At 33.9% G+C, this 113136-nt stretch overlaps 10 protein-coding genes and 4 pseudogenes across 10 annotated transcripts; 9 read left to right on the top strand and 5 right to left on the bottom strand.

Annotated features, from left to right (window-relative positions):
* The first annotated feature begins 11525 nt into the window (after positions 1-11525).
* Positions 11526-16058, top strand: LOC146896993 (uncharacterized; annotated as a pseudogene).
* Positions 16059-17163: 1105 nt separating this feature from the next.
* LOC146896994 (uncharacterized) lies at positions 17164-21774 on the top strand (annotated as a pseudogene).
* Positions 21775-22165: 391 nt separating this feature from the next.
* Positions 22166-23887, bottom strand: LOC146896995 (uncharacterized). The gene has a single exon (XM_085736370.1). The coding sequence runs from the start codon at positions 23885-23887 to the stop codon at positions 22166-22168; it is 1722 nt and encodes a 573-aa protein (XP_085592496.1).
* Positions 23888-27311: 3424 nt separating this feature from the next.
* LOC146896996 (uncharacterized) lies at positions 27312-29612 on the bottom strand. The gene has a single exon (XM_085736371.1). It carries the CDS (start codon positions 29610-29612, stop codon positions 27312-27314), a length of 2301 nt encoding a protein of 766 aa, XP_085592497.1.
* A 3278-nt stretch (positions 29613-32890) lies between these two features.
* Positions 32891-35140, top strand: LOC146896997 (F-box/FBD/LRR-repeat protein At1g16930-like). The gene is made up of 3 exons (XM_085734559.1): positions 32891-34275; positions 34354-34536; positions 34787-35140. The coding sequence occupies exons 1-3, from the start codon at positions 33004-33006 to the stop codon at positions 34979-34981; spliced, it is 1650 nt and encodes a 549-aa protein (XP_085590685.1). The 5' UTR covers positions 32891-33003; the 3' UTR covers positions 34982-35140.
* Positions 35141-42130: 6990 nt separating this feature from the next.
* Positions 42131-44063, top strand: LOC146896998 (uncharacterized; annotated as a pseudogene).
* Positions 44064-49665: 5602 nt separating this feature from the next.
* LOC146896999 (FBD-associated F-box protein At5g60610-like) lies at positions 49666-53027 on the top strand. The gene is made up of 3 exons (XM_085735647.1): positions 49666-50919; positions 51006-51238; positions 52686-53027. The coding sequence occupies exons 1-3, from the start codon at positions 49666-49668 to the stop codon at positions 52834-52836; spliced, it is 1638 nt and encodes a 545-aa protein (XP_085591773.1). The 3' UTR covers positions 52837-53027.
* A 97-nt stretch (positions 53028-53124) lies between these two features.
* LOC146897000 (uncharacterized) lies at positions 53125-54511 on the bottom strand (annotated as a pseudogene).
* Positions 54512-60975: 6464 nt separating this feature from the next.
* Positions 60976-63747, top strand: LOC146897001 (F-box/FBD/LRR-repeat protein At2g26030-like). Its single transcript, XM_085735646.1, has 3 exons — positions 60976-62246; positions 62324-62503; positions 63457-63747. The coding sequence occupies exons 1-3, from the start codon at positions 60996-60998 to the stop codon at positions 63649-63651; spliced, it is 1626 nt and encodes a 541-aa protein (XP_085591772.1). The 5' UTR covers positions 60976-60995; the 3' UTR covers positions 63652-63747.
* Positions 63748-69941: 6194 nt separating this feature from the next.
* On the top strand, positions 69942-72469 carry LOC146897002 (FBD-associated F-box protein At5g60610-like). The gene is made up of 4 exons (XM_085735645.1): positions 69942-70055; positions 70240-71538; positions 71617-71802; positions 72084-72469. Exons 2-4 carry the CDS (start codon positions 70249-70251, stop codon positions 72276-72278), a joined length of 1671 nt encoding a protein of 556 aa, XP_085591771.1. The 5' UTR covers positions 69942-70055; positions 70240-70248; the 3' UTR covers positions 72279-72469.
* A 15010-nt stretch (positions 72470-87479) lies between these two features.
* On the top strand, positions 87480-89632 carry LOC146897003 (FBD-associated F-box protein At5g60610-like). The gene is made up of 3 exons (XM_085734879.1): positions 87480-88763; positions 88841-89029; positions 89405-89632. The coding sequence occupies exons 1-3, from the start codon at positions 87480-87482 to the stop codon at positions 89597-89599; spliced, it is 1668 nt and encodes a 555-aa protein (XP_085591005.1). The 3' UTR covers positions 89600-89632.
* A 7019-nt stretch (positions 89633-96651) lies between these two features.
* On the top strand, positions 96652-99603 carry LOC146897004 (putative F-box/FBD/LRR-repeat protein At4g00315). Its single transcript, XM_085735709.1, has 4 exons — positions 96652-96848; positions 97027-98301; positions 98379-98564; positions 99197-99603. Exons 2-4 carry the CDS (start codon positions 97036-97038, stop codon positions 99389-99391), a joined length of 1647 nt encoding a protein of 548 aa, XP_085591835.1. The 5' UTR covers positions 96652-96848; positions 97027-97035; the 3' UTR covers positions 99392-99603.
* Positions 99604-104742: 5139 nt separating this feature from the next.
* LOC146897005 (putative F-box/FBD/LRR-repeat protein At4g00315) lies at positions 104743-107525 on the bottom strand. Its single transcript, XM_085734422.1, has 4 exons — positions 107283-107525; positions 105904-107181; positions 105641-105826; positions 104743-105148 (listed from the first exon to the last, which is right to left on the bottom strand). Exons 2-4 carry the CDS (start codon positions 107170-107172, stop codon positions 104954-104956), a joined length of 1650 nt encoding a protein of 549 aa, XP_085590548.1. The 5' UTR covers positions 107173-107181; positions 107283-107525; the 3' UTR covers positions 104743-104953.
* A 1220-nt stretch (positions 107526-108745) lies between these two features.
* Positions 108746-109519, bottom strand: LOC146897006 (uncharacterized). The gene has a single exon (XM_085736372.1). The coding sequence runs from the start codon at positions 109517-109519 to the stop codon at positions 108746-108748; it is 774 nt and encodes a 257-aa protein (XP_085592498.1).
* Positions 109520-113136: the final 3617 nt, after the last annotated feature.

Raw genomic sequence — 113136 nt, forward strand, 5'->3', positions numbered from 1 at the left:
TGAAATATACATTGGTAACATTAAATGTCAATAAATGAGTAATTTTTTCTATAAAAAAAATCAAATTTAATCATAAGGTAACTTCTAATACTTTTAATTTTTATTTAATTATAGACAAGATTACATTAGAGGTCCTTTATATTATTTAATTGTAACACTTTAGTCCTTTATCTTTATTTTTTCCGTTTAGGCTTTTATCTCTCATAAAAGCACATATACATCATTTTTCTCATTTTTTTATTAAAAAAAATATAATTTTATTTTTTAAAATATATTTTTATTAAAAATGAAAAAAATCCAGAAATATAATGTAGATATTTATCATCTTCATCTTCTTCCTTTGAATCTTCATCATCTTCATTGAATCAAAATAAATTCTACCCAAATATATCTCCAAATATCACGAACTAATGTTATGTTCATCTCAAATCTTCTTTTAAACACAAAAATAAAAACCCTATAGAGAAAGAGATTTTGTTATCACAAAAAATTAATTTAGTTATATAAATTGTCACACCGTATATTATAATAATAATAATAATAATAATAATTATTATTATTATTATTATTATTATTATTATTATTATTATTATTATTATTTTCTAACTCAATATTCAAACTCGGCATAAAAATAACCCCAAAATTGAGAGCAGCTTTGCACGTTAATTTTGTTGTTTCCAGAACAATCTTAACTTTCGTAAAGCCTAACCCTTCCGCCTGTGACTAAGCCTCCACCATCCGCCTTGCAACATTTGTGAAATTAAGGTTTTGAATTTTGTGTTTAAAAGAAATTTGAGGTGAATATAACATTAATTCACGATATTTGGAAATATATTTTAGTAGATTTTTTTTATTTAAAGAAGATGATGAAGATTCAAAGGAAGAAGATGGAAATATATTTTAGTAGATTTTTTTTTATTTAAAGAAGATGATGAAGATTCAAAGGAAGAAGATGAAAATGATGAACATATTCATCATATTTCTAAATTTTTTTCATTTTTAATAAAAATATATTTTTTAAAATAAAATTATGTATTTTTTAATAAAAGATGAGAAAAAAGATGTATATGTGCTTTTAAGAGAGATAAAGGACCTAAACGGGAAAAAATAAAGATAAAGGACCAAATTGTTACAAATAAATAAGATAATGGAACCCTAATGTAATCTTGCCTTAATTATATTTAGGTGTTCAATCTTAATTAATTTACACTACAGGACTGACTTAGAACAATTAAAATTTCACATCAAATTTCTTTCATTTGAATGTCCTTAAAATTACCAGTTACATTCATAAAATTTCTTATTCCCATTTTGATTGTTCAATTTTGTCGTTCCAAACTGCGGCATTTTCCAATTTTCGTGAGAATCGTCGTCGTTCGTTTGATTCCAAATATCGTGAGAATTGCCGTTATTTCCAGAACCACGTCAGGTATGGTGACTTGATCTTTCCTTTTGATTTGATTTTTCTTGGTTGTGAGGTAGTTAATTATAACAATTGAGTAAGTCATTCGTTGTACTTTGAGGACTGCTAGCAGGTGTTGCCGCTGTGATGTTGTGTGAGTTTGCTAGTTTTTTTTTTTTGGTTTAAATGTGTAATTGGTCCCTGAACTTTCAACAGATTTTGGCATTGGTCCCTGCACTTTTTTTTGTTTGGCATTGGTCCCTGCACTTTGTAAAAATATTGACATTGGTCCCTGCACTTTGTAAAAATATTGGTATTGGTCCCAATCATTTCATGCCACGTGGCACCAATACCAATATTTTTCCAAAGTGCAGGGACCAATACCAATATTTTTACAAAGTGCAGGGACCAATGCCAAACAAAAAAAAGTGCAGGGACCAATTCCAATATTTTTACAATGTGTAGGGACCAATGCCAAACAAAAAAAAGTGCAGGGACCAATGCCAAAATCTGTTGAAAGTGCAGGGACCAATTACACATTTAAACCTTTTTTTTTTCGGTTGCTGCTGAAATGGTTATGTCATGAGGCTTTTGTTCTTTTGTTTGGACTTAAAGGCTTTGGCTGATAGTGAGACAGGTCTATGCGTGTTAGCATATTTTATTAGGTTGGCAGCTTAAATAAAAAAATCAGTCATGATACCTGACGTGGTTCTAGAAACAACGACAATTCTCACTATAATTGGAAACTACGGCAGTTTGGAACGACAAAATTGAACAATCAAAATGGGAAGAAGAATGAAAAAGGAACAAGAATTGATCAATAGGGAAGAATAAAGAAGAAGAAATTTGAATGAAGGATATGTTTTTGTTCTCACGTTCGGGGTTTTGGAATGGAAGAAATTTTATGAATGTAAGTGATAAATTTAAGGACATCCAGATGAAATAAATTTGATGTAAAATTTTATTTGTTATAAGTCTTGTAGTGTAAATTAATTAAGATTGAACACCTTAATATAATTAAATAAAAATTAAAAGTATTAAAAGTTACCTAATGATTAAGATAAACTCTTTTATTTTTAGAAAAAATTGACTCATTTATTAGACATTTAATGTTGCCTATGTATATTACATTTTGATTGGTTGATATCATAAGAGGGTAATTACCCCCTAAACAAGAGAGGGTAATCTAGAACCAATATTACCTCAAGTTGTGTTGGTAGAGCTTCGTGCTGATAACGTGTTATAAAATAAACTCTAAGCACAAGATCGAAGAAGAAGAAGAAAACCTTTGTATTATTCTCTTCACTTACATGTCAATGTAGGTCCTATTTATAGGATACAAAAGTTTAACTTACAATTACATGAAGAGCCATGAGACTAAATATCAATAGGAATAAATAAAGGCATTTAATCATAGTAGTTAAGGGATATAGAAGGTATGGAGACAATGAACAATCACATATTGTCCATTTTTATGAGCATATGCTACCAATTGTTCAATATCAATTGACAAATGATACTTATCAAATGCTTTCTGAAAAGTTCAGAAAATAAACTTAGTCAAATTTGTTGACATAATAATCTCACAAACTTCTGGTTGTGGATATACATGTGATCATTTAGTTGATGCATCGATTCAAATCATATAATATCCCAGTGATTCACATGATCAGTGCATTAATTTAAATATCACCTTATATAAGTGAGAGACTCATTCTTTTAAATTGTCTACTTTCTTTGGGAACTAGTAACATACAATAGTTACTAGATTGAAGAATATTCTGGCTCTTCAATATATATCCATTTTTTTCCAACTAGTTTTTACATCATAATAGATCCGGGATAACCCAACCGGTCTTGCCAACGGTTTGTAAACTTATGGTTTACAATGATACATGCTTCCATTGCATTAATAATATGTAAACTTCAGGTTTACAATAATATGTGTTTCCACTGCACTAATATAAGTATAGTATAAATTAGAGATAAAAATATATTTTTCACTACACTTATTTTCTTCAGAGTAAAAAGCCTTGAATAATCTTTTGCATTATCATAGATATATTAAATATAAAAAGAACTAAACACGATTTTTCCAACAAATAAAACTTTATAAATCATACATATTTTTCAGGTAAGTAATTATACACCACATATTGTCAGTAAGACATATTTCCAAGTTTGACATCTCCAAATTTTATATTATATGTAAGATCAAGATCAAATAAATTTATTTCATAAGAAAATATACATATTTAACATATAATAATCTTGAAGGATTAAGAAGTAAATAAGAGAACGTCAATTCATAGAATATGTTTTCAAGAGTTATGTAGAAAAGAGTTTGTGCTTTCTTACCTTGTAATTCAGGCCTTCTAGAAGTCTTATGCAATAAGAAAGAAGAAAATCATAACCAAACTTTAATCATAGAATAAGGAAACAATATTGCACGTTTCAATCCATATAATAGAAATATGATCGTATCAAGAAATTTTTTGATCAAACAATAATTTCCCAAATGATCTAAGTCCATACTAATGGAATTTTATGATCTTGACATGTATTGTATCAATAGTAGACTATACTGAATCGATTACCATAACCACAACATTGGTTATATGAAACAAATAGTATGAACCATTCGCTTCTCGGAATGACGTTCAATATGACCTTTCACCATTTTGATCAAGAGCCACTCTTTTTTCAATTACAAATGTGACTAATCTTTCAAATATATTCTTGAAGATACTCACTTATTTTGTTACTCCAGGAGCATTTCGAATGACATAGAAATAGACATATTGTCTCATATTTTTTTTAGATCAAATAGATCGTATAAATTTCTATCATGTTTTAAATGTATTGTTCTTCAGTAACTCAAACACAAACCTCTATCGACAATGACAAAGGAAATCACAATAAATTTATTTTGCAATCTTTCACGAATGCTTGATATTAAGTTATTAGTTCTTCTAGAACTATACTAGTTCTTCAATAACTATATCATAAAAAGATTTTCACTCTTTGTGTAATCTTTATGGATGCTTTGATGTAATGTTTTTGCATCAAACAAGATAAGTATTTATAAATCGTCTCCTCAGGGACTAGTGCGATATCAAAGACCGTTCAACACCAAATATCATTTTAAGTTATAAGAGTGCTTGTTTATTTCTTTTGTAAACTAAGTTAACTATTTTGCAAGTAATAAAATGGAGATTAATAAGGCTTGAAACTTGTTAGGATTAGAGTTCCTTGATCAAGCGTCACATATAACCTAATGATCATATATGGATTCTAGCTTTCCTTTGATATTATCATGTATCCCTCAACAACATCATTCGTGTCCAAACAATATCGTGAGATCTCTTGTATCTTTCAATCGTTGATGTCTCAAACTATTTAACGATCCAAGAGTCGTTCTTATCATTTAATCGATGATTTCTCAATCTATTGAATGATAAGTAAGCATTAAGTTTGGATACAAAAAGTGATTATCAAAACATACATTCCATGTCTAGAATCTATGTTTTGATAGATGTTCATTCTAGATCTAGATTCAAAAGTATTTTTCAATCACTATTAAATCAAACATGAAGATTAAAGTACAAGAATAACATCAATATCAAATCAAATGCTAGAACCATATATTTATAGATCAAAAGATTACATTTTAGCAAGGATCAAGTACCTCTAATCCCAACAATAGGAGATTTAGCTACTCATTATCATGGAAGCCTTGCAAGAATGGATTGAAGAGGAAAGATTCATTACAAATTGTGATGTCCCAACAACAAAGGAAGAATCCACCTTCTAACCACTCTTACTCTATATGCTCTAGCCCTATTTCTCTCTCTAAGAATGTTATATGATGAACTATGAGAAAGCTAAGAACAAAAACTAAGATGTCTTCATGAAAAGGGCAAGTGGCTATTTATAGAAAATCTGTACTACATCAACTCGCCTCGCGAGCAACTTCACTCGCCATGGCGAGTTGATGTTTCTTCACCATTAAGTCTTTGCCACGTCATCTCTGGGAGTTGAAACCGCCCTAGCTCGTCTCGCAAGTTGATTTGCTCGCCGTTGCGAGCAAATCACTGCTCCTGCCTTTGCCAGCTTCCAAGTTACTCGCCACTGCGAGTTGGGTGCGAGTGGGATGCGAGTAAATACTGCTTCCTGTTCAGCTTGCTCGCCACTGCGAGCTGATTTGCTCGCCACTGCGAGCATTTGTCTCATTCTGCCACTTTTGTACTTTTTCTTGGTTTTCTTATTTTCTTAGTGTCTTGATGCTAATTCCTGCACAATTGGGTAGAGTAAGATATATAAAGCGTAATAGGGCAATTAACATTTATCTCTCGGCTTTTCCCTCAATAACTTGCAAAGCAAGCAACAAAAGTCCCTAAAATATAACATTAAATTAACACTTCCTGGCACTTATCAAACTCTCCCCGGCAACGACGCCATTTTGATGTAATGTTTTTGCATCAAACAAGATAAGTATTTATAAATCGTCTTCTCAGGGACTAGTGCGATATCAAAGACCGTTCAACACCAAATATCATTTTAAGTTATAAGAGTACTTGTTTGTTTCTTTTGTAAACTAAGTTAACTATTTTGCAAGTAATAAAATGGAGATTAATAAGGCTTGAAACTTGTTAGGATTAGAGTTCCTTGATCAAGCGTCACATATAACCTAATGATCATATATGGATTCTAGCTTTCCTTTGATATTATCATGTATCCCTCAACAACATCATTCGTGTCCAAACAATATCGTGAGATCTCTTGTATCTTTCAATCGTTGATGTCTCAAACTATTGAACGATCCAAGAGTCGTTCTTATCATTTAATCTATGATTTCTCAATCTATTGAATGATAAGTAAGCATTAAGTTTGGATACAAAAAGTGATTATCAAAACATCCATTCCATGTCTAGAATCTATGTTTTGATAGATGTTCATTCTAGATCTAGATTCAAAAGTATTTTTCAATCACTATTAAATCAAACATGAAGATTAAAGTACAAGAATAACATCAATATCAAATCAAATGCTAGAACCATATATTTATAGATCAAAAGATTACATTTTAGCAAGGATCAAGTACCTCTAATCCCAACAATAGGAGATTTAGCTACTCATTGTCATGGAAGCCTTGCAAGAATGGATTGAAGAGGAAAGATTCATTACAAATTGTGATGTCTCAACAACAAAGGAAGAATCCACCTTCTAACCACTCTTACTCTATATGCTCTAGCCCTATTTCTCTCTCTAAGAATGTTATATGATGAACTATGAGAAAGCTAAGAACAAAAACTAAGATGTCTTCATGAAAAGGGCAAGTGGCTATTTATAGAAAATCTGTACTGCATCAACTCGCCTCGTGAGCAACTTCACTCGCCATGGCGAGTTGATGTTTCTTCACCATTAAGTCTTTGCCACGTCATCTCTGGGAGTTGAAACCGCCCTAGCTCGCCTCGCGAGTTGATTTGCTCGCCGTTGCGAGCAAAGCACTGCTCCTGCCTCTGCCAACTTCCAAGTTACTCGCCACTGCGAGTTGGGTGCGAGTGGGATGCGAGGAAATACTGCTTCCTGTTCAGCTTGCTCGCCACTGCGAGCATTTGTGTCATTCTGCCACTTTTGTACTTTTTCTTGGTTCTCTTCTTTTCTTAGTGTCTTGATGCTAATTCCTGCACAATTGGGTAGACTAAGGTATATAAAGCGTAATAAGGCAATTAACATTTATCCCTCGGCTTTTCCCTCAATAACTTGCAAAGCAAGCAACAAAAGTGCCTAAAATATAACACTAAATTAACACTTCCTGGCACTTATCATTCTTCGATATTAGTTTTTCAAGAACTATATCCCAAGTCTTCATAAACAATGATTAAGAAAATTTCTTTTTTTGAGCGATCCTTCAGGGATCCTTAAAAAACTTAATTCTTCGAGAACTATATTACATTCTCAACATATAACTCTTCAATACTTTCATTTAAAAAATTATACAAAGATAAAATAGATTTTATTTTCAACCATAAAACTATCAACACCAAGGAAGATCATAATTTTTGCTATCTTCGAGGATGCTTGATATTAAATATTTAGTTCTTCAAGAACTTTACATCTCAAGGGGCATAAATTTTTTTTTTTAATTTCTTTGGTATAACTATTGGAAAAAACCCAAGTCCCACATCGGATAGACAAGACTCTTGAGAAAAGTTTATAAAGAGGAGGCAATCCTCACCTTACAAGCCGGTTTTGTAAGGATGAGTTAGGCCCAAAATTCCAACATGGTATCAGAGCTTGTCGAATTCAAGGGCCACCTACCTATTCTCACGCACCAAGCCCAAAGAGTGTTGGGCGTGAGGGGGGTGTATTGGGAAAAACCCAAGTCCCACATCGGATAGACAAGACTCTTGAGAAGAGTTTATAAAGAGGAGGCAATCCTCACCTTACAAGCCGGATTTATAAGGATGAGTTAGGCCCAAAATTTCAACAATAACTTATACTACATCGGATAGACAAGACTCTTGAGAAGCGTTTATAAAGAGGAGGCAATCCTCACCTTACAAGCCGGTTTTGTAAGGATGAGTTAGGCCCAAAATTTCAACAATAACTTATACTAGGATCAAATAGATCTCATATATTTCAACTGTGAATAAATATAGTTCTTCAAGAACTCAACCACAAACCTTTATCGACAATGATAAAGAAAAATCACAATTATATTTTATCAAATAGATCTCATATATTTCAACTGTGAATAAATATAGTTCTTCAAGAACTCAACCACAAACCTCTATCGACAATGATAAAGAAAAATCACAAATATATTTTATCTTTGATGAATGTTTGATGTTAAATCATTAGTTCTTCTAGAACCATATCTCAAATTCATAAACAATGATAAAATTCCTAGTTTGGGTGATCCTTCAGGGATGCTTTAATATCAATAAAAATAGTTCTTCATGAACTTATATTATGATCAAGGATAAAATGTTAAAGATAAACGATAGTTGGAGAAAATGTAAGAGGAAATGAAATGCAACAACATATTCAAAGGTAAAAATTACATGTAAGTTCTTATTGATAGTGCACTTACGGTTAATCGCATTAGTTTAAGATAGAATACTATATTTTCAAGTTTTACATTTCTGTCAAAATAATTTACATATTGACTTTTAACTTTTCTAAAGCCAATATAATCTAATTTAATTTTAACATGTATCAAGTAGTTCCTTCAAAAAAAAAAAACATGTATCAAGTAGTATTTGTTCAAATGAAACCTATGATTTATGTTGAAATTAAAATAAATTGTTAGAACAATTAAGTTTCTGTAGATCAATGAAATTTTAGACATACACAAGGAGTCTCTAAAGGTTGGCTCACAATCATTGAAAAAGAAAAGGCACAATGCATAATGTACTTAGATCATAACAGGACATAAATTGTTCGTAATGCATTTATAAATTGCAAGACAAAAATTCATTGCCATGGAAGTAAAATTACAATTGAAAAATTATGTCACAATTAAGCATCAAATGTTTAAAAACTGAACCAGACATCAACCTGGGACGAAACCACGGTTGAATGGACGAAACCACGAGTCTCAATTAGAAATTTGTGAAGTTAAAAGTTCATCTTTGATGATTATGTTGACATTTTTTTGTGTATGACAGATGAATTCGCGGAAGCATGGTTCCGCCCCGATTCCTGAGCCAATTTTAGTACGTGTGAGAGAGCTTGCAGAGATAAATTCTCAAGTACCTTCAAATTCCAGTTCAAGCAAGTTGACAGCTAATGGTGCAACTGATGGTGCAAGGAGTATGCATGGAGACAGAGTGGGGTACTTGTAGCAGTGTTGTAAATATTACCAAATTCCCAAAAAAACAAAAGAATTTAACTTGTGCGCTTCTTTAAACCAGTCCTTTTTTAGAGCTTCGTGCTGATAACGTGTTATAAAATAAACCAGTCCTTTGTATTATTTTCTTCACAAGTGTGTTTTTTATATGACAATGTAGGTCCTATTTATAGGATACAAAAGTTGTAACTTACAATTACATGAAGAGCCATGAGACTAAATATCAATAGGAATAAATAAAGGCATTTAATCATAGTAGTTAAGGTGAAACACCCCTACTAGAAATCACCTACGATATCTAGCATGTGTGTTAAACTTGACGTCGGATACACTAAAATTATAAAATAAATAAATATTCTCTGAATACAAATCATATAATTTCTCGCCTATTACCTCCATTGACGTGTACTTTACATGGTCCAGCTATGTCTGCTTTTTCATCACGAGCTATCCTTATCGTATAGTAACTTGTACATCTGAGATAAATAAAAGGGATTGGGGTGAGACAAGATGTCTTAGTGAGTTCCATCTATCCTAGGTTGTAGGCAACCTCGGTAAACCTAGGATCGCCATCTGTTTCTAACCTCAACCCATTTTGGGTTTATACAATTTCATTATGCATAACTGATCGATCAGGGGATAACTAAAATCGCTGTCTGAAAGACTATTTTGATCATATACAGTAGAAACTCTTTAATTTAATACTCTGTAAATTAATAAACTCTCTAAAATAATAAATTTGTCCGGTCCCGACTTGGGCCAATGTAAAAAATTGAAAAACTCGATAAAATAATAAGATAATAATTTTTTGGGAGATCCCTTTATAATTTTCGGTCCCAAGAAAATCATAAATTAATAATTCATAGAAACTAAAAAAAATATATTAAGAATACATGGAACACATTTGTTCCTCTTGTTTATATTTACTGTACTTCAAAAGTCATTATTGATTTCCAATGCATATGAACACAGTAGTTACTAATTTTCGTTGAGTCCCAAGGTTCGCTGCAACGTAATTCTAAGAGGCATAGACTAATTTGCCTTTGGTTTGGTATGTACAGTATAATTACTTAAAAACTCTTTAAATTAATAATTATTAATTTATCGATAAATTAATAACTTTCTAAATTAATAAATTTTTCCGGTTCTGACATTATTAATTTATAGAGTTTTAACTGTAATAAATATAGCCATACTCATAACTTTAATCATAAACATAACAATAATCATAAACATATACCCAATCTATCATATTCTGGTATAGCTTATACTTTGACATACTTATTTGAGTATGTCTATGATTCTTTTTCGATAACAACTAGTTTCGGCTACTAAGCCGGAGTTTCATAACTAAAATTCCTCATTTCCAACGATTAGTAAAATGCCCATAAAATATTTTCTCATTTGTACAACTCAATATAAACTATCTCATCATTTATCTCTTTTCATTATTTACCACATTATCTCTTCGTTGTGGCAAACGGGAATATAACACATTATCTCTTCGTTGTGGCGAACGGAAATATACCACATTATCTCTTCATAAGTGTAGAAGAATGAAGAAAGTGAGGGATTTTTCATTTAAATAATCTTAGGTGGAAATATTACCAAAATGCCCTTCAAGTGAAAAAGACATAATTATCCTCCGTTAATTCGTAACCATTTAATTTCTCATGTCCGTTGGAATAGTAATACGAGAAACTTACCAAATATCGTCGATTTCTCAATAAGTAATTAATCCTTTGAAAATTATTTCCGTTCTGACATGTAACTGATACGACAATTTATTACAAATTCAGCGGGATATTACATAAGGGATATAGAAGGTCTGGGGACAATGGACTCTACATATTTTCATTTATTCATAACAGGTATATATTTTTTCGTTGTTAATAAATAAAAGGTTTAATTGCAGTTTTGACCCTCTCACTTCCAAGGGTGTGCACTTGGGGTATGAACAAATAGTGAGAGAGAGAGAGAGAGAGAGAGAGAGAGAGAGAGTGAGAGCGCTGAAGACAATATATATCACGTGCGGCGACATTGTCGCCCATGGGATTGGGCGCTCAAGAAAATATGTATGACATGTGAGGACACCGTGAACTGAGAGAAAGATAGCGCTCAAGAAAATATATACCACGCGCGATGACGACACCGCCCATCCGGGGGGTTTTGACTTGGGCTTGAGCGCTCAAAAAAATATGTATCATTTGCGACGTTGTCTGTCCAGGCTTGTGGATAGACTTATCAGGACGTTACCTCAACCAAAGGAAAATTTCACGAGGATGAGAAAGTATTTTATTCTATGTCCGTAGATTGGTTATCAAAGAATTTAAGCTTAGTGTGAAGTGTTTTGAGCTTCGTTACATGTCAAAGGATGGCAAGTGAAAGTTGTGTTGAAGTACTATAGAACTTATTATGCCTATTCAGGGTGAATGCTATGTTTTACCAAAGGGTGTAATTGAAGTCAAATCACTGACTAAGTTGTTGTTGATTGGAAGAATTAGAATTGATCAAACAATCATGAATCTTTCAACTAGGTTTTTCTTGTTAAGAGAATTATATTTGTATCTTGTCCCTTTGGGAGATGAACAAGCAATTGAACATCTCATTTCTTGTTGCCCTTTGATTGAATTTATAACTTTGCATTTTTTTCTAGTGCCGCCGAGCTCTGGTGGTGGCATGAAGTCTTTAAACATGCATGGTTTACAAAAGCTCATGACAGTTAATGTTGAAGGAATAAAAGAGATTTATATTGATGAAGCTTCAAATCTTGAGAACTTATATTATTTTCATCGTTATTCAGACGCACCATTGAAGACTGATTTTATTCAGTGCAGAAATTTGAAAGGGTTAACTTTATATACTTTGAAGATTACTATTATCACAGACAAATGGTTTCTTGAACTCATTTCGAAATTCCCTTTTCTCGAGAGCAGGGGCGTAGCCCTTCATATGGAGGGGTAGCCTTGGCTACCCAAAAAAAATATTATTCTTAAATTAGTCGGTATGTATTTATATCCGGCTACCCCAAATAATAAATATTGAGCTACCCCAAACAAGTTTAGTTGCAAAAGTTAGCATAAATAATAAAGTAAAAAAACTACTACAAAATTGATAGATTTATTTGTATTGGTTTGATACTTTTAGTCTCAATAACAACAATAGAAAAACCTTTTTCAACAATAAAAATTATCAAGACAATAGTCATAGACAAATTAAATGGACAATGAGTTTCTTGCAAATAACTTATTTATTTATATTTGAAAAGACATTATTAATCTATTATTAAACAGGCAGTTGATGAAATTGGGTTTTTCAAATGCATTTTGCCCAACGTTTTAAAATAGCGATTTTTATGTTAAGTTTCTAAGATTTGTTAATTTTAGTCCTTAATTTTTTTGTTAGAGATTAAATTCAAGACTAAAAACACTTTTTTTGTAAAATTTTAAAAAACTGAGAAAAAATTGAATAATTTTTTTAAGGACTAAACCTAAAAAACTATAATTTATGGGACTAAAAATATATTTTATCCTTAAATTTAATACGTCTGTTTTCAAAAAAAAAATCTTCTTTATAGTTGACCCCTGCATAAATTTTTTGCGAGTTTCGCCGCTGCTCGAGAGGTTAAGATTATGGCAGTGCACAATGTCAGAGAGGATTAACATTAATATTTCAAGTGTAAAACTTAAGTTGTTGGAGTTATCACTCTGCTCTAACTTCAAGGAGGTCAACATTGATGCTCGTCATTTGAATATTATGGTAGCGGTGGTGGTTCAAAACCCGTTATATATTTTTTAAAAAGTTCTAGCCAACTGAAAGTCGATATTGTGATGTACATTCATTATCTGGATCTTTGTAAACTAAACGAGTTTATCCAAAATGTAACACCCCGTTCTCCCAACAACGTAATATTAATAATTAAAATCAGAGTAATCACACAACGGAGTGTCACACTGCTAATCAAAATTTCATAAATAGAAAATAGCTATTTATTTAAATCAACATTGAAATATCTCCAAAACTGCAGCGGAATAATTCTTAGGAAATACCATTTCAACCAAATCCAACATAAAGGAAAATCTTGGCACAAAGGCCTCAACGTAATCAACATTATTTTCAACAACGATAAACTCCATTATTAAGTCTTTCAAAATATGATACATAAAAGAAATGAGAAGACATTCGCGACGATTCCCCATCCTAGTATGTATCAGAGCCCTAGACACTTGAGCCGACCAAACCTATAAATTATCAGTACCTGCAGTTACCCATACGAAGGGCAACATTTCCAGCAGAAGGGGTGAGAAACTTATCCAATAATAATAATATATAATTCTTCAAAATTAATGTAAACAACAAAGCATATCACAACCGACATTCATTAATAATGTATATAAATAAATACATAAGCAACAGCATAATTATTTTCAACAACAAAGGTACAACAACAACAACAACAACAACAACGTTATCCACAACGACACCGACAACTCGACAATGCGACAACGACAACAACTCGACAATGCGACAATGACAACAACAACTAATGCATCATGCAGGTGGTATCAATCTACGCGCATTGAATGCTAAGCATTCCAGGGCATAAGCCCCCAACAAATTGGATGGTTAAAGCATCCCAGGGCATAAGCCCCCAACAGGTGAATGATAAACATTCCAGGGCATGAGCCCCCAACGGGTGAATGATAAACATTCCAGGGCATAAGCCCCCAACAGATGTGAGTATGCAATGGACTCAACTTGTGTATATCAACATACAACTTCAACAACGACTACAACAACAACATATGTGCCTAAACTATTATGACACACTCCCCAACTTCGACATCCGATGATACAACAACTTCAACAACGGAAATCAACAACACATCATATATATATATAAATCAATTACATTCATCTCAAAGTCCAAAACATCCTCCAAAAGCAATTATTTGATCAATATGACATAAGCCAAATACCCATAAAACACCTCAACTAAATCCCTAACACTTAAGTTTGAATTTGGGAAACCAACCATAAGTTTTTAGACTAACTTGAGATTAGTTATGCTAAGTTTTCTTAAAGTTTTCTGAAGACCCACTTGGACTATTTTTATCATAACTCAAAATCTACAAATCTTTTTCTAGTCACTCCAAAGCCATTAGAAATCTAACTCAATTATCTACAACTTCTATGTTTATGCTAAAAGCTAATTCAAAACAGAAACGGGTGAAAAACAGTGATCAATCGAGGAAAAGTTTGCAGAAAACGTGTCACGATTTTGGAAAACGTGCCACGTTTTTACGACCAGAAAAACCCAACTTTCGACATTTTAAAATCATGCCACGATTCCCAAAACATGCCACGTTTTTGACAGTACCAGGTCAAAAAAAAAAACAACTTTTCAAAAGTGCGATTTTTACCATCCTAAGCCCTTCTGAGGTCCATAATCAACCCTAAACGAATTAGAACAATGTTTATAGATCCTATATACAACATAGCCACCAAAACAACATAGAAACATGCATCAAACAAAACAATTCATCATATTTTCCTCAATTAACATAAAACTTCTAACCCTAAAATCAAGAACACAACAATTCATCAAATTTCAGAATTATACATATTATTAGTGAAAGGAATCCCACCCTTACCTTAGTTTAGATGAATCAAAAGCTTACAGAATTGTTCCTCCTCTTTTCTTTGCCTCTTCTAGGTTTTCTCTCTTCTCCCAAAAACTTATGTTTTCTTTTGTACGTGAAAAATGTTTCTGACTTCTCTCTATTCTATTTCCCAATAAACATAACCTCTCCTTTATTTTTCTTAACTCCCTTAAACTCATATAATTACTAATTAACTCCCATTAACCAAAATATTAATATTTTACTCCTATTTTTATTTCTCCTAATATTTCCACAAATAATAAAGCCATATTCATTTAAATAATATACAACTACATAAATCATATATTTCACATAAAACCACATATATATAACAAATAAAATCATATAAAAATACTCACACATCTACTAAAATATTAGAATAAAAATGGGGCGTTACACAAAACATCAAACCTAAAAATGTTTTGACATCACTATCTCTATTCATTTATCAGACATTTGTGGTAAGTATGAGTTAACTACTTAATTTATTCACTCAATCTGCATATTTACATATAGCAATTCTGTGTACTTACTATGGATTATGTAGGGTGCACAAGACCCAGTGATCTTTCAAGTTTCATCCCCTCCACCAAGCATCAAACACTTGCACATTCGCTTTGTTCCTAAAAATGAAATTTTGTTTACGCCCGTTTTAAATTACATACTTTCATGTTGCTGCCCTACAACTATATCTTTGGATTTGCATCCTAACTTTTACTGTAGAGCGTTCATTGAGGTACGCCGTCTCCCATGTCTCTTTAATTTCATGTTGTGTTTCCATAAGTGAAATTCTTACATAAGCTATTGTGATTTTCCTATATGACACAAGGAGAATAAAAAGGTTGTCTTGCCATGTTTTCCTTTTATGTCAAACACATTGCATTTATGATTAAAATGTCTGTTCTTTTTTATCCATATAAAAGTTATGTGGAGTTTCTCACTTCTAACTCAATTTTTTATTGGTCTAAAACTACAGTTTTTTTATGAGACTCTAATGAGAAGAAAAGACAACGACTGCTTTTGCCGTTCTAGCGATACCAAGTGTTGGTGGCATGGATTGAAGGATGTGAAAGTCACATGCTCTATGAAGATTGATGAGAATGTTGATTTGAAGACGATGACGGAATCATTGTGACTTTTTCGGGTGGGGGGAATATTAGCCTTATGTTAGAATTTTAATGTTGTTGTCATGATAGACACATTTACTTAGAAGTTTGATGTTGATGTTGCCTTTTAATATTGCATCCTAAATCACAACCAACTCTTCCTCTGTTGCACAATGACACACCACTTTGTTTTGATATATACTTTGATAAATGTTGAACAGAAGCATAGAGGGTTAGTATTCTCATTTTGTCCTAATTCCAACAATGGCAATCACAGCATGGTTCGATTTGTTTAGAAAAACTTGGGTCGCAAAACATTAAGTGACCAATAATAGCAATCTCTGAAATGTGGTCTGATGAAGGATGCAAGATGCACGACAAGTTCTGCAATCTTCATTGATTAATTTCATATTACTAAGTTAGTGGATGAGTTGTTTGAACAAAATTTGGCGGATATAGTAACGGAGACAATGTGTATGGACTAGTTTATCTCGTGAAATCTTTCCAATTGCAAAAATTATGTGAGATTTATCAGTTTTCATATAAATGCACATGTTAAAACACATCTAATATGTGGGTTAAACTTTATAGTGTATAACTTTTCTGTTGAAAAGAATTTTGTGCGTGCTGAACACATGAAGTTCTCCTGTAACTATTGCATTTGAGCTGTTGTCCGTGGAAGTGGAGGATACTTGCCTGGGAGTGGGATGTGATATTATGGACATGGGATGTATAATGCTTGGAAATGTTGCATAATTTTGGCCTACATTCTGCATGGATGCATATGCATTCGCTGTATGTCAATAGTGATGATCCTGGTGCGTGAGTATAAAAAATTGTACATATCTACACATCCAAAATTCTCAAACACCTATTCAACTTATCATTTTATCTCTATCTCTCTTAATCTCCTTTATGTGCTTATTCAATCCTCCTAATAAACATTTTGATTCACAGGTGATCTATGTAGTATTGAAAATTAATGTGTCTTTTGTTCAACCAACACATATGGTTATATTCAATCACTTCTAATTTGTAAATTTATTACCGGTGAATACGTAGTTGCGCCATTATTCAAAACATGTAATTGTTCTATGTATCAATGGTTATGATTAATTTTACAGTTTCTCAGCTGTTCAAGCTGCTTTCCCAACAAAAATGTAGCAGGAGGAGGATAAATTATCAAATTTACCCAAAACCATCCTTCATAACATTCTGTCAAGACTTCCAGAAGAACATGCTGCTAGGACAAGTGTTTTGTCCGAGGTTTCGTTAGAGAATTGGTATACTTTTCCTATACTGTCTCTTTTTGAAACTAAAATTGCTGGGAATCCGGGGATATTTTCCCAACAAATGGATGATTTTCTGAGGAAAATAAAATACTTCATTGACTATGTGAAGAGAACATTGATGAGGTTATGTGACTACCATAGAATTTAAGCTTAGTGTGGACTGTTTTGAGCTTCATTACAAATTACAATTTACATGTCAAAGGAATTTGATCGTTGGTTGAGTTTGGCAAGTGAAGCTGATGTAGAAGTACTACAACTTTGTTTGCATAGTGATCCCGATGAGGACGAAGAAGGTTGGGGAGAATGCTATGTCTTGCCGAATGGTCCAATTGAAGCTAAATCACTTACTAAGTTGGTGTTCATGGCCGGAAAATCAGAGTTGATCTAGCATTCATGAATCATTCAGTCACATTTTTCTCATTGAGAGTATTGTTGTGGGATGTCCTTTCGGAAGATGAGCACGCAATGGAGGAGAACCTCATTTCTTGTTGTACTTGTACATCCTTTGATTGAACATATAACTTTGATGTGTTGTTTAGTGTTGAGGCTTGGTGGCTACACAAAACGCCTATTTGAGTTGGAGACAACTGGATTTATGAAGTCTTTGAGCTTGCATGGTTTGTTAAAGCTCAAGACGTACAGTTGATATTAAAGGAATACAAGAGGTTTATATTGATGCCTGAGTCTTGAGAATTTATGCTATTGTCCTAGTGTATTGGCAGCACCATTTAATATCGACTTTTATAAGTGCAAAAATTTGGAAGAGTTAGAATTGTTTTCTTCCAAGGTGTATATATTCTCCATTTTATGGCTTGAGTTAGAATTGATTCATTCCCAATTCATCTTGTCTTATGGCAGAGGAAATGTCACTAGTACTCTCCATGGCACAATTTTTCTTTTTTATCATAACGTTCTAATAAAGGTATTTTGGATTATGAAGTATGCATTTCATTTATCTAAAATCCATAACATCAGCAAATTCTAAGTGCACAAGAGGCTAATCCAGAGTTCTGAGGGAGCCTACAATGGGTTGGATCAGCACATTAGGCTAAGAGCAATCACACAAGTGAAATTGACGTCATATCATCATCCAAAACTTTAAGGCATTAGATATGTTGTTCATTTCATGTTTCTCAACATCTACTATTGGATACAATGTGGAACTTTAAGTCGCAACTGACACATTAACATATCTCCCTTAAGTGTGAGACTCATTACGTCTGTGATCTCATGACATAGCCAAATAAGATGAGGCGAAGGCACAACATGGTAAAAAAGGTGGGTTGATGGTGCTTTCATGGAGGGGTGTATGTTTCTATCTTTCTTGAAAATAGAGAAAGAAAGTTATAAAAACAAAGAATATGAAAAAGAAATTCGAACTCGAGAGAAATGATAAAGGGAAAAAAAGTAACGTGTGTTTTAACTATGGAAGTATAGGGAATAAAGTGAATTATTGGTAGTTTTATGAGTTAGTTGAAGAAGTTACAGATTTATGAGTAATTATTTCACCAAAAAATAGACTCAGTTTAAAGAAACGTCACATGGTTTTAAAATGTCTAATAAACATGTATTTTATCAACTGAGTATAACACATCTACATTTTTTTCATTGTTAGATCCCACTAAAGACCAAAAAAGAATGTATTTGAAATAATAAAGGTTGAATAAAAAAATGCATGAATGCAAACGACATCCAAAAACATATATTTAAGAATATAAAAAAATTTAAGAAAATGACATCCAAAAACTAAAAAAAAAAATATATAGTTCATCAAAATGTTGAGAGTTCCGAGGTAGCATATAATGGGTTGGATCATATCACATTTGACTAAGAGAAGCCTCTCAAGTGAGTTTGACACCACATCTTCATCCAAAACCTTAAGACATTATGTATATTACACATCTCACTTATATGTTGCTCAATATATATATATATATATATATATCTGTGAAATTCTAGCGCACTTGTTTTAAAAGTTCTGTCAGATGTTTTAAACGTTTGCAATGTTCCGATCAATGTTTCAACATCGCGCGATAAACAGAAATAAAACAAGAAAAATAAAGTACAGAAAATAAAGAACACAGGAAGTTTGTTGACCCAGTTCAACACAACACGCTTACATCTGGGGGCTACCAAGCCAGGAAGGAAATCCACTAGTGTAGTCCTTATTCAATAGCTCTCAGCAAACTCCTCGTTTACACTATATGACCTAGGACCTACCCGTCTAGATTTCAACCTAGGAACTCCTAGATCTGAGATCCCATCTCACTATCCTAATGGTCAGTCACTGCCCCAGTGACCTATCAGACCTCAACCACAATGAAATAGAAGTTACCTTCCAACACAAACAACCAAACCTTGTTTCACAACTTCGGTTTGATGCACAAGAGTATCAATACTCACAAAACCAGTCCTAAACAAGTATCTAAACTCGACACTAGCAAGAACACAACATAGATCCTAAACCTGCATCACAAACGATACAAGAGTAGAATACATAAAGAATCAAACCCTAAAAATCTAAACTTTTTAGCATGACGGCTTGAATGAATAATTAGGTCTTCAAGTCTTCCTTTTATACTGAAGCAGCTTGGGCTAAATAATTCGTTGGGCTTCAGTAAAGTTGCAGATCGGTTCAGCAAACCTGCAAAACAGAATCAGATACAAATCTGGAAAGTCCTAATATGTCGGAACCTATATTAAAACATTCCAAATCGTAACAAATATTTCCTAAAATAAATATGTCTACTTTAGTAATATTCCACAGCTGATTCTAGAAGATATGCGCGTTACTTGGTCAGTAAGTAAAAGGAAATACGATTTCCTTAATGGATAAACTACGCGCGTACAGATAAGGCAGAACTCAGGCACACTGAACCATGCCAGGATGTTGGAACATTGTATCCAACATCACACCGAGCTGCCTAACTGCATGCTGGAACATTGGTTCCAACTTACAAAACAAGGATATTTGTTTTAGCAACAATGCAGCCAATACAAATACCCAACAATCTCCCCCTTTGGCAAATTTTTGGCTAAAACAAATTAAGCCCAATTCTTATGAAACTGAGGGATACAAAAAGAACACCATTCCTCCAAGAGCATGAGAAACACACCAATGAAGAAACAGCTAGCACACAGAATCCGAAGAGACACCATAGATACACTTCCTCAAGTCATCACGAACACATATTCAAGAAGAAGAAGTAGCAGATGATATCACTCTAGAAAAAGTAAAAGTGTGCATACATAGAATACCTCACAGATCTTCAATCTCAGCTTGAGCTGGCAGAGGTATTACACTGGATCAGAGACATGCAGCAGCGGATCAGATCAGTAGCATGGTCTCAAGAGCTAAGGAAAAATAAATTCCTGAGCTACAACTAGGGAACCTAAGTTCTTGTACAAAGAGAGAACCAGAATTCTCTCAAGAGCAGTGGAGAGCAAACTCCAATGCTACAGTCAAGGAAGATAACTTCCAACACAGAAGTGGAGAGATGCAAGCTCTCTCTCTAGAGCAGTGGAAAACAAGTTCCAATGCTACAGAATTAGGATGTTCCAACATCCTTTAGCACATCAGACAGGAGTACCTGCCACACATAGAGGCAAGGGAAAAAATAAATTTCCCATACCTACAGAGTACTGTCACCAACCAACCATAGAAGCACAGAAACCTAGATTCCTATACTTACATGTGACAGCCTTGGATGTCTTCAGAGAACTATCACTACTGGCATTAAGAAGTCAGGAAACACAATTTCCTAAACTTACAAGTGATAGATAGAGAAGTTGAAACTACTGACTCAACATCCTTCACCCAGCTTGGTCAAAGCACAAGCACACATCGAAGTATCACCCCCCCTGAATATATGAACTCATGAGTGACTACTTACAGGAATATTCTATTACTCACCTTGAATACATGCATACTGAAAATCTGGACATTTAAAAGCTCCTAATGCATAGACAAAACAGATTCAGGATCTGGGCATAAGTCATTCTAGGAATATTCACAAACTAGCAAACTATCAGAAGATACATGCTAGCAGACCTGTCAAAGGTCACACATAGAGACTGAGACTTCAAGAAGTCATCAGACATGTTCCATAATATGAAGAAGTAGCAGGGAACATGTACACTAAAAATCCTGAGAAAATTCTCAGAATTACATCAAGATGTTGCAGCTGAAGTGCCAACATCTGCACAGAGTCTCATAGACATGTTCCAACCTTGGATTGAGCATTTGCAGGGAACATGTACAGCAACTGAGAAATGGAGTTCTCAGAAACACAGAGATGTTCTAGCACAAGTGCTAACATCTAAATTAGTCTTTATAGACATGTTCCAACATATCAGAGAATGTCAGCATGGAACATGTACAAACAAGATTGCTGAGAACAGATTCTCAGATCATCATGAAGACCTAACAGATCAACAATATGTTGCAACATGAGGGCCAACATCTACACACAAGCCTGAAACAGTTGCAAAATGCAACAACATATAATATGTATAATAAGCAATCAGGCATACACACAACCACATGCACATATAGATACATGCAAAGCACATATACATAAGGGAGTATAAGCAAGAATCATCAATTTTTCTCCCCCCTTTTTAGCCACAAAATATGCCAAACAAGAATAATGGAAATAAAACAAAATATCCAAGGTCTGCATGCATTAACCAAAAGGTATCACATAGTAGCAGGAAAACAAAGTAGAGTGCTGTAGAGAATAAGGTTACAGACCAAATAGGCACACACAGGTGCACAAAATAAAAGAAACAGGGCTATGCCCAACATCTGTTCTGAAATTACAAATAAAACAGAAATGAGACATTCATTCAGCTGCCTCTGAACTGCTTTCAGAAGCTTCCTTGTCATCCAGCTCCTCATCATTAGTATCAGCTTCGTCCTCATCCTCATCAGCATCCTCAGCCTCCTCAGTATTAATAGCATTAGCAGGATCATCATTATTGTCACCATATTCCTTCTCCAAGGCTTGAATCATTAACTCAAACTGAGTTTTCCTTTCATCAAGCATAACACATGTATCCTTTAGAGCAGTAATGATTTCTACCTTGGTCATGATTCCTGCAGCAGGGGTGAAGGCAGATGTTCCAACAAGATCTGGAGCATGATTATCTCCAACTAGTTTCTGATGGATAGTGAGTGGAGATTCTCTCTTTTTAGGGAGATCAGTGGCAGTGATAAGGCTTGGATGTTGATCTAGCATAATACTACACAACAGAGATGGAAAGGCTATTGGAAGCCTGACAGCATCAGTCTTTGCATGCCTTATAGTTTGATCAAATACATACCTGCCATAATCCATCTTGACTTTGTTTCCAACAGAATAGATGAATTTACCCAAGCTAGTTGCAATATCTGAAGTGTGGGTCGTGGGAACCCAATTTGCAGCTCCAATTCTGTTGAGAATGGCATACTTCACACTCAGTTTTCCAGAAGACATCTTTCCCTTCTTAGGCCATGTCCTTACTTTATCACCCGTTATTTCCCTGCAAACTTGATTATCAGTTGCTTCTATCTCAGCAGGTCCTTTCTCAGTTATCCCCAGAAATTTGTTGATGATGTTGGGTGAGAAGTTGACACATTCTCCTCTGACATACACCTTCTGAAATTCCTTACTTAGAGGGTTGTCACAGTCTTCAGGAATGTTTACTATGAACTCCCTTACCAGCTTTTCATAGCAGTCACCGAGATTACATACAGTTTTTATGAGTCCAACCCTTTTGATGAGATCCATAATTTCCTTGATTCTAACCGTTTCTTCACTCAATTCTCTCTCAACTGCAACCCTTCTGTGATAAATAAACTTCCATCTCTGTGCAAACTCTGGAAGATGGAATGATACCTTATCAATGGGCACATTCTCTACAGTCTGGACCGTCTTCTTCCCAACAGACTTCCTAGTACCAGTAGTAGTGATGTTTGGTACATCTTCCTCAACATCATAATCAGACTCGCTAGAGGTGATCACTTTCCTCTTCCTTGATGTTCCACCGGTAGTCTTCACCTTTACCTTGCTCCTGCTTTTCTTAGGACCCACTCCAGTGCTTTTTATTTGGCTTCTGGGAGTCTCAGTTTCTGAGATGGTCGCAGTTTTAGGATTAGTACCAGTGGATGTCACAGCCACCCCTTTGTTGCTTCTCAGTTTCTTGGTCACACCTTTGCCACTAAGCTTGTCTGCAAGAGGAATGTCATTTGAGTCCTCTTCCTCAATACTAGCCTCAACTTTGTCCTTGTCTTTGTTCTCAGAACTGTTATCCTCATCTGTCTCTTTAGAGACTTCCTCTGATTCACTTTCATTCTCAGAAACAACGTTATCGACAGACTTGTCAGACTTCTCAACTTCATGTGGATCAGTTTCCACATTCACCTGCATGTCAGCACCATCAGTTGCAGGAAAGTCCATAGAGTTACTGGGTTGGCCCAAAGATGTTTCAACATCTGGTCCAACATTCTTACGAGCATCTGTTCCATCAGGTTCTTGACCAACAGATTCATTGATGTTTGTTTCATTACCAGCATCCACATCCATCTTCTCAGTACTATTTATTGCTTTATTTAAGTCTTCTAACCCTAATTTTTATAGGCATCAGGAGCATCTGAAATAAAGGGTTTATCAAGATTACCTTTACCAGTGCTTGATGGTGCTTTCTTTTCACCTACAGAAATGTCGTTGAGTTCTTCTTTCCCCTTATTCTTCTTGGTTTCCAGAACTGAGGATTCTCCTTGAACACTTTTTGAACAAATCTTCTTCAGGGATTTCTTTTTAGTAACAGATTTTGGAGTGTTTCTCCCTTTTGTTGAGACAGGTGCAACAGTGGTTATTGGCTTGATCCTCATAGGTGTTGATGAATCTAGTTTTTGTTGATCAGAAGTAGTCCTTTTAGCGGGAGTAATGTCAGATTTGAACTTCATGGTGAACTGATGTGAATATTGAATGTTACAGATTGTAAGAAAGTGGTGAGACTTAGTTTTCACACAGAGATGTGGACTGTCATAATATTCCTAGAGTCTTAGGGGACATCCAGAGGGACTCCAAGACCCCCAGAAGGGCTCCAAGACCGCCCTAAATGGTCTAAGACCTCTAGAATGGCCTGGGAGCCCTCCAGAAGGACCCCCCCAGCCCCTGGCGCGCTCAGCTGAAGGCGCCGACCTATTGGCCTTCTAGAAGTCGCCTAAAACTCACATAAATACGTAAATACCCCTGTTGCTTGGAAACCAAGCAACCAAAGCCCAAAGCCCACAGCAGGCTATAAATACCATTCTTGGGAGCATTCCCAAGGCATCGAATAATCAGTGAAAACCCTGGAATCCTAGTATTCCTTACCGTACTTTTTGCAAGTACAGTTGGCGCCGTCTGTGGGAAACGGTAAAACTAACCTAGACCACACTCATAAACCTAATACCTTCCTGGCATCTCTGGCCGGCGAAGACCAAACCATCAATCATGGAAATCGCAGAAGGAAGTTGTTCAACATGTTATGCCAACACGCCGTAGCCGTTTTGCAATCCGCTGATTGGAAGTTACTCACATCGTTGCCGATTAAAAAAAACAAAAGTTGGCGGCCAGTTGGTGTACTACCTTCCAGGTTGTGTCTTTATAATTATAATTTACTAGTTTATTATTTTAGATAGCATGCCACGAATCTGTTTAAACAGCGATATTCTATGCTTGTGTGCGATTTGCTTTATCCATGAGGTAATAATTGGCGACGAATCAATAATAATGGATAACAATTAACAATTGGCAATGTTCTATAATGTCAACGTTTAATAACTATTTCTCTTTTTCGGTTTTGTCCTACCCGTTCACTAATTCAACAATTACAACTTTATACTTGCTCATTATGTCACTGATTTCTAAAATTGATTTTCATGTATCTTACTTATTCAAAGCGGTACATAAATTTTTGATTAGCTTGACAACTACTGACATGTTTATATCATTATATTCGAATGCCTTTTGGGCACTTGATGAATTGGTTCCTCTATTCCTATCAATTTTGAATTGGATATTCTAGCATATATGAGAGTTTGACAACTAATAGATCTTGATTATTGCGTCAATCCATTATATTACTATCTTAAAATTTATAATTGCCGTTCTAGTTTTCTTTGGGTGATTTATAAACAAGATAGGAAGTACATGCACGATCGAGTAAACATCATGAAGATGAAAACCGAGGCAGATGAGGCGAGGAATTTAAAAGATGCTAGGGGATTACGTCCGATGCTGCTGGCTACTTTAAAGAAGACGGAGATCAAGAAATAGAAGCCCTAAAAATCTACCGGCGATCTCAAAAGAAGCCTAAGGCAAATCATCATGGACAACTCGTCACCGGAGATCATATCAGGTTATTCAAACCATTTTTTTTTTAATTTTGTGACAGATCGTATACAATTTTCGACAGCTGCTATGTTACTTATGTTTTCATCAATGCTTAATATATTTACAACCAATTATTCAGCGATGATGACTTTGTTTTTTCTATCGAAACCAACTATATGAATGAATTTGTCATCGGCGGCTTCAATTTCCTATCCTTTTTACTTGCTTACCTTACTTTTTCATGGATAACTTTAATTATTTGTGAATAACCGATGCTATACCTTATGGTTTATTTTCACCGATAATGCCTTGCTTGCCTAAACGCCCAATAATATCTATTTATTTTTATGCTATTGGGTTTTCAATGATTACTTTGTTCATGTGAATATATTATTAAAGCTTAAATGATGGCTAGTCTTTTGTCAAATTAATCGGTGGCTATACTTCATCATTAAAGATAACTATTCTTTTTGTGTTTGTTGAGTTATTGAACCAATTCTATGTTGGGGAGTGCATACGGAAGGAAGACCGAGAAAGATGAGGCGAATATCAGCGCGAGCTTCACAACGAAGTTTGCAAGTTATAGTGTTGCATGTGACATCAAAAAATTTGGAGCTGCACATGACGCCCTTGGACCTAGCGGCGACCTCAAAGAGACGAGGAGATGATGGCCGGCGAAGACCAAACCAAATTCAAGTCTCAAAATCTTGGCGACGACGTACTTTCTCGAAGTGATTCTCCCACACGTACTTTCTCGAAGTGATTCTCCCACCAGGAAGCAATTCTCTTTCGAAAGAATTCTTTTTCGAAAAAATACCAGGTTCTATGTTTCCAATATCTTTTGAGAAAATACATCTACGCTTTTTGCTTTGAAGAAAATTTTATGTTCAATATATTTGGAGACTATATTTCCACCTTTTGTTTTTGAAGAAAGTGTCTTGCCCAATATATTTTGAGAAAATATATTTTGAAGGCTCTTATCGATTTTTGTTTATTTTGTAATTATTTTTTGGTGCATATACATGATATGTGGACTGTCAACTGACATGCTATTATCCTTCACTAACACATTGTTTTAGCAAAAATATTTATTCTGGTGGGCTAGTGAGTGTATGAGGAGCAAAAGAATAAGATAACAAGAAGGGTAGTTAGTTTCAATTTAGTAGAAGATGGAGGATTCATTTCAAGTTAGGGGAGTATGATATACATATGGGGCGAGTTAGGGGAAAGAATAGAAGGACTTTAACGAAGAATTAGTACCAAGTTCGGGCGAGCAAGAAGTGAGAGTGTGTAAAAATTAAAATATGAGCTTGGGGGGCTGTGGACTGTCATAATATTCCTAGAGTCTTAGGGGACATCCAGAGGGACTCCAAGACCCCCAGAAGGGCTCCAAGACCGCCCTAAAAGGTCTAAGACCTCTAGAATGGCCTGGGAGCCCTCCAGAAGGACCCCCCCAGCCCCTGGCGCGCTCAGCTGAAGGCGCCGACCTATTGGCCTTCTAGAAGTCGCCTAAAACTCACATAAATACGTAAATACCCCTGTTGCTTGGAAACCAAGCAACCAAATCCCAAAGCCCACAGCAGGCTATAAATACCATTCTTGGGAGCATTCCCAAGGCATCGAATAATCAGTGAAAAAGGCATCGAATAATCAGTGAAAACCCTGGAATCCTAGTATTCCTTACCGTACTTTTTGCAAGTACAAGATGGTAGACGGTTTTGTGGGATTTCGATGGAGAAGTGAGATGGCTAGGGTTGTAGGTGAGATGATTGCGCTTAGTTGGGAGTTGTAAAAGGAAACCGCCTGAAATGTCGTGCACCACTAAATAGAGAGAGACTAAAAAGAGTTTTGCACGCTCTTCACGAATCAACTTCCATAACTTCTCTTCCAACAAAAAGTCAATCTTGTCCTTTAAGTTTAATATTTTTGTAAATCCAAAGAGAAACACCAGTTCTCTAGTTAAGGTAAGTATCTGCATAATGGGATTTCTAATGAGACGGTTCCTTTTATAGACAAGATTACCCTTCAAAGAGATCCTTGTTAAGCTGTTCAATTTTTCTAGATATGAGAGGTCATAAATTTTACGACTCATATGATGTTTTAACATTCTACTCGACATTGTCTCTGGCTTCGAAATATGATGCTCTTTATAAGCCTCCCATATATAGCAATCATTCTCAGATCTTGTTCCTCTCATCATCAGCTTCCCTTCATGATTAGTAACTTGACATTCTGCTTTGGTGAAGGTTACCTTCAATCCTAGATCACAAAGTTGACTGATACTAATTAAGTTGGAAACAAGTCCTTTGACTAAAAGAACATTTTCAAGTTTGGGTGATTTCTTGTTGCACATGTCTCCAACACCCTGTACTCTTCCAATGCTTCCATCACCAAACATGACATTTCCCTCTTTACAGGATTTTATGTCCTTAACCAACTGCTTTTTCCCAGTCATATGTTGAGAACATCCACTGTCAAAGTACCAAGTGTCACTAGAAGATGTTTCTAGAGATGTGAGAACCATTAGACCAACATTGTTGTATTTTCGTATCCATTTGTAACTTGAAGTGTCAGGGTAACCATACAATTTGAAACAAAATGGTCTTATATGTCCTTTTTCTTTACAGTGATGACAAATCCAAGTATGCCTTACTTTTTTGTTCTTTGTATTGAGATGTTTTCCTGAATGCTTCAACATTTTATTTCTATCAGATGGAGTATGTAGTCCATTAGTACTGATATCCTGCTTTTCCTTTCTTAATATCCCATAATCTTCTGGTGCATAAGCAACATTACGTTTCTGTTGTCTTTGATTCAAAGAGCTGTAATTGAACCCTATAGATTTTGAATTCTCTTTGACTTGCCCTTCTAAAATATCATTCAGGATATTAGTACCAGTAGTCATCATTTTCACCTGCTTCTTTACATTTTCAAGTTGAGAGGTTAAGAGCCTTACCTTATCACTAAGTTCAGAAATATTTGCCAGATGATTACCTCTTTCAGCCAACAATTGACTATTCACCCTTTTTTGTTCTTCTAGCATCTGACACATTTCTGCAGTTTTGACATTCAATCCATTGTAGGAGATAATAAGCTCATCATAAGCTGACTTTTCTTTACGTGTTTCAGTATCTGAAGAGATTCTGCCAGTAAAGGCAGTTACCTGCTTAGCAACATTGTTTTCAATATTTCTTTCAGATGCACTTTCATTCAACAAGGTGCCATTTAGACTTTTATCTTGATTCTTGAGAAACGTGGCACATTCTGTTATGATGTGACCATATCCTTCACATTCATGACACTGATCTCCTCTGGAATGTTTAATCATGTCCGTCAAACCTGTTTTGTTCATATGATCTTGTTGTTTTCTGATGTTGTACATGATGTTCTGATCATCTGATATGGATCTCCAACCCGCTTGTTCCAGAACCTCGTTGAATTGTTTTCCAAAAAGTGCAATTGCTTCAATGAATCCTTCATTCGAATCGTATTCTTTCTGAGAATCATTTGAGTCACAGTTCGAAGAAAAGACCATGCTTCTCTCTTTCTTCACTTTTCTGTGATTAATCATAATTTCAAAGTTCTGAAGGGATCCAATTAGTTCGTCAACCTTCATAATGGAGACATCCTGGGCCTCTTCTATAGCAATTACTTTCATGTCAAATCTCTCAGGTAGAGATCTAAGGATCTTCCTTACAAGTTTTTCATCAGAGATTTTCTCCCCAAGGGACTCAAAAGAATTTGCAATGTCTAGAATATTTAAGTGATAATCCTGAATGCTCTCATCTTCTAGCATTTTTAGATTCTCAAATTTAGTGGCAAGGAGTTGAAGTTTAGCACTTTTTACCTTAGTTGTGCCTTCATGAGCAGTTTTGAGAATTTCCCAAGCATCCTTAGCCACAGTGCATTGCTTGATCAGTCTAAACATATTTTTGTCCACACCATTGAACAGAGCATTCAAAGCTTTTGAGTTTCCAAGAGCCAATTCATCGTCATCAGCACTTCATTCTTCTTCAGGTTTCAACACATCAGCCCTGTTGCCATCAGCATCAAGTTGTACAGGATGTTCCCAACCTCTCAGAACTGCTTTCCATGTTTTGTTGTCAATAGATTTAAGAAAGGCACTCATGCATGATTTCCAATAGTCATACTTGGAGCCATCCAACAGAGGAGGTCTGTTCACAAATCCACCTTCCTTGTCCATAGTGCTAGAATAAAACTCCCTGGAGCTCACCCTAAAACAGGCAGGGTGCCTGCTCTGATACCAATTGAAATTCTAGCGCACTTGTTTTAAAAGTTCTGTCAGATGTTTTAAACGTTTGCAATGTTCCGATCAATGTTTCAACAAGTACAGAAAATAAAGAACACATGAAGTTTGTTGACCCAGTTCAGCACAACACACTTACATCTGGGGGCTACCAAGCCAGGAAGGAAATCCACTAGTGTAGTCCTTATTCAATAGCTCTCAGCAAACTCCTCGTTTACACTATATGACCTAGGACCTACCCGTCTAGATTTCAACCTAGGAACTCCTAGATCTGAGATCCCATCTCACTATCCTAATGGTCAGTCACTGCCCCAGTGACCTATCAGACCTCAACCACAATGAAATAGAAGTTACCTTCCAACACAAACAACCAAACCTTGTTTCACAACTTCGGTTTGATGCACAAGAGTATCAATACTCACAAAACCAGTCCTAAACAAGTATCTAAACTCAACACTAGCAAGAACACAGTATAGATCCTAAACCTGCATCACAAACGATACAAGAGTAGAATACATGAAGACTCAAACCCTAAAAATCTAAACTTTTTAGCGTGACGGCTTGAATGAATAATTAGGTCTTCAAGTCTTCGTTTTATACTGAAGCAGCTTGGGCTAAATAATTCGTTGGGCTTCAGTAAAGTTGCAGATCGGTTCAGCAAACCTGCAAAACAGAATCAGATACAAATCTGGAAAGTCCTAATATGTCGGAACCTATATTAAAACATTCCAAATCGTAACAAATATTTCCTAAAATAAATATGTCTACTTTAGTAATATTCCACAGCTGATTCTAGAAGATATGCGCGTTACTAGGTCAGTAAGTAAAAGGAAATACGATTTCCTTAATGGATAAACTACGCGCTTACAGATAAGGCAGAACTCAGGCACACTGAACCATGCCAGGATGTTGGAACATTGTATCCAACATCACACCGAGCTGCCTAACTACATGCTGGAACATTGGTTCCAACTTACAGAACAAGGATATTTGTTTTAGCAACAATGCAGCCAATACAAATACCCAACAATTTGTGTGTGTGTGTGTGTGTGTGTCTATATATATATATATATATATATATATATATATATATATATTTTGCATCCAATGTTAGAAGTTTAACACACACATGACACATATAACATCACTCTATTAAGTGTGAGACTTTATACGTCTGTGATCTGATGAGATACCCAAATAAAGTCATAGGCACAACATGATAAAAAAAATATGGTTTGGTGGTGGTTTCATGGAGGGATGGTTTTTCCCATTCTTTCATGAGATGAAAGAAAGCAAATCCAAAAAAGATAGAAGATGGAAAAGAAAATTGAACATGAGAGTAATGATAAGAGTAAAATAAAAACTAAGGAATGTGTGTTTTATTCGTAAAAATATAGTGACTTGCTGATAATTTATGGATTATTGAAGGGGTTGGAGATTAATGGATAATTATAATACCAAAATATTAGACTTATAAAAAAAAATGATTGATCAATTTAAAATATCTAATAAGCATGTATTTTATACACCAATATATTAGATTTTTCCATTATCACATCCCACCAAATACCAAAAGTGAAAGAATTTTAAATGATAGAGCTTGAATAAAAAAGTTGCATGAAAGCGAATGACATCCAAAAACTAAAATTCAAGTTAAAAAAAATTAAACAATTGATACCCCAAAATAAACAAAACAAATCATCGTAACGTTGAAACTTTCGTTGGAGCTCAATTGGACAATCACATCAAGTGAGAACATTATGAGCAATCACACAAGTGAGACATCACATCTTCACGCAAAATCTTAGGACATTATGTATATGTGTCGTCTTGCTTATATGTTGTTCGACGTCTACTCTTGCATACAATGTGAAATTTTAGCTCACACTTAACACATTAATATTTCTCTATCAAGTGTCAGACTTTCGGTGTCCGTAATCCACCACCAAGAATCACTCTCGCTCACCCATAATATTGAGCAAAGATATGATACCACTGTTGGGCCTTATGAGCGAGCCAACACTTGTGTGAATCGACACATTAGTGAAAGAGCAACCACACAAGTGAGAACAATACCACATCTTCATCCAAAATTTTAAGGTTCAAGAACATGAGTTTTCCACTTATTTGTTGTTCAATTTCTGCTCATTTATCCAATGTTGAGCTGTTTTTGATACTTGACACAACACAATATTTTCTCCCTCAAATAAGACAAAATTCTAGTCCGTGCTTGGCACGAGAGTTTCCATACTAGTTTGATGCAATTGAAGACTCCAGCATTTAATCATATATTGACGAATAACGACTATCTGTGTGGTAACACCAACACTTTGAAACAGTTGGACTGTATGTTTTGAGTCAATGTAACATTATTTTACACGAACCTTCTTTCCAATACATGCGAACGCCATGCATCAAGGCTACAATCTCAACATGCAGGATGATCGAGACACCAATATTTATGTAGTATCCTTAATAAAGTCTCTTATAGTATCTTGAATTAGACCACCAAATCCGAGCACCCAAGGGTTTGTTAGAGAGCTCCCATCAACATTAATGACATATGGATCTTCCTGTGTCGTTTCCAATCCTAAAATTTATTATAGTTTTATTTAAAGTGAACCAAAAAAATATTTTTACCAATCCTAAAATTAATTATAGTTTTATTTAAAGTGAACCAAAAAAATATTTTTATTATTTCTGAAAATAAATCATCCACACTAAAAAAAAAAATATATCATCCCTAACTAATTAGTATTTTTTTTCCTATAAATATCGAAACCTCACCGCCACACCAAGCAATTACAGCTTTCAAATTGTTGTCTCTGAAGATTCCGACCGACAGACGATAGTTGTTCAACCACCAAACGTTAACCTCTCTCAGGTAACTCTCTCTCTCTCTCTCTCTCTCTCTCTCTCTCTCTCTCTCTCTCTCTCTCTCTCTCTATCACCTAATCATCTGTTTCGCAACTTAAGCTGATACGTTAAACCCTAAACCCTAACTATATCCACTAAAAGTTGTTGATTGAATTTGGTTAATAATCTCACTTTTATGCTTCTTCACTTTCGTTATTGCTTCTTGCAGAACAAAAATATGGAGCACGATGAGGACCGATTATCGAATCTGCCGAAAATCATTCTTCATAACATTCTGTCGAGATTACGAGAAAGAGATGCTGCAAGGACAAGCGTTTTGTCCAAAGCTTGGTTAGAGACATGCCATACTTTTCCTATATTGTCCTTTTCTGATGCTATAATCACTGGGATGTTTACCCCATCTGATATAGGGAAGTTGTTGTATCCTGAATCTATGGATGATGTTGTTAGAAAGATAGAAAACTTCACTGATTATGTGAAAAGGAGGTTGTTGAGATTCTATGATAATGGATTGGCTATCAAAGTATTTAAGCTTGCTGTGAACAATGTTGAGCGATGTAGTTACATGTTAAAGGATATTGATCTTTGGTTGAATTTGGCAAGTGAAAGTGGTGTTGAAGTAATACATCTTTATTTGCCTTATGGTCTCGATCAGGATGAATGCTATGTCCTACCCAAGGGTGTAATTAAAGTAAAATCGATTACTGAGTTAGTGTTGATTGGGGGAATTAGAGTTGATACAGCATTCATGAATCATTCAATTAAATTTTTCTCATTAAGAGTATTGTCATTGAAGAAGGTCCTTTCGAGAGACGAACATGCAATTGAGCAATTCATTTCTTGTTGTCCTTTGATTGAACATATAACTTTGAGGTTTGGACGTGGGGTTATGAAGTCTTTGAGTTTGCATCGTCTACTTAAGCTCAAGACAGTTGATGTTGAAGGAATACATGAGGTTTATATTGATGCCCCGTATCTTGAGAAATTTTGTTATTGTCCTGATGATTTTTCCGCACCATATAAGATTGATTTCAATAGATGCCAAAATTTGAAATATTTGTCTTTGGAGAGTATCATTATCACAGACAAATGGTTTCCTGAACTGTTTACAAAATTTCCTGTCCTTGAGAGTTTGAGATTGGACGATTGCACAATGGCCGAGAGGATTAATATTTCAAGTGTTCAACTTAAGGTGTTGGAGTTATCTGATTGTTCCAACTTGAAGGAGGTCAACATTGATGCTCCAAATCTTTTATCATCTTTTTATCGTGGTGGTGGTAGTTCAGAGCCTGTTATATCTTATCTAAGAAGTTCTAGTCAACTAAAAGTTGATATATATTTTTCCATTGATTATCATCATCTTTGTAACTTGAGGGAATTTGTGCAAAACATCAAACCTCAAAATGTTTTGTCATCTCTATCCGTATACATCCGTAAACCATTTGATGTGAGTATTAATTAGTTACTTAAATCCTTAGTTCAATCTTCATAACTACTCACTGTTATTTGTGTCTGGATTATGTAGGATGTACTACACCCGGTGGTATTTCAAGTGTCATCCCCTCCACCAAGTATCAAACACTTGCACCTTTGCTCTGTTCCAAAAAATGATACTTTGTTTTCATCTATTGTAAATTTCTTACTTTCAAGTTGCCGCCCTGCATTTATATCTTTGAGGCAGTATTCTTGCAGCAAAGCGTTCATTGAGGTGTGATATTCTCTCCTATGTTCCTTTATAGAGATATATCATTGTCTCGTATGTTCATATAGTATTAGACCATGCTTCCTACAATTGGTGACTGTCCTATTTAATCAAAAAAGTAAAAATTGTATTGCCATGTTTCCGTTTTATGTCAGACACATGCATTTATGCTTAAAAGATTTGCTTTTTATCAATATATAAAACATAATTGTTTTGTGGACGTTCTAACACTATTATTAATCATCTGAATCTGCAGTTCTTATATGAGGCGCTAATGGAAAGAAATGGGGACGACTGCTTTTGCAGTTCTAGTGATACTAAGTGTTGGTGGCATGGCTTGAAGAATGTGAAAGTCATAAGCTCAGTGAAGATTGATGATAATATTGAATTCAAGACCATGCTAGAATTGTTGCCAATTTGGGAAAAAATTAATTTTATGTTAGAATTTTAATGTTGCTGTCATAATCTCATAGACATGTTTTTACTTTGAAGTTTGATTACCTCTTGATGCATTTTAAGTGCAGCTGTTCCTTTTTATGTTGCATAATGACACACCATTTGTTTTGATATACACTGTGGAAAATGCTGAACGGTTAAGTTTGTTATAATCCCATCAATGACAATTACATGTTCTCCTAGTTGCAATGTACACATCATGTTCTGCAATCTTTCTTGATTAATTTCGAATTAGGAGGTTAGCCGATGAGTTACTTTGAAAAAATTGATGAATATAACAACTCAATCAATGTGTATTTTATTTTTCTCGTGAAATATTTATAAATTGGAACAAGTATGTGAGGGTTATCTATATTCATATGAACTAGTCACAATGGTTTCCTTTCTTGTCTTGATTTTGGATTATGATTTATGAGAAAGACCTTTGATTATGCTTAAGTGGTGTGTTCAACACTCAAGTTGCGATCCAGCGATGACCAAAACGTTAGTGCCATGTTAGATGATCTTTGGTGCAATATGGGCATGGCTAAAGGGTTGCACAAGAGTTGTGATTTTTTTTTTTTAAGGAAAGAGTTGTGATTTTTAGGACCGTTAGATTGTCCCATTTGCTGAACAGCGGAAGCCGATATATATCTATCATCTATGCATGAATGGTGCAACACATGGTCGTAATGATGAACCAGAAAGGATATGAATCTTTCGATTTAAAACTTGTGGCAAGATATGGATCTAAAACATCTTTGCTTCTTGAACTGGAGCTCATTGCACTGTAAGCATCATATAAATGGTGTCATGAAGCCGTCGGCATTTGAAGGGTACGATCTAATGATTGGCTTATATACAAAACCTTCGGACAGAGACATGACAGGAACAAATCATTGGTAAACCATTAGCACTTCAAATAGTAGTTCACGTGATATAGGTAAACACTACTCTAATTGTATGCATCAAAATAGTGTCTATGTTCAAGGGCCACCCCTGCCTATATAAAAAAATGTTATGAAAGTATGAGAATTAAGAGGCAATAATTCATATACTTATACTTAGAAGACAAAGAAGCCTCATCCTTGCTCATATCTCTCCTTCCAAGGAAGGACCCTCTGCCAATTTCTAACTCACCGTAACATTTTCGGACATCACTCATTTCCAGCTTCTCCGTGTAATGATCCCTTAGGTTTATTTTGTCTACAAAAGGTGCATGATGTTCATACCTTGCAATGTTTTCAAGCTGTCTACTGAAATATTTTTATTTTCTTCCTTTATTGATTTAAAATACTTATTTTTAACCGATGAGTAGTTTGCTCTTCCTATATTGTGCTGATTTCAGTTCTATGGCTACAGCTCAATTCATTGCCTTTATAAATGAATCTATGGACTTTTAACATGAATAGAAACCTAAGTTACTTATCTTGCTGAATTTTGGTAACTTGTTTTGCTTGTTTCATGTGTTGTAAGTCATGACTTACTGTCAACTTGGTTAAGTTAATTTTTCTGGAATTACATGCATCGAAGCTGCAGAATTTGATGCTTTGATTGTTACCAAAATGTAATAGTATAAACATCATATCTGGATGGTTATAAAATGTAAAGAAAATAACCAACTGAAATGTACGTCACGTTCTTTGATAGCAGGCTAACATGCTTTCTTTCCCTTGTTGGAATACGGGACTTTTCAGATTTTGAATTTCCAGCCATGAGTGCTGAAAAATTATTCAATATTTTTTTCATATTTTACGTTTCCAGAAACTTTGAAAATTTCAAAACAATAGCTACGCGGGGAAACTCTTGCAGCGTCTCTCATGAGATTGAGAAGCAAACGAAACTCATTTGGAGGATCAGTCATAACAATTAACTCGTTAATGGTTCTAGCACCAATCTTGACAAGAAAATCATGGCACATGTTCCCCTCATGCAACATATGATGCAATTGAAGACTCCAATATTTGATCATATATTGACGAATAACGACTATCTCATTGCCGAAATGTTGTGTCGTAACAACACTTTGAAACAATTGGAGTGTATGTTTTGAGTCAATGTAACATGAATTATAATTTTTAAATTGTATTGTCTACTAACAATATATAAAAATTGAAGTACATCAAAATTTCATAATCGTCCTTCTTAAAACTCATAATCTCCTTAATTTCATGTGCATAATAGTCATTTTGCAATTTATTGTTTTTTAAAAAATTATTTATGATAATGGTGTAATAAATTTCCACTTCTACGTATAAGGAATTGTGTAACAAAATTCCACTTCTACGGATAAGTCATTTTTTTGCCTAATTTAATTTAATTGTTTTATAATTTTTTTTTGTTGATTCAATAAAGTATAATGGTGTAACAAATTTCCAATGAATAGTGTAACAAATTATAACTTCCACCGTCATCATTTTGCAAAATTTAATTAATTGTTTTTAAAAAAATTAATTAAGATAAGGATGGGACTTAGGCTCTGTTTGGTAAAAATAGTGGATGACTGATAAGCTAGCTGATAGCTTATAGCTTATAGCTGATAGCTGATGACTGATAGCTGATAGCTGATGACTGATAGCTGATAAGCTACTTGAAGTGTTTGGTAAAATTAGCGGTTCAATTAGCAGATAGATGTAAAATTACATAAAAGGACATTTTTAATTCATAATAAAGTTTATATCAATTAATGTTTAAAGTATTTAAAAATAAAAATTGTTAATTTAATATTATTATTATTAAATTAATTTTTAATTCCTAAAAGTTATTTATATTTATTACTTAAACGTAACGGCAAAAAAAAAATATCGTTTTCTATGGAGAAAAAAAAGGATCTTTCATTCATAAAAAAAAATAGCATTCATATTTAAAACATATGTATTTTACTTTATAATATAATATAATAAATGATTAAGGGTAAAAAATGGAATTTAGTTAGAATAATAAGGGTAAAGCTGGAATTAAAAGTGAGAAGCTATAAGCTATAAGCTCAAACGCTACTTGGAATAGCTTTTGAAAAATAGCTTATAAGCTCGTGAAATAAGCTATAAGCTCATGGTGAAAAAGTGTTACTAAACAGAGTTTTTTTTGTCAAACGAGCTTATAAGCTATAAGCTAATAGAGGTGTCTTACCAAACAATCTCTTAGTGTAACGAATTTCCTTAAAATTTCATACGCCAACTTCTTATCTAGACGTATCACTTCCATTCTATCCGAACAATTAATTTCATCTCTTCAGTTCTCCTTCTTTGCTATTCAACTCACAAAAGGTATATGTTTTTCTCAAAAAAAAAAAAAACAAAGGTATATGTTTTTTCTCCAACCCATCATTTGATTTCACGACTTTGATGAACAATTAGTTGTTAATCTTATTCTTCGTTTTTTGTTTTAAGGATGGGACTATATATTGATGCAATCATTGAAAGTTAAATTCTCTGGAAAGAAAACTTTTATACTCCCTCCGTCCCTATATCTAATCACTCATTTGACTTTATTTTTGTCCTTAAATCTAAACCACTTTTCAATTTACTAGATGCATTTATTATTTTTTCCTAAACATACCCTTAATTAATATTACGAACTTGTTTTGAAATTTAAAAAGTCAAATTTAATACTCCCTCCGTCCCAAAATATAAGCAAAAATTGGTCAACAAAAGTTAATGTATTTGGTTAAAAATTTGTACCAAATACATTAACTTTTGTTCACCAATTTTTGCTTATATTTTGGGACGGAGGGAGTACATATACAAACAAAGGACAATATGGTAATATTAACACACAAAACAGACATAATAATTACACTGTCAGCTTTTCTTAAGAAATGTGAAAAAAACAAAGGGAGGTTACGTTAAGGGACGGAGGAAGTATATATTTTTTAACTCAGTTTGTTTTAGTCATTCTAGAACAGACATCATTTTTTTTTTTTAATGCGGATAAAGAGTGATAATAGCAAGGGTTGAATAATAAAATAAATACTAATTCTACTCAAATAATGTCATAGCTTTATTAGAGTTTTCTTTCCTATTGCATCGTATATGGGAGCTTTATTAGAGTTTTATTTGCTATTGTATCATATATGGGATAAAATGATCATCATGGGTTCTTTAAGTGATGATCAAATTTTTATTTTTAAGGGATTTATTTAGTAGTGATGTTAATAGGGTAGTTACATTTTTTTATAGCTGATGCACCTTTCTAATTTGCGAATTATGTTAGCTGTCTTTTATTTTCAATTCGTATAGCTTTTACTCAACCTTCTGATCCTAACATATATTTGTAAGGGAAATTGCCTAAACTGCTACGACCAAAGCATTGCATATTAGCAGCAACTGAAGTATTCCCTCATCAACTCCCAATTTGAATCTATAAATAGTGGCAAGGTCGCAATAATCAAAAGAGAAGATTTTAGAAAACCTTTTCATTTGCTTTATAAACCTGTTATAAAAAGAAAAAGAAAAGATTAGTGAAACTGTGTTAGGGACTATATATGAAATGGTTTAAAATATTAAAAAAAATCAGTTTCCATTGATTCTTGAATTTTCTTAGGCCCTTTAGTCCTGCCATTCATCATTTCCTTAATACGAAACTTAATATTTAAACAATAACTTTATGAAGGTTAACACTAATTTGATAATTCATATATATTGAAAAAAAAATCAATTTAACACTTATTGTAATTTTAATTTGTGTAACCAGGGTTAAGGTTGTCTGATGAAGAAATTTTCAGTTTATCACTAATTGAAATTGAGATACACTTGCAAAAGAATCGTAAGTCTTTGAAGGACTGTGTTGGAATGCCATATGCAAATGGATATGTTGCTGAGCAATTAGGGAATAGATTTATTTATGAAAGCGTGCTTATGATCATAATGAGCAACTTCAAGAATTCAATGGCTTATATCGAAGTCTCACAGGTTTGTATATTTTAATATACTGATTATGTTAGATCTAATTTTTTTTTATTTTATAAAAGAGTCATTCTAATTGTGTATTATTAATAGCTTCGAGAAAAAAAATTGTTTATTAGTAATAAACTTATTATGTCTTTGATTTTTTCACAAGATAAACAACAAGGTATCTTCAAAAAAAATAGTGGAAGTTGTAAACAACCAAAAAGGAGGTGTTTTTCCTTTACGGTCATGGTGGCACGTGGAAGACATATATGTGGAAAACTTTAGCTTCTTACATACGTCAAATAAACAAATTGTTTTGACGGTTGCTACGTCTAGAATCGCATCACTATTACTGCTGGGAGGTCGAATCACACATTTGAAGTTCATGATTCCAATACCTCCTCTAGAGTCAGCAACATGTGGTATAGATAAAGGGAGTGATCGTGCAGAGCTTATAAAACTAGCCAAGTTAATCATTTGGGATGAGGCTCCTATGGCTCACAAGTTATGTTTTGAAGCATTAGATAGAACACTTAAAGACCTAATGATGGGTATGCAGATAATGACATTCCATCAGATTTGTTGATCACTAATTTTGATGATCCAATTCAGGTGATCGTTCAAAGCATGTATCCAAACTTAGTCAAGGATCCAATTTTTTTACAATCCAGAGCTATTTTAGTTGGAACACTTGAGATTGTTAATGATATCAACGAATATATTTTGGGCTTGATTCCAGGTAATACATTATTTCAACATGTGTTTAGAATTATTTGTTATAATTTGATCATTAATTGTAGTTTTTTTTTTTTTCATGTTTTATAGGTGTTGAAAAAGAGTATTTAAGTGCGGATTCTGTTGATAGATCTCAAGCTGATAACAATGAGGATTTTGATGTGTTAACCCCTGAGTTTTTAAATACTCACATGATTTCAGGGCTGCCTAACCATTAAATAAAACTCAAGACCAACACACTTATAATGCTACTCAGAAATATTGAACAATCATAGGGTTTGTGTAATGGAACATGACTCATAGTAACAAAAGTAGCAAACCATGTTATCAAAGCAAATGTTATTGCAGGTAAGAACATTGGAGGAGTTTTAAATATCCCTAGAATGGAGATAACCCTTACACAATTTCCATGGCCATTCAAGCTCAGTAGAAGGCAATTTCCAATTATTGTTTGTTATGTTATGACAATCAACAAATCTCAAGGACAATCACTGGATTATGTCTTCCTCGAAGTGTGTTTAGTCATGGTCAATTGTATGTGGCAATATCAAGGGTAAAGCATAAAAAGGTATTAAATAGTAATTCATAATAAGAAAATCAAGCATTGAAGTGTACCACCAATGTCGTTTTCAAAGAAGTTTTTGAAAACTTATAGTTTGTAATATATTTACACCTATATTAATGCTTATAGATATATATTAAACAATTGTAATAATAAGAGTGGTGTTCGAAGTTTGTTCAAGAAGGTCTACTTTTGTCCAGGTTTCAACATTTACAAGTTGTTCTAACTTTTGGAAGTTGACTATGGATAGTTTGTTGAGTAAATTTTTTTTTTTGTTTAAATCATCTTTGACCGAAATATTTGTATTAATTTGACCCTTTCAATTTATTCTCTAATATATGTTGATTCCGACAATAATTATCGTAATAACCCTCGACCCGTGCGAATGCACGGGTCTATTACTAGTTTGATAAATAATAATGGTTTAATGACGTGGAAAATGAGGTTTTTAAAGAAAATGTCAGATCAACACATTGTTTGCCACGTCATCGTTTTTGGAGAGCCAAAATGAGGATGAGGGCAAAATTGCAACAAAAGTAGAAAGTGGAGGGCAAAAATGTTCAATTTAGAAATAGGGGGCCATTTTTATGAGGGGAACCTAAAGTGCAATTAAGCAAAAAAAAAAAAATACATCATCCCTAACTAGTTAGTATTTTTTTCCTATTAATATCGAAACCTCACCACCACACCAAGCAATTACAATTTACAGCTTCGTTCAAATTGTTGTCTTTGTGATTCTGACGGACGATCGTTGCTCAACCACTAAACGTTAAGCTCTCTCAGGCGACTCTCTCTCTCTCTCTCTCTCTCTCTCTCTCTCTCTCTCTCTCTCTAAATCTTTATCACCTAATCATCTGTTCGTAACTTAAGCTGAACCGTTAAACCTTAAACCCTATTAACTATATCCACTGAATATTGTTGATTGAATTTCGTTATTAATCTCACTCTTACTCTTACTCTAATAATGAAGAACAAAAATATGGAGCACTATGAGGACCGATTATCGAATCTTCCGAAAATTATTCTTCATAAAATTCTGTCAAGGCTGCCAGGAACAGATGCCGCTAGGACAAGTGTTTTGTCCAAAGCTTGGTTAGAGACATGGTATACTTTTCCTATTTTTTCTTTTTCTGAAACTAAAATCACAGAGACGTTTCCTCACCGAATGGAAGATTTCCAGAGGAAAAGAAAGTACCTTCATTGATTATGTGAAGAGAAGATTGTCGAGGTTCTATGATAAAGGATTGGCTATCAAAGAGTTTAAGCTTAGCGTCGACATTTTTGAGCTTCCTTATATGTCAAAGGATGTTGATCATTGGTTGAAGTTGGCAAGTGAAAGTGGTGTTGAAGCTCTAAATCTTTTTTTGCCTAATCGGGGTGAATGCTATGTGTTACCAAACGGTGTAATTGAAGTCAAATCGCTTACCAAGTTAGTGTTGGTAGGAGGAGTTAGAGTTGTCAAGCATTGATGAATCATTCAATTAAGTTTTTCTCGTTGAGAGAATTGTATTTTTGGCGCGTCCCTTTGGGAGATGAACAAGCAATTGAGTATCTCATTTCTCGTTGCCCTTTGATTGAATGTATAACTTTGAATTTTTTGTTGTCATCGACCTCTGATTGTGGCATGAAGTATTTGAGCATACATGGTCTACTAAAACTAAAGTCAGTTGATGTTCAAGGAATAAAAGAGGTTCATATTGATGAAGCTTCGAGTCTTGAGAATTTTAATTGTAATCATGATGATTGGGACACGCCATTTATGACTGAGTTTATTCGGTGCAGAAATTTGAAAGGGTTATGCTTGTTTTCTTGGAACAATACTATTATGACAGACAAATACTATTATGACAGACAAATGGTTTCTTGATCTCTTTCGAAAATATTCCCTTTCCGAGAGGTTGAAATTGCAAAATTGCAAAATGTCCGAAAGTATTAATATTTCAAGTGTTCAACTTAATGTGTTGTTGGAGTTATCACATTGCTCTAACTTGAAGGAGGTCAACATTGATGCTCCCAATCTATTGTCATGTGCATATCGTGGTAGGGGGGTTTCAAAACCTACAATAAGTTCTAGTCAACTAGAAGTCGATGTTCAGATCCACCTTGATTATCCGGATATTTGTAACTTGGGTGGATTTCTCCAAAACTTCAAACCTCAAAATATTTTGACATCACTATCTCTATTCATCTTTCAAATAACTACGGTGAGTATGAATTAACTACTTGATTTGTTCATTCATTCTGAATATTTATGTATTGTATTTGTGTCTATTTTACCTGAATTATGTAGGATGCATCGGACCCTGTGGTCTATCAAGTTTCATCCCCTCCACCAAGCGTCAAACACTTGCACCTTCGTTCCTTTCCAAAAAATAAAACTTTGTTTTCGTCTGCTGTAAATATCTTACTCTCAAGCTGCTGCCCTGCAACTATATCTTTTAGCTTGCATCCGAATTTTTTGCAGCAGAGCATTCATTGAGGTATGTCATTGACTCCCATGTTCCTTTAAGTTCAATTTGTGCTTCCAGCAGTGAAATTCTTACATAACATATTGTGATTGTCTAAAAGAAGAAGCTTGTCTTGCATATTATCCCTCTATGTCAAAGACATTGCATGTTTTAATAAAATGATCATACTTTATCAATGTAAATGTTATGTTTAGCTTGAGTTTAACTTGATATTTTTTTTGTCTAAAACTACAGTTTTTCTATGAGACACTAATGGAAAGAAAAGGCGGTGACTGCTTTTGCATTTCTTGTGATACTAAGTGTTGGTGGCATGGCTTGAAGGATGTGAAAGGTACAAGCTCTATAAATATTTATGAGAATGTTGATTTGAAGACCATTTTAGAATCGTTGGCAACTTTTCCAGATTCTGATCGAGAAAAAATTAGCTTTATACTGAAATTTTAATGTTGTTGTGATCAACAAATAGACATGCTTACTAGTGAGAGGTGCATCTTTTTTAAACTAGTGATTTATAACTTGTGGCCAGATATGTCGTCCTCAAATTCAACTTTCATGGCTGTGGCCAGATATGTCGTCCTCAAATTCAACTTTCCATGGCTCAAAGTTTAAACTGATTTAGTGGTTCTTCTGGTTTCCAAAAATAGTGGTCTATAAACTAGTAGTTTTTTTTTTTAAGTGTCTTAGAACTTAATTCACTTTTATTTGAAAACAAAGAAACTGTGCATTTTGATCTTTTCAGATTCAAATTTTTGTTTTTCTATGAAGTTTCCACTTTTGGATCCATGTTATAATGAAAATTTTAAATCAGAATTGAACACCTCTATCCGCCAACATCATAAGGTTCTATTAAAGGTTCATTTACATTTATGTACCCGGAAGGTATGCATTTCTTCCCCTGATGATGGTGACAATCATTTGGCTATATGTAGAAAGGTATAATGCCATGTTTGAATATCTCTATTATTTGAAAAAGAAAGCATGATTGCAGTTTCTCTCACTCTTAAGTTAATTGCAACATATTATTTCCAAAAGCTGGTAATAATAATTAACATTATGATATGCAACCCAACCTTGACTTCAGAAACTTACTTCTCATTTGCACATTTTGAAGCACACGATGTCTCTATTTCAAATAACATTCGAAGAGAGGTCAATGATAGTAATAAAAATCAAATGAAGCGTAAACATGTTAGAGTTCAATTACTCTGGACTGCCCTTGTCTGTGTATAAGAGGCATGAAGGGGCTTAGCTTGCTGATACAAGATGTGTATATCATGCTGGTTGTTGATGACTGTTGAGTAAATACTAAGATGCCTAACAAATAATTTAGAATTTACAGTTCATGTTATTATGTCACTGTCGATTATTACACATTTGGACAGACCCTCCTCTAGAAAGATAAAATCTTGTAAGAGAGGAAAGATGGAAGAGATCCAGGTAATTAAGTTTTTTAAGATTTGGACACCAAGTGATGAATAGAGAACAAAAAGAATGTGGAAGCAACCCTTCATGAAGAAAGATTCCGTGTCCAGTTCTTCAATATACAAAGAAATTAGAGAGGTAGTATGTAATATCCCATGAGATTTTTTTAGCAAGGGCAAAATGGGTATTTCCGATCAATATGGTTTAAGTAGAGAATTTTATAACATTCTTCACACAAAAAAAAAAAATATCACAACCATTTTTTCCTTCCCCTTCTTAAGAAATCCATCGGCTCTCTCTCCCTACTATTCATCATCATTTTCAATTTTTTTCCAATCTCTCAAAATCACTTCAAATGTCATGATTCAAGCTTAGTAGTGGTGGAATAAGCAAGTGGAGCTATTGAAAGGAGAAGGAATTTAGCTAGTGGCTTGGAGTTGGAGATTTTGCCATAAAGTGTTCTAGAGGAATTTCCACAAGATTGTGAGTTCCTTTAGTTAGTAAAACTTCCCTTTGGGTAGTTTAATTATACCTTTAGAATGACAATATATGATTTTTATACATTAGGACATAATTAGTGATGTTATAACATTAGGTTAATTCCCCTTGCTAGTATTCTCTAAAATAGCTCTTATGATGTTAAATATGTTTATGGTAGTGTTGAAATTGGAGGAAGGATAATTTGATAAATTTTAGTGTATGTCTGCACAATTTCGGCTAGTGCTCTGGAAAGTAAATTTGTTGAATTTTTATAACTTTGACACAATCCTTTGATAGTGTAAATGAAGCTTTTATGGAAATAAATGGCTTTAGCTTGGTTAAGAATTTTAACACTCATTTTATCGAATTTGTAGCCGAAATGTGTATAATGTCCTATGTGAGTATTAGTGTGTAGATTAGATGGTTTATTAGAGTTTATTAGTAGTAATGATATCGTTACTTGTGTATTGACATTGATAGTTCGTGGATTTAAAGAAGTATATGGATGATTAGTAATAAAAAGGAACATATAAAGTTATACGATATGTGTATAGATAATTTAAGAACTTGTTTGGAATTGGATTGAGATGGTGATTGATGGAATGTCTATGAATTATTAGAATAAGTTGGCATAATTATAGCATGACTATTATGCCATATGAACGGTACATTTGAAACAGAATAAATATGAGATAGTAGAATGGTTATTTCTGAATTAGTGTATCCTAAAATCTCTTTTATGTTAATAAGTATGTTTATGCTAGTATAAATGTGGAGGGAAATTCTATCAAGACAATTGATGTATAAAATTATAGAAATGATTTGAAAGAAAATTTGAAATGCAATCTATGAGTAATATGCTCACAGTGAATTATAGAAAGTCACAGAAAAATGGAAATGATGAGAAAAATTGAAATGAGTAATATGCTCATAGAAAAAGAAAGAAAGAAAGAAAAAAAAATAAAAATGAGAAAATTGATGAAAACTCCGTTTGCTACAACGAGAGATAATGTAGCCTATGACGTACGGGTCATAGTAATGAATTCTATATCCGTTTGCTACAACGAGAGATAATGTAGCCTATGACGTACGGGTCATAGTAACGAATATGAAAATCTCGGTTTGCTACAACGAGAGATAATGTAGCCTATGACGTACGGGTCATAGTAACGAATATGAAAAACTCCGTTTGCTACAACGAGAGATAATGTAGCCTATGACGTACGGGTCATAGTAATGAATTCTATATCCGTTTGCTACAACGAGAGATAATGTAGCCTATGACGCACGGGTCATAGTAATGAATTTTATATCCGTTTGCTACAACGAGAGATAATGTAGCCTATGAGGTACGGCTCATAGTAACGAATGAAATGTATAATTAATGATATGAAATTTTAAGTCAAGAATTATTCGAATAATGTTTGAAAGAGAACAAAAATAAAATTTATGGAACTAAGAAAAAAATTTAAGGACCCTCCAGCATGAATACTAACATAGCATACGCATATTAACATGAAAATTATGTTTAGAATGAGTTAGCTACGAAGAAATATTTCAGGGGCATTTTACCAATAGTTGGAAATGAGGAATAGCGTACTAAATTTATGTAAATTTCTCGATAAGATGGAATCTATATGCATAAGGCCATGTAAAATTCTTATTAAGGTTTAAGTTTAGAGATTTGATGTGATCAAATAGCGTGGATATGATTTGTGACTAAAGATATTTAAATAGTGAGAAGGATTAGAGACTAAGGGATGATAATCAAAATTAGGACTCAAACTTTGATATGATATACTATGAGTCGGTTGATTTATCTTATTTCCTCGAATGATTGTCTTAGTGTTGCTGATGATGTTCTAGATCAAGTAAGAACTTTTGGAATTATTGTGGTGTTGATGCCTTTAGTTTAATTTTTCCTTTGAACTTTTTTTTTTTTTTTTTATGATTTCAAATCGAATTTTTAATCAATATCATTGAGGTTGAAATAGGATTGGAGAATATAGTTAGTATTGATGTAAATTGTAACTGTGATTAAGTATCTTAACTTTTGGATTCTATAAGTTGAATTGTAACTAAGGTTGATTGTGACCTTAAGATGATGATTATTAAGTGAATGATGGCCGACTCTTTTATTTATGTATATTCTAGTTTCAATTGATGTATCTGCAGCTATTTGGATGTTTATGATGTTTTATTTTGAGTTGTACAAGTAGTATGAAAATAAAAACGTTATTTGAAGATTCTGGCTGATAGAACAGGTTTTTAAACAGGATTTACATCTTTGAAATGTTGAAAATACAGAGGAAACTCTGTCGAAATTTCAGTGAATATTTTTTTAAATGAAATTCAAATTGGAATTTTTATTTATTTATTATAATTGTCAAGTTTGATTAATAAGCTTGCCGGGCTAGAATGATCTAGTTCATGCGCCGGTCACGATGACTGTTTTTGGGTCGTGACATAGTATTTGCCAAAACCAAAGCACATTTGAGTGATTGCAAATGTTTGGAGCAATTGCAAAGATACAACACTTTTAAGTTTGATGGAAAACCTCCATCACATAACAACTCAAGTTGTGGAAAATCTTGTCATATTGGATTATACATTGATGGAAGGAGACTGTGAATGCACTCAAGCAATGATTTCAACTTCTAAAATAATGTGACAAACCAATAACTCATGTGCACTCCTCTTGGAAATGACACAAATATAGACAATTGGAAATTCGCAGAAGTTTAAGATTTTGAGTTTTCTCTTGTGAAGTCCCATATTGCTTAGAAAAGTGAAGGTTGAACACTTCATAAATGAGAAGATCCATAAACCCTTTGCCTTAGGCTTTATTTGGGATAATGGAGAAATCTTTCACATTTTTTTAAAGTGTAGTTTTTTAGGGATAATGGAGAAATCTTTCACATTTTTTTAAAGTGTAGTTTTTTAGAGAATGATAAATCAATGCTTATGATTGATATATTTTTATTTTAAGAATATTATGACAACATACATTAAATTATTTTAAAGAATTCATATAAACCCTATTAGAGATAGAAGAGAAAAATGCTAAGGAATCTACATCAATAAACTCCACATCACCTAGTTTACTTGAGATGCAAGCTAGCTAGTCCTACTTACTCTAATCTTCCATATTAGTGTGTAATTAGGCTAAATGTAATTTGCATGTTGTCTATAAATACTTGATGTACTCACTTTTACATCTATGAGAATGAGACTATTATTCATTTCTTGCTTTCCATAACATGATAATGGAGAAATCTTTCACCTTTTTTTAAACTGTAGTTTTTTACGAGAATAATAGATCAATGCTTATGATTAATATATTTTTATTTTATAACAACATAGATTAAATTTGAAGAATTCATATAACTGACCCAATATAACATATAATTTGTCATCACTGTAAGTGTAAATTTTGTTTGCGACGAAGAGTTCGAGTTTTTGGTTGATTATAATCAAAATCTTATTCCTAGTTTGACGCAGACAAAATCTTGTACCGAACCAAACCACATAAACTATCAGTGCTAGGACTTTAAATGATCATTATTATTATTAATTAAAAAATATCTTTTCACAAATATTTGAAAGTAATGAACCTGAACAAATTCATTTTCAGTTTCCGCGATTTCGAAGATATTTGATCAATGATCAACAACTAACTATCTCTCTCTCTCTCTCTCTCTCTCTCTCTCTCTCTCTCTCTCTCTCAGGTAATTCTCTCAAAACCATAATTGAATGCATCTTTCTTAACTCCTTTCTATGGTTTCTACCTGGTGTGTTCTCTCTGTTTCGTGATTTTGTGCCGTGTATCCTAATCTTATAGGTTCATTTTTTTTTTTCTGTGTAAAATTCATGTGAATGAATGAATAGCTCATTACATTGAATTTAGTTGATTTATCTAGTTTTATATGCACAGAAAATTGTTGATTGAATTTTGTTTTGTGTTTTTTATCTACAAACCATTCTGATTCACATGTGATGTGATTCTTCATAGAAAATTATTGATTTACAATATTATTATATTTTATTTACAATAAACCGTTCTTAATCTCAATTTTGCACCTCTTCCACAATATGATTTACTTAACATAATTTCTCTGTTTTACTTGTTGATTGCAGAACAAAAATGGAGCAGGAGGAGGAGGACCGATTGTCGAATCTACCAAAAGTCATTCTTCATAACATTCTGTCAAGGCTGCCAGAAAAAGATGCTGCTAGGACAAGTGTTTTGTCCAAAGATTGGTTAGACACGTGGTATACTTTTCCTATATTATCTTTTTATGATACTCAAATCACAGGGATGTTTCCCCAACCAATGGAAGGTTATCTGAGGAAGAGAAAAAAATTCATCGACTATGTGAAGAGAACATTGTTGAGGTTCTATGATAAAGGATTGGTCATCAAAGAATTTAAGCTCATGGTGAATAATTTTGAGCTTCGTTCAATGTCAGCGGATGTTGATCTTTGGTTGAAGCTAGCAAGTGAATGTGGTGTTGAAGTACTAGAACTTTGTTTGCCTGAGAGTAGAGGTGAATGCTATGTCTTACCGAAGGGTATAATTGAAGGAAAATCACTTGTTAAGTTGGAGCTAATGGGGGGAATCAGAGTTGATCAAGCATTCATGAATAATTCAATTAAGTGTTTCTCATTAAGAGTATTGTCATTGTGGTGTGTTCTTTCGAAAGGCGAACATGTAATTGAGCAATTCATTTCTTGTTGTCCTTTGATTGAACATATAACTTTGAAGTGTTGTTCAGTGTTGAGCCCTAGTGTCACCACAAATGATCTATTTGAATCTGATACCCCTGGGGTCATGAAATCTTTAAGCATGCGTGGTCTATCAAAGCTGAAGACAGTTGATGTTCAAGGAATACAAGAGGTTTATATTGATGCCCCGTGTCTTGAGAATTTTTGTTATTGTCCGGGTGATTTTGATGCACCATTTATGATCGATTTTGAAAGGTGCAAAAATTTGAAAAGGTTAAACCTGTTGTCTTTGAAGAGTATCATTATCACTGACAAATGGTTTCTTGAACTGTTTCCAAAATTTCCTTTCCTTGAGAGTTTGAAATTGGACAATTGCACTATGTCCGAGAAGATTAATATTTCAAGTGTTCATCTTAAGGTGTTGGAGTTATTTGATTGTTCTAACTTGAAGGAGATCAACATTGATGCTCCAAATCTATTATTGTGTGTATATTGCGGTGGTGGTAGTTCAGATCCTATTATATCCTTTCTAAGAAGTTCTAGTCATCTAAAAGTCAATATAAATATTCCCATTCATTATCATCATCTTTGTAACTTGAAGGAATTCGTGCAAAACATCAAACCTCAAAATGTTTTGTCATCACTCTCTCTATTAATCGTTGCGCCAACTGTGGTAAGTATGAATTAGCTATTTAATTTGTTAAATCAATCTGCATAATAACTTAGTGTATTTGTGTGTACTTACTCTGGATTATGCAGGATGTACTAAACCCGATGATATTTCAAGTGCCATCCCCTCCACCAAGCATCAAACACTTGCATCTTCGCTCTGTTCCAAAAAATGAAACTTTGTTTTCATCTATCGTAAATATCTTACTTTCAAGTTGCCACCCTGCATTGATATCTTTGAGCCCGCATCCTTATTTTTGCAGTAAAGCATTCATTGAGGTATGTAATTCTCTCTCATATACCCTTAATTTCAAAGAGTGCTTCCAGCAGTAAAATTCTTACATATTATACTGTGAATCTGTGATTGTACTATATGACAGAAGGTAAAAAAAAAAGTTTGTCATATATGTTTTCCTTTTATGTCAAACACATTTCATTTATGCTTAAAATGTGTTAGGATTTGTTCTTTGAGTTAGAATGAATTCCTAAAAACAGGACAAAATTGAGTAAACAGAAGATTGATTTTAACTTGAATAAATATTGATCAACATAATTGAGAAAAAGAAGAATTCTTTGAAACAACATAATGAACAAGACTTCTAGGAATGAACACACCCATACTCTATTAGTGAAGTTCTCTTTTTATTCATATTACAACAATAATGTGAGTAGTTTCACTCTACTTCCTTTGCATAAGCTTTTCATGGAGAGGAAATGAGAGATAACTCATCTAAGAAACTTTTGAATTCACCAGCCACTTCCATGTCATTTTTACCCAAGTCCATTAGGTTTAATGTTGTAACCAAATCATAAAATATTATTTGCGGTCCAATATCTTTCTCCTCTCTCTGCGTTGAATCGTCGACTCTTCGACATTACACATCAATGGTGTTGCATATACCAGCGGTCCGACGAATATCATAGGTGGACTGGTGACTTGGATTGCGGTGCTGTCATAGCAAGTGGACTAATTTCTGAAGGTTCCGGAGGTGGTGTTGGGGCGATCAGGATTTGAGTTATTTGAGTTTCTATGAAGCACGTATACATATACGGACACGGACACGGGACATGACACGGAAACTGACACGCCGACACCGGTAATAATTTGAGAAAATCATATAATTCAGTGTAATTATATTTGTCGTGTCGGTGTCGGATACGACACATGTCCGATACGAGGACACGCCTAATCCAAGGAGTGTCCGTGCTTCATATATCACCACAATACTTCAACCCATTTTTAATCCAAGGAGGACACGCCTAATCCAAGGATGGTTTCGTTCTTCTTCGTTTTGCAAACTACTTGGCTTCTGCTCCTTTCTTCTTTTATTATTGTCCCTGTTTCTTCTTCAATTTCTTCACCAGATTTGTTGTCAGTTTCTTCCTTTTCTGGTGTCGTCTCTGTTTGGAGGAATTAACTCACGCCATTGCAATCTATGCTTATATTAATTACCCTATGATTCTATTCAACTTCCCTTCTAGCTCCGTTTATCCTTCCTTCAACTATTTTGTTCAATTTTGAGTTTAATGTCTTCAGCAGTGCATTCATTGAGGTATGTCATTGTTTCCCATATTCATATAGTATTAGACCATGCTTCCTACAATTGGTGATTGTCCTATTTAATCAAAAAAGTAAAAATTGTATTGCCATGTTTCCGTTTTATGTCAGACACATGCATTAATGCTTTAAAGATTTTTCTTTTTATCAATATATAAAATATGATTGTTTTGTGGAGCTTCTAACTCTATTTGTTAATCATCTGAATATGCATGCAGTTCTAGTGATACTAAGTGTTGGTGGCATGGCTTGAAGAATGTGAAAGTCATAAGCTCAATGAAGATTGATGAGAATATTGATTTCAAGACCATGCTAGAATTGTTGCCAATTGGAGAAAAAATTCGTTTTATGTTAGAATTTTGATGTTGCTGTCATAATCTCATAAATATGTTTTTACTTTGAAGTTTGATTACCTGTTGATGCATTTTAAGTGCACCTGTTCCTTTTTATGTTGCATAATGACACACCATTTGTTTTGATATATACTATGGAAAATGCTGAACGGTTAAGTTTGTTCTAATCCCATCAATGACAATTACAACATGTTCTGGCAATCTTTATTGATTAATTTCAAATTAGGAAGTTAGCCGATGAGTTACTTTAATTTTTTTTGAATATAATAACTCAATCAATGTGTGTATTTTATTTTTCTCTTGAAATATTTACAAATAGGAACGAGACAAGTATGTGAGGGTTATCTATTTTCATATGAACTAGTCACAAAAGTTTACTTTCTTCTTGTATTGAGTTGAATATCTTGGTTGATGACTCACTTGCTGATTTTGGATTATGTGAAAGACCTTTGATTATGCTAAAGTGGTGTGTTCAACAGTCGAGTTGCGATCTAGCGATGACCAAAATGTCAGTGCCATGTCAGATGAACTTTGGTCCAATATGGCTTAAGGATTGCACAAGAGTTGTGATTTTTAGGACCATTAGATTGTTTCATTTGCTCAACTGAGGAAGCCGATATAGATCTATCGTCTATGCATGAATGGTGAAACACGTGGTCGTAATGATGAACCAGAAAAGATATGAATCTTTTGATTTAAAACTTGTGGCAAGACATGGATCTAAAACATCTTTGCTTCCTGAACTGGAGCTCATTGCACTGCAAGCATCGTATAAATGGTGTCATGAAGCCACCAGCATTTGAAGGGCACGATTTAATGATTGGCTTATATGACAGGAACAAACCATTGGTTTGGTAGTGGCGGAGGATAGACAATGCTTGGAGATTGTTTGGCATTGGAAATTTTATCTGCAGAGGCTGATGCAAGGATTCCTAAATGATGATTACCATAACTTGAAAGCTGATCATGTTTTTTGCTTATGTTGTTGACATAAGGAAAGGAAATCTTTCATCTTGCATTGTTTTCAACAAACTAGGAAGTAATGGTCTTCTTGGACTTGCTGTCGAGTTTAAAACCTTTTGATGGTTCTTCACTGACAAAGTCAGATCGCAACTTCTCAGCGGAAGATGTTTTCATTGGTGGTTTTAAAAGTACCTGCAAATTGCAATTAATCTTTGCACCTGCTTTTAAGATATGATGTATTCACTTCTCATATGAAATCAACACATAATCAATAGAGCAAACAGTGAATAATATAGTATGGAAATTACCTTTACAAGTCTATGCAACTCAAACACTTGCAATGTGAGCAAATACAGACATTTTAAAAAAATGAATGTGTGAAATTTTAGTACTTCAAATAATAGTTCACGTGATATAGGTAAAAGTAAAACACTACTCTAATTACATGCCTAAAAATAGTGTCTATGTTCAAGGGCCACCCTGCCTATAGAAGAGAAAGAAGCCTCATCCTTACTCATATCTCTCCTGCCTAGGAAGGACCCTCTGCCAATTTCTGACTCACCGTAACATTTTCGGACATCACTCGTTTCCAGCTTCTCCGTATAATGATCCCTTAAGTTGATTTTGTCTACAAAAGCTGCATGATGTTCATGTCTATGAGTATTACTACCCAACAATGTTTTCAAGCTGTCTTCTGAAATATTTTTATTTTCTTCCTTCATTGATTTAAAATACTTATCTTTAACCGATGAGTAGTTATTGTGCTGATTTCAGTTCTATGGCTACAGCTCAATTCATTGCCTTTCTAAATGAATCTATGGACTTTTCACATGAATAGAACCCTGAGTTACTTATCTTGCTGAGTTTTTGCAACTTGTTTTGCTTGTTTCATGTCTTATAAGTCATGACTTACCGTCAACTTGGTGAAGTTAATCTTTCTGGAATTACATGAACCGAAGCTGAAGAAATTGATGCTTTGATTGTTACCAAAATGTAACAATATAATTGTCAGCTCAGTTGGTAAGGACAATGCATAATATATGCAAAGTCCGGGGTTCAAACCTCGGCCACCACAAAAAAAATGTAACAATATAATTATGGTTATAAAATGTAAACAAAATAACCAAAATAACCAACAATATAATTATGGTTATAAAATGTAAACAAAATAACCAAATGAAATGTACGCCATGCATCAAGGCTACAATCTCAACATGCAGGATGACTGAGACACCAATATTTTTGTAGTGTCCTCAATAAAGTTTCTCATAGTATCTCGAATTAGACCACCAAATTTGAACGCCCTAGGGTTCATTAGAGAACTCCCATCAACATTAATGACATGTGCTTCCTCGTGTCGTTTCCAATCCTAAAATTTATTATAGTTTCATTTAGGCTTAATTGCAGTTTTGACCCCTAAGTATCATGAACTTGCGATTTTGACCTCCTAAAAAATCAATAACAAACCAGCCCCCTAAGTTTAGACTCTTTTACAGTTTTGGCCCTCATAGACTCTTTTGCAGTTTTTTGGCCCCCATGCCAATTTTGACCGATTCAACGAAGATGTGGCACCCACATCAATTAAGTGAGGAGCCACGTGTTATATATATATATATATATATGTATTTAAATTTTATTGCCAGTTGGATTTAGAGCCCGTTTGTTATAGCTTTTTTAAGAAAAAAATCACTTTTTTTAAACAAATAATCACTTTTAAGAGTTTTGCATCCGTTTGTTACAGATTTTTAAAAAAATCAGAATCTAAAAATAATCTAAAAACAGCTTCAAATGAGAAGCTGTTAGGAGCAGCTTAAAATAAAATAGATTTTTTTTAGAGGAGAGAGAAAATATAATTTAAAAGATTGAACTAATTTTGTAACAAAAAAATCCCTTTTATATAGTTGTATCCAAACAAACTAGATTATTTGTTTAAAAAAAGTGATTTTTATTACAGTAAACAAACGCAAAATAGATTCTGATTTTTCATATAATCTCTAAAATATAATCTCTAAATTATTTTATATCAAAATCACTTTTATTTTAATCCGTAACAAACGGACCCTTAATAAACTGAAAAAATAAAAAATAAAAAAATAAAATAGTAAGTCACAGCATGTGACTTAGAATCAGACCAAACTATGGTTGTGCTATGCATTTTTGGACCCCTTTCTTTCATCTTCTCACTATCGCTCTTCTCTCCTTTCTTCATCCTCTCTTCAAAATCGATGAAATTTCTTAAATCGATGAAATTTCTTTGTTGCTTATGTTTCTATTGTTTGAGTTACTAATTTCGGTGGAAATCGAATCGAAAGAAGTAGTCTAATTCTAGGGTTTGAGTTACTAACTTCGGAGAAGATGAAGTTGATGGATAAAGATGTGAATGGGAAGGAGGCTGGTGGAAGTTCTCGAGAAGACGAGGACACACAAAAGATTCCTAACAAGAATGTCTCAAAGTAAGTTACTATTTTGTCTTCTTTCACTTTGTTTGTATACTGTAACTTGCATATAATTTGGTTGATATTAGACTTTATAATTTTGATTTTGATTAAAAGTAAAAATATAAATGTTGTTTTTTTAGGGAAAAAATATAAATGTTTGTTACTTTCAAGTTATAAGAAACGAAATTAACCATGATTATATATTTCAACAATATAACAAAAAAAATCTATTTTTTTAATGATACCAATAACAATCTTTATTATAGAAAAAAAGTTGTTTAAGGGTATAATCTATACTATATATATAGAAAACAACTTCTTTAAACTCTTTTGGGCTGACTTTTTCTCTTTCCAAAAATGTTTTCAATTTTCAATTCAAATAACACATGAACAAATAGATAAAAATAAATTTAAATATTAAATTTTTTTGTAACAAACACGATATGAGGGGGTTGCTAACTTACCTCACCTAAAAACATGAAGGAGTAAGTTAGCAAGCCTACTCCCACTTGTCTTTTACCAAAAACCAATTCTATATATTTAAACTATGTAATTAGTAAAGGATATATTTATAAATTTAGTTTTATTTTACTTTTTTTAAAACAAAAAACATGTTCCTTAGTATATGTAGTGTACGAAAGAACTCTATGTTTTAGTTTTTATTTTTTTTGACAAAAAAGCACTTAACATTGTTAATATTGTTTTTTTCAACAAGCAAAAATGAATTATATTACCACGGACAACGTAATTGTTGCAGCACAAGGTGTGCTAAAACAATCACGGAAATGTCAAAGTCCTGTCAAGATTACAAACATGTCAGTCCATGCCCAAACATGAAAGCGGGTTCGACCACCAAGTATGAGTACCAAAGCTAAATACAACATTACTAGCTTTAATTAACCACCACAAAGAAGATGATTTTACTTTATCTAACATATGTGGTAAAGAGCTTTGTCTATTTCTAAATATCATGTCATTCCGTTCGTTCCACAAAACTCAAACACATTGAAGCCAAATCAAGTGGAAAAAGGATCGTCGCGATCTCGAGCAACCTACGTAATTAATAAATTGCCAAAAATGATTTGTAGTTGTCTGAGAGTCGACCCCTACCACACCGAGCCATGCCCGCACTAATGGCCACAAGGCACCAAAAGTTGGGCAAGACAAAAACATATGATTCACATCTTCAACGTGCCCGCATCCAGTGACACACAACCGCGCCTCCGACGGTTTGCCAAATTATCTTTTGTAGGTAAACGATCCCTCAGTAGCCGCCAAGTAAGGGTAGAGACTTTGAGAGGAAGCTGTTTATGCCAAATTAACTCCATATTTGGATTTTGTTAATATATTTAATGTAACAAAATCATTCTAACTATCAATCTTTTTTCCTTCCAGTTTTCTTTCCGTTCAATTTTTTTTTAACAATTCATGCCTTCAATTTTTTTTCTTTCTATTTGTTAAGTATTTTTCCAATATAATAGTTTCGACAGACACAATATGTAGAAACTATGCATTTTTATTTAATATATTTTGGCCATATGTACCTTTTAACAAATAAAAATGTGTTTGTAAAAAAAATAAAATTAAAAAAGTATGTGTGTAGTTGTGTTGAGGCCTGAATCAAGTTAAGGAAAAGAAGAACCAAACATGAAGAAAACCTAACAGTGTCTGAGGCCAAACAGCGTTAAAAAAAATTGTTTCAAACATAAAATAATTACAAAAAGAAAATTACAATTATGCACTCATTAAAGTAGTGTTTACTAAAGACAAAATGGAGTTTATGGTAAATATTAAGTGGGAGTAGACTTGATAACTTACTCCTTCATGTTTTTAGGTGGGAGTAAGTTAGCGGCCCATATATATATATATATATATATATATATATATATATATATATATATATATATATATATATGATCTTTTCTTTTATTATTTAAAAAGTATAACAAACTTGATAAGTATATTTATACTCACTTTTTCATTATCTCAATTATATCCTTAAACAACTTTTGAAAATTATGAACGAAATCTTTTTTCAAACATTAATACAATAAAAAGAGCGGAAACGTCTTTTAGCTAGTTGAGATAATGAAAAAGTAAGTGTAAATATACTCATTTAATTTGTTACACTTTTTAAATGTTAAAGAAAAAAATCAGACATATATATTCATATCATGTTTGTTACATTTTTCTTAGGGATGGCAAAGCGGGCCGGCCCGCCCTGTTTAGGCCCGCCCCGTCTAAGCCCGCTAAAAACGAGACGAGACGAGACGAGTCAAAATTAGTGACCGAGTCCAAAATCTCACTCCGCCCCGTTTAGTGGCGGACTTGCGAGTTGGCGGGCCGGCCCGCCAAACAAAAAACTTTTTTTGATTTTTCTTTTACAACTTAATTGTTACAAAAAAAACTTTGTTGCTTTTATAATAAAAAAATATAAAAGAATAGGTGGCAAATAAATTTGTGAAAAACAAGATAATTAACAAATTATCGAATTCAACATTATAATTAATAGCAAAATAAGGCAAATGCGCAACATAAAACAAATCATAAAATAAATCCAACAACCAAATTAAATCCAAAAGGATAAAATAAGTCTCAAAATAAATAAACTCAACAACCAAGATAAATCGAAAAACATAAAATAAGTTCCAAAATAAATCCAACAACCAAAATAAATCCAAAAGCATAAAATAAGTCTCAAAATAAACTAAACAACCAAGATAAATCCAAAAGCATAAAACAAGTCTCAAAATAATCGCAGCAACAACATAATTCTTTTATTAAGTCAATCATCATCTAAGTTATGAATATATGGTGCATCTCCTCCTCCCCCTCCTGTTGTCGTCGTGACATAATTGTATCCAACGAGTTAAGCGGGCCGCCCCGCCCCACCCCGTGCCTGCCCCGCTTTTCAACGAGATGAGCCGAGCCGAGCCAACTATAAAAAGCGAGTTCAAAACTTCGACTCGGCCCGCCAAAAATAACGAGCCAAACGGGCTGGCCAGGCGGGTCAAGCCCGTTTTGCCACCCCTTCTTAATATTTAAATTTATTCTTATCTATTTGTTACATGTGTTATTTGTATTGAAAATTGAGGGCATTTTTGGAAAGAGAAAAAGTCAGCTCAAAAGAGCTGAAAGAGGTTGTTCTCCTTATATGGTACTAGCGGAAAGACGGGCATGACAAAGGAGCTGAAAGAGGTTGTTCTCTTTATATAGTACTAGCGAAAAGACGAGCACTCCGTGCCCGTCTTTCCGCTCTTTTTATTGCGCTAAAGTTTGAAAATTATGAACGGTGTTTTTTTATGAAATTTTAATTTTGATTAAAAGTAAAAATATAAATGTTTTTTTGTTTTCAAATTATAACAAATCAAAGGTCTCATAAGTCCTAGCTCAACTGGAAAAAATGCCGAAATTGTTAGGCCGGACGTCATGACCGGGGTTCGAACCCTGGTACCTCCACTTTGTGTGTGTGAGTTTTTGATGGCAATTGTCATCTCGTCTATCTACCAAAAGAAAAAAAAATTATGACAAATCAAACTAAACATGATTATCTATTTCAATGAAACCAACGAATATAACAAAACAAAAAAAATCTAAATTCTTATTTTTTTTAATGACACCAACAACAATCTTTATCATAACAAAAGATGTTGTTTAAGGGTATAATTGAGATAATGAAAAAGTAAGTATAGATACAATAATCTAATTTGTTACACTTTTTAAATGATAAAGGAAAAAACTGGACATTTGTGTTTGTTACACTTATATTTTAATATTTAAATTTATTCTTATCTATTTGTTACATCTGTTATTTGTATTAAAAATCAAGGGCATTTTTCGAAAGAAAAATCCAACCCAAAAGAGCCGAAAGGGGTAATTTTCTTTATATATACTAGCGAAAAGACGGGCACTCACGTGTCTATTTTTTCTTTCTTTTTATTGCGTTAACGTTTGAAAATTATGAACGGTGTTTTTTTATGAAATTTTAATTATGATTAAAAGTATAAATATTAATGTTTTTTGCTTTCAAATTATAACAAATCAAACCAACTATGATTATCCATTTCAATGAAACCAACAATATAACAGAAAGATATTATCTAAATTCTTTTTTTTTAATGACACCAACAACAATCTTATTATAGAAAAAGTTGTTGTTTAAGGGTATAATATTTATTATAGAAAAAGTTGTTGGTTAAGGGTATAATTGAGATAATGAAAAGTAGGTATAGACACATTCATCTAGTTTGTTACACTTTTTAAATAATAAAGGAAGAAACTTACAGTTGTGTTTGTTACAGTTTTATTTCAATATTTAAATTTAAATTTATCCTTATATTTATCTATTTGTTATATGTGTTATTTGTATTGAAAATTGAAGGTATTTTTGAAAAGAAAAATCCAAAAAAAAAAAACTGAAATGAGTAGTTTTCTTTATATATGTATAGATATAGATAGATTTCTGAAAATAAATCATCGACACTAAAAAAAAAAGTATATCATCCCTAATTAGTATTTTTTTTTCCTATAAATATCGAAACCTCACTACCACACCAAGCAATTTCAGCTTCACTCAAATTCTTGTCTCTGAAGATTCCGACCGACGATCGTTGCTCACCCACTAACCGTAACTCTTTCTCTCTCTCTAAAACTTAATTAGTAACTAATCATCTGTTTCGTAACCTAAGCTGAATCATTAAACCCTAAACCCTATCTATATCCACTCGCATAATTGATCTGTTTTAATTGCTGCTTGTAGAACAAAAATATGGAGCACGATGAGGACCGATTGTCGAATCTACCAAAAGTCATTCTTCATAATATCATGTCGAGATTGCCAAAGAAAGATGCTGCTAGGACAAGTGTTTTGTCCAAAGATTGGTTAGAAACATGGTATACTTTTCCTATTTTGTATTTTTCTGATACTCAAATCTCAGGGATGTTTCCCCCATCTGTTATAGGGAGAATGTTGTTTCCCGAATTAATTGACGATTTTGTGACAAAGATAGAAAATTTCACTGATTATGTGAAGAGAAGGTTGTTGAGGTTCTACGATAATGGATTGGCTATCAAAAAAATTAAGCTTGATGTGGACAATGTTGAGCTATATAGTTACATGTTAAAGGATATTGATCTTTGGTTGAAGTTGGCAACTGAAAGTGGTGTTGAAGGAATAAAGCTTTATTTGCCTGGTGATTTCGAACTGGATAAAGAAGGTTGCAGTGAATGCTATGTCCTACCGAAGGGTGTAATTGAAGTCAAATCGCTTACTAAGTTGGTGTTGATGGGGAGAATCAGAGTTGATACAGCATTCATGAATCATTCAATTAAATTTTTCTCACTAAGAATATTGTCATTGTGGTATGTCCTTTCGAAAGACGAACATGCAATTGAGCAATTCATTTCTTGTTGTCCTTTCATTGAACATATAACTTTGAGGTTTCGACGTGGGGTTATGAAGTCTTTGAGTTTGCATCGTCTACTTAAGCTCAAGACAGTTGATGTTAAAGGAATCCAGGAGGTATATATTGATGCCCCGTATCTTGAGGAATTGTGTTTTTGTCCCGATGATTTATTCGCACCATATAAGATTGATTTCGATAGATGCCAAAATTTGAAATATTTAGAATTGTTGTCTTTGAGGAGTAGTATTATCACAGACAAATGGTTTCTTGAACTGTTTTCAAAATTTCCTTTCCTTGAGAGTTTGAAATTGGATAGTTGTAAAATGGCTGAGAGGATTGATATTTCAAGTGCACAACTTAAGGTGTTGGAGTTATCTGATTGTTCTTACTTGAAGGAGGTTAATATTGATGCTCCAAATCTATTATCATGTGTATATTGTGATGATGATTCAGAGCCTATTATATCTTTTTTGACAAGTTCTAGTCTACTAAAAGTTGATATGAAGATTACCATTGATTATCATCGTCTTTGTAACTTGAGGGAATTTGTGCAAAACATCAAGCCTCAAAATGTTTTGTCATCTCTGTCCCTAGACATCTTTGATCGAACTGAGGTGAATATTAATTAGCTACTTAATTCGTTAGTTCAATCTTCATAACTACTTATTTTACTTGTGTCTGGATTATGTAGGATGTACCGGTGGTATTTCAAGTGTCGTCCCCTCCAGCAAGTATCGAACACTTGCACCTTGACTGTGTTCCAGAAAATGAAACTTTGTTTTCATCTACTATAAATACCTTACTTTCAAGTTGCTGCCCTGCATTTATATCTTTGAGCCCACATTCTTTGTGCAGTAAAGCATTCATTGAGGTATGTAATTCTCTCTCATATACCTTTAATTTCAAAGAGTGCTTCCAGCAGTGAAGTTCTTACATATTATATTGTGAATCTGTGATTGTACTATATGACCGAAGTTAAAAAAAAACTTGTCATCTATTTTTCCTTTTATGTGAAACACATTTCATTTATGCTTAAAATGTGTTAAGATTTGTTATTTGAGTAAGAATGAATTGCTAAAAACAGGACAAAATTGTGCAAACAGAAGATTGATTTTAACTAGAATAAATATCGATCAACAAAATTGAGAAAAAGAAGAATTCTTTGAATATTTTCATGGTACTATCAAATTAATGTAATAATATGAATGAACAAGGTAACCTACCATCCTTTCACACTAGATAAATATCTAGTCACAACAAATCAACCACCATAATCTTCTCCAGTACAAAAGTATCCTACTACTAACAACTCTTAACTACTTAAACTAACTACTCTAATCAGCCTTTACTATAGCCTAAAATACACAAAGAAAAGCTTAGTGGAGACAACAACAGAGCATATCTCATGGTGACTAATTAACAAATTTGTCCACCAAAATTCTGACATTGCCTCTATTTGAAGGCAGTAACTCAAGACATTGCCATCCATGCTTATATTAATTACCCTATGATTCTACATCCAACTTCCCTTCTAACTCCATTTTTCCTTTCTTCAACTATTTTGTTCAATTTTGAATTTAATATATTCAGCAGAGCATTTATAGAGGTATGTCATTGTCTCGCATGTTCATATAGCATTAGACCATGCTTCCTACAATTGGTGATTGTCCTATTTAATCAAAAAAGTAAAAATTGCATTTCCATGTTATCGTTTTATGTCAGACACTTGCATTTATGCTTAAAATTTTTTACTTTTTATAAATATATAATATATAATTATTTTGTGGAGCGTCTAACTCTATTTTTAATCTTCTAAATCTGCAGTTCTTATATGAGACGCTAATGGAAAGAAAGGGGGATGACTACTTTTGCAGTTCTAGTGATACTAAGTGTTGGTGGCATGACTTGAAGAATGTGAAAGTCATAAGCTCAGTGAAGATTGATGATAATATTGATTTCAAGACCATGCTAGAATTGTTGCCAATTGAAGAAGAAATTAGCTTTATGTTAGAGTTTTAATGTTGCTGACGTCGTCATAAACTCAGTGACATGTTTTTAATTTGAAGTTTGATGTTACCTCTTAAATGAATGATGACACATTTGTTTTGATATACACTGTCAAAAATGCTGAATGGTATCGTAGAGTTAGTAACTCCTAGTTTGTTCTTTACTATATCCTAAAAAAAGTACCTCTTAACTACTTAAGTCTTAAACTATTCTAATCAGCCTTTACTATATCCTAAAAAACACACCCCTCACGAAAACAACCTTGTCATCAAGGTTGGAATGTGCTAAATTTCTTAATGTGTAATTGTCTTCAAATGTATCAACCCTTATCCCCATTTTTTATTACTGAAGTACTCCTTTTCTTCATATCTTCAACAATAACATGAGTAGTTTCTTTCCATTTCCTTTGCATAAGCTTTTCATTTTGAGAAAAAGAGAGATAACTCATATCAGAACCATTTAAAATAAATTATTTGTCTAAGAAACTTTTATATTCGCCAGCCTCGTCCATGTCATTTGCACCCTAATGCTAAACTTGTCATCCCAGAATTCCAAGCAGTATTTGACTTGTGTTGCTTCAAAAACAACAACAAAGGAGTACGCAAAGAGAAGTGCAGTGGAGACAATACTAACAAAGCATATCTCAGTGGAGACTTATTTTTACTTTGAAGTTTTGTGTTACCTCTTAATACATTTTAAGTGCGGCTTTTCCTTTTAAAGTTGCTTAATGACACACCATTTGTTCTAATTTCCATCAATAACAATTAGAACATGTTCTGGCCTTGCTTCAATGTACACAACTACACATCATTTTCTGCAATCTTTTATTGATTAATTTCAAAATATGAAGTTTGCTGATCGGTTACCTTGAATTTCTTTTATGAATATAATAACTCAATCAATGCGTATTTTATGAATATTTACAAATAAGAACAAGTACGTGAGGGTCATCTATTTCCATATGAACTAACTAGTCACAAAAGTTTCCTTTCTTCTTGTCTTGACTTGAATATCTTGGCGGATGACTCACTTGCTGATTTTGGATTACGAAGAAGACCTTTGATAACACTCAAGTGGTGTTCAACACTTTAATGACCAAAATGCCAGTGCCACTGGAAACAAAGGAAGTTCTTGGGGCTAATGTCTGTAGATCATAAGTGATGGTAACCCGAGATCCCAAGAACTAGGTTCAATGGATAATAACAAGTTATGAGGTGATAGAACATGCTATGATAAAACTAGAGAAGCATGATTTTTGCAGCGACAGAAAGATGAGATAATAGCAACTCTTAATGAGAATTATACTTTATATGGAGTGGAGTACATAGCTACATGAGCACTCTTGATAGACTCGCTTATGCGAACGTGGCACTGAGGTCGGTTCCTATGAGATTTTGAGGCAGAATTCCTAGAGCGTTCTTTAAAACTGGGATAGACGTGCAGGGCAATAACCGCACGAGCTTATAGAATACACCATAGGAAAAGGTTGTGTGCAGGTTCTATGACTGAAATAGAATTCAATGCTACAAGCAACTCTTGTTAATCGGAATTTTACTCGTATAGGTTCAAATTGTAGGCGACACCTTTGTTTATTAGCAACCTTATAAAAACGTCTTTGACATTATTTCTCGAAACCATTTTTTAAATTCAAGTGGGGGATTGTGTGGAAATTGAGTTAAAAGACTAAACACAAATTTTCACATTGGGAAGAACTAGTGTAGTGTGAATGAAAAAAATTGGAAGTCCCACATCGGATGAAACACATGTATCAGTAGTGTTTATATAGTGTGCGGTGTACCTCTAATGGAATATGTAATTATGTGAAAGAAACGAAGTAAGCACTAGAGGAAATATATATTTTAATATATTTTATTTTTTGGAAATGTTAAATTAAATTATTAATTTAATCATTATTAGAAAGTTTATTAAAACATGTTTTCTTAGTTTTGCTAAAGTATTTTGGAATACAATCTGAAATATTTTGATATGCAATCTAATATATTTTGGTACTTGATCTGAAATATATTTTGGTGCTCAATTATATATTTTTATACTTAATTTGAGATATTTTTGTAATAGATCTAATATGTGAATTATTTGTTCCTTAAGTTTCTAGCATATTAGTTATGAATCGCACAGTTTGAACTAGTCGTGACTCAACTGGTAATCTCTTCGGTGGTAAAATCTCTTTTAACAAACCAAACAAAATTTTGAAGATTAATATATTTTATTTTTTGGAAATGTTAAATTAAATTATTAATTTAATCATTATTAGAAAGTTTATTAAAACATGTTTTCTTAGTTTTGCTAAAGTATTTTGGAATACAATCTGAAATATTTTGATATGCAATCTAATATATTTTGGTACTTGATCTGAAATATATTTTGGTGCTCAATTATATATTTTTATACTTAATTTGAGATATTTTTGTAATAGATCTAATATGTGAATTATTTGTTCCTTAAGTTTCTAGCATATTAGTTATGAATCGCACAGTTTGAACTAGTCGTGACTCAACTGGTAATCTCTTCGGTGGTAAAATCTCTTTTAACAAACCAAACAAAATTTTGAAGAGGACAACCATTGCTGACTAAACTAACTAACTACAAAAAAACTTGAGCGGAGAAACAAAGATCACATAAAAAGCATAAAGGAGTTGGGTGAGAGAGTTTTCAATATCATCATCGGCACCGACATTACATAAGTTGCTGAAGGGGGGAGGCGTGGCAATGGCGTAGGCGGTTGTGGGCCTGGGAGGAGGAGTTGTTAGGGGAGTGTAGGATTTTATTGTCTGACATTTCCTTGCAGCATAATTCTACAGATAGGTGGGTGTGGAGATCTGATCCGCCTAATGGTTACTCAGTTAGCGGTGTTTACCAAATGCTCACCAGTCAACCGGTCCAGACATCAGAGGTTTTATCGAATTTAATTTGGCACAAACAGGTACCCTTGAAGGTCTCTATTTTTGCGTGGAGACTCCTTCGGAATAGACTACTGACAAAGGATAATCTGTGCGTGCGTGGTGTTATTCCTCATGATAATCAACATTGTGTGATTGGTTGCGGTGACGTTGAGACTACGCAACATCTGTTTCGCTCTTGTCCGTTTTATGTTGCCTTGTGGGGGCAAATTCGGTCTTGGTTAGGGATAGCTACCGCCGAGCCTTTATGTTTGTCAGATCATTTTTATCAGTTGTGTATTCCGCAGGTGCCTCTCGGACTATTCGCACTTTTATGCAACTTATCTGGTTGTGCTCTATGTGGGTTATGTGGAATGAAAGAAATAGCAGGGTCTTCAAAAATAGGGACCATACTGTTCACCAAGTGGTAGAGAAAATCAAATTACAGTCTTTTTGGTGGATGAAGGCTTCTAATATTTCTATTCGTAATAATTTTCATATGTGGTGGTCAAGCCCTTTTGTTTGTTTGGGCATTGGCTAGTTTGTTTCTGTTTGTCTCACTGCTGTCTTTGTAATTGTATACTGTTGAGTTTTTTCTAGCACACCTTGTGCTTGAAATTTCTCTTTGGGTTTTAATATATATTCCATTTTTGCTTGTTCAAAAAAAAAGTTGCTGAAGCTATATTGCCTTTATTAAACAAAATAATGATTTATTTAATAATTAAAAAAACTGAGCCCCAATTCTAGGAAACATACAATCGGTTATATAATAATATAGCTTATTTGAAGAGAAGCAAATAAATCATGTAGTAAATAAATCGAGAGCTCTATATTGTACCTCATGCAATATAGCACCTCTAAATAAATCATGTCGGCTAATGTTTATTTTTGTCCCCAAGATATTTGTTTGGTTTATAATTGCTTATTTGACTTATACAAAAATATATTCATGAAAACTTACATTCGTTATAGCCTATTTTGCCTTATTAAACAAAATAATGATTGTTCCCGTGAGCTTAGCTCAGTTGGTAAGGACAATGCATAATATATGCAAGGTCTGAGTTCGTACCTCAGACACCACAAAAAAAAAATAATGATTAAAGAACCACGGTTCTCTTTATATAAAAAAAAGTCACGCTATCAAAGTATGTATAAGCAATTATAAACCAGCAAAATCAAATAATCCTTAAAATTAATCGTAAACAATTTGAATCGTAAGCACTTATAAACCAGCAAAGTCAAATAATCCATAAAATTAATCGGAATCATAATCGCTTATAAACCAGCAAAATTAAATAATTCATAAAATTAATCGACTTTGATTAGTTGTAACATGAAAGTAAAAAAAAAAATTACAGGTTAATTCTGAATTCTGATACAGAGGGCCGAGAGAGGTTGAGAAAAACTAAACAATGCGGGAACGAACTATGAACTGTGAGACCAGTACTTATTAATATTTAATATGGTGATAACAAATCTTTTTCTAAAATATTTTGAGTCTTAAGAGCATCCACAACAGAACACCCTAAATTGGGTGCTTAAATTAAATTCATATGTCCACATCTCTTATTTTACCGTAATACTTAATAAACACCAATTTTCTCCAACCCAGCACCTTAAAAGAAATTATTAAATAGTTTCCACAAATAATTTTATATCATTACATTTCAACAAAATTTATTTATTTTATTAAGATTTATTAAATGGGATCCCTGACAAAATGAAGAGAGGGAGGGTGCTTCCATAGCCACCCATGTATTATACTCCACAATGGTGGTGCCTATTTAATGTGGTGCTAAATAGGTGAAGCACCCACGATTGTGGATGGTCAAACATTTTTTTAGATGATTTAAAGTCCAATCTTTAACATTATTTTTTGCACACGTTTGTTACTAATATTTTTTTTAGAGGATGTCGAATCTTTCACGATATTTTTCGCTTACGTTTGTTACTAATCTTTTTTTAGAGGATTTAAAGTTCAATCTTTAACAATATTTTTTGTTCAGGTTTGTTACTATTATTTTTTTTAGAGGATTTAAAGTCCAATCTTTAACATTATTTTATGCTCACGTTTGTTACTAATCTTTTTTTAGTGGATTAAAGTCCAATCTTCACCATTATTTTTTACTCACGTTTGTTACAATTGATCAAAGGCTAATGAAGAGCAACTTATATTAATAAAATAAAATAATATGGAAATACTGTTTTTTGTGGAAGTAATAAAATAATATGGAAATAATGTTTTTTGTGGAAGGGGTATGAAAATACTTGCCAATCTTTGTCGCTTGTATCGAGGTGAACAACACAGATGTACAACATAAAATCGGCTGATAAAAAAGTAACATGAGTTTCACCACAAAAACAAAAAAAGTAACATGACTTTTTATTTTGCACTAGTTTTTTTTGTGAGTTTGATATGTGGTTAACAGAGGTAAAAGAGGGTTAATGAGATTAGTGACATGGATTAGTAATCCACATGTTATTTTATAATTGACTATTTGTTACATGTGTTATTTGTATTTAAAATCCTTGTCCTTATTTATTAATTGTGTTACGTCTGCAGCAACTTAACCTAATTTTTTCCCGCCATTTGCTTTATTAGGTTTGCAATTATTTAACCTAACAAATTTCATCTAAAAAAATGCATTACACACCAATTTCATTCCTATCCTCTTGCCTTTTTTTTGAAGAACTTATTTATTAATTTTGTTACGTCTGTAGCAACTTAACCTAATTTTTTTCCGCTCATTTGCTTTATTAGGTTTGCAATTATTTAACCTAAAAAATTTCATCTAAAAAAATGCATTGCACATCAATTTCATTCCTATCCTCTTGACTCTTTTTTTTGAAGAAAATATTTTCTACCATATCAATGATCTTACGGGTTAAAATTTTTTTATTAACCTCTATTATAGTCGAGAAAACTCGTGCGACGCACGAGTCAAAAGTCTAGTTTAAAATTTAAAATTAAGGGTATTTTTGGAAGAAAAAATCCAACCCAAAAGTGTGCTGAAAGGGAGTATAGATGTATGTCATTTCCAATCCTTTTTTTTTTTTGAAACAATGTCATTTCCAATCCTAAAATTTATTATAGTTTTATTTAAAGTGAACCAAACAAATATTATTATTATTATTATTTCTGAAAATAAATCATCCACACTAAAAAAAAATAAGGTAAATGCTAACAAGTGCCCTAAGGGCATTTGATAAGAAACTTAAAGTAGTAACTTTATCTCGGAAATTGTGCATTCAACTTATTGAAATAATAAAAAAACAACTTTTTCTACATGAAATTTTACAATTATTTCCTTTTTTGATTCCTTAACCATTGCCCTAAGGGCATTGGTTAGCAAGACCCAAAAAATAAATATCATCCCTAACTAATTAGTATTTTTTTTCCTATAAATATCGAAACCTCACCGCCACACCAAGCAATTACAGCTTTCAAATTGTTGTCTCTGAAGATTACGACGGACGACGATAGGTGTTCAACCACCAAACGTTAACCTCTCTCAGGTAACTCTCTCTCTCTCTCTCTCTCTCTCTCTCTCTCTCTCTCTCTCTCTAAATCCTTATCAACTAACCATCTGTTTCGCAACTTAAGCCCTAAACCCTAACTATATCCACTGAATGTTGTTGATTGAATTTCGTTAATAATCTCACTCTTATGCTTCTTCACTTTCGTTATTGCTTATTGCAGAACAAAAATATGGAGCACGATGAGGACCGATTATCGAATCTGCCGAAAATCATTCTTCATAACATTCTGTCGAGATTACCAGAAAGAGATGCTGCAAGGACACGTGTTTTGTCCAAAGCTTGGTTAGAGACATGGCATACTTTTCCTATATTGTCTTTTTCTGATGCTAAAATCACATTGATGTTTCTCCCATCTGATATAGGGAGGATGTTGTATCCCGAATCTATGGATGATTTTGTTAGAAAGATAGAAAATTTCACTGATTATGTGAAAAGGAGGTTGTTGGGATTCTACGATAATGGATTGGCTATCAAAACATTTAAGTTTGTTGTGTACAATGTTGAGCTATGTAGTTACACTTACATGTTAAAGGATATTGATCTTTGGTTGAATTTGGCAACTGAAAGTGGTGTTGAAGGAATAAAGCTTTCTTTGCCTTATGGTTCCGAACTAGATAAAGAAGGTTGTGAATGCTATGTCCTACCGAAGGGTGTACTTGAAGTCAAATCGCTTACTGAGTTGGTGTTGTTGGGGGGAATTAGAGTTGATACAGCATTCATGAATCATTCAATTAAATTTTTCTCATTAAGAGTATTATCATTGAAGAATGTCCTTTCGAGAGACGAACATGCAATTGAGCAATTCATTTCTTGTTGTCCTTTGATTGAACATATAACTTTGAGGTTTGGACGTGGGGTTATGAATTCTTTGAGTTTGCATCGTCTACTTAAGCTCAAGACATTTGATGTTGAAGGAATCCAGGAGGTATATATTGATGCCCCGTATCTTGAGAAATTGTGTTTTTGTCCCGGTGATTTTTTCGCACCATATAAGATTGATTTCGATAGATGCCAAAATTTGAAAGATTTGTCTCTGAAGAGTTGTATTATCACAAACAAATGGTTTCTTGAACTGTTTCCAAAATTTCCTTTCCTTGAGAGTTTGAAATTGGATGTTTGTGCAATGGGCGAGAGGATTAATATTTCAAGTGTTCAACTTAAGGTGTTGCAGATATCTAATTGTTCTGACGTGAAGGAGGTCAACATTGATGCTCCAAATCTATTATCATGTGTATATTGCATTGATGATGATGATGATTATGATGATGATGATGATGATGATGATGATGATGATTCACAGCCTATTATATCTTTTCTGTCAAGTTCTAGTCAACTAAAAGTTGATATAAATTTTTCCAGTGATTATCATCATCTTTGTAACTTGAGGGAATTCGTGCAAAACATCAAACCTCAAAATGTTTTGTCATCTCTGTCCCTATACATCTATCAGCCAACTGAGGTGAGTAATAATTAGCTACTTAATTCGTTAGTTCAATCTTCATACCTACTTATTGTTATTTGTGTCTGGATTATGTAGGATGTACTTCACCCGGTGGTATTTCAAGTGTCATCCCCTCCACCAAGTATCAAACACTTGCACCTTCGCTCTGTTCCAAAAAATGATACTTTGTTTTCATCTACTGTAAATATCTTACTTTCAAGTTGCCGCCCTGCATTTATATCTTTGAGGCAGCATTCTTCTTGCAGCAAAGCGTTCATTGAGGTGTGATATTCTCTCCTATGTTCCTTTATAGAGATATATTCTCTCCTATGTTCCTTTATAGAGATATATCATTGTCTCGCATGTTCATATAGTATTAGACCATGCTTCCTACAATTGGTGATTGTCCTATTTAATCAAAAAATTAAAAATTGTATTGCCATGTTTCCGTTTTATGTCAGGCACATGCATTTATGCTTAAAAGATTTGCTTTTTATCAATATATAAAATATAATTATTTTGTGAAGTTTCTAACTCTATTTGTTAATCATCTGAATCTGCAGTTCTTATATGAGACGCTAATGGAAAGAAAGGGGGATGACTGTTTCTGCAGTTCTAGTGATACTAAGTGTTGGTGGCATGGCTTGAAGAATGTGAAAGTCATAAGCTCAGTGAAGATTGATGATAATATTGATTTCAAGACCATGCTAGAATTGTTGCCAATTTTAGAAAAAATTAGCTTTATGTTAGAATTTTAACGTTGCTGTCATCAACTCATAGACATGTTTTTACTTTGAAGTTTGATTACCTGTTAATACATTTTAAGTGCACCTGTTCCTTTTTATGTTGCATAATGACACACCATTTGTTTTGATATACACTATGGAAAATGCTGAACGGTTAAGTTTGTTCTAATCCCATCAATGACAATTACAACATGTTCTGGCAATCTTTATTGATTAATTTCAAATTAGGAAGTTAGCCGATGAGTCACTTTATTTTATTTTTTTTAATATAATAACTCAATCAATGTGTGCATCTTATTTTTCTATTGAAATATTTACAAATAGGAACAAGACAAGTACGTGAGGGTTATCTATTTTCATATGAACTAGTCACAAAAGTTTACTTTCTTCTTGTATTGAGTTGAATATCTTGGTTGATGACTCACTTGCTGATTTTGGATTATGTGAAAGACCTTTGATTATGCTTAAGTGGTGTGTTCAACACTCGAGTTGCGATCCAGCGATGACCAAAATGTCAGTGCCATGTCAGATGAACTTTGGTGCAATATGGCTAAAGGATTGCACAAGAGTTGTGATTTATAGGACCATTAGATTGTTTCATTTGCTCAACTGCGGAAGCCGATATAGATCTATCGTCTATGCATGAATGGTGAAACACGTGGTCGTAATGATGAACCAGAAAAGATATGAATCTTTCGATTTGAAGGGCACGGTCTAATGATTGGCTTATATGACAGGAACAAACCATTGGTTTGGTAGTGGCGGAGCATAGACAATGCTTGGAGACTGTTTGGCATTGGAAATTTTATCTGCAGAGGTTGATGCAAGGATTCCTGAATGATGATTACCATAACTTGAAAGCTGATCATGTTTTTTGCTTATGTTGTTGACATAAGGAAAGGAAATCTTTCATCTTGCATTGTTTTCAACAAACTAGGAAGTAATGGTCTTCTTGGACTTGCTGTCGAGTTTAAAAGCTTTTGATGGTTGTTCACTGACAAAGTCAGATCGCAACTTCTCAGCAGAAGATGTTTTGATTGGTGGTTTTAAAAGTACAAGGTTATCTTCAAACAATAGATGAGGTGACCTTGCAAATTGCAATTAGTCTTTGCACCTGCTTTTAAGATATGGTGTAGTCACTTCTCATATATATGAAAGCAACACATAATCAATAGAGCAAACAGTGAATAATATAGTATGGGAATTGCCTTTATAAGTCTGTGCAACTCAAACACTTGCAATGTGAGTGACAGATCCATGTAGGGAGCAAATACAGACATTTTAAAAAAATGAATGTGTGAAATTTTAGTACTTCAAATAATAGTTCACGTGATATCTACTCTAATTATATGCCTCAAAATAGTGTCTATGTTCAAGGGCTATAGAAGACAAAGAAGTCTCATCCTTACTCATATCTCTCCTGCGCCCAAGGAAGGACGCTCTGCCATTTTCTAACTCACTGTAACATTTTCGGACATCACTCATTTCCAGCTTCTCCGTGTAATGATCCCTTAAAGTGTTACTACCTTGCAATGTTTTCAAGCTGTCTTCTGAAATATTTTTATTTTCTTCCTTCATTGATTTAAAATACTTATCTTTAACCGATGAGTAGTTATTGTGCTGATTTCAGTTCTATGGCTACAGCTCAATTCATTGTGCCTTTCTAAATGAATCTATGGACTTTTCACATGAATAGAACCCTGAGTTACTTATCTTGCTGAGTTTTTGGAACTTGTTTTGCTTGTTTCATGTCTTATAAGTCATGACTTACCGTCAACTTGGTGAAGTTAATCTTTCTGGAATTACATGAACCGAAGCTGAAGAAATTGATGCTTTGATTGTTACCAAAATGTAACAATATAATTGTCAGCTCAATTGGTAAGGACAATGCATAATATATGCAAGGTCCGAGGTTCAAACCTCGGCCACCACAAAACCACAAAAAAAATGTAACAATATAATTATGGTTATAAATTGTTTGTAAACAAAATAACCAAATGTTTACATTTTATAACCACATTTGGTTATTTTGTTTACATTTTATAACCACTTATAAAATGTAAACAAAATAACCAAATGAAATGTACGTCACGTTCTTTGATAGCGGGCTAACATGCTTTCTTTCCCTTCGAACCTTCTTTCCAACACATGCAAACGCCATGCATCGGCTACAATCTCAACATGCAGGATGACTGAGACACCAATATTTTTGATGGTTATAAATTGTTTACATTTTATAACCACATTTGGTTATTTTGTTTACATTTTATAACCACTTATAAAATGTAAACAAAATAACCAAATGAAATGTACGTCACGTTCTTTGATAGCGGGCTAACATGCTTTCTTTCCCTTCGAACCTTCTTTCCAACACATGCAAACGCCATGCATTGGCTACAATCTCAACATGCAGGATGACTGAGACACCAATATTTTTGTAGTGTCCTCAATAAAGTCTCTCATAGTATCTCGAATTAGACCACCAAATTATGAATTCTTTATTGAGCCATGCATCAAGGCTACAATCTCAACATGCAGGATGACTGAGACACCAATATTTTTGTAGTGTCCTCAATAAAGTCTCTCATAGTATCTCGAATTAGACCACCAAATTTGAACGCCCTAGGGTTCATTAGAGAACTCCCATCAACATTAATGACATGTGCTTCCTCGTGTCGTTTCCAATCCTAAAATTTATTATAGTTTCATTTAGGCTTATTTGCAGTTTTGACCCCCTAAGTATCATGAACTTGCGATTTTGACCTCCTAAAAAATCAATAACAAACCAGCCCCCTAAGTTTAGACTCTTTTACAGTTTTGGCCCTCATAGACTCTTTTGCAATTTTGGCCCCCATGCCAATTTTGACCGATTCAACGAAGATGTGGCACCCACATCAATTAAGTGAGGTGCCACGTGTTACATACATATATATATATATATATGTGTGTGTGTGTGTGTGTGTGTGTGTGTGTGTGGGGTTGCTAACTTACTCGCACCCAAAAATATGAAGGAGTAAGTTAGCAAGCCTACTCCCACTTGTCTTTTACCAAAAACTCCTAGTCTTTCCTTTTACAACTACTTAAATACAAGGGTGTTAATGTAATTCACATATCTCCTAACAATTATTGTCTTTTTACACTTTCTTTCAAAAAAAACAAATGTCTTTTTACACCTTGTTTTTAATTGACAGAATTTAGCTTCTTTTTTTTTTAATGTTCCAATTAATGTTGTCGCTTTCCTCACGTTAACAGTGTCATGGCCTAAAAAAACCTTTTTTCTTTATAATAAAAAAAAAGTAAAATCCTGTATGGAGTACATAATAAATAATGTTTGGACAAAAAAAAACTATTTATAAAAATAAATTAAGTCACCTTTTTTTAAAGGAAATTACCGTCACGTTATATAAAAACGTTAATGAAAAAAACATGGTATTTAATGGTTATAGCTTACATTCAGCCATGGTGATTGGTGAGAAACCGATCAGGTGTACGACATAGATATTTTCAAAAATTAGTTTCAGCGAATAACAATGTTTCCGGCACGTTTAAGAAAAATCAGAAAAAAAATAATACAAAAAGCAAATTACATTAATGCCCATTCATCAAAGTAGTGTTTATTAAAGATAATGGAGTTTTTAGTAAAATATAAGTGGGAGTAAGCTTGCTAACTTACTCCTTCATGTTTTTGGGTGGGAGTAAGTTAGCAACCCCCTATATATATGTATTTAAATTTTATTGCCAGTTGGATTTTTTTTTTTTTTGGTAGATAGACGAAATGACAAAGTCATTATAAACTCACACACACAAGTGGAGGTACCGGGGTTTTCGAACCCCGGTCATGGCATCCGACCTAACAATTTCGGCATTTTGCCAGTTGAGCTAGGACTTCTGGATTATTGCAAGTTGGATTTAATAAACTGAAAAAGTAAAAAATAAAAAAATAAAATAGTAAGTCACAGCATGTGACTTAGAATCAGACCAAACTAAGGTTGTGCTATGCATTTTTGGACCCCTTTCTTTCATCTTCTCACTATCGCTCTTCTCTCCTTTCTTCATCCTCTCTTCAAAATCGATGAAATTTCTTAAACCGATGAAATTTCTTTGTTGCTTATGTTTCTATTGTTTGAGTTACTAATTTCGGTGGAAATCGAATCGAAAGAAGTAGTCTGATTCTAGGGTTTGAGTTACTAACTTCAGAGAAGATGAAGTTGATGGATAAAGATGTGAATGGGAAGGAGGCTGGTGGAAGTTCTGCTGCTCGAGAAGACGAGGACACACAAAAGATTCCTAACAAGAATGTCTCAAAGTAAGTTACTATTTTGTCTTCTTTCACTTTGTTTGTATACTGTAACTTGCATATAATTTGGTTGGTATTAGACTTTATAATTTTGATTTTGATTAAAAGTAAAAATATAAATGTTGTTTTTTTAGGGAAAAAATATAAATGTTTGTTACTTTCAAGTTATAAGAAACGAAATTAACCATGATTATATATTTCAACAATATAACAAAAAAAAAATCTATTTTTTTTAATGATACCAATAACAATCTTTATTATAGAAAAAAAGTTGTTTAAGGGTATAATCTTTTATATATATATAGAAAACAACTTCTTTAAACTCTTTTGGGCTGACTTTTTCTCTTTCCAAAAATGTTCTCAATTTTCAATTCAAATAACACATGAACAAATAGATAAAAATAAATTTAAATATTAATTTTTTTTTGTAACAAACACGATATGAGGGGGTTGCTAACTTACCCTCACCTAAAAACATGAAGGATGTAATATCCCGCTTTTTATGATACGATGAGTTACCTGACAACGATAGATTATTCGCGTTTAAGACTAGGGGTATTTTGGTAAATGCTCGTGGAATGGCTATCAAAGGATCTTAGACCCAAAATTCTTCATTATTCTCTTCACGTTCTCTCTCTAGGGTTAAGACTTAAATCTTGCTCTCCCTTCTCTCTAAGAAATCGGTCCATTCTCTCTCACTTTTTGGTTGATCTTTGCTTCAAACTTTTCCTAGTTGGAATCCTTGCAAGAGTTGGTCTTGGTTGCAACTTCTCAACTTGTTTTCTTGCTTGCTAGAGATAGAGATAGCTAGGGTTTGGCTGTGTTGAAGCTTGACAGCCACTACAAACTTTCTAAGGTGAGTTCTAGGTTAGATTTTACCCAAGGGTTGTGTGATTATGTTATCAAGAGAGTACTTGAACTTTTAGGGTTTTACATAGTGTTTTGTTACCCCTTTCCATTGTTGTGTTTGCTATACTTGTTTATGCTTGCTTTAAGATTGTTTTCAGGTCCCATATGAATACTAGAGACACCATATGCCTTGGGTCACTTTGTGTTGGAGATTTTTGGCTTAAAATCACTCTTGTGCAGGTGCTGAACTACACTAACTTGCCACTGCGAGCACAGAGCTCGCGAGGCGAGCATGAGGAGCCGAATGGGGGTGGTTGCTCACCCCAAGCTCGCCAAAGTGAGTGAATGGTGGCTGCTGCCCTGTTCGCTCGTCTCACCCTTCTGTCGCTTTTTGGTTCGGTTCTTGCTCATGCAAACTTTTTTAAATGTAAACCCTTCATAACTAGTCCCCAAGGCATAGTTTTAAAATAGTTTCTTGTAGGGTGAAGCAAGTATTTAATAGTATAGTAAAGTATGGCTTGTGGGAAATGAAGCAAGTATTGATTGGGTAGCAAGTAAATACTTAGCAAGGGAAGACAAACTAGAGCCTTGACTTAGACGTCAAGAATTACAATGTTTAACATGAATGTTTAAGTATGCATAGGTTGCGAAGAATTTATTCTACGCCATGAATAAGATGAACATGTATGTGATTTACCCTAGGGGATCGATCAAGGGTCCGAGGTAAAGGAATTAACTTGAATAGTTTAACCCTTCATGTATGCATAAGAATATGATTATTACAAGACGTAGGTGCTCGTGTCTCTTGTTATCCACGCCAGGGGGATACGGGAGGTTCTCGAACCAAGGGGAACGATTCAAGCCGTAAGGGACCCGCACGACACCGAGGGAGTCCGATGTACGTACATCGGTCATGTATGGGATTTTTCTCGGGGTTACTCCACCCGGGACTATCCGTAAAAATGAATCAAGACTTACAAATTGTATGATCCACGCTAACATAATGATTTAATGATTTCATCCATGCATGATTATGTCTATAATATGATGTTAGCTAGAACAAGTTATGAAATATGCCAATGACGAACTTAGGTTTCCCTAATTGTCCGGCTTAGGTTTGTGTCATGAATATGTTATATTTAGGTCTCGATGCGTATAGCGTATCTTGGTAATGCGGTAGTAGGATTCCCCTTATCCGCCATGACACATATGTTGCTAGTAAGCCTATAACATGTAATGAAGATTCTAAGACGGACTCTAGTATGCACATCCGTCAAGACAAGAATGACCACACACGTATAATCAACCGGCAGGTTGTATCTTAGACACGTGATAGCCATGGGTTTTTCCCCCAGGTTATCACTAGCCTAGGGCTAGAAAGAACTCACTGAGGCATTATGTCTCACCCAACTCCTTATTTGTTCAGGTTCTCAAGTTGTTCGTGGAAAAGGTAAAGAAAAGGTCTTGGATTAATCGAGTTTCATGGAAACTTCTCGTTGTGGATTAGAGATGCATAAGTTGTATTATGAGATGTGATGTACAAATTTTATATTTCGACTTCGTGTGACAAACTCTGTTGTAATAAAGTAACATAGAAACTTTGGGATGTTGTTGTATCATAAACTCTCGACTTAATGTCGTTTCCTTATTGTATAATTAATGTATCCAATATTAGTTTTAGCGCACAATTGAATATTCTAGACACTTTCAAATTGGGCGTTACAAAGTTAGCAAGCCTACTCCCACTTGTCTTTTACCAAAAAACCAATTCTATCTATTTAAACTATGTAATTAGTAAAGGATATATTTGTAAATTTAGTTTTATTTTACTTTTTAAAACAAAAAACATGTTCCTTAGTATATGTAGTGTACGAAAGAACTCTATGTTTTAGTTTTTATTTTTTTTGACAAAAAAACACTTAACATTGTTAATATTGTTTTTTTTAACAAGCAAAAATGAATTATATTACCACGGACAACGTAATTGTTGCAGCACAAGGTGTGCCAAAACAATCACGGAAATGTCAAAGTCCTGTCAAGATTACAAACATGTCAGTCCATGCCCAAACATGAAAGCGGGTTCGACCACCAAATATGAGTACCAAAGCAAAATACAACATTACTAGCTTTTAACCACCACAAAGAAGATGATTTTACTTTATCTAACATATGTGGTAAAGAGCTTTGTCTATTTCTAAATATCATGTCATTCCGTTCGTTCCACAAAACCCAAACACATTGAAGCCAAATCAAGTGGAAAAAGGATCGTCGCGATCTCGAGCAACCTACGTAATTAATAAATTGCAAAAAATGATTTGTAGTTGTCTGAGAGTCGACCCCTACCACACCGAGACATGCCCGCACTAATGGCCACAAGGCACCAAAAGTTGGGCAAGACAAAAACATATGATTCACATCTTCAACGTGCCCGCATCCACATCTTCAACGTGCCCGCATCCAGTGACACACAACCGCGCCTCCGACGGTTTGCCAAATTTTCTTTTGTAGGTAAACGATCCCTCAGTAGCCGCCAAGCAAGGGTAGAGACTTTGAGAGGAACCTGTTTATGTCAAATTAACTCCATATTTGGATTTTGTTAATATATTTAATGTAACAAAATCATTCTAACTATCAATCTTTTTTTCTTCCAGTTTTCTTTCCGTTCAATTTTTTTTTAACAATTCATGCCTTCAATTTTTTTTCTTTCTATTTGTTGAGTATTTTTCCAATATAATAGTTTCGACAGACACAATATGTAGAAACTATGCATTTTTATTTAATATATTTTGGCCATATGTACCTTTTAACAAATAAAAATGTGTTTGTAAAAAAAAAAAAATTAAAAAAGTATGTGTGTAGTTGTGTTGAGGCCTGAATCAAGTTAAGGAAAAGAAGAACCAAACATGAAGAAAACCTAACAGTGTCTGAGGCCAAACAGCGTTAAAAAAAATTGTTTCAAACATAAAATAATTACAAAAAGAAAATTACAATTATGCACTCATTAAAGTAGTGTTTACTAAAGACAAAATGGAGTTTGTGGTAAATATTAAGTGGGAGTGGACTTGATAATTTACTCCTTCATGTTTTTAGGTGGGAGTAAGTTAGCGGCCCATATATATATATATATATATGATTTTTTCTTTTATTATTTAAAAAGTATAACAAACTTGATGAGTATATTTATACTTACTTTTTTATTATCTCAATTATATCCTTCAACAACTTTTGAAAATTATGAACGATATCTTTTTTCAAACATTAATACAATAAAAAGAGCGGAAACGCCTTTTCGCTAGTTGAGATAATGAAAAAGTAAGTGTAAATATACTCATTTAATTTGTTATACTTTTTAAATGTTAAAGAAAAAAATCAGACATATATATTCATATCATGTTTGTTACATTTTTCTTAATATTTAAATTTATTCTTATCTATTTGTTACATGTGTTATTTGTATTGAAAATTGAGGGCATTTTTGAAAAGAGAAAAAGTCAGCTCAAAAGAGCTGAAAGAGGTTGTTCTCTTTATATAGTACTAGCGGAAAGACGGGCATGACAAAGGAGCTGAAAGAGGTTGTTCTCTTTATATAGTACTAGCGAAAAGACGAGCACTCCGTGCCCGTCTTTTGGCTATTTTTATTGCGCTAAAGTTTGAAAATTATGAACGGTGTTTTTTTATGAAATTTTAATTTTGATTAAAAGTAAAAATATAAATGTTTTTTTTTGTTTTCAAATTATAACAAATCAAAGGTCTCATAAGTCCTAGCTCAACTGACAAAAATGCCGAAATTGTTAGGCCGGACGTCATGATCGGGGTTCGAACCCTGGTACCTCCACTTTGTGTGTGTGAGTTTATGATGGCTTTGCCATCTCGTCTATCTACCAAAAGAAAAAAAAGTTATGACAAATCAAACTAAACATGATTATCTATTTCAATGAAACCAACAAATATAACAAAACAAAAAAAATCTAAATTCTTATTTTTTTAATGACACCAACAACAATCTTTATCATAACAAAAGATGTTGTTTAAGGGTATAATTGAGATAATGAAAAAGTAAGTATAGATACAATCATCTAATTTGTTACACTTTTTAAATGATAAAGGAAAAAAATGGACATTTGTGTTTGTTACACTTTTATTTTAATATTTAAATTTATTCTTATCTATTTGTTACATCTGTTATTTGTATTAAAAATCAAGGGCATTTTTCGAAAGAAAAATTCAACCCAAAAGAGCCGAAAGGGGTAATTTTCTTTATATATACTAGCGAAAAGACGGGCCCTCACGTGTCTGTTTTTCCTTTCTTTTTATTGCGCTAATGTTTGAAAATTATGAACGGTGTTTTTTTATGAAATTTTAATTTTGATTAAAAGTATAAATATTAATGTTTTTTGCTTTCAAATTATAACAAATCAAACCAACCATGATTATCGATTTCAATGAAACCAACAATATAACAGAAAGATATTATCTAAATTCTTTTTTTTTAATGACGCCAACAACAATCTTATTATAGAAAAAGTTGTTGGTTAAGGGTATAATTGAGATAATGAAAAGTAGGTATAGACACACTCATCTAGTTTGTTACACTTTTTAAATAAGGGAAATGTTAACTTGTGCCCTCAAGACACAAGTTAATGATTTAAATATAGAAAAAACTTATTGGAATTTGTGCATTGCATTTAATATTTAACTTTTTAATCATTTAAATGCACAAAATTTTAGAGAAAGTTTCTTCTTTTAGGTTTCTTAACATGTGCCCTAAGGGCACAAGTTAACACTACCCTTTAAATAATAAAGGAAGAAACTTACAGTTGTGTTTGTTACAGTTTTATTTCAATATTTAAATTTAAATTTATCCTTATATTTATCTATTTGTTATATGTGTTATTTGTATTGAAAATTGAAGGTATTTTTGAAAAGAAAAATCCAAAAAAAAAAAAAACTGAAATGAGTAGTTTTCTTTATAGGTGGATTCTAGGGTGAGGGTCCAATTAAGTCCCTCACCGGTGGACCACTATTAAGAGGCGTCAGATTATTCAAATTACACATATCTTGTTATACACCGTCTACACCGGATCACAAATGTTTTCTTCTCTCACCGGTAAAAACCATGGCTCTTGGGTTAGGTTATCCCCAGTTTTCCACAACCATTGTTTGGGTTAAAAAATGATGTGAAACACAATTCCTCTATGAAAATTCAGTCCCTCGTTCAATGGTAAAATTTTAAAAATTCCAGATTTTTCCCATTATGCTTCAATGGTAAAATTGAAATACTGTATTTTCAATATCAAGCACACAATGGAAAATTTAAGTCATAAAAGTTCTTTTACTTCAGAAAATAATAATGTAAGGGTGTTTTAAAAAACATCACAACAGTTCTTTTTCCATTTTCTCTCTGTCAATGTTGATATTTATTTATAGATCTTGACATGAGAAAGGCTTTAATGGATGCTTTGATATCAACACAGTTCCAGCAGTTTTTTTTTCCCTAGCCTATCGAGATTACATTAGAATGGTAGGAAGAAAATAAATCAAAAAGTTGTGGTGTGTGTCTTCATATTTTATCAGAGCTTCTGAGTATTGACGGAGAGAGATTGAGATTGGTTAAGAGAAAAAGAACATTAATTCAGTGTGGTAGAGTCTAATGAGATCGTGTAAGCCTTGTTTAATCTAACGGTAAAGTTAAATGGTCCACCGGTGAGGGACTTAATTGGACCCTCACCCTAGAATCCACCTTCTTTATATATGTATAGATATAGATAGATTTCTGAAAATAAATCATCGACACTAAAAAAAAAAGTATATCATCCCTAATTAGTATTTTTTTTTCCTATAAATATCGAAACCTCACTACCACACCAAGCAATTTCAGCTTCACTCAAATTCTTGTCTCTGAAGATTCCGACTGACGATCGTAGATGATGACGAGTTCGTTTCGGATTCGAATTCGTGAGTGTTGTTCGTTTGCTTTTGAATTGATTTGGTTCCTTTTTGATCGCGAATCCGTGAACACAGCACTGCCTTCCTTCTTCGAATTTGCTTCAGCTCAGGGATGCTTGGAAAGTTGCGGTGTCGATTTCCTCGGACCCTTGCGATTAGCGTTGATGCCGGAAACGATTGAATTCACAACGATGAAAACCTTTGCATTTGAGATCGATTTGATGAGGAATGTGTGAATCTAACTTTGAAGAATTTGAATGTTTTGGTGTTGAATCCATGAATGAATCGATCGAAGATTAGTGATGATGATTGTTGAAGATGGATTATGGTGGTGTGGTGAATTTGTGATGAATTTGGGAGGTTATGGAGGTTGTTATGGTGGTTGAAGTGATGAATGTGGTTGTTTATGGTGGTTGAAGTGATGAATGTGGTGGAGGAAAAGTTAGTTAGGGTGGTTTGGGTGGTGGTTGGAAGTTTGTTAGGGTGGTGGAAGGTTGTTAGAATGGGAAAGTTAGTTAAAAAAAGAGGGAAAATTGAGAGAGAAATAATTAGGAATTTTGTGATTTTTTTGTGAAAATGATTGAATGTTCAATGAATTGACCCTTTGACCAATTTATAGGCTAAGTCTTTGACCTTGGGCCAATAGGATAGAGACATGTGGCACTAGACTTGTAACAAACTCTTAAGGACCAATAGCATTTGGACACATGGCACTTGGACTCTAACAAACTTAAAAGGGATTAAAACGTAAATAACAAAAGTGCGCGGACTAAAATGAAAATTAAAACTAAAATTGAATTGAAAAAGTAAATTGAAAATTAACGTAAAAATGAGACGATTAAAAACAACAAAGCAGATTAAAACGAATCAGAAATATTATGTGAAATGACCAAAACGCCCCTAGGGCTTAAAACAACTAAAAATGACTCAGATGCAATTTTGAAATGGATTTTTAACAGGAAATTAAAGCAAGAACTCATACAAGCAAAATTAAAAAACTCAGAGACAATTTTTAGAATTTTAAACAGGGTTTTAACACATGAAAAGACTAAAATGCCCTTAGGGGCAAAACTGACTCAAAATGACTTCAAATGTAATTTTAAAATGGATTTTGACATGGAATGAAACAGAGACTTATTCTAACCAAATGAAAAGACTCGAACAAATTTTTAAAAGACTGGAAAGAAATTTTATCACATTTAGTTCAAATTAAATAATTTTCAATTCAATTAAAAATATTTTTTTATTAAATTTTATAAGTATGTTAATTCTCGTGCTTAGCACAGGTATCATACTAGTATTTACAAATAGGAACAAGTACGTGAGGGTTATCTATTTTCATATGAACTAGTCACAAAAGTTTCCTTTCTTCTTGTATTAACTTGAATATTTTGTCTTAACTAGTCACTTGCTAATTTTGGATTAAGAGGAAGACCTTTGATAACACTCGAGTGGTGTTCAACACTTCAATGACCAAAATGTCATTGCCACTAGAAACAAAGGAAGTTCGTCTACATTGATTCTGGTTGGGACTAATTCCTATAGATCATAAGTGATGGTAACCCGACCTAACTAATTGAAGATTCAAAGAAATAGGTTTAATGGGTAATAACTAGTTATAAGGTGATAAAACATGCTATGATAAAATTAGGGAAGCATGATTCATGCACCTACATAAGGATGAGATAATAGAAACTTAATGAGATCTATACTTTATATGGAGTGGAGTACATATTTACAGGAGTACATTCTTGTTATACTTACCAATGCGAATGTGGAATCGAGGTCGGTTCCTATGGAATTTTGTGGTAGAATTCCTAGAGCTTTCATTAAAACTAGGATAAACGTGCAGGGAAATAAACGCACAGACTTTTAGAATACACCTTAGGAAAAAGTTGTGTGTGGGTTCAATGTCTGAGATAGAGTTCAATGCTACAAACAACTCTTGTTGATCGGAATTTTACTCGCTATGCAGAGGTTCAAGTTGTAGGCGACACTTTAGTTTATTAACAACCTTATAGAGATGTCTTTGACGTTATTTCTCGAAACCATTTTTTTAAATTCGAGTGGGGGATTGTTAGAATATGTGTGGAAATTAAGTTAAAAGACTAAACACAAATTTGCGCATTGGGGAGAACTAGTGTAGTGTGAATTGAAAAAAGTGGAAGTCATACATCGAATGAAACACACATATTACTAGTGTTTATACAGTGGGGGTGTTAATCTAAGGGGTGTACGTAATTACGTGAACGATGAGAAAAAATATATATTGATATATATTATTATTTGAAAATGTTATATTCAAATAATTAATTTAATGATTACTTATTTTTTAAGGATAATTTAATCATTACTAGAAAGTGCTTTCTTAGTCTCTAAGTTTTGTTCCCTCTGAAATATTTTGGTGATTAACCTAAAATATTTTGGTATGCAATCTAATATATTTTCGTACTTTATCTTAAATATATTTTGGTACTCAATAATATATTTTTTTACTCTTTGTCAAAAAATTATATTTTTTACTCAATATAGTATATTTTGGTACTTAATTTGCGATTTTTTTTAATAGATTTAATATGTGAATTACTTGTTCCCAAAGTTTTCTCGCATATAAGTTGTGAATCGCAAAGTTTGAACCGGTCGTGACTCAACCTTGTAATCTCTTCGGTGGAAAATCTCTTTTAAGGTACAACCTTGTAATCTCTTCGGTGGAAAATCTCTTTTAAGGTACTTTTCTAAATCCAAAAACAACAATTATTCAATATTTTTTTCTTCATATTTTGCATTTTCAGAAACTTTGAAAATGTCAAAAAAAAAAAAAATTCATTGTTTTTGAACGTATTCCATAGCCAATTTTTCATTTGCTGCCCCTTTTTTTTCATTTGCTTTCCTATAACACAATTATACGATTAGTCTACATTAATTTAAAAGGAACACCAATTTTTAAAATCGAAACAAAAAGAATTTTTTTGGACAGTAATGTGACAGAGACAGAGAAAGACGTTGCTTGTGAAAATATTTTATTTGTTTCTATCACAATTTTTTTAGAGGTTATTTCTATCGCAATTATTTGTTATACGAGACATAGCTGCTTGCTTTGTGAAAATATTTTTCTATTCTATTTTGATTACATAGATGAAAAAAAAAATTGGTTACATGAGAAAAGGGAAAATAAATAAAAAAATAGCGACATAGATACCCAACCCAGCAGGGTGAGAATAGGTCAGACCGTCTGTCACGGGTCTATGACTCGGCCTACTTAAAGCCCGACTCGGCTTAACTTGATATGCTCAAACTTTTCAAAAAGCTCATTAATTTAAATAGGTCAGGATCAGGCTTATTGAAAAGTCTACTAGGCTTACTAGCTATGTTGACCTATATATGTGTAATTATATCTCTATTATATTAATAATTTTTTTGCTATGCAATACACACTTATTAACCTCTACAAAATGGATTTACAGACTCTAAAACTTTTATTGGATATAGCAATAGCAATATATGCTTGTAAAGTGGGGAAAGAATGGATGTACATGCTTTATAAAATTTTATTGACTTATTAACTTTTTAGAAATATATGCTTATTAGCCTTTCTATAAATAAGTCAAATGTTCTATTTAAAAAAATTTAGTACAAATTAGGTTTTTATACATTCTAATAGATCAACCCGGTCTCTTAAAAAGACCATATGCCATACTTAAAACAAAGCCTTTGGTAGGCTAATAGATCAGGCTTAGGCTTTAGTTTTTTCAACTAGGTCTAGCTTACGTAAGAAAAATCCAACTAGATCCAGCCTATTCCCACCCCTATTCCGCGGCATATATTCATGAGAAGCAAACAAAACTCATCTCGGGGATAGTCATCACAATTAACTCGTTATTGTATAATCCAGTTGGGTCAAAATTGCAATCTAAACACCAGGCAACTCTCTCTCTCTCTCTCTCTCTCTCTCTCTCTCTCTCTCTCTCTCTCTCTCTCTCTCTCTCTTAAGCTGATAGGTTAAACCCTAAACCCTAACTATATCCACTGGTTGTTAATTGAATATCGTTATTAATCTCACTCTTATGCTTCTTCAGTTTTTCTAATTTCTCAGATTTTATTGCTGCTTGCAGAACAAAAATATGAAGCATGATGAGGACCGATTGTCGAATCTACCAAAAGTCATTCTTCATAACATTTTGTCAAGGCTGCCAAACAAGGATGCTACTAGGACAAGTGTTTTGTCTAAAGCTTGGTTAGACACATGGTATACTTTTCCTATATTGTCTTTTTCTGACACGAAAATCACAGGGATGTTTCCTCAACCAATGGAAGATTACCAGAGGAAGAGAAAGTACTTCATTGATTATGTCAAGAGAAGATTGTTGAGGTTCTATGATAAAGGATTGGCTATCAAAAAATTTAAACTCACCGTGTCCGTGAACAATGTTGAGCTTCGAGGTTACATGGTAAAGGATCTTGATCTTTGGTTGAAGTTGGCAAGTGAAAGTGGTGTTGAAGTACTAGAGCTTTGTTTGCCTGATGGTCCCAACATGGATGAAGAAGGACGGGGTAAATGGTATGTCTTACCAAAGGATGTAATTGAAGTCAAATCGCTTACTGAGTTAGAGTTGATGGGGGGAATCAGAGTTGATACAGCATTCATGAATCATTCAATTAAATTTTTCTCACTGAGAGTATTGTCATTGTGGGGTGTCCTTTTGAGAGACGAACATGCAATTGAACATCTCATTTCTTGTTGTCCTTCAATTGAACATATAACTTTGAGGTATTGTTCAGTGTTGAGCCCTAATGTCGCAACAAATCATCTACTTGAATCTCACACCTCTGAGGAGGACATAAAATCTTTGAGTATGGATGGTCTACTTAAGTTGAAAACGGTTGATGTTCGAGATATACAAGAGGTTTATATTGATGCCCCGTGTCTTGAGAAATTATGTTATAGTCCTAGTGATTCTGAGGAACCATTTAAGATTGATTTTGATAGATGCCAAAATTTGAAATATTTAGAATTGTTGTATCTGGAGAGTGGTATTATAACAAACAAATGGTTTCTTGAACTGTTTCCAAAATTTCCTTTCCTTGAGAATTTGAAATTAGATAATTGTACAATGGCCGAGAGGATTAATATTTCAAGTGTTCAACTTAAGGTGTTGGAGCTATCTAACTGTTCTAACTTGAAGGAGGTTAACATTGATGCTCCAAATCTATTATCGTGTGTATATTGCAGTGATGGTGATTCAGAGCCTATTATATCTTTTCTAACAAGTTCTAGTCAACTAAAAGTTGATATGGAGATTCCCATTGAATATTTGGATCTTTGTAACTTGAGGGAATTTGTGCAAAACATCAAACCTCAAAATGTTTTGTCATCTCTATCCGTATACATCCGTAAACCATTTGAGGTGAGTATTAATTAGATACTTAATTCGTTAGTTCAATCTTCATAACTACTTATTGTATTTGTGTCTGAATTATGTAGGATGTAGAACACCCGGTGGTATTTCAAGCGTCTTCCCCTCCACTAAGTATCAAACACTTGCACCTTCACTATGTTCCAGAAAATGAAACTTTGTTTTCATCTATCGTGAATATCTTACTTTCAAGTTGCTTCCCTGCATTTATATCTTTGATCCCGCATCCTGATTTTTGCAGTAAAGCATTCACTGAGGTATGTAATTCTCTCCTATATCTGAATTATGTATAAAAATTCTTTGAATATCGTCATGGTACTATCAGCCTTCACTATATCCTAAAACACAAAAAGAAAAGCATAGTGGAGACAACAATAGAGCATATCTCATTGTATTTTCATGTTAGTGGAACAATAATTTCTGAGACAAATCTGTCAAATATTGATCCTACTGAAATTTGGCAATATTAGAAGTTTTTTATAATACAATTGTTATCCTCAATTTGGGTTAGATCCAATTCCTTTTATGTCTGACATGCATTTATGCTTAAAAGATTTTATTTTTTATCAATATATAAAATATAATTATTTTGTGGAGCTTCTAACTCTAATTTTAATCATCTGAATCTGCAGTTCTTATATGAGACGTTAATGGAAAGAAAGGGGGATGACTGCTTTTGCAGTTCTAGTGATACTAAGTGTTGGTGGCATGGCTTGAAGAATGTGAAAGTCATAAGCTCAGTGAAGATTGATGATAATATTGACTTCAAGACCATGCTAGAATTGTTGCCAACTGAAGAAAAAATTAGCTTTATGTTAGAATTTTAATGTTGCTGACGCTGTCATAAACTCACAGACATGTTTTTACTTTGAAGTTTGATGCTACCTCTTAAATGAATGATGACACATTACACTATGGAAAATGCTGAACGGTATCGTAGAGATGGTAACTCTTAGTTTGTTCTTTATTATTGGCTTTACTTATTTGTAGTTCTTTATTATCTTCCAATGATTGATAACTGGTTATTGTGATTTGCATTTCGCATCTTTCAAGCAAGGACCTTCTGCTGATTTCCCTTTCACCAGACCATTTTTGGATATAACTCATTTCCAACTTCTCCATGCAAATGGTCTCTTTAAGTTGATATTTTCTACAAAAGCTGCATGATCTTCGTATCTATGGGCATTGCTACCTTTGCAATGTTTTCAAGCTGTCTACTAAAATATTTTTAGTTTCTTCCTTCATTGATTTAAAATTTGTATCTTTAACCGATGAGTTTGCTCTTCCTATATTGTGCTGATTTCAGTTCTATGGCTACAGCTCAATTCATTTCCTTTCTAAATGAATCTATAAACTTTTCACATGAACTCAACCCTAATCTGCGAATCTATTTGGTGGTAAAAAAAAAAAAAAATCTAAGGTATTTTTCGAATCTCAAATCCAACATATTGCAACTAAGTTGCGACACAATATAAACATCATAAGTAAATGGTATAAAACAAAATAACCAAATGAAATGTACGCCATGTGCTTGGAGATATTTGCAGTGAATGGGATACGGAATTTTCAGCTTTTGAATTTCCAGCCATGAATGATGAAAAGTGTTCGATATTTTTTTCATATTTTAGCTTTCAAGAAATTTTGAAAATGTCAAAAAAAAAAAATATTTGCATTGTTTTGGAACGTACTCCATGGCCAGTTTTTTCAATTGTTTCCTCTCTTTTGATCTCAATTCAAAATGAACACTAATTTTTAAATGGAAACGAAATATATATTTTTAGAAAGTAATGGTGACATAGGTTGCTTACATTGTGAAAATATTTTTCTATTCTATTTTTATTTCTTAAAAAAAAAATGGTTATGCTGGTTATGAGAAAAGAGGAAAAAAAACTAGTTATGCTGGTAGAAAATCCCGACTCTCATGAGAAGCAAACAAAGCTCGTCTGGGGATCAGTTATAACATTTAACTCGTTGCTGGATCTAGCACCAAGTTTGGCGGAAAGAAAAAATCAGCGCACATGTTCCTTTCACGCAACATATGATGCAGTTGAAGACTCCAATCTTTGGCAATACAGTAACATCAACACTTTGAAACTACTGAAGTGTATGCTTCGAATCAATCTAACAGATTATTTTACTCAAGCCTTCTTTCCAATATGCGAACGCCATGCATCAAGGCTACAATCTCAACATGCAGGATGTTTGAGACACCAGTATTTATGATGTATCCTCGAATAAAGCCTTTCATAGTATCTCGAATTAGACCACCAAATTTAAATGCCTCGAGATTCATTAGAGAGCTCTCATCAACATTGAGGATATATGTGTTTTCCTGAGGTTGTTTCCAATCCTAAAATTTATTATAGTTTTATTTATTTATCAACAACGAAAAAATATATTCTTAAAGTGAAAAAAATTATTATTATCCTCCTCACTAAAAAAAAAAAAATATCATCGCTATGATGATTAGGAAGGTACATATATCGGCTTTGTGTAACATTCTGGCAACTCTCTAAATTTTCAATGAATGCATCTTTCTTGTTTAATCATCTGTTTTGTGTTTAATCATCATCGCTATCCAGTGGCGGATCTTGACAAAATATGTGGGGGGAGCCAAATATTTGTTAGATATATATATATATATATATATATATATATATATATATATATATATATATATATAAGTTGTTTCACACAATGAACACAAGTTGATATGTGGTGTTGTTGTTTGTATTGCTTGGATACCACCTTAAGATCAATGGTTCGAATCCTTGCCTAGCCACTTTTTGTCAAATTAAGATCAATGGTTCGAATCCTTGCCTAGCCACTTTTTGTCAAATTAAAATAAAAATATGAAGAAAAAAGAGACAGAAGGGTCGAACTCACGACCTAATAGTGCAAAACAACTGTCGCTATCGATGCTCCAAATCATCTGTGGTTCAGAACCTACTCAACTAGAATTCGATTTGTATATTCCCATTGAATATTTGGATCTTTGTAACTTGAGGGAATTTCTTCAAAACATTAAACCTCAAAATGTTTTGTCATCTCAGTCTATATTCATCAGCCAACTCTGGTGAATATCAATTAACTTCTTAATTCGTTCTTTCAATCTATATGATATTAAGTTATTGTATTTTTGTGTACTTACTTTGGATTATGTAGGATGCACTTTACCCAATGCTCTTTAAATTTCCATCACCTCCACCAAGCTTGAAACACTTGCACCTTATCTCTATTCCAAAAAATGAAACTTTGTTTTCAACTATTGTATATAACTTACTTTCAAGCTGCTGCCCTGCAACTATATCTTTGATTCCGGATCCTTATTCTTGCAGCAAAGCATTCATTATGCCATTGTCTCCGATCTTCCCACAGTGAAGTTCTTACATATTATATTGTGACTGTACTGTTTTTACTTTTATGTTAAACACATCTCTTTTATGCTTAAAATGTGTTAGGATCCGTTCTGTGAGTATGAAATAATTCCTAAAAACAAGATAGCATTGAGAATGATTCTAACTAGAATAAAGATTGATCATCATGGAACTATCAACTGAATGTAATAATAGGAATAAACAAGGTAACCTTGCAGTTAGCACACAAGGCCACCCCTAAAGAAGACTCTCCTTTCTCACTAGATAAATCTCTAGTCACAACATATCAACCACCATAATCCCCTCCAAGTACAAAAGTACCCTACTATTTGATGCCTAAACTCTTACTAATTAACAAACTTCTCTAACAACTCTTAACTACTTAAGATTGGAATGTGCTAAATTTCTTCATGTCTAATAGTCTTCAAATGGACCGCCCTTATCCCCATTTTTTGTTAGTGAAGTACTCTTTTTCTTCACATCTTCCACAATAACGTGAGTAGTTTCTCTCCACTTCCTTTGCACAAGCTTTTCATTTTGAGAAAAAGAGAGAAACCTCATATCATAACCATTTAAAAAAAGTTACTTGTCTAAGAAACTTTTGTATTCACGGGCCCCTTCCATGTCATTTGCACCCTTATATTAAACTCGTCATCCCATAATTCCAAGCAATATTTGACTTGTGACCATTTATGCTTCAAAAACATCGCCAAAGGAGTAGCAAAGAGAAGTGCAGCGGAGACAACACTAATGAAGCATATCTCATTGTATCTTCACGTTTTATGTCAGACACATGCATTTATGCTTAAAAGATCTTTACTTTTACTTTTTATCAATATGTAAGAATATAATTGTTTTGTGGACCTTCTAAGTTCTAACTCTCTTTGTTAATCATCGAAATATGCAGTTTTTATACAAGAGGCTTATGGAAAGAAAGGGGGTTGACTGTTCTTGCAGTTCTAGTGATACGAAGTGTTGGTTGCATGGCTTGAAGAATGTGAAAGTCATGAGATCGGTGAAGATTGATTAGAATATTGATTTCGAGACCAAGCTAGAATTGTTGCCACTTGAAGAAAAAATGAACTTTATGTTAGAATTTTAATGTTGCTGTCATCAACTCATAGACATATTTTTACTTTGATGTTTGATGTTACCTATTAATGCATTTTAAGTGCAGCTCGTCCTTTTTTACTTTGATGTTCTGGCCTAGCTGCAATATACACATCATGTTCTGCAATCTTTTATTGATTAATTTCAAATTATGAAGTTAGCAGATGGGTTAGTTTGATTTTTTTTTATGAATATAATAACATAATCAATGCTTATTTTATTATACTCGTGAAATATTTACAAATAAGAACAAGTATGGGAGGGTCATCTATTTTCATATGAACTAGTCACAAAAGTTTCCTTTCTTCTTGTCTTGACTTGAATATCTTGGCATATGATAACGCTTGAGTGTCACCGGAAACAAAGGAAGTTCGTCTACATTGATTCTGCAGAGGCTGATGCAAGGATTCCTAATGATGATTACCATAACTTGAAAGTTAATTATGTTTTTTGCTTATGTTGTTGACACAAGAAAAGGAAATATTTCCTCTTGCATTGTTTTCAAACATCCTATGAAGTGATGGTCTTCTTGGTTAATTACATCTAATCCCAACAAAGGAGATTTGGCTACTCACTGTCATGGTAGCTTTGCAAAGATGAAAAGAAAATAGATGAACAAGCATCAACAGTTGATTTCTCGACAATTGTTACGAATCCACCTTCAATCACCTTGTTGTAGACTTGCTTTGCGTTTTTCTCTGTTTTTATGTGTATAGAAGTGTAATAATTCCCGTTTTCTGAGTTTTGTCATCTATTTATACTATTTCTGAAAATATAAGCTCGCTTAGCAAAATATTGCTGGCTTAGCGAACCGACCTTTCTTCACCATTAGGTTTCTACCACATCAGCATTGAAGGTCTCAAAACTACTTTATCTCTCTTAGCAAGGCATTATCTCGCTTAGCCAGGATGTCTCGCTTTGACCTCACTTAACCTTTGTTGTCAATAGCGGCCGCGCCGTCTGCTATAGCGGAGCGGAGCGAAAAAAAAATCAGTCCACCGCTCCTGGCCGCGACGGAGGGGGTTGTGTGTGAACAGCGGTCAAAGCGGCCCGCTATTCAAAGCGGGGCGGAATCAATGCGGCCAAAGCGGCCACTACACACACCACGCAGAAAAACGGTTTTGCCCATTATTTTAAACTGTTTTAAGGGTAATTTTATAATTTTTGAAATGTAACTTTTTAAATCATTAGTTCTCTTCTTTCTCTTCTCTTGCGGTTCAACACATCATCACACAACAACCTCTCTTCTTTCTCTTCTCTTGCAATTCAACTTCAGGTCTTCAACACATCTCATCTCCTCTTCTTCCTTCTTTCCTTTCAGTATTTGTTAATTGGGAGGAAGAAGAAAAAGAGGATGAAGAGGAAGAGATTGAAGAGGAGCACATGCACAAATCTAGCGGTGGAGGAAGTGATGATGAAGATTTTCATGATTCTTGAATTTTTACTTGAGTTTTGTTGTTTAGTACTTTTTTTACTTTTAGCTTTAGAGGCTTAAAGTGTTTGTTTGTTGGATTTTATTGGTATTCTTTGCAAGTATGTTCTTATGTTTTACTTAAGATTTGTGTCGTTTCAAATTATGAATACTTCCTGAATTTCAAGTAATGTTTAAGGTCCGCACCACAAATTAAATATATTAGTGTCCGCACCACAAAATAGCGGCTGCTACGTGCCCCGCTCCCGCGCCACATTTCCGCTTTGACAACAGAGCGTTTAACCACGCTTTCAGAACCAAATTTCCTTAGTACTTTGACTTGCTCGCTTTCACCTCGTTTAGCGAGAAACTTGACATAAAAATTCTTCAATTTTGGTTCTCAAATTCATAACAAGTATAAATATCTACAAATATGGTTAGGATCAGGTATAAGAAGCAAATATTAGCTATTTTACTAATAAAACTAGGTATTTTTTATCATGTGCAAATTTGCACATGTTAAGAAGTTTAAAATATGTAGTTTTTTAATAAATAATTATTGGTTTTCAATAAAAACTTGCTACTTTTAGGATTTTTTTTTTTTTAGCAAAGGCAAGATTAATTCATTTCCGCAAGAATAAGCGGAGACAAGTAGTCAGGCACATCAAAGAAAAGGTAAAGGGTAGGATGAGATAAGGAAGCTCTAACTATGTTATGAGCTGTTCTATTTGTCTGCCTCCTGACATAAAACACAGAATAATTATTGTGGGATGTTAATAAGGTCTTACATCTAGAGATTATATCTCCAAGCTCATTAAGAGGAGTTAAGGTGGAAATAATAGCATCAACTAGTTTACAATCAGACTCAAATATAACAGACTCCATGCCTTGATTGTCAATGAAGGTTCAGGCTTCAAGAAGGCTTAGAGCCTCGGCTTCTGAAGGGAATAAGTATATAAAGAATACTTAGATAATCCACAATGTAACGTGCTTGAAGAGTCTCGAAAGCAAATGTCGAACCCTGTGATAGTATTGTTGTTGAAGAGGGCGCAGTCTACAATACTCCCTCCGTCCCAAATTATAAGCAAAAAAAACTCAATTTCTTTGTCACAAATTATAAGCAAAAAAGACCAACTTTTATCATATTTAATTATGTTATTTCAAAAAATTATCTTTTCCAAAGGAAAATTAAATGCAAATTGCATTCAATTTGTTCTCTCTTTCATTTTTCTCAATAAACAATAACCAATGAAAATTGTTTTTGCATCTTCCTATAAAACTTATTTCAAAGATAACACAAGAAACTATGTTGCAAATACACATAGACATGTATTTTTCTTAACAAGTGTATTTTTTTTTCTTATAATATGGGATGGAGGGAGTACATTGCATAATACTTTTAGGATCTTTAACCTTTGCAATATTGCACATAGACAAAGTCATAAAACTAATATTTACATTTGGGTTAAATATGTTTTTGGTCCCTATAAATATATCAACTTTTCATTTTAGTCCCTCTAAAATTTTCCTTCAACTTTTAGTCCCTATAAAATTTTCAATCACTACTTTTGGTCCATATTTTTAAGTTAGTTTATTTTATTTTTAATAAAATTGTGCAGAAATGTGTAGAATATTGTAAAAATATTTCCCTAAAAAAATCTAAATTTTTTTGGGAGAGATTTTTATAATATTATGAATTTTTCTGCAAAATTTTATTCAAAAATATGAATTCTGCATATGGGTTTATTTTAAAGGAGTGACCAAAAGTAAATATGAAAAAAATTTGAGGAACTAAAAGTTGAAGAAAAATTTTAAATGAACTGAGACAAAAACAAAAATTTTATATATTTATAAAGAACAAAAACATATTTAACCCTTTACATTTTATACCACGAACCAAATATTGGCAAAAAGGAAAAGGGTCGTCCAAGTTGAATTCAAAATCTCCTTTTCAATTCAAAACCAATTTTTGGCACTTTACCAATTATACCCCTCATTTTTGCCGCTATAGCTCTCCTTTGTCTTTCTCTCTCTCCTCCTATTGTTCTCTCTCCTTCCACGACGGCTTCCGACGTCTTGAATTCACCGGTGAAGTTGCTCCGTCAGAAGCCATTCCACACTGCATTTAGTTTTCACTAAACGATAGTTGCTCAACCACCAAACGTTAACCTCTCTCAGGTAACTCTCTCTCTCTCTCTCTCTCTCTCTCTCTCTCTCTCTCTCTCTCTCTCTCTCTCTCTCTCTAAATCTTAATTAGTAACTAATCATCTGTTTCGTAACTTAAGCTGAATCGTTGAACCCTAAACCCTAACTATATCAATTCGCATAATTTCTCTGTTTTTATTTCTGCTCGCAGAACAAAAATATGGAACACGATGAAGACCGGTTGTCGAATCTACCAAAAGTCATTCTTCACGACATCCTGTCGAGATTACCAGAAAAAGATGCTGCTAGGACAAGTGTTTTGTCTAAATCTTGGTTAGAAACATGGCATACTTTTCCTATTTTGTATTTTTCTGATTCTCAAATCACTGGGATGTTTCCTCCATCTGATATAGGGAGAATGTTGTTTCCCGAATCAATGGATGATTTTGTGATAAAGATACAAAATTTTAATGATTATGTAAAGAGGAGGTTGTTGAGATTCTATGATAATGGATTGGCTATCAAAAAATTTACGCTTGTTGTGGAGAATGTTGAGCTATATAGTTACATGTTAAAGGATATTGATCTTTGGTTGAAGTTGGCAACTGAAAGTGGTGTTGAAGGAATAGAGCTTCGGCTTTGTTTGGGTCTCCACGAGGATGAGGAAGGTCACTGTGAATACTATGTCTTACCGAATGGTGTAATTGAAGCCAAATCACTTACTATGTTGGTGCTTAGAGGAAGAATCAGAGTTGATCCAGCATTCATGAATCGTTCAATTAAGTTTTTCTCATTAAGAGTATTGTTATTGTGGAATGTCCTTTCGAGAGACGAACATGCAATTGAGCAATTCATTTCCTGTTGTCCTTTCATTGAAGATATAACTTTGAAGTGGTTTCCATTGTGGAGCTCTATATGGATTATGAAGTCTTTGAGTTTGCATCGTCTACTTAAACTGAAGACCATTAATGTTGTAGGAATACATGAGGTTTATATTGATGCCCCGTCTCTTGAGAAATTTTGGTATAGTCCTGGTCGTTTTAAAGCACCATTTAAGATTGATTTCGATAGATGCCAAAATTTGAAATATTTTTCTCTAAGGAGTGGTATTATCACAAACAATTGGTTTCTTGAACTGTTTCCGAAATTTCCTTTCCTTGAGAGTTTGAAATTAACCGAATGCACAATGTCAGATAGGATTAATATTTCAAGTGTTCAACTTAAGGTGTTGGAGTTATCTGATTGTTCTAACTTGAAAGAGGTCAACATTGATGCTCCAAATCTATTATCATGTGTATATCACGGCGACAGTGATGGTAGTTCAATGCCTATTATCTCTTTTCTAAGAAGTTCTAGTCAACTAAAAGTTGATATGGATTTTATCATTGATTATCATCATCTTTGTAACTTGAGGGAATTTGTGCAAAACATCCAACCTCAAAATGTTTTGTCATCCCTATCCATATTCATCTTTAAGCGAATTGTGGTGAGTATTAATTAGCTACTTAATTCGTTGGTTCAATCTTCATAACCACTTATTGTCTTTGTGTCTGGATTATGTAGGATGTACTACACCCGGTGGTATTTCAAGTGTCATCTCCTCCACCAAGTATCAAACACTTGCACCTTTACTATGTTCCAGAAAATGAAACTTTGTTTTCATCTATTGTAAATATCTTACTTTCAAGTTGCTGCCCTGCATTTATATATCTGAGCCCGCATTCTTCTTGCAGTAAAGCGTTCATTGAGGTATGTCATTCTCTCCCATGTTCCTTTAATTTCTAGTTGTGCTTCCAGCAGTAAAATTCTTACATATTATATTGTGAATTTGTGATTGTACTGTAAAAAACTTGTCATCTATGTTTTCCTTTTATGTCAAACACATTTCATTTATGCTTAAAATGTGTTTGAATTGGTTCTCTGAGTAAGAATTAATTGCTAAAAACAGGACAAAATTGAGTAAACATGAGATTGGTCAGTTTCTTCCTTTTCTGACATCGCCTCTGTTTGAAGGCAGTAACTCGTGCCTTTGCAATCTATGTTTATATTAATTACCCTATGATTCTACATCCAACTTCTCTTCTTGCTCCAATTTTCTTTCCTTCAACTATTTTGTTCAATTTTGAGTTTAATATCTTCAGCAGAGCATTCACTGAGGTACCGTATGTCATTGTCTCCCATGTTCATATAGTATTAGACCATGCTTACAACAATTGGCGATTGTCCTATTTAATAGAAAAAGTAAAAATTGTATTGTCATGTTTCCATTTTATGTCAGACACATGCATTTATGCTTAAAAGATCTTACTTTTTATCAATATATAAAACATAATTGTTTTGTGGAGCTTCTAACTCTATTTGTTAATAATCTAAATATGCAGTTTTTATATGAGACGCTAATGGAAAGAAAGGGGGATGACTGCTTTTGCAGTTCTAGTGATACTAAGTGTTGGTGGCATGGCTTGAAGAATGTGAAAGTCATGAGCTCGGTGAAGATTGATGAGAATATTGATTTCAAGACCATGCTAGAACTGTTGCCAACTGATGAAAAAATTAACTTTATGTTAGAATTTTAATGTTGCTGTCATCAACTCATAGACATGTTTTACTTTGAAGTTTGAGTTTACCTCTTAATGCATTTTAAGTGCAGCTCTTCCTTTTATTGTTGCATAATGACATGCCATTTGTTTTGATATATATTATGGAAAATGTTGAACAGTATTATAGAGTTAGTACTCTAAATTTGTTATAATTCCCATCAATGACAATTACAACATGTTCAGGCCTAGCTACAATGCACGCATCATGTTCTGCAATCTTTATTGATGAATATAATAACTCAATCAATGTGTGTACTTTTATTTTTCTCTGAAATATTTACAAATAGGAACACATATATGAGGGTTATCTATTTTTATATGAACTAGTCACAAAAGTTTCCTTCTTTTTTTTTTTATTACGCTTAAGTGGTGTTCAACAGTCGAGTTGCGGTCTGGCAATGACCAAAACGTCAGTGCCACTGGAAACAAAGGAAGTTCATCTCCATTCATTCTCTTGGATGAACTACTGCCTTTACTTATTTGTAGTTCTTTATTATCTTCCAATGATTGATAAGGTGAAAAATTTCTTGAGATTACTTGGCTTATCCGAGTGGAAATGTTAGATGAACTTTGGTAGAATGTGACTAAATTGAGTTCTGCAGATGAGTTGTGATTTTTAGGACCATTAGATTGTCTCATTTGCTCAACAACGTGAGGTGATATGGATCTTTGCGTGATTGGTGAGACATGTAGTGGTGGGTGCTGATGAACAAGAAAGGATGTGAACCTTTCAATGAAAACTTGTGGCAAGACATGGATCTAAAACATCTTTGCTTCCTAAACTAAAGCTCATTGCACTACAAGCACCTTATAATGGTGTCATGATGTTGCCGGCATTTGGAGGGCATGGTCTAATGATTTGCGTATATAGAAGACCTTCAGACGGTCTAACGACATGGATCTAATGATTGTTTATGTTGTTGACACAAGGAAGGAAAATCTTTCCACCCGCATTGCTTTCAACATCCTCGGAAGTAATGTCTTCTTGGACTACTTGTTGAGTTTTATTACTTTTGACGGTTGTTCACTGACAAAGTCGGATTGTAACTTATTTGGGGAAGATCTTTTTTTTTGTGGTTTGTTAGGTACAAAGGTGTCTTCAAGCATTAGATGAGGTGACCCTGCAATTAATCTTTGCGCTTACATTTAAGATATGGTTTAGTCACCTCTGATATATATTAAAGCAACACATTCAACGGAGTAAATAAATAGTATGGGAATTAAATTTATAAGTCAATGCAACTCAAAACACTTGCAATGTGAGTGCCAGATCCATGTAGTGAGCAAAATACTGACATTTAAAAAAAATGAATGTGTGAAATATGAGACTCCAAATAATAGTTCACGTGATTCAATCTACGTTAAGATTTGAGAAATGAAAGACTTCAAGCAAGGAGTATGAATCTTTTTAGGTTTATTGTTAGGACTAGTAGTTAGTATAATAGGTTGTTGCTATTATACTAAATTTACCTGTATAACTAGAGTAGTGTTTACCTTGATGAAATATTTGTATTATCTTCCTTTCATTGAATTTGATTTAAAATTCGTATTTTAACCTATTTGTTTTGGTTTTCTCATATTGTGCTGATTTCACTTCTATGGCTCCAGGTCAATTCATTGTCTTTCTAAATGAATCTATAGACTTTTCACATGAACTGTTGCTTATCTTGCTGAATTTTGGTAACTTGTTTTGCACGTTTCATGTATTTTAAGTCATGACTACGGTCGACATTGGTTAAGTTGATCTTTCTGGAATTAAATGCATCAAAGCTGTAGAACTTGGTGTTTTGATTTATAAATAACCGTATGAAATTAAATGTACATCACTTGGCTATATCATTTTTTTTATCGATTTAGGATGAACACTTTTTCAGACTCATTTTAAAATGAATACTAAGTTCTAAAATGGAAACAAAAAAAAAAATAGTTTTAGAAAGTAATGAGATAGGGGTCGTTTACATTGCAAAAACATTTTTTGTATTCTTTTTTTTTTTGAGAGAAACATTTTTTGTATTCTATTTTCATCTCTTAAAATTTATGTTAGTTTTTTGTTAACAAGGAAAAATATATTTTTAAAGGGACAATTGTCTTGCTTTTTCAAAAACAACAAAAATATAAATACATCATCCTTGCTAAAAGAAAAAAAGAAAAACACCTTCCAAATTAAAATAACGTATTGAAACGCACCAATGGGACACCAAATATGACACCTGGCATTGTTCACCATAATTCGATGAACAATGTCTTTTTCGTCTATTTAAAAAAATCATTTAAGGAGAATTTTGTTACATAACACTACTTCATCAACTATAAAAATGCACTTTGTCAACCACTTTTGGAACATAAGTATTACTACTAAGAGAAATGATATTTGTACAACCACTTTATTACAATTTTTTGACAACTTTCTCTCTCATACTTACATTATATTCTTATTCTCTCTTCCTTTTTCTCTCTCTATTGTTTTGGACTAATGAGAAGAGAACAAATTAAAATTGCCAACAAAGTTGTACCAAATGGATGTACATATATCACTACTCTACTGCTAACAACTTTGATTTGGGGCGGATCTCTTTGTTAGCGGAGGTGGGCACGACATCCGCTAAATTTTGTATATGTATATTAATATGGTACATGATATTTACATGAGTGTGTGTTCGATCCCCACTATTGCACTTTTTATTTTATCCTTTTTTCCTATGCTACATAAAACAAATAGTTCAACGCAAGTTTTTTTTTTAAAAAAAGAGAGAGTTCAACATAAGTAAAATGTACTTTTGACAATTGATTATCGGGATTTTGAGAATCAACACACTCCCACCTAGAGGGGATTCCACTCGTGGATGTCTCTTTTGGTGTAGACTTCACCCTTTTAGGTTCTCCATTGGTTACCACCTTTCGTGGAGGTAGAGAGTAGAGACAACATTGTCTTTCGGAAATGCTAGTTGATGCATCACCTCTTTGATGTGGAGTTTCATCTTGTAAGGGGCTTTTTTGAGACGTTCTTGAATGTCATTCCACTCCTCCATCACGAAAAATCATCATCAACCTCTTCTCCATGTACACTTAACCTTTGTCAATGAGGGTGTGCGTCATCCAAATGAATAGGTGATTTTTCCTTTTTCTTCATGGCAATAGTACATGCACAAGGTAACCCGTACGATGTCTTTTGCACACAACCGCAATCTTCCTTAGCAAAGCCGAATGTCCTAGAGCGTATTTCTTCATCGTAGATAAAACCCAATGCGGGTCTAGATACATAACCCTCCAACTCATAGTACAAAAAGTGTCTTTTGTATCTATGTTCTAAAACAGTTTTGTTCCTCCCAAAACTTGCTTGTATCTCACCAAGCTGGATAGCCACATTTTATCTATTTCATCCCAACATGATGTCAAATCTCCTACACTACTCCACAAATATTTTTTCAACTTTCCATGAGCCGATTCAACAATGTTGGTGGTTCTACATCCTAGATGCATTGTACACTTGTCACCTTTATTCGCCATGTGCCATCTAGTTCGTGCATTGTACACTTGTTTGGTATCCGTCAAACTTTCTTTGTTTTTTTGCTTCAAATCCGTGAAAATATTCCTAGGCACCGCCATGCTCTTTGTCATGTTGATAACTCTTTTCTTCTCCTCCTCTTTTATTCTACCCTCAAGAAGGTGACCGACTAACTTTGGCGCAACTCATGGTTGTGAATTCCACTAAGCATTGCCAACCACCAATCATTTGTATCCTTATCAAAGAAATCACGTAACCTAAACAGACAATCACATTTCCTTGAGCACGTGTCTTCAAGTTTCGGTTTCTTCCTCGTCTTTGGTGGTTTGTATTTACCACTCCCTTTCACATTGCAACGTCAATGTTGGCCTTTTTAAACTAGATTTATCCATAGATATAGTAAATTTCGCCCTTGCCGCTTGTCGACCGAACGCAACTAAGCAAATCATCTCACTCTCGTCGTCTTTCCTTTGTAAAAAAATGAGGCAGTGTCCACTTCATAACCGTGAAGCTTGGCAACACCGGTAGGTACCGGTTTAGGTTTTTCTTCAATGTGAGTTTGAAAGAGAATTTTGACTTTAAAATTCACATTAACAGTTGGTCGCCGGAAGCTTCAATTATGGCCGGTTTCGGCTCAAAGCCATCATCTGTGACATTTTCAACCATCACCAAGTCTATTGAATAAAAAAATGACAAGAAAAAAAAAATAAATAACTTAAGCAACAAGCTAAGAAAGAAAGAAAAAAATGGCGCAAAATTTCAAAAGTGGGCGGTACACCTGTGTGACTTAAGTCACGCAAGACTTACACCTGCGTAAGTTAACTGACGTTCAACCTTCATCCCAAACTGACGAACCAGCCCCAAAAACCAGCAAAATCAAATGAGTTTAAATGATACATTACCTGGTTTTTTTTATGTTTGATGAGCATAGAAACCTGCTTCTTGACGATTTGCCATGATATGAAGTGAAGATTTCCACCCAAAAATTCGCAATTTTTGAGTTTTGTATCAAATAAGTATATCCTTCCCACGTGAGTTAAGTCACACTGGATTACAACATGTGTGAGTTAACTCACGCTATAAGTACCAAGCGTGACTTAAGTCACGCATGGGTACTTTTGTCATATTAGTTGGGAGTGGAGTGGACAATATATGATGTTGTGAGAAGAGGAATTTTTCAGACCGTAAGGTTAAAACCCAAAACTCTTTAACCCCACTAAGTATTGGATAGTCTGTGTATAATTGTTTATCATAGAACCATGTGCTAAAGCAATAAAAAGTTACTAGTAGTTATTAAGACAAATATGAGACAAGACAAAACTCATCCATCATTGATTTGGAGAAGTGGCTTGATCCTTGCTTCGCAGGAGAGGTAAAAGCAAGGATAATGAGATTAGTTGTGATACCTCGAATAAATCCGGCTCGAAATGTAAATTTGCTATAGATATCTCCCGACGGTGTCGTAGGTCTTACAGGTGAGCAGCAATTTTGGGAGACAAAAACTATCATCAAGCAAGCTTATCTTATTAGTATGACATGTGTTTATAAATTGGAATTTCATTTCTAGTTATGCTGAGTTTAATGTTTTTTAGATGTTAAACCTATATGTTTATGTTTCTGAAACTTCTATAGTTCACGGTAAAAGGATAGGTACCAGTTATCTTTATCTGCTAAGTATACGAATTATTGGCACTTAATTTTCCTACTTCCGTAACATTTATTATTTATATAGGTAAACACCACTCCAGTTATCTGCATCAAAATAGTGTTGATGTTCAAGACTTCAAGCGTATATTTAATGATTAAAAGTGCAAAATGCGAATCACAATAACCAGTTATCAATCATTGGAAAATAACAAAGAACTACACATAAGTAAATCCAATAACAAAGAACAAACTACTACTAAAACTACGATACCGTTCAGCATTTTCTATAGTGTATATCAAAACAAATGTGTCATCATTCATTTAAGAGGTAACATCAAACTTCAAAGAAAAAACATAACTATGAGTTTATGACAGCGTCAGCAACATTAAAACTCTAGCATAAAGCTAATTTCTTCTTCAATTGGCAACAATTCTAACATGGTCTTGAAGTCAATATTATCATCAATCTTCATTGAGCTCATGACTTTCACATTCTTCAAGCCATGCCACCAACACTTAGTATCACTAGAACTGCAAAAGCAGTCATCCCCCTTTCTTTCCATTAGCGTCTCATATAAAAACTGCAGATTTAGATGATTAACAAATAGAGTTAGAAGCTCCACAAAACAATTATGTTTTATATATTGATAAAGGGTAAGATCTTTTAAGCATAAACGCATGTGTCTGACATAAAACGGAAACAAGGCAATACAATTTTTACCTTTTCTATTAAATAAGACAATCGGCAATTGTTGGAAGCATGGTCTAATACTATATGAACATGGGAGACAATGACATACGGTACCTCAATGAATGCTCTGTTGAAGATATTGAACTCAAAATTGAACAAAATAGTTGAAGGAAGGAAAATTGGAGCAAGAAGAGAAGTTGGATGTAGAATAATAGGGTAATTAATATAAACATAGATTGCAATGGCGTGAATTGCTTCCATCAAACAGAGGCGACGTCAGAAAAGGAAGAAACTGACCATCAAATTCACATTATAATATGTAAGAATTTCGCTGTTGGAAGCACAACTTGAAATTAAAGGAACATGGGAGAGAATGACATACCTCAATGAACGCTTTACTGCAAGAAGAATGCGGGCTCAGATATATAAATGCAGGGCAGCAACTTGAAAGTAAGATATTTACAATAGATGAAAACAAAGTTTCATTTTCTAGAACACAGCAGAGGTGCAAGTGTTTGATACTTGGTGGAGGGGATGGCACTTGAAATAACACCGGGTGTAGTACATCCTACATAATCCAGACACAAATACAATAAGTAGTTATGAAGATTGAACTAACGATTTAAGTAGCTAATTAATACTCACCGCAATATGCTGAACGATGAATAGTGATAGAGATGACAAAACATTTTGAGGTTTGATGTTTTGCACAAATTCCCTCAAGTTACAAAGATGAGGATAATCAATGAAAATATATATATAAACTTTTAGTTGACTAGAACTTCTAAGAAAAGATATAATAGGCTCTGAACTACCACCACCGCGATATACACACGATAATAGATTCGGAGCATCAATGTTGACCTCCTTCACGTCAGAACAATTGGATATCTTCAACACCTTAAGTTGAACACTTGAAATATTAATCGTCTCGGCCATTGTACATCCGTGCAAGCTCAAACTCTCAAGGAAAGGAAATTTTGGAAACAGTTCAAGAAACCATTTGTTTGTGATAATACCACTCGTCAAAGACAAATATTTCAAATTTTGGCATCTATCAAAATCAATCTTAAATGGTGCGTAAAAACGACCAGGACTATAACAAAATTTCTCAAGAGACGGGGCATCAATATAAACCTCATGTATTCCTACAACATCAACGGTCTTCAGTTTAAGTAGACGATGCAAACTCAAAGACTTCATAATCCATATAGAGCTCCACAATGGAAACCAATTCAAAGTTATATCTTCAATGAAAGGACAACAAGAAATGAATTGCTTAATTGCATGTTCGTCTCTCGAAAGGACATTCCACAATAACAATACTCTTAATGAGAAAAACTTAATTGAAGGATTCATGAATGCTGGATCAACTCTGATTCTTCCTTTAAGCACCAACTTAGTAAGTGATTTGGCTTCAATTACACCCTTCGGTAAGACATAGCATTCACAGTTACCTTCTTCATCGTCGTACTCATAGAAACCCAAACAAAGATGAAGCTTTATTCCTTCAACACCACTTTCAGTTGCCAACTTCAACCAAAAATCAATATCCTTTGACATGTAACTACATATCTCAACATTTTTCACAACAAGCTCAAATGTTTTGATAGCCAATCCATTATCGTAGAACCTCAACAACCTTCTCTTCACATAATCAGTGAATTTTACTATCTTTGTCACAAAATCATCCATTAATTCGGGAAACAACATTCTCCCTAAATCAGATGGGGGAAACAACCCAGTGATTTGAGAATCAGAAAAATACAAAATAGGAAAAGTATACCATGTTTCTAACCAAGCTTTGGACAAAACACTTGTCCTAGCAGCATCTTCTTCTGGCAATCTCGACAGGATGTTATGAAGAATGACTTTCGGTAGATTCGATAATCGGTCCTCGTTCTCCTGCTCCATATTTTTGCTCTGCAAGCAGCAATAACAAAATTGAAGAAGCATAAGAGTGAGGTTAATACCGAGATTCAATCAACAACAGTTAGGGTTTAGGGTTTAACCTATCAGCTTACCTTACGAAACAGATGATTAGGCGAGAGAGTGAGAGAGAGAGCTTAACGTTTAGTGGTTGAGCAATGATCCACCAAATACAATTTGAACGAAGGATGGAAATTGAGCTCTCACCAAAAACAATTACTCAAACATTAAATAAACTCAACTAACACGTACTGTCAGTATGACATTGTGCCGATGAATACTCCCTCTTTACCAAGTAAGAAATTCATTTCACAAAATTAAAATATTAGTAATTTGGAGTCACACAAAATATTGTCATTGGCTAGAATCTTGATGAGTCACACTTTGAAGAGTGGTGATACACATACATCCATAAGTGGCATACACCTTTAAACCCTCACACAAAATTGCAACATGTGGCAATGTGGGACCCACACACAAACACATTCAGCTTTTTGACCATCTCTCCTCTCTTTTCCTTTCTTCCTTCCTTCACACTTCACACCTTTAGCTCTCTCATCTCTTTCTCTCTCTTCCTTTACCCTTGCTCTGTTTTAGAGAGAGAAAATTGAATATCAACTATGAAAATCACATTTCATAACCCAATTTTTGGAACTGCTGAAGAGTGTTGTTGCCTAGAGTACTTTGGTGCAATTTTAAATCATAAAAAAAAAATGTTGCTTCCTTCGTAACAAAAACACAACCCTTATAGCTAAAATTTACATGCAGCTCAATTTCTGTCTACATCAATTTTCCATAAGAATAACTAGTCCCAACAAATCCTCTCAAAAAACTCATTTTTTTAAGTGAAGAAAAAAACTAAAACTAAATTTGTGAGATTACAAATTCTAGTTTTGGTGATGAAGTGGATTAATAGATATCAAACCAATTGCCAGAGTTTCAATAAAAAAATGGTCACATTCTTTTCATCTTCACTTCTCAAAATCCAACAAGTTGTTTTTGTTGTATTAGGTTTTTATTTTTGAAACGGCAAAATTTATTAACCGACGAGTCTGTGCGAGAAGCACTAACAAGCTCGGGTTGAGAAAAAAACAAAGAAGGGGAAATCGGTTGCCAATCAATCACCAGGCACGAACAAAAACCCCTTTAAAAACCACCTAAATACAAAAAGGCCAAACCCAAAGAGTAATGATGCAAGAATATACATTTGAGGATCACATGCACACCCCTGCATCAACACCAACTATCACTCAAACAAACAAAGAGAACAGCCGGCCAAAAGGCAAAACCGAACACCAATCTAAACCAAAAAACTTCCTATATCCTAATCCCAACGCCAACAGGAGCTCAGGACCAAATGGAAGGATGCGCCTACAAAACACAAAAATAAAACCAGAGCACGCAGGCCCCAACAGAGACAATTCCAGAGCCCATAAGGGAGCAAAAACCCCAGCAGAAGAGGACATTAGCTGATGTGGCAGGGACCAAAGCCGCACCAGAGGGACACAAACATCAGCAGCAGCTCACACAAGCGCGTTACCCCCCAAAGGACCTTCCCCTACTGCCTTCTGCACAAACAGCTCTTAGGATCCCACTTCCATTCATACAACAAACATGGAGACATCTTCAACCGGGCTAAACTCCACCTCCATGACAGCACCTTTATAAGCTCCACAATATCATCAAGCCTAAAGGTCTCATCCTTGAAGATCACGTTATTTCTCGCAATCCGAATACCCCACACTGTCGCATGCCAAATAAGACGCATCCCCTTGATTAATTCTTTACGGTAGGGGGTCACACCGTTCCAACACATCCAATGTATGGCCAAATTGGGTGGAGTTATGATGCAAACATCAAGCCATTGTTGAATGAGAAACCAAATCTTCCACGTCTCATGACAATGCACAAAAAGATGGTTATTGGACTCCTCCTCCATATTACAAAAAACGCATTGAAGATTACCATTCGGAGGGATTGCATTGCGCCGAAATAAATTGACTCTTGTTGGAATACGGTTGAGTAACGCTTTCCATGATAGAGCCACCATTTTAGAAGGAGCCGGGCTCTTCCACAATTGAGTAAACATCCGTCTATCATCCTCTCCCATCTCCTCCTCAACTACCGAAAAGGATTCCAATTTCCCATAAAAAGAGTTAACCGTAAAAACCCCGTCCTCCTCCAAATTCCACCACCAATCATCCTCCCCTTCGGATAAAACCACTCCTTCAATATCGGACAAAAGATTATTATAAAGTTCTTCCTCCCACACAAATAGTCTTCGACGCCAACTAAAATTCCACTCAAGGTTGGAGTCACCCTCTACCCTCATCTCCGCAACCGTTGCCTCCTTTTGATTTGAGATTGCGAAAAGTCTATGGTACTTGGAACTAAATTTTTCACCACCCCTCCAAATTGTCCTTCAAAATGAAGTATTACGCCCATCTTTCACTCTTCTCTTCACTTCAACGTTAAACCAATCTAGGCCGCCACCTTCATCTAGAGAGGTTATATCTTTCCACCATCCCTCCCATAAATAAGGTCATCAATTCTAGTACCATACTTTTCTCTCAAAACCTTCTTCCAAAGAGCATCCCCACCATGAATAATCCTCCATCTCCACTTGACCAAAAGACTTAAGTTTACTAACTTAATGTCCCTTATGCCCAGCCCCCCTTTATTTTTTGGTTGACATACCTTACTCCACTTCACCCAATTGATCTTCTTACCACCACCTACCCCTCCCCAAAGAAACTCTCTTTGGATTCTAACTAACCTCCTCCACACCTTCACCGGCATTCTCAAAAAGGAGAGATAGAAAATAGGAATAGCGTTGATCACCGAATTGAGGAGCACAATTCGACCACCAAAACTCAAATACTTATTACCCCAAGAGTTCAACCTATTCGAAATGTGTTCCACCAATTGTTCCCAAGTAGAGGCACTTCTAGGATTAGCACCCATTGGGAGACCCAAATATTTAAAAGGGAGATAAGATTGGCTACATCCCAAAAAATTGCAAGCCATAGCCATAAACTCTGTTGGCACATTCACCCCTATTAAGGCACTTTTCAAAAAATTAACTTTCAAACCCGAGGCCATTTGGAATCCTTCCAACAAGGCTTTCAAGGTCCAAAGATTACCCACCGCCGCCTTACCGAAGCAAATAGTATCATCCGCATATTGTAAGTGAGATAACACCATTCCTTCCCTCTTAAACCGGAAGCCTTCAAACAAATTGAGTCTCATCGCATTCCTCATCAAACCCCAAACCCTTCCGCCACCATTAGGAACAAAAAAGGTGCCAAAGGGTCCCCTTGCTTAAGCCCTCTTTGAATATCAATCTCCTCCGTTGGGCTTCCATTAACTAGGACCGACATACTTCCTCCAAACACACAAGCTCTCATCCACGCCACCCACTTCCTCCCAAAGCCCAACCTCTTCATCATGTACTCCAAAAAAAACCCCAATCCACCGAGTCATAAGCTTTTTCAAAATCCACTTTAAGAACCATACACTCACTCTTGGTCTTCTTTGCATAATCCACCAATTCATTCGCCACTAACACACCGTCCACCAAATTCCTCCCCTTTACAAAAGCTAATTGAGACCTAGAGATAATGGAGTCCATCACACTAGCCAATCTTCTAGCTAAGACCTTCGCAAGAAGCTTGTAGAGACAACCAAGCAAAGAAATAGGGCGAAAGTCTTTCAAAGTCATCGGAGAAGAGACTTTCGGAATTAAAGTCACAAAATAAGCTAGAAGACCTTTATGAATCACCTCATTTGCATGGAATTGATCAAACATGATTCTTACTTCATCCTTCATCAAATACCAAAATTTCTTAATGAAAGGAAAATTAAAGCCATCCGGGTTCGGGCTCTTGTTTCCTTCGCTTGACTTCACGACCTCCTCTATCTCCTCTCCCGTAAATGGCAAAATCAATGAAAAATTCTCCTCCTCCGATAGAGAGTCAAACGGCACCCCATCCAAAGTCGGACGCGCACCTCCAACCGCCGCCACTTGGGATCTATAATAATCTACCACCACTCTCCTAACCTCCAATGGTGCTTGAAACCAAACATCATCCACCTTCAAGGCCCTCACCGCATTTCCCCTTGTTCTAGCCTTCATACAATTATGGAAAAAAGTAGTGTTTGGGTCCCCCTCCTTTAGCCACTTTACCCTAGACCTTTGGAATGTAAGAGAGTCTTTAGCCTTTAAAGTGGTCCAAAGGGTGTTAAATTTCTCCTTTCGGGTTCTCACCTCATCTTCGTCCAACGGAGTAACCTCCCCCCTCACATCAAGATTTCGAATTTCCTCCGTGAGCGTAGCTATTCTCAAATCCATTTTACCATATTCCTCCTTATTCCACTCTCTAAGTTGCACCTTCAACGCCTTTAATTTTTCCTTCAACACGAAACCCATCCAACCTCTCGTACTATTTGAACTCCAAGAACCCTCCACCACATCCTTGAATTTCCGATTCTCCAACCAATAATTGTTGAATCTAAACGGTCTTGGGCCCCAATCCCATCCACCAACCTTAAGCACCAAAGGGCAATGATCTGATACATCACGAGGAAGAACCCAAAGAGTCGTCTCCCCCCAAAAATTATTCCACTCTTCGGAGATAAGCACCCTATCAATCCGACTCATCGTTCTACCATTAGCATGATACCAAGTAAACCTCCTTCCAAACAAATGGTGATCCTCCAACTCCACCTCTATTACAAATCTTCTATATAAGCTCATATCTAAAATTTGGCTAGGTGATGCATTATCATTTACTCCTCTTCTTTCATCCCCTTCCCCTACAGCATTAAAATCCCCCAAGATACACCACCCACCTGTATTAGGTTGGATTTTGATTTTCGAAATTTGAGTTTGATTTTCTAGAGTTAATGGGTTTTGGGTTTAATTTTTTGGATATGTGGGATTCAGGTTTTAATTGATGTTCAGCTTGCCAATGAGTTAGGGGGATTTGGATTTTTGCTTGAATTTTATAGGTTTTGGGTTGTTAGATGAGTGGTGTTATAGGGATAAAGGAAGGAGTTGCAAACTTACACAAGAGAAGTGATGGTGAGATAAAATGACTAAATTATCCCTTAAAGCCACATGGGGGTGGTGTAAAAGTGGTACAAATAAAAGGGTGTACACCAATATTTTCCCCACTTTGAAAATGAGTATTGAATGAAGATGGTGGTAGAAAAGAGACTGTTACTATCATTTCTCTTTAGAGTATAAATGATTTTCTCGTGTTCTTCTTGAAATTAATTTTATCGAAAAATGTAAAAATAAATTTTATTGGTTATTTGTTATGGAGAAAATGAAAGGAAGAGTTCATTTTAGAAAAGATGATTTTTTTAAAATAACTAAATATGATAATTTTCTTATGATTTTATTTTTAATTGAGTCATTCGGTTTAACTCAATTAATTATAAGAACAATACCTTTTTTTTTTAAGAAAGAACAATAGTTTTTAGAGACTCTGTTGTTATTCGGTTTAATGTGATTCAACTAAAGAAACTTTTTTTTTCAAATTGATTTTTATAAGATGATTTAAAAATCATTTTTTAATTATTTTTTCTTAAAATTATCATTGTTATTAATGCTTGAAAAATAAATTATATCTTAATGATAATATAATAAGAAGATTAAATTAAGTATGAGATCTGGTAACAAATTAAATTAAGCTTGAGATATACACATTTGCTTGTGCATCAAAATCAAAATCGTATAGCAAAGTTTATTAATATTCTGATGATGCACTAATAATACATTTGAAGAAAATGTGGGATATTAAAAACTTTGTGTGAGACTAAATTGATTGACATTTTACAAATTTAGGGACTATTTTGATATTTCGTTAAATTGGAGGACGAATTTGACCGATTCGTGCAAATTTAGAGACGAATGTGATGATTCACTCATTTAATTTGCGTCTA

This window comes from Medicago sativa, chromosome 8 (genome assembly GCF_051527215.1).
Source record: "Medicago sativa cultivar Bolivia chromosome 8, Bolivia_mono, whole genome shotgun sequence".
NCBI lineage: Eukaryota > Viridiplantae > Streptophyta > Magnoliopsida > Fabales > Fabaceae > Medicago > Medicago sativa.

What these genes read in the sequence shown, in the direction of transcription:
- LOC146897002 (XM_085735645.1), top strand. Translation starts at nt 70,249, where the DNA reads ATGGAGCACGATGAGGACCGATTATCGAATCTGCCGAAAATCATTCTT. An exon ending in ACATCTATCAGCCAACTGAG is followed by an intron (nt 71,539 to 71,616) that starts GTGAGTAATAAT and finishes TGGATTATGTAG; the next exon opens with GATGTACTTCACCCGGTGGT. An exon ending in GCAGCAAAGCGTTCATTGAG is followed by an intron (nt 71,803 to 72,083) that starts GTGTGATATTCT and finishes CTGAATCTGCAG; the next exon opens with TTCTTATATGAGACGCTAAT.
- LOC146896997 (XM_085734559.1), top strand. Translation starts at nt 33,004, where the DNA reads ATGCTTCTTCACTTTCGTTATTGCTTCTTGCAGAACAAAAATATGGAG. An exon ending in ACATCCGTAAACCATTTGAT is followed by an intron (nt 34,276 to 34,353) that starts GTGAGTATTAAT and finishes TGGATTATGTAG; the next exon opens with GATGTACTACACCCGGTGGT. An exon ending in GCAGCAAAGCGTTCATTGAG is followed by an intron (nt 34,537 to 34,786) that starts GTGTGATATTCT and finishes CTGAATCTGCAG; the next exon opens with TTCTTATATGAGGCGCTAAT.
- LOC146896999 (XM_085735647.1), top strand. Translation starts at nt 49,666, where the DNA reads ATGGAGCAGGAGGAGGAGGACCGATTGTCGAATCTACCAAAAGTCATT. An exon ending in TAATCGTTGCGCCAACTGTG is followed by an intron (nt 50,920 to 51,005) that starts GTAAGTATGAAT and finishes TGGATTATGCAG; the next exon opens with GATGTACTAAACCCGATGAT. An exon ending in CTTAATTTCAAAGAGTGCTT is followed by an intron (nt 51,239 to 52,685) that starts CCAGCAGTAAAA and finishes ATCTGAATATGC; the next exon opens with ATGCAGTTCTAGTGATACTA.
- LOC146897005 (XM_085734422.1), bottom strand. Translation starts at nt 107,172, where the DNA reads ATGGAGCAGGAGAACGAGGACCGATTATCGAATCTACCGAAAGTCATT. An exon ending in TCATCGTTCAGCATATTGCG is followed by an intron (nt 105,827 to 105,903) that starts GTGAGTATTAAT and finishes TGGATTATGTAG; the next exon opens with GATGTACTACACCCGGTGTT. An exon ending in GCAGTAAAGCGTTCATTGAG is followed by an intron (nt 105,149 to 105,640) that starts GTATGTCATTCT and finishes CTAAATCTGCAG; the next exon opens with TTTTTATATGAGACGCTAAT.
- LOC146896995 (XM_085736370.1), bottom strand. Translation starts at nt 23,887, where the DNA reads ATGGATGTGGATGCTGGTAATGAAACAAACATCAATGAATCTGTTGGT.
- LOC146897004 (XM_085735709.1), top strand. Translation starts at nt 97,036, where the DNA reads ATGGAACACGATGAAGACCGGTTGTCGAATCTACCAAAAGTCATTCTT. An exon ending in TCATCTTTAAGCGAATTGTG is followed by an intron (nt 98,302 to 98,378) that starts GTGAGTATTAAT and finishes TGGATTATGTAG; the next exon opens with GATGTACTACACCCGGTGGT. An exon ending in GCAGTAAAGCGTTCATTGAG is followed by an intron (nt 98,565 to 99,196) that starts GTATGTCATTCT and finishes CTAAATATGCAG; the next exon opens with TTTTTATATGAGACGCTAAT.
- LOC146897001 (XM_085735646.1), top strand. Translation starts at nt 60,996, where the DNA reads ATGGAGCACGATGAGGACCGATTGTCGAATCTACCAAAAGTCATTCTT. An exon ending in ACATCTTTGATCGAACTGAG is followed by an intron (nt 62,247 to 62,323) that starts GTGAATATTAAT and finishes TGGATTATGTAG; the next exon opens with GATGTACCGGTGGTATTTCA. An exon ending in GCAGTAAAGCATTCATTGAG is followed by an intron (nt 62,504 to 63,456) that starts GTATGTAATTCT and finishes CTAAATCTGCAG; the next exon opens with TTCTTATATGAGACGCTAAT.
- LOC146896996 (XM_085736371.1), bottom strand. Translation starts at nt 29,612, where the DNA reads ATGTTTAGACTGATCAAGCAATGCACTGTGGCTAAGGATGCTTGGGAA.
- LOC146897006 (XM_085736372.1), bottom strand. Translation starts at nt 109,519, where the DNA reads ATGAGGGTAGAGGGTGACTCCAACCTTGAGTGGAATTTTAGTTGGCGT.
- LOC146897003 (XM_085734879.1), top strand. Translation starts at nt 87,480, where the DNA reads ATGAAGCATGATGAGGACCGATTGTCGAATCTACCAAAAGTCATTCTT. An exon ending in ACATCCGTAAACCATTTGAG is followed by an intron (nt 88,764 to 88,840) that starts GTGAGTATTAAT and finishes TGAATTATGTAG; the next exon opens with GATGTAGAACACCCGGTGGT. An exon ending in GCAGTAAAGCATTCACTGAG is followed by an intron (nt 89,030 to 89,404) that starts GTATGTAATTCT and finishes CTGAATCTGCAG; the next exon opens with TTCTTATATGAGACGTTAAT.